The sequence below is a fragment of the Bubalus kerabau genome, chromosome 11, assembly GCF_029407905.1.
Source record: "Bubalus kerabau isolate K-KA32 ecotype Philippines breed swamp buffalo chromosome 11, PCC_UOA_SB_1v2, whole genome shotgun sequence".
In the NCBI taxonomy this organism is placed as follows: domain Eukaryota; kingdom Metazoa; phylum Chordata; class Mammalia; order Artiodactyla; family Bovidae; genus Bubalus; species Bubalus kerabau.
In genome coordinates this window covers 51,863,078-52,005,508 of record NC_073634.1, presented here as the reverse complement: position 1 = coordinate 52,005,508, position 142,431 = coordinate 51,863,078, and the positions used below count along the sequence as shown (strand labels likewise).

Genomic DNA, 142,431 nt, shown 5'->3' with positions numbered 1-142,431 from the left:
GAACTGAACTGAATAATTAGTGATGTTGAGCCTCTTTTCATGTTTCTGTTGGCCATCTGTCTAACTTTTTTTGAGAAATGTCTACTTAGGTCTTCTGCTCATTTTTGGTTGTTTTTAAAAATTTTTTTATTGAACTGTGTAAACAGTTTTTATGTCTTGGAAATTCAGTTCTTGTTGTTGGTTGATTTACAAATATTTTCTCCCATTCCATAGGTTATCTTTGCATTTTATGGTTTCTCTTGCTGTGCAAACAATTTAGAGTTTAATAGGTCCCATTTGTTTATTTTTGCTTTTGTTTCCATTACCCTACGAGATGGATCCAAAAAACTACTGCTGCAAGTTTTGTCAAAGAGTGTTTGGCCTACATTTTCCTCTAGGAGTTTTACAGTATTTGATTTTGCATTTAGGTTTTGAACCCATTTAAGCTTATATATGACAAAATGAAAATGTTCATTCTTTTACATGTAGCTGTCCAGTTTTCCTGGCACCACTTGTCGAAGAGATTGTCTTTTCTTCATTGTGTATTTTGCATACTTTGTTGTAGATTAATTGGCCATAAGTGTGTGGGTTCTCTATTCTTGATGCAATCAATTTCCACATAATCTTTATTTATTTGTTTTTCCTAAAGTCTACGGTTTATTCAGATTTCCTATTTATTTACTTTTGGCTGCACTGGGTCTTCATTGTGGTGTTTGGGGTTTCTCTAGTCACAGCACGCAGGCTTTGTTGCCTCTTGGCATGTGGGATCTAAGTTTCCTGACCAGGGATTGAACCTACAATGTGAAAGGGCCAAGTTCTAACCACTGGAGCACCAGGGAATTCCCTATTCTTTCCTATTTCTTTATGTCTTGTAATTTTTTGTTGGAAACTGGTTATCTTAGATAATATATTATAGCAAATATGGCTACTGGTCACACTCTGCTCCCCAGGTATATTATTGCCTTTTCGAGATGAATTGCTTGTTTTCATGTTTAGTAACTGACTGGGTACTTTTAGTGCGGTCCCTCCACCCTTCATAGTGTGATGCCTCAGATGTTGCACCTCAAGGGCTACAGCCTTGAGCATGACCACAACTATCCTGTGATGACAGAGGTTTGGGAAGGGTTCTCTTTGTCTCAAAACACCGAGTTGTGAATCTCCAAAATTTCTGGCTGACTGCTCTATTGTTTTCAACAATGTCCCAGGGGATACATTGCTTTATGAAGTCCAATCAAACCTAAGTCCTGTATGGGTCACTGTTAGAGACTTTTTTCTGACTCAGGGAGGCCTCTTCACAGGTTTTTCTTTCTTTGCTTTCTCTCCAGCAAATGAGCCAGCTTACAGTTTAGCCTTATGTCTCCAAGGCAGCTATCACTCTCCTTCCAAGTGTCTTTCACCACAACTTCCACTGTGGAATTCTGTTCCCAGGACAAATCTGAGGACTGCTGCAATAGTGAGGAGGTAATCGCTCGACTTTCCCTGTGAGTTGAGTAAACACCTGAAATTCCACTCCTCCCTTCATCCAGTGGCCTAACTTGGTCAAGTGAACTTGAAACGGAGCAAGACCTTATGGTCCTTGCCCCATCCCCACCACGTCTTCTCCCTGCCTTTTGTCTGTGGAAAACTTTAGTCAAAGAATAAGTTTAAGCAGAGGAGTGAGAAATGCTGAAACAAAGGAAAACAGTCAAAGGAGACTAAATAATAATGCAGTCATTAAGCATAGTCAAGGACTTTTAGTTTCTTCTTAAGGGCTATAGATAATTTGGGGGCTTCCCTAGTAGCTCAGATGGTAAGGAATCACCTGCAATGCAGGAGACCACGGTTCGATCCCCGGGATGTAAAGATCCCCTGCGGAAAGGATAGGCTACCAACTCCAGTATTCTTGGGCTTCCCTGGTGGTTCAGACAGTAAAGAATCCACCTGCAATGCAGGAGACCTGGGTTCCATTCCTGGGTCAGGAAGATCCTCTGAAGAAGGGCATGGCAACCCACTACAGTATTCTTGCCTGGAGAATCCCATGGTCAGAGGAGCCTGGTGGGCTACAGTCCATGGGGTGGCAAAGAGTAGGATACAACTGAGTGACTAACCCCAGCACAGCACTGCACATAGGTAATATTCTGAGCCATATCCTGTAAGCAGTCTTATAAATGCCAAAACACCGAGTGGAGAAGTTAACATGATGAGCAAACTGTACCCGTGAGCTGCCAGAATTCTGAGAATTGACCTCAAAGAAATGGAAACAAATGAACCCTGGAACTGATGATTAACTGTACCTAAAACAATCAAGATGATGCTGGTCAGACCACTGGTGACCAGGTTAAAGATGACTGTTAGAGATGACTGTGCTCTTTCTGCATGTAGACCCACCCCACCCACCCCTGTCTATGAAAGCTCTCACCCCCTGCTTATTGGGGAGGGGTGGAATTGGCCCTTGAGCAGATGTCCACCACCCTCGCCTCCTCCCCCCACTCCACCCCTCCAGTTGCCGGCATCTGAAATAAAGCAAACTTCCTTTCGACCAACCTGGCCTGTTTATTGGCTTTTGAGTAGCTAGCAGCCAGACCCACCATACCCTTTCAGTAACAAACTAAGGCTTTCTGTGTTCTGATTGGAAGTTGTCACGTGGCAGATGGTTAGGGCTAGCACATTTTATAGGCTTCTTTTCTTTTTTGGTTAAGAATCTTGGGCAGGACTTCCCTGGTGGTGCAGTGGATAAGAATCTGCCTGCCAACGCAGGGAATGTGGGTTCAGTTCCTGGTCAGGGAAGGTTCCACATTGCTGCTACTTACTGCTGCTAAGTCGCTTCAGTCGTGTCCGACTCTGTGTGACCCCATACACGGCAGCCCACCAGGCTCAGCCATTCCTGGGATTCTCCAGGCAAGAACACTGAAGTGGGTTGCCATTTCCTTCTCCAACGCATCAAAGTGAAAAGTGAAAGCGAAGTCGCTCAGTCGTGCCCGACTCTTCGCGATCCCATGGACTGCAGCCTACCGGTCTCCTCCGTCCATGGGATTTTCCAGGCAAGAGTACTGGAGTGGGGTGCCATTGCCTTCTCCCTTCCACATTTCATGAGGCCAACATTCCATGAGGCCAACTAAGCCTGAGAGCCACAAGTACTGAGCTTGTATGCTGGAACTACTGAAACCCGCAAGCCTAGAGCCTGTGCTCCACAACAAGAAAGGCACTACAATGAGAAACCTACACGCTTTAATGAAGAGTAGCCCCTGCTTGCCACAACTAGAGAAAACCTGCACGCAGCAACAAAGACCAAGTGCGGCCAAAAATAAAACAAAATAAAAAAGAATCTTGGCGAGTTCACGCTTGGTCTTTGAATCCCTCATGTGGAAGGGAAATGGGGAATTCTTTCTTCCTTAGCATGAGCTGGTGTATTTTAGCCAGATTCATTGATGGCAAGCAACAGAAACTGACTCAGGCTAAATTAAGAAAAGAAAAGTGATTGGGTGGCCAAGGATGTCTCAGGCTGGAAGGGAAGACCTAGAACAGAAGTTGGACAGGAGCTGGGCAGCTCAAAGGGTCCTTTGAAGCAGGGAGAGCACTTCAGTCTCACCCAGGTGCAGTCATTGGGGTGAATGAATTGCCACAATGAGCTCAGTCTGTCTTTGTGTCTCTTGCTCCAAAGCCAAATTCCTAGGAAAGAGAGCATTCAACCAGCCAAGCTTAGATCAGATACTTGGCTTTGATTGTTCTAAGGTGATGAAAAGGAAGTCAGGCTCTAGGAGATCTGGGTGACAGTTTTTGCTTATGAAGTGGAGGATAGATTGCTAGATGAGTTACTGTCCACCGAGACAGTACACAGTAGCTGTCAGATAATTCCCCAAAGGAAATTAGTGTGACTATTAGGAAGGAGGAGTAGATGCTGTGTGGCCAAAGCGGCAAAAGTCCAGTCCAACTTGTAATGCTGGTGAGTGTTGTCTCTGCGTGTGTTGCATTGTTTCAGTCGTGTCTGGCTCTTTGTGACCTCATGGACTGTAGCCTGCCAGGTCCTCTGTCCATGGGATTCTCCAGGCAAAGATACTGGAGTGAGTTGCCAAGACCTCCTCCAGGGGATCGTCCAAACCCAGGGATGAAACCTGCCTCACTTTATGTCTCCTGCATTGGCAGGCAGGTTCTTTACCACTAGTGCCACCTGGGAAGCCAGTATTGTCTCTGAGGCACTTCCCAATAGGAAGATATTTCTCTGGCGGGAATCAGGAACTGTGGATTCCTGGTATCAGGAGCTTGCCTGTCTCTAAGTAAGATGTGCCTTCCCATATACTCAGGTTGAGAATCTTGGAGTTTACTCAACAGGCTTCAAGAGTACTGCCTGTGGGCACAGGCCAGGGCCCTAGACAGGTCTTGGTTTCATTCAGATGTGTTGATCTTGGCCTCTTTGCCTCTTTGGTTTCCTTATCTGACATAGAACCTACAATACTTGCAAGACTCCTACGTTGCTCTGCTTAGATAACTCATGTGTGTGCCTAGCATGGTGTAAGCTGTGCTAAGAGGTTACCTGGAAGATGGGGCATTACCTAGAAGGTGCTGGGAGTAAAGAATTTTAGGCAGAGGACGAGGTGGTGAGAATCGCAGTTGTCCATGGTGAATGAGACAGTTTCCTGCAGGCTGTATCACAGAGAGAAGCTGGAGTCATCACCTTGCCTTGCTGCAGATTCAGCCCGTGTTCCAGCAGTTGCCAGAAACCCAGAGCCTGGAGATGGGGTCCTGTCCTGAGGCACAAGACTCATCTCACATGCCTGCCTTATGTTTCTCTCTTAGATGCTACCATCCCTCCCTAATGTCCTCCAGAGGACCAGAGAATCACTGTATCTTCAGAATAGATGCTGGATGCCCCTCCCCTACCACCCAGTTCATTCCCACCCAAGGAGATGTTTTTTGAGGAGTGGGGATGATGCTCAGGAGAGCACTTATAGGTACATCTAATAATCACAGCACCCAGACACTGCAGGCTGCATGCTCACAGGCAGAGACTAAGAGTCGGGAGGGGTATGGATCCCAGGCCAATAGAACCCTGGAGCCTCTGTGCCAGGGGAGGGTTCTGGGGAGGAGAGTGGACTGGTCCAGAGATTTAAGGCTCAGTCAGCTACTTTAAAGGTGGACCAGAAGCAGCCCAGTGTAGTGTTGAGGGCTTATATACCAAATATTTGAGGATGCATGAAGACTGTTTTTACAATCAAGACATTTCATAAAGACCAACATGGTAAAGATCATCACTTCATGGGAAATAGGTAGGGAAACAATGGAAACAGTGAGAGACTAAATTTTGGGAGGTCCAAATTCACTGCAGACGGTGACTGCAGCCATGGAATTAAGATACCTGCTCCTTGGAAGAAAAGCTGTGACCAACCTAGACAGCATATTCAAAAGCAGAGACATTACTTTGCTGACAAGGGCTTCCCTGGTGGATTAGAGGGTAAAGCGTCTGCCTGCAATGTGGGAGACCCGGCTTCAATGCCTGGGTGTGGAAGATTCCCTGGAGAAGGAAATGGCAACCCACTCCAGTACTCTTGCCTAGAAAATTCCATGGACAGAGGAGCCTGGTAGGCTACAGTCCATGGGGTCGCAAAGAGTGGGACACGACTGAGCGACACATTTGTTTGTACTTTGCTGACAAAGGTCCGTCTAGTCAAAGCTATGGTTTTTCCAGTAGTCATGCATGGATGTGAGAGTTGGACTGTAAAGAAAGCTGAACACTGAAGAATTGATGCTTTTGAACTGTGGCGCTGGAGAAGACTCTTGAGAGTCCCTTGAACTGCAAGGAGATCAAACCAGTCAATCCTAAAGGAAATCAGTCCTGAATATTCATTGGAAGGACTGATGCTGAAGCTAAAGCTCCCATACTTTGGACACCTGATGCGAAGAACTGACTCATTGGAAAAGACCCTGATGCTGGGGAAGATTGAAGGCGAGAGGAGAAGGGGACGACAGAGAATGAGATGCTTGTATGGCATCACTGATTCAGTAGACATGAGTTTGAGCAAGCTTTGGGAGTTGGTTATGGACAGGGAAGCCTGGCATGCTGCAGTCCATGGGGTCTGCAGCAAAGAGTTGGACACGACTGAGAGATTGAACTGAACTGAACATGGTAAAATTTGCACCTGAAGTTGCATTGAGGAAGTGAATGATAATCATTTATATTTACTGATATAAAATATTAATATAATAATATATGAATATATTATTGATAACAGGAATAATTAAGAAAAGTACTGTGGCTCAATGACACCTTTAAATACATTCATATTTTATCCACAAGCTTCCCTAGCAGCTCAGTTGGTAAAGAATCCACCTGCTTGCAGGAGACAGCGGTTCCATTCCTGGGCTGGGAAGATCCCTTGCAGAAGGGATAGGCTACCCACTCCAGTATTCTTGGGCTTCGCTTGTGGTTCAGCTGGTAAAGAATCCACCTGCAATGCGGGAGACCAGGTTCAATCCCTGGCTTGGGAAGATCCTCTGGAGAAGCAAAAAGCTACCCACTCCAATATTCTGGCCTGGAAAATTCCGTTGACTGTATAGCCCATGGGGTCACAAAGAGTCCGACACGACTGAACCACTTTCACTTTTTTCTTATTCACAACAGCACATACATATCTTTGAAAAATGTTTTATGTGTGTGTTGACTTTACTGCTCTATTCCTGGCTGTCCACCTTTTGGAAGAAAATTCTCCATGGTTGGGTGCCCTCAGTGACCTTGCAACCTGGGACGCCCATATGGGCGAAGCCTGGTCTGTGGCCCAGGCTTACAGCGATGTGCTGGGCCAATAAGAGCCCTTGATCTAGAATTAGAACTAACACGCCTGGAGGTGAGAGGCTGTTTAAAGTCCTGGGGCTGGGCAGCAATACCCACTGCAAGCTGAAACTGTTGGGGATCAGGAACCATAATGAAGCAGTGCATGAAAATGAAATAACAGTAGTATTTGTGGTAAGGAAAATGAAAGCTAAGCTTTGTTGAGCCTTTTCTTTGTGCCCCGCTCAGTTCTAAGAACTTGACAGTGTAATCTCACGCAGTCCTCATAAACACCCCAAATCGCTACGAAATTTGCAGATAAGGAGAATAAAGCACAGAGAGGGTAGGTAACTTGGTCAAGGCCCACAGCTAGGAGGTGGCACATCTGGGATTGGAGCCCAGGCTACCTCTTGTCCTCTCCTGCCACTCCAGGAAGCAGGACTGGCAGCCCTCGGGCGGTGAAGGGAGACAGCGACTCTGTGTAGCCACCTTGATTTCCTGAGTCTGAATGTCTTGATCTGTGGTTTCCCTTGCCACAGGATTCCCCGGCAGTGCCCCACCCTCCTCCAGGTCGACTGGGTCTCTGTTTCTTGCTTCAGATGGAAACTCTAAGCGGAGACAGTTAAGGTGCACACAAGGGTTCATGTCCCTTTGTGTCTCTTGGGACCCCAGAGTATGAAGCAGCAGGGCCCTGAGACCTTCAAGAAGTCCGGTCCATCTTGCCCCCCACCTCCAGCCCCACCTAGGGATGATGATCTGAGGCTGGGGGGCTGGAGCTGTCCCCACTTAGGGGAACAGCTGCCCTGTGGCCTGGGCAGGGTTTGGACAGACTTGCTTGAATTCCCTTCGCAAACTTCCTTAGATGTGGGCTTTTTTTAACCCTTTTTTAAAGCTGTGGTTCGAGTGAGGCTATTAACCCTGAAGTTGCGTTCTGTCTCCACCTGACTTGGGTGAACTGCCCTGATGACTTTATTACCTAAATGCAGCAGGAATCCACTCAAAAGTGATGGTACAAGTGCTGCCACCTACTGGAGGAAAATTAACAGTGTCAAAAAGAAGAGAGCCCTTTGCCAACAAGCTATGGTTTTTCTAGTAGTCATGTATGGCTGTGAGAGTTGGATCATAAAGAAGATTAATTGCTGAAGAACTGATGCTTTTGAACTGTGGTGCTGGAAAAGACTCTTGAGAGTCCCTTGGACAGCAAGGAGATCAAACCAGTCAGTCCTAAAGGAAATCAACCCTGAATATTCATTGGAAGGAATGATGCTGAAGCTGAAGCTCCAATACTTGGGCCACCTGATGCGAAAAGCTGACTCATTGGAAAAGACCCTGATACTGGAAAGACTGAGGGCAGGAGGAGAAGGGGGTGGCAGAGGATGAGATGGTTAAATAGCATCACCGGTTCAATAGACATGAGTTTGAGCAAACCCCAGGAGATGCTGAAGGACAGAGGAGCCTGTCGTGCTACAGTCCATGGGGGTGCAAAGAGTCAGACATGACTTAGCGACTGAACAACAACATTGTTTTATATACATGGGTGATTGGATATAGATATAAAAATAGATATAGGTGTATATGTATGTGTGTGTGCATACAGATGTATATTCCCTAGCTTCATCCTTTGTAAGGGACTGGAAATAATGACGGTAGCTATGAGTAGACTAGTCTCTGGATCTTGGTTTCTAAGTACCATTTCCCAGTGAAAAAAATTAGGGCTCCTTGGAGAACTGGCTGATTTTAGGGCTGGAGCAGTGAAAATATAAATTATACAGAAGATTTTGCAGTGCTAGAAAAAGTGCTCAGAAATGGTGTGTGTGTATGTTTGTGTGTGTTAGTCACTCAGTCGTGTCTTTTTGCGACCCCATGGACTGTAGCCCATCAGGCTCCTCTGTCCATGGAATTCTCCAGGCAAGAATTCTGGAGTCACTTGCCATTTCCTTCTCCATGGGCTCTTCCCAACCCAGGAATGATGAGGATATTATTAAAAAACACAGGATTCACATTGAAGGGGTTCCCAATGGCCAGATCTCAGACAATTTTAGTAACAAAATAAGTAATAATAGTAATAATAATAACTCATGGAATAAAGAATATATCCATGACTCCATATACATATAAATAAATAATTTCATAAATAAATAAATGAAGTGAAGCCTCATACAATAGAATTCCAATGAATAAATATAGAAGGAATGATGGAAATAGGAAATTGCTGTTTGGCTAACCCCACAATGGCTGCCCTGGTAGCTCAGATGGTAAAGAATCCACCTATAAAACAGGAGACCTGGATTCAATCCCTGGGTTGGAAAAATCCTCTGGAGAAGTGAATGGCTCCCCACTCCAGTGTTCTTGTCCGAAGAAGTCCATGGACAGAGAAGGCTGGGTGGGCTACAGGCCATGTTGTCACAGAGTCGGACACGACTGAGCGACTAACACTAACCTCACCGTAATTGTTGCAGGCAAGAACCACTGATGTGTGCTAGAATTAGTGGGTAAAAGTATAATGAAAAAAAAAAAAGGTTTCTGTTTATAGTCTCAAGATATCTCCACACAAAATACTTATAATTACAAAGGGGACAAAGGTAACTTTGCCATGGATAAATCTGATAGACACCACCGTATCCAAGGGGTAAAAGTTCCTATCAGCAGAAATGAGATGTATGGGCATCACGTTCCTCCTGGTGTGATGTGCCGAGAAGACAACATTCCTTCTGGGGGCTTCCCCGGCGGTCCAGTGGTTAAGACTCCACACTCCCAATGGAGGGGGCACGGGTTCAGTTCCTGGTCAGGGGAGTAACATCTTGCAAATAAATAAAGTTTTAAAAAAATCACTTCTGTAGGCATTTGTGCCAAAAATGAAAAACCTCAGTCTAATTCTGGAAAAGCACCAGACACACCCCAAATGAGGAACATTCTGCAGAGCAACTGGCCACTGCTCTTCAAAAGTGCTGTGATCAGGGAAGACAAAGCTTGAGGGAACTGTCCCAGACTGGAGGAGACTAAGGAGACATGATAACTCAGCGCCCTGTGTGAGACTGCATGGGATCCTGGGGAGAAGAAGAATTCAGGGGCAGTGGACAAAGTTGGAAAACCAGCTGAAGATAAGTTAGTAGTGCTGTATCAGTGTTCATATCCTGCATGCGTGCTAAGTCACTTCAGTCCCATCCGACTCTGCGACCCTACGGACTGTGACCCCTCAGGCTCCTCTGTCCATGGGATTGTCCAGGCAAAATACTGGAGTGGGTTGCCATGTCCTCCTCCTGGGGCTCTTCCCACCCAGGGACTGAACTCACATCTCACTGTGTCTCCTGCATTGCAGGCAGGTTTTTTACCACTACCTGGGAATCCCTGTTCATATTCTGGTCTTGATCATTATGCTCTGGTTATAGAAGATGTTAACATTTGGAAGAGCTGTGTGAAGCGTATTTAGGCATTTTTCCTACTATTTTCGCAAAGTTTCTCAAGTCTAAAATTATCTCAAAATGAAAAATAAAATTAAAAACAAGATTGTATGAAATATACACACATAATGCTTTTTAAAAGGCATTGCACAAAGTATTATATATAGAATGAATAAACAACAAGGTGCTGCTGTATAGCACAGGAAACTATATTCAGTGTCCTTTGATAAACCATAATGGAAAAGAATATAAAAAAAAATATGTGTTGCTCGCTCAGTCATGTCTGACTCTTGGTGATCCTATGCACTGTAACCCACTAGGCTCCTCTGTCCATGGGATTTTCCATGCAAGAGAACTGGAATGAATAGCCATTCCCTTCTCCAGGAGATTTTCCCAATCCAGGGATCAAACTCGGGTCTCCTGCATTGCAAACAAATTCTTTACCATCTAAGCCTGGTACTAGTGGTAAAAAAGAAAAAAAAATATGTATAACTGAATCACATTGCTGTACAGCAGAAATGAACACAAGACTGTAAATCAACTGTACTTATATTTTTTTTTAAAGGCATTACAATGTGTATCAGGTTTCTGATTATCCAAAGTTTGAAACCTCCCTTTAGCCAGAGCCCAATCTGTGAGATGAAAACCTCTACTTTTATCACAACACAGAAGTAGAAAGAAGGGAAGTATTGGGGCACATATTGAGCAAGACACATGTAGATATTCTTACGATGTTTTAGTGGAATTGTAGAACACACTGAGGGGCTTCCATGGTGGCTCAGAATATAAAGAATCCACCTGCAATGCAGGAGACCGGGTTTGATCTGTGTGTTGGGAAGATCCCCTGGAGAAGGGAATGGCTACCCACTCCAGTATTCTTGCCTGAAGGATTTTATGAACAGAGGAGCCTGGCGGGCTGCAGTTCATGGGGTTGCAAAGAGTTGGACAACACTGAGTGACTAACATTTTCACTTTCAGAACACACCACAGACTGACCAAACCCTCCACTCCTGTTCTGGAATGTTCTGACCATTGCTCTGGCCTAAATTCCCACATTTCACAGACATCCCCAGAACTGCACATAGTGTGGTCCTGAGGATCACAGGACTTAATATTTCCTGCTTTCATAATGCTGGCCCTTGGGTGGCACAGGTAATGGGATAAAGGAAGCAGATCATATCTGCTGCGGCATGAGATAATAGCAATGAAATGATGATGGTAGCTGAGTGATCACCTGCCAATGCTCTGATGCTTAATCCAACCCCTAGAGGAAGGGTCTCTTACTATACACAGTTTACGAAGAGGGTGACAGACTTGCCCAGGGTCTTCTCCTCTGACGTGCACAGCTAGTAACTTGTGGGGCTAGGATCTGAGCCCAGGCAGGCCACCTCCAGAGCCCACATGCTGATGAGTTAGAAGGTGCAGGGGGTGGGGCTGAATGCAAGGTAAGTGGGGGTTAGTCCTCCAACCCATCTTGGGTTTTTGTTGTTGGTGGTGGTTTTTTGGCTGCTCTGGGTCTTTGTAGTTGTGGCACGTGGGCTTAGTTGCCCCACAGCATGTGGGATCTTAGTTCCCTGTCCAGGAATCAAACCCAAGCTCTCTGCAGTGGAAGTGCTGAGTCTTAACCACTGGACAGCCAAGGAGTTCCCTCCTGTTACTTCTTGCAACACTGGGTATCTGGGATTCTCAGCATTTAAAAAAAATAAGTGTATTTGTTTATTTATTTGCTGTGCTGGGTCTTCACTGCTGCGAGAGCATTTCTCTAGTTGTGATGTGTGAGTTTCTCATTGCCATGGTTTTTCTGGCTGTGAAGCACTGGCCCTAGGGTGCATGGGCTTCAGTAGTTGTGACGTGGGCATAGTTGCTCCATGGCATGTGGGATCTTCCCAGACCAGGTATTGAGCCCGTGTCTCCTGCATTGACAGGTGAATTCTTTACCACAGAGCCACCAGGGAAGCCTGCTTCACGGCATCTTAAATACTGTTTCTTCTGTTCACACTTACATGTATGGTTGTTGTCTTCTTTCCCGGTAGAATGTAAACTCCATGAAGGCAGGTCCAGGTTCGACTTTACTCACTTTCCTATCCTCAGTGCCTGGTGGGACGTGTGGAAAGGAGTAGACATTCATTAGATATTCGTTACTATTTGCTGGAAAAATGGATGTGGAAATCAACCCTGAATACTCATTGGAAGGACTGATGCTGAAGCTGAAGGTCCAATACTTTGGCTACCTGATGGGAAGAGCTGACTGACTCATTGGAAAAGACCCTGATTCTGGGAAAGGTTGAAGATGGGAGGAGAAGGGGGTGACAGAAGATGAGATGGTTGGATGGCATCACTGATTCAAAGGACATGAACTTGGGCAAACTCCGGGAGACAGTGAGGGACAGGGAGGCCTGGCGTGTTGCAGTCCATGGGGCCACAAAGAGTCAGACAAGCTTAATGACTAAACAATAGCAACAACATGGATGGGGATTGAGGCAGGGCTTCTGGTTCAGGGTGTGTCCTACTGACTGGCTGGGGGGACTATCCAGAGGCTACCTGAGCAGCCGCTGGGAGAGTCCACCTTCTCAGGGAAGAAGGAAGCAGCTGGAAACTCTAGTCGGTAGCAGAGCTCCAGCGTGCCAGGCTGGGACAAATCTGAAAACAGCCAGGTCTGCCCCCAGCCCCGCCCCCAGGGACCCTTGTCCAAGTCCCAGGGACAGGATGTCTGTGAGTAAACACTGAAAGAGATGCTTCAGCTAAACCCCCTGGGACAGGGACTTCCCTAGTGGTCTAATGGTTAAGAATATGCCTCCCAGTGCAGGGGACACTGGATTGATCCCTGGTTAGGGAACTAAGATCCTGCATGCCTCAGAGCAACTAAGCCCATGTGCCATGACTACTGAACCCCCTGCACTCTGCATCCCATGTGCCATAACTAAAGAGCACGATCACTGTAACTAATGGTCCCACATGATGCAATGAAGATCCGCATGCCACAACTAAGACCTGATGCAGCCAAATAAATTAAACTAAAACATAAAAGACCTGGGACATGCTGGTTCATGTCTCCTAAAAGATGGAGAAGCCAGAGTGGTGCAAGAGCTTTTCTTCACTTTAGGATAGACCCCTTGGTGCTTTGGGATCTCAGGGGCCCAGCTTTGAACCCCTGGCAGAGATGGCAGCCAGCAGTGCAGAACAAACAGCTGTGCTGTGCTAAATTACCTTAGCCATGTCCCACTCTTTGAAACCCCATAGACTGTAGCCCACCAGGCTCCTCTGTCCATGGGATTCTCCAGGCAAGAATACTGGAGTGGGTTGCCATGACCTTCTCCAGGGGATCTTCAGAACCTAGGGATCGAACTAGCATCTCCTAAGTCTCCTGCTTTGGCAGGTGGGTTCTTTACAACAAGTGCCACCTGGAACGCCCAGAAGGAACAGTACCCATCACTAAGTACCCTCAGGAAAAGGTGATACCCAGCGTGGCCACACACACTGCAGTTGGCCTGACTTGTAAGTGATCGAGTCACAGAAAGAGCTGGAGGGCAGTTTGTAGGAGTCCTGTGATGCATAAAGGTCACCCTCTCAAATTTACTCACAGTGAGTAATAATTTTTAAAAAATCTAAAGACAAGTAGTGTATCGACCGGCTGATGGTACGGGCTGAAGCTATTTCTTGGTAGAATTATGTTTGATCATCACCCATTGTCTCTATACTTAAAAAACACTAAAACAAAAGAAAGGAAAGCTTCCCTCTCTCCTCAGGTAACTAGCAAATAAGAAGCTATTTGAGAATGATTCAAGTTACTGTAGATTTTATCCTATTTTGTTGTGTGGTGAGGCAGGACTGGTGTGAGTCAATGGTAAAAAGACTGAATGCCAAAACCTGGAAGGTTGGGCTGGGGAATAAAATTCCAGAAGAATGACGTAGTGTCCCCTGTCCTGCCACATGTGGTGGATGTGGCAAGGGTCAGGTACCAGGTCACTCAGTGGCAGAGGTCACTGTGTAAGTGAGCTGCAGGGGAAGCTGGAGTCACTGGGTGATTCTGGGCTGGATCTCGTAGATGTGAGGATGGGGAAGGGGTCCAGGTGAGGGCTCAGAGTGGACTGTGAGAACCCCATTTAGATGGTTTCTGGATCCAAGGTCTCATCAATCTTAGAAGCCAGAGATGGAAGTTGCCAGTGACTGTGAAGTGATGTGAAGATGAGTAAAAGGTGGATACAAGGGAGAAAGGGTGATGATAAGAAAATGAATTTCTGGGAGAGAGGCCTCAGCGAAGACTGGGCCCCTCTTGCGGCCTGGGAGCTTGAGAAACTGGTTATGGGCAATCCAGATGAGGTCTGCTGAGTCCGTGAGAGATTGCTAACCTCTCTTTTGCATCACACCCTGAAGTGTGACTCAGGTGGTGGTGGCTGTGTGGTTACGAGTGTGTCCTGAGCTCTGATCAGCAACAAGCAGGAGAGGTTCCAGAGTCTGTCCTCTCCATCTGGTCTGTCTTTCATTGGCCAGAGCGGTGTGTTCAGGAGCTCCTGTCTGAGACACAAAGCAAGGCAGGCTTGTAATTTATCAAGCACCAGTCAAGCTTCCAGTGTCAACAGGCTTCCCAGGTACCAGGGTGGGTCCACAGAGTCAGCTTATGATGAACTGTCACTATAACGCCCATTTTTAGAAGATAGTGAGGGCAGTACATCCAAAATGTGTGTGTGTTAGTTGCTCAGCTGTGTCCAATCCTGTGTGACCTCATGGGCTGTAGTCTGTGCTCCTCTGTTCATGGAATTCTCCAGGCAAGAATACTGGAGTGGAAAGCCATTCCCTTCTCCAGGGGATCTTCCTGACCCAGTGTTCGAACCCATATCACTGCATTGAGGGTGGATTCCTTACTGTCTGAGCCACGAGGGAAGCCAACATTCAAAATAGTAAAAGGAAACTATGCCACATGAGGCTCCTTCCAGTCTGTCTGCCATTCGTCCATCTATCCATTCATCCCTCTCTCCCCCATTCCTCCCCTCCATCCATCCATTATCTACCCAAAAGGACACAAGGTGATGATGAACACATTCACTTTCTCAACTGCCATGATATTTTCACACATATATACACGTGTCAAAAGTGGTAGAAGGTGTGCACTTCAGATGTATGCTGGTGAGTATACTTTAATTATAGCTCAGTAAAGTTGGGAAAATGAAGGAACTCAGTGTATATCTGTAGGTCAGAACTGATGCCAACTCACACAACCATCAATGGAGAATGGATGAAGTATGGCATATTCATGCAAGGGAATGGTACTCAGCAATGGAAAGGAACAAACTCTTCATACACAGAACAACGTGGGTAAATCTCACATACCTTAATGCTAATTAAAATGAGTCAGACATGGGCCTTCCCTGGTGTTCCTATAGCTCCCCATGCTTCCAATGCAGGGGGTGTGGTGTAGATCCCTGGTTGGGGAACTAGGATGCCATGTAGTGTGCTCCCCCAAAACAGTCACACCAGAGGATCCATTGTTTGTGATTTATTTATACACATTTCAAAATCAGAGAAGAGAGAACTATCGTGTTTAAGAGTATGTGCTCAGATGGTAAAACTATAGAGAAGCAAGGATAGGATTATTTTTAAGGTTAGGGTAGTATTAGTATTAGCATCGGAGAAGGAAATGGAAACCCACTCCAGCGTTCTTGCCTGGAGAATCCCAGGGACGGGGGAGCCTGGTGGGCTGCCGTCTATGGGGTCGCACAGAGTCAGACACGACCACAGTGACTTAGCAGCAGCAGCAGCAGCAGTAGTATTATCTTAGGGGAGGAGGGTCTGGAAGTTAAGATGCTTCTGGGCTCAGGTATCATTTTGTGATTATGCACCTATTTGCTTCCTAATAAACAATAGTCCATTTTGTTCTGTGCACATTTCTGAATATACTTTACATTTCATAACTGAGAATGGAGCAATGTGTATGTGCTATGCTTGTAGGAAAGAGAAAAAAGAGTTTTAGCAGTAGTTTACTCTGAGGAGAGAGTCTATGTGAAGGTAGGACAGTGGAAGCTTTTATTTGCTTTCCTTATATATTTCATTAAAAAAATGTAAATTCCCTCATGCAGTTCATAAATAAAATTAAAAAGCATAATCATAAACTCATGGATAATAAAGCAAAGGAGGGACTGCCCAACTGTAGCTGCTGAAATGGGGACCCAAGGAGAGAAAAAGAAAGAACAGGCAGGATGGCCTGTGTATCTATGTCAGTTTGTATGTCAAGTGAAAGACAGGAAGATGAGGCAGACAGAGCCTCAGAGGGATTCAAAGCATGAGTAAGGCTTGATCTGGACAGAGAGGGCCATGAGTCAGGAAATGCCAGTGGCCTCTAGAAGCTGAGAATGAACTTCAGATGACAGGCAGCAAGGAAAAGGAAACTTCAGTTCTACAACCACGGGGAACTGAATTCTGCCAACAACCTGAATGACTTTGGAAGTGGATTCTTCCCAGAAAAGAGTCCACCCAGCCAACACCTTGATTTTGGCCTCATGAGACCCACAGCTGCTGCTGCTGCTGCTAAGTTGCTTCAGTCATGTCCGACTCTGTGCAAGCCCGGAGACGGCAGCCCACCAGGCTCCCCCGTCCCTGGGATTCTCCAGGCAAGAACACTGGAGTGGGTTGCCATTTCCTTCTCCAATGCATGAAAGTGAAAAGTGAAAGTGAAGTTGCTCAGTTGTGCCCGACTCCTAGCGACCCCATGGACTGCAGCCTACCAGGCTCCTGCGTCCATGGGAGTTTCCCGGCAAGAGTCCTGGAGTGGGGTGCCATTGCCTTCTCCAAGACCCACCGCAGAGGAACCAATTGAACCGACTCAGGCTTATGACCTACAGAGTTGTCGGATCATTAAATGGGTGTTTTTTGCTTGCTTGTTTGTTTGTGAGTTTGGAGCAGAGAGGGGTTTATTAAAGGGCCATGCAAGGAGATGGGTGGCTCATACCCTAGAAGCCCTGAGCTCCCTGGAGGGTCTATATGGGTGTGGTCTTAAGGCACTATGTTTGTGATCACTGTCACAGCAACAAGAGAAAACTAATATAGCCACAGGCTGACTTGGAAAATAGAAGTGATTCTGTAGCCTATTGTATAGGCTGTCCTTGAAGACAATGCTCCATGGGTCAGGGGCTTCTGGGAGCAAAATGGAGACACATTAATAAAGGACACGGAAAGGTTCCATCTCTTAATAGATAGGGGAGATGGTGGGAAGGACGAGCATTTGTGCCCCTAAGATAGCGTGTCACCTCTAAGACTGATCTACTCTTCAAAGCTTCAGCCACATCCTTGTTAACCACTGACCTGGAAGTTTAAACCAAGGGGTTAAGAGGACAAAACTACTGTGAGTGTGTGTGTGTGTGTGTGTGTGTGTGTGTGTGTGTGTATGTGTGTGTACCACACTCTCAGGGTTCCCTGAAGATACAGAGGACACAGTGCAGGTACAGGTACAGAGAAGCCCCTCTTTGGCAGAATAAATTAGAGCCCACCCTCTCCTACTTTCTTTTCTGGGAGGATTTTACACAGGGAATTAGGTCCTTAAAAATCATATGTAGGACTAAAGAAGTAGGTTCTGAATTGGGCCTTGAAAAATTCAGAAGTGGTTCTCAATAGTTGATGCTAAAGGCAACTTGAAGCTGGTTCTGAAGCTCAGAGTTCAAGAACACACATCCAGGAATAAATGCTGTCCAGGGATCAGAAAGCCAGATTCAAGAAGACTTTTGATACTGGAAATGCTCCTGCCCCCATATGTCACACTTCCATGACCTTGCTTGCCAGCAGCCAAAATAGTCAAAAGAGAATAGAAAGATGGTACTGGGGTCAGCCTCCCGAATCCCATATCAGTGCATCTAACTGTAGACACGGTTTCACCTCCAGACGCAAGCTGCAATGAATTCTGGGAAGTGCTGCTGTAACTTTCCAACCTCTCCATATAGAAGGAAGGGGAAAAAAGAAGGTGAGAGAGTCTAGGCATAATAGCCACCCAAGGCGGCTTTGTCTTGTTTTCCTCTCTCACGTTTATATTTTGAGTGGTAAGCTGCTGCTGAGAGGTTTAAAAAAGATGTTTTAAACTGACATGTAGTTGATATACAATGTTGCATATATACAGCAAAGTGATTCAGTTATAAATATACATACAACCTATTCTTTTTCAGATTCTTTTCTATAATAACTTATTATAAGAGAGTGAATATACTTCCTTGTGCTATACAGTAGATCCAAGATAAAAATTTTGATTAAAATGTTTTAAAGGCTCATTTCCAAAGTTTGCAAAAATCTCATATTTACAGAAGAGTTTGCATCCAAGTTTTTGGGTAGTACAAACATCAGTATAGCCAGAAATCAACTCATTTAACTTCAGCAAAGTTAAAAGTTAACAGAAGTTAACTCATTTTACTTTTGTGTTAACATCAAATTAGCATTTGTAATGAACAATTCCTATATATTACATTATATCTGTACATTATATCTGTTCCTGAATTATTTTGTTGGAATTATTTTGTTTTTAAAGGAAAGCATTATTTAATAAATAGTATCATGGCCCCAAAAGATGCATTATGAAAAGGTATGAAAGTTGATGGGGGAAAAACTACAGTTCAGTTCATTTTTGTATGTGCTGAGTCATCATTCTAACTTATTTAATAATTATGATTCTTACTGTTGTTATACGTTTTGATTAGTTTTAATGTTAAAACTCAGTTCTTAAAATATAAAAAATTATTATTTTTTAAATTAATTAATTTATTTTAATTGGAGGCTAATTACTTTATAATATTGTAGTGGTTTTTGCCATACATTGACATGAATCAGCCATGAGTGTACATGTCTCCCCCATCCTGAACCCCCCTCCCACCTCCCTCCCCATCCCATCCCTCAGGGTCGTCCCAGTGCACCGGCCCTGACCACCCTGTCTCATGCACTGAACCTGGACTGGCGATCTCTTTCACATATGGTAATATACATGTTTCAATGCTATTCTCACAAATCATCCCACCCTCACCTTCTCCCACAGAGTCCAAAAGTCTGTTCTTTACATCTGTGTCTCTTTTGCTGTCTTGCAAGTAGAGTCATCGTTACCATCTTTCTAAATTCCATATATGTGTGTTAATATACTGTATTGGTGTTTTTCTTTCTGACTTACTTCACTCTGTATAATAGGCTCCAGTTTCATCCACCTCATTAGAACTGATTCAAATGCATTCTTTTTAATGGCTGAGTAATACTCCATTGTGTATATGTACCACAGCTTTCTTATCCATTCATCTGCCGATGGACATCTAGGTTTCTTCCATGTCCTGGCTATTATAAACAGTGCTGCGATGAACATTGGGGTACACGTGTCTCTTTCAATTCTGGTTTCCTCGTTATGTATGCCCAGTAGTGGGATTGCTGGGTCATATGGCAGTTCTATTTCCAGTTTTTTAAGGAATCTCCATACTGTTCTCCACAGTGGCTGTACTAGTTTGCAACCCACCAACAGTGTAAGAGTTCCCTTTTCTCTGCACCCTCTCTAGCATTTATTATTTGTAGACTTTTTGATAGCAGCCATTCTGATTGGTGTGAGTTGGTACCTCATTGTGGTTTTGATTTGCATTTCTCTGATATATTATTGATTATTTTCAATTTGCTCAAGATTATGAATTATAAGCGGACAAAGCTGCATTTCTAGTTGACAAAAGGAACCACAAGTCATGTGATGTTTCTTTTTTTTGGCTGTGCTGGGTTTTTTGGCTGTGCAGGGTCTTTGTTGTGGTGTGCAGTCTTTTTTTTTGTCTAAGTGTGTTGCTCAGGCTTCTCTTACTGCGGAGCACAGGTTTTAGAGTGCTCAGGCTCAGTAGCTGCGGCTCGGGGCTTAGCTGACCCTCATGTGGGATCTCAATTCTGTCACCAGGGATTGAACCCACACCCCCTGCATTGGAAGGCCAATTTTTAACCACTAGACCACCAGGGCGGAGAAGGCAATGGCACCCCACTCCAGTACTCTTGTCTGGAAAATCCCATGGATGGAGGAGCCTGGTAGGCTGCAGTCCATGGGGTCGCTAAGAGTCGGACACGACTGAAGTGACTTAGCATAGCATAGCATAGACCACCAGGGAAGCCCCAAATAATGTCTCTTAAGTTAAGCTTGTGACAATTAAACCAATCCACTGTAGCTGTAAGAAAACTATTGACAAAGTAGAACCAAAGAATGATCCTCTTCAAATATGCTAGGGACTGTACTTTCAGTGAAAGGATGACTACTTGAAGTAGCACTGATGCTTACCAGGTACCAAGAAAACAGATAATGAGCTTGGACAAGAGTATTTTTTAGAGCTCTCATTATAATTGGAATGGGATAAAAAGGGAAGAGAAGATAGTCTCATGCATACAGGAAGTTACCCTAAATAGCCTATAAAAGGATCATGACTTCTGACCCGAGGTTTATGTCATAAATAAAATCGTCACTATGGAAAATGACAGGCAGTAGCCCTAAATGCTGAAATCAAAAGAACATTGATAAGACTAAACACACTGTGTCTTCAGGTTCTAGTAGATAGTTGGAGCTCTCAAAACATAAGCAAGGACTGAAATTCAAATTAAATACTGTAGATTAAAATAAAACGAAGTGTTGACATAAACAGAAACTTGATGACTTTAGAGAAATTCGGGTAATAATCTATACATGCTATCAGGAAAATTGGAGAGACTTCCATGATGGTCCAGTGGCTAAGACCCCGTTCTCCCAATGCTGGGGGCTGGGGTTCAATCCCTAGTCAGGGAACTAGATCCCACTTGCTGCAGCTGAAGATTCTGCATGCCACAACTCAGAGTTCACATGCTGCCGCGAAGATCTGCCACAGCCAAGTAAATAAATCATGAGTAAATAAATTAATTAATTAAAAAAAAGAAAACTGGAGAACTCGTGGCTGCAAAAAGCTGCAAGTCAAGGAAATAATTTGGATAAATAGGCAGACATAGTACTCAGTAAATCTAATGCCTTAAAGTACTAAATTCCTGAAATATGATACAACAGAAATGTTTACGGAAGAGAAAGATCCATGAAGACCAGTGGAAAGCAAAATACCCCATACAATTTTGGTGGGTATTTTTTCCCTTCTTATTCCAAGTGTGAGGCTATTTAATATTTTTCCAAGTATAATCAAGAAAAGCAGACAGTTAACCTCAAGGGGCTGATTTATTTCATGGAATTGGAACTGAATAGAGCAGCTCTCTAAAGAAAGAGCAGGTTTTTTGTTTCTTTGTTTTTGTTTTGTAGAGCAGTCACTTGTTGGTTAAATTTCAGGTGGCCTGGTGAAATACAAAACCTTGCTTCACTCTGTTTTTCACCACCCACTTTCTCCAGTGGGCTGATGATCTTTCCATTTATTTCAGCTTTACTGCCTCTAATGATCTCTCTCTTTTCTACCATTTCATTTCGTTATACGAAAATGCCCCGTGAGTAAGCTCAGAGTCATGTGCCAAGTGTGGGACTGTGCGAGCGCAGTGCCTCTAAGCTGCACCTTCCTCGGAGGGCGGTGGGTCCCTCCTGGGGCTGCGGGGGGTGGGGGTCGTGCTTTGCAGTCACCATCTCCGGCCACTCGATGGAGCTCAGTGTCCCTGAGTCTGAGTTATTCCTAAAACTTTTTTGAGAGGTGTAAAGGAAGACAGAAAAACGGAAAGTCATAGTAGGCTCATGGCTGGAAAAGTGACTGCAAAGAGATGAATTTTTTCCATATTAATTTTTAGTTTTAACAAAATTTGGTATGAGAATGTCATTGTGATAGTTTATTAGTAAAAAAATTTCTAAATTGTTATCTTTAGTGTTTAGTCGGAGAAGGCAATGGCACCCCACTCCAGTACTCTTGCCTGGAAAATCCCATGGATGGAGGGGCCTGGTGGGCTGCATGCAGTCCATGGGGTCGCTAGGAGTCGGACGTGAATGAGCGACTTCACTTTCACTTTTCACTTTCCTGCATTGGAGAAGGAAATGGCAACCCACTCCAGTCTTCTTGCCTGGAGAGTCCCAGGGACAGGGGGACCTGGTGGGCTGCCGTCTATGGGGTTGCGCAGAGTCGGACACGACTGAAGCGACTTAACAGCAGCAGCAGTATTTAGTATTAACACGGTGGCAAAGAATCCGCCTGCCAGTGCAGGAGATGCAAGAGACTCGGCTTTGACCCCTGGGTCAGGAAGATCCCTTGGGGTAGGAAATGGCAACCCACTCCAGTATTCTTGGCTGGGAAATTCCATGGAGAGAGGAGCCTGGCGGGCTACAGGCCATGGGGTCGCTAAGAGTCGAACGCCACTATGCACACACACACACACATGCAAAATACACTTTATACATACTTTTGGAAAATAAAGTATTAAAGCATATAAAATATTTTAAAGATACTTTTTCTTGTTTTTTGAAGTATACTTTTAAAGTAAAGTACTATCAAAAAAAATATGAAAAGAAAGTTGCAGTAGTTAAACCATGTGGTGTTAAATAGAACACTAGATATTCAGACCAGTGGGACAGAAGAAATAGCTCAGAATTTGATTTTATTAAAGGTAACTTGATATATGATAAAAGAATAAATTCAAATCGGCAGAAAATCAGGGAAACCAGGGAAAATATACCATCAACAATTTAAATTAACTGAACATATCATTTTGTAAAGAATAAAATTTGATTTGTGCATATCTTACTAAAATAAAGTTCCAGAGAATTAAAATACCACATTAAAAAACTAGGTAACAGCAAAAATTTGAAAAAAAATTTTTTTAGATAAAAGGCAGTAATGACATGACAACTTTCTAAACTGAAAAAACATGTCATAAAGAAAAGATGTGTTTGACTATAGAAAATGAAACCTTTCTAAACAAAAGAAAAACATCACCAGCATTTAAAGGTAAGCTATGAAGTGACAAAGCATTCGGAGTATTTTGTTTTATTTTTTATTTTTTTTTAATGTTTACTCTTGCTTTTTTTAATCCCCTCTCCTCCCCCAAGTGGAGTAGTTTAATCATACCATTCATATACTTATGACATAAAGAATCCTTAGAAATTAAAAAAAAATAGTCGTGTCTAATAGATAATGGGCAAGGGACAAAAATCAAAATAAGAAAGATAATTCCCCCAAATAAGAAGTTTAAAAAATATATGTAGATATGTATTTATTTGGCTGCCTCTGGTCTCAGTTGCAGGAATTTCATTGCATCATGTGAGATCTTTTGTTGTTATGCAGGGGCTCTCTAGTTGTGTTTGGGAGGGCTTAGCTGCTCAGTGGCTTGTGCAATCCCAGTTCCCTGACCAGGGATCGAACACAGATTCCTTGCATTGTGAGGTAGATTCTTAACCACCGGACCACTAGGAAAGTCCTCCTCCCCAAATGCATTTGACAGTAAATAAATATTTGGGAAAATATTAAACAATTTGTGGTCATAAGTGGAGATTAAAAGTACTTACTATTTCTACTCATTACATTTGCAGATGAAAGACTGATAATATCTAACGCTGGTGAAAGTACAGCAAACTTGTAGGTAATGGCAGTGTAAACTGATATAATACTTTTGGAAAGTATTTGATAATGTTCATTGTTGCTGTTGTTTAGTTGCTAAGTCGTGTCCAAACTTTTGAGACCCCATGGACTGTAGCCCACCAGTTTCCTCTGTCCGTGGGATTTCCCAGGCAAGAATATAGGAGTGGGTTGCCATTTTCCTCTCCAGGGGATCTTCCCGAACCAGGAGTTGAACCTGTATCTCCTGCACTGGCAAGCCAATTCTTTACCACTGAGTCACCAGGGAATCCCTCATGTTCATTAGGAACCATGAGATTGTAACTTAAGCATTTTTGGATACTCGTTTTGTTGGGACGTGATTACATATAGTGAAATGCATAAATCTTAAGTGTAGAGAGTGATGAGATTTGATAGATGCATGTACCCATGAGATTCACACCCCAGACAGGATGGAGAACATTTTCATCACCTGAAAGAGGCCCTTTGTGTACTTTCCCCAAAACTCACACATCCTCTTCTCCCCTCCTATCATTTTTCTGCTGTTTTTCACCAGATGTGAATTTTGCCTGTTCTAGAATTTCATATCAATGGGATCATGCAGAGTGTGGTTTTTTTGTGTTTGGTATCTTTTTGCTCAGTGTTTGGCATTCATCTATTTTGTTGCATGTATTAGTATTTTATTTCTTTTTTATCACCAAGTAGTATTGCATTGTATGGCTAAACTGTATTTATCCATTTACCTGTTGGTGGGCATTTGGGTTATTTCTAATGTTTGGCTTTTGTGGGAAAGTTTCTAAGAGCATTATCTCTCTCTCTCTCTTTTTTTTTTGTTATTGTTGTGGTAAAATACATACAACACAAACTTGCCATTGTAGCCATTTCAAAATGTACAATTCAGTGGCACTGATTAAATATTCTGCACTATTTCCAAAATTTATTTTTATGACCTTAAATAGAAACTCAGTAACCAATAGCAATAATTCCCTCTTTTCCCCTCCCCTCAGTCTCTGGTAATCCTTGATCTATTTTCTATCCCTATGAATTTGCCTTTTACAGATATTTCATGGAAGTCGTATCATATGTATTATTTTGTATCTGGCTTACTTCACTTAGCTTAATTCTTTCAAGGTTCATCCATGTTGTTACCTGTATCAGAACTTTATTCCTTCTCATGGTTGAATAATATTCCATTGTATGTATATACCATATTTTGTTGATCCATTCATCTATCAATGGACACTTGGGTCATTCCCACTTTTGGTTATTTTGAATAATGTTATGAACATTGATGAACAAGCGTCCCTTTGAATCTCGGTTTTCAGTTTTTTGGAGTATATATCTAGGAGTGTAGGTGCTGGGTCATGTTTCTGTGAACATTTTTGTAATAGTCTTTGTATGTGCGTATGTTTTCATTAGTGTGGGTAGACATGTAGAGGTTATATGGCATGTGTATACTTAACTCTGTGAAACAATGTCAATCTACGTTTAAAATGTTCATTTTATATTCTCACCAACAACTTTTGAAGTACCCATTGCTCCACATCCTTATTAACACTTAGTATTGTTTGTCTTTTCTCCCCGACATATGACAAATATTTAATATGATTTTTAATATCTCAGTACATCCTTGCACAATAGATATTATTATTCATTTAAAAAATTTGAGATGTAATTGACATATGACATATGATATGTTTCAGGTTTACAACATAATGCTTTGATACAATATAGATTGCAAAAAGACTATGACCAGAAGTCTAGTTGTCATTCATCACCACGTTATGATTTTTTTTCTTGTGATGGGAACTTTTAAGATTTCTCTCAGCAGCTTTCAAATATACATATAGTATTATTAACTATAGTCACTGTGCTATATGTTACACATCCAGGACTTGCTCTATAACTGGAAGCTTGTGCTTTTTTACCACCTTCACCTATTTTGCCCTCTTCCCACATTGGGCCCCACGCCCAGAAAAGGGCTCTGTTTCTACGAGTTCTGTTTTTTTGTTTTTTTTTGTTTGTTTCATTTTCAGATAACACACGTAAACGAGATCTTGTTTTAATTGTAGTCATTTTGATGCCATCATTTCATGGTAGTTTTAACATAGAATTCCCTCATGAGTTACTGTATTTAACACTTTTTCAAACATTCATTGGCTATTCTTCCTTTATGAAGTGACTGTTCAAATATTGTGCCCGTTTAAAAGAATCAGAGTGTTTTGCTATTATTATTAATGCAGTACTTGCTGTGATGAAGAACCTACGAACAGACCCACATTTATACAGTATTTGATTTCTGACCCAGATGTTAAAGCAATTCAATGGGAAAATGAAAATCTTTTCAACAAATTGATCTAAAGCAACAGAATTTCAACCCAGCTTATTTGAGGTGAATCGCAGACCTACATGTAGAAAACTATAAAACGGCTAGAAGAAACAAGAGGATATCTTCATGACACTGGGGAAAGCAAAGATTTCTCGAAGACTGACTTGCAATGGGCCGGCCCATGGAACCCCACGACCGCAAACGGATAGGACTTGTGGACTTGTGCTAGGTTCTTGTCACGTGGGACCCCAGGGCCCCTTGTCCATACCCCTTAGCACCCCAGAAAAGGGCTTGCTGGAATATCTGATCTTACTGATTTCCCCAAAGATATTTGTATATGTGTGTATTTACTGATATGTGTATTTACTGAATATGGTAAAGAAAGACATGAGTCATCTTCTTGGGCTTTTTCCGCTTCACTAATGTGGTCTCCACATGTACCCCATGGTATCTTCATGTGGTTAGGAAAGAGGAGGCTTGTGGAGGGGAGCGGGGACAGCGCCTGACCTGGTGGCCAGATGGCAAGCAACTTTGGCCTAGAAACCTAGAGATAGGGCCAATGTGGAGTGGGGACGAACTTGGATTTTGGAGTCTGAGTTCAAATCCCCAGACATATGTGGTTTGAGCTGTGTGTCCTTGGAGCATTCACTGGACCTCTCTGAGTCCGGGTTTCCTTATAGGAGGCGAACCCTTAGCTGACTATCTGGTCTCAGGACAGTTCTAGTAATCAAGGGCGGATGTGACAGCAGAGGCAGCCCTGCCCTCAAGCAGACCACACAAATGCAACACCTCAAGTTCAGCTTTCACACACAAGCTCCATTTCCTAATTTTCCCGCTTCACCACTGGCCCCTCAGCCTTCAAATACTATCAAACTTTTGCCTCCTGTCTCCTCTGTCTCTTGTATCTGATTAGTTACAAAATCCCATCAATTTTCCTTCAAAACACTGTTTAGCAAGAAGTTCTTCTGTAGCTGATACTGCTGTTGCCTACCTGATCCCCCTGACTTCTCATCTGTCCTTCCTGGCAGAATCTCAGTTTTGTTCAAAGTCCAGCCAAAGGTTTCCTTCTGTATAGCCCTTCACAGCTGCGAGTACCCCCTGGGATGTACCGATGAGACAAGCTGAAGGTCTCTGGGAAATATGTGCTTTTTAAAAATATATATAAGTACCTCCCTTTCCTGCTTCACTCTTCCAAGTTTTCCACCTGGGGCGGGGCCCTAGGGCCTGGAGGGCCTACAGTAGTCATCTTGGGATTATGAGGCAACCAGTCTGAAGAAGGCATTCGTGTCACTCCCCCAGACTACTGCACACGCTGTTGGTGGGCTCTCCCAACCTCTGCTCTGCAAGTAGAAGCCTCATGAGTCCCAGAATTGAGGACTCCAGTTAGAGTTCACCCCTAAAATAGAATATGAGGAAACCAATCGAAATGATGACGGAAATCTAAATTTATTGACTGGGATGATGTTCATGATATCTTGTTAAATTTAAAAAGCTGTTCCAAAACATGTTTTATGATATATAACTTTATATAAACATATATTTATTTATAAATATATTCATTGAAAGGTATAAATGGATATTTATGTAAATTTTTTATAATTAATTAATTTCCAAAGTATTGCAATATCAGACATGCAGCATTATATAATTTTAAGGTGTACAACATAATGATTTGACTTACATTCATCATGAAATGATGATCACAGTGGATTTAGTGAATATCCATCATCTCATAGAAATCAACATTAAATAGACAAAAAGTTTTCCTTGTAGTGAGAGCTCTTAGGATTTACTTTCTTTACAATTTTCATTTATAATGTACAGCAGTGTTCATTATCTTTATCATATTATACATTATATCCCTAGTATTTACTTATCTTATAACTGGAAGTTTGTACCTTCTGACCACCACCTTCATCCAATCCTACCCCTTACCCTTCCACCCCAGCCTCTGGTAACCATTAACCCAATCTCTTTTTTCCAAGAGTTTGTTTTTAAAGTATAATTGACCAACAACACTATGTAATTTCCTGGTACACACCATAGAGAATCAATATTTCTATAAATTTAAAAATGATGACCACTATGAGTCTACTTGTCATCCGTCAATATTCCTGTATATCTATTTGGTGAACTTATAGGTGGTTTCATTTATTGTTTCTTACTTATCTAATTAAAATTTATTTCAATAAAAATAAGAGAGCCAAAGTGCTTAAAAATGCTTCAATTCCTTGCTCCTTAAGTGGCATTCACTGACTTCCACAATGGGCAAGAATAAAGGTGGTGTGTTTATGTGTGAATTTATGAGTATATGAAAGTTATGTGGTTGTGAATTAATGTGTGAGTATGTGTGTGTGGGTATCTGGGAGTGTGAGCAGCTATGAGTGTGTGTGAATTTGTCAGTGCTTTGGAGAGTGTATGTTCCTGAGTTCATGTAACCGTGTGTAAGTGTGTGACATGAGTTAGTGTGAGTGTGTCTGCTACCCTGGGATTTGGGTAATAAACCAGAAAGGATTTAAGGGGCCAGACAAACTATGGAATGCTCAGTTTAATTTGAATTTCAGGTAAACAACAAATACTTTCCAGTGTAAGTATATCCCATGCAATATTTGGGACATATGGATACTGAGAAATTATTTTTATCTACTATTCAATTTTTCTGACAGATGAAGGCCAATGACCTTTATGACACAGATGACTATTCAGACACCCAGAAGTTGGGACCAGACCCTGGCTGGGGCTCCTGTCCTTCCCACTGGCTCTCTCTGCCCATCGGCCAGGTCACTGCCAGGCTGGGCTGAACCCAGCTCTGAGGGAAAGGCCCAGCCTCCTTGATGATGGTGAGAAGGCTGGTGTGGGTCTAGGGGACCCAGGGTGCCCATAGAGCTCATGATCAGGGTCCATGAAGCTGGAGCATCCAGGGCTGGGAGGAGGACCTTCAGGATCTACCCTGAGGGCACCTTTTTCTACATCTGAATCAGGTAGTGCTACACTGGCTTAAATGGCTGGAAGGAGACCCAAGAGATGAGGAGAAGGATGACATGGCGACACCAGCCCAGACCTCTGGGGTGGAGGAAGAGATGAAGCAGGGGGCACGGATGCTCACCTGGCCAAGGGCCCTACCCGACCCCTCGGTAGTGGGGACTTCTCTTCCCGTTACCACGTCAGGGCAGGGTGGGCATCATGGCGGCCAATGCTCTCCATCAACACCCGGCTCAGCTCAGAAAGTTCTAGTGCTGGGCAGGGTGGGTGGAGAGGGGTGTGTGGAAGCTCTGAGGTACACTCCTCCTCCCACTTCTCCACAGACCAGTACTGGTGTTTGTGGTAAACTCAGAGACACGGGAGGTGGCCAAAAAGAGGAAGAGGACCCTGCCAGGTTCCCAGCCTCTATAAAACAGGCTGTGGAGAGAGCCTGGGCAGCTGCCTCAAAATGACCTCCTGGGTTGTCCTGCTCATCGCCTCGGTGCTCCTGGTCGCCCCAGGTGAGGACATTCCCCTTGGGGTAGATCCCGATGGCTCCTCCTCCCAGCCCTGCTTTCTCAGATTTGATGGACCCGAGCATGAGCTCCAAGGGCACCTGGCGTGGGTCAGAGCAGCCCCAGGGCAGAGCAGGGCAGGAGGCACTCGGGACACCTCACAAGGCCACCTCCCAGTCCTGGGCGCCAGCTGCCTCCTGGGCTCTCCCCAGCCAGAAGCACTGACTTCTCTCCCTCTGTCTGTGGAGGGCTGCTCATGCTGTTTCTTCCCCAGGGCTGGCCTTTTCTGGTCTGACTCCTGAGAGCCACGACCAGGTGACGGCCCATCTGTGTGATGGAGATGAGTTGTGCCAGGGCCTGGACCCGGAGCATCCCCAGGTACTCGGATGGCTTCCTGCTGCTCCTCCCCCCCAGCCCCTGCCCCCCCACCATCGCTCTCCTTCCTCTCCTCCCTGGGCAGCGCCAGGGGCGAGGGCCTGGAGACTGAACTGCTCAGGGGGTGGGGAGGCAGGGCTGGGAGCTGAAGATGCTGGTTTTGTTCACGCTGGTACCTGACTGGGGTGGGGGCTACACTGGTGGCTGGGCCCTCCCCAAGAGCCTCCTCCTTGTCTGACGGTAGAACAGCAGAGGGGCAGATGCTGGGCTGGGGCCGCTGCTGTGGGTGTGGGGGCAGGTCGTGGGGTCTCTCAGCCCCTCTAAGACAGGCAGAGAGATGGGCAGGCGCTCTGGCTGAGGTCCTCATATGGACAGACAGATCATGGGTCATCCTACTGGCTTGAAAGCCCCCAGGGGACCCTTCATGGCGCCCTTATGAAGCTGGGGTGTCTGAGAGACCGCCCTAATGGGCTTCCTTTCCTGATAGGGTGACCTGCTGCTCCAAGGAGAAGAGCTGAGCCTACTCTGTGATCGTTGTCAGAAGATAATACAACATCTGATGGACAAGTTGGGAGATCAGCCTGATGAGGTGAGACGGGAGGCTTGTGGGACTTGGCGGGTGGAGAGGTGCCCCCAAGTGGAGTGGGGAGGGCTGGGAATTCTTACCTAGGCTTTTTAAATGAGCTGGAAAGTGGGATGTACTTAGCTCTGAGTGAATACTTAACAAGTGGAGGCATCATCACCAGAACCATAGTTTCACTTTCCCTCCCTCCGTCTCCTTGGCTCCCCCAACCTGCTCAGCATCACTACCTTCACCCTGGGGTACTCAGATTTATCCCCTTCCATGGGAGATGTCAGAAGAAGATATTTCAAAAGCAATGGACCAAAGCTCCAAGCTTGGATCCCCCCTTTAACCCGCCACCCCCCACCCCCCAGCAGATGGAGCCCCCCAGTCTGGCCCTGGACCCAGAAGCTATATAGACAGAGCCTTTAAAGTGGGTCTGGGCACCACTCTCCACCCAGAAGACAGGGCCTGGGTATACAGAGGCTAAGACTCGGCAGGGTCAATTGTCCTTTCCAGAGCTCCTGCTGGCCAGGCTTGGGGAATGGGGAGGGGGGCTGAGCCCTGTCTCTCCAGTCCCTGCTCCCACTACCACCTGGCACCAACTCCCGGGACCCAGCACTCCCACTGCCAGACCCGCTGAGAGCCCAAGGCTGCCGGGGCCTGCAGAGAGACAGTGCCCGGGAAGGCTCAGCTGAGGCCCATTTCCCACCACGGCGCGGCCGCTGCAGAATACCGTCATCGAGGCGGCCTCCAAGGTGTGCAGCAAGATGGGGCTGCTGAAAGGTCTGTGCAAGTCAATCATGAAGAGATTTCTCCGTCGCATCGCTGCGGACATCACAGCTGGAAAAACCTCTCGGGTTGTCTGTGTGGACATCAAGATGTGCAAAAGCAAGCCAGGTATGTGCATAGGCAACAGCAGGGACTCATTCCCTGACAGCCTCCCTGAGAAAGGGAAACTCCTAACAGCCTGAGGCAACCTCCCCCTGCCCCTCCCCACACTCCTGCAAACAATCCTGGAGTAAAATCAGGTCTCCATTTCTCCTCAAATGTGTGACGTTGGACAAGTAACCTAACCTCTTTGAGCTTCAGTTTCCTTACCTGCGAAAGGGCTATAATTATTTCTATTTCTGAGATTGAAATGAGGATTGAATGAGACCATCACGTAAGATGAGGTGGACACCAAGGAAATGGCCCGAGACTGAGAAATCAGAGCCCTAATCAACCTGTCTCTTCTCTCCACAGTAGGTTTCATTTGATTCCCTGGGTCCTCTTACCCCATCCTGGGGTAAAAGCACAGGAACTCCAGCATCCTCGGCCGGCTCCTTCCTTCCTGAATCCAGGAGTCTTCTCTCCAGTTTCTCTCACCAAACTCCCTCCACTGCCTTTCCCTCTCAGAATAAAATATCATGCAAGACTTTTGCTTCAGCTTCTTTTCCTTTGTTGGGTTTCAGAAGAGGGGCACGCTCATCTGACACATATGGTCATGAAATAATTATTGTACTGCTTGTCACTCCAAGAACCTGGGGTACATCACAAACATACCCCCAGGAGCTCTCAGAGCAGCTGAGGAGACCATTCGGTTTAGGGTTTTGTTGTTGTTGCTCAGTTGCTCAGACTTGTACGACTTTTTGCAAGCCTATGGACTGTAGCCCACCAGGCTCCTCTATCCATGGGATTCTCCAGGCAAGAGTACTGGAGTGGCTTGTCATTCCCTCCTTCAGGGGATCTTCCCGACCCAGGGATGGAACCCGAATTATCTGCGTTTCCTGCATTGCAGGTGGATTCTTTACCAATTAAACTACCGAGGAACCTATATATGTGTGTGTGTGTGTGTGTATATATATATATATATATATATGAATAGATAAAGACGAGGGCTATTATAAATAGTGCTATTGAACTTTGGGGTACATGTTATAGCTTCAAATTAAAGTTTTTGTCTTTTCTGGGTATATACTCGGAAGCAGGGCTGCTGGATTATATGGTTACTCTATTTTTAGTTTTTTAAGTAACCTACTGTTCAGCACAGTGGGTGTACCAATTTACATTCCCACCGACAGTGCAGGAGGGTTCCTTTTTCTCTATACCCTCTCTAGGATTTATTACTTGTAGACTTTTTGATGATGGCCATTCTGACCAGAGTGAGGTCAGATGGCCATCATCAAAGCTACCTGAATGTAGTTATAATTTGCATTTCTCTAATAATTACTGAAGAAAGCTGAGCGCTGAATAATTGATGCTTTTGAACTGTGGTGTTGGAGAAGACTCTTGAGAGTCCCTTGGACTGCAAGGAGATCCAACCAGTCCATTCTGAAGGAGATCAGTCCTGGGTGTTCATTGGAAGGACTGATGCCAAAGCTGAAACTCCAATACTTTGGCCACTTCATGTGAAGAGTTGACTCATTGGAAAAGACTCTGATGCTGGGAGGGATTGGGGGCAGGAGGAGAAGGGGATGACAGAGGATGAGATGGCTGGATGGCATCACCGACTTGATGGACATGAGTTTGAGTGAACTCTGGGAGGTGGTGATGGACAGGGAGGCCTGGCGTGCTGCGATTCACGGGGCCGCAAAGAGTCGGCAGACACGACTGAGTGACTGAACTGAACTGAATAATTAGTGATGTTGAGCCTCTTTTCATGTTTCTGTTGGCCATCTGTCTATCTTTTTTTGAGAAATGCCTACTTAGGTCTTCTGCTCATTTTTGGTTGTTTTTAAAAATTTTTTTTATTGAACTGTGTAAACTGTTTTTATGTCTTGGAAATTCAGTTCTTGTTGTTGGTTGATTTACAAATATTTTCTCCCATTCCATAGGTTATCTTTGCATTTTATGGTTTCTCTTGCTGTGCAAACAATTTAGAGTTTAATAGGTCCCATTTGTTTATTTTTGCTTTTGTTTCCATTACCCTACGAGATGGATCCAAAAAACTACTGCTGCAAGTTTTGTCAAAGAGTGTTTGGCCTACATTTTCCTCTAGGAGTTTTACAGTATTTGATTTTGCATTTAGGTTTTGAACTCATTTAAGCTTATATATGACAAAATGAAAATGTTCATTCTTTTACATGTAGCTGTCCAGTTTTCCTGGCACCACTTGTCGAAGAGATTGTCTTTTCTTCATTGTGTATTTTGCATACTTTGTTGTAGATTAATTGGCCATAAGTGTGTGGGTTCTCTATTCTTGATGCAATCAATTTCCACATAATCTTTATTTATTTGTTTTTCCTAAAGTCTACGGTTTATTCAGATTTCCTATTTATTTACTTTTGGCTGCACTGGGTCTTCATTGTGGTGTTTGGGGTTTCTCTAGTCACAGCACGCAGGCTTTGTTGCCTCTTGGCATGTGGGATCTAAGTTTCCTGACCAGGGATTGAACCTACAATGTGAAAGGGCCAAGTTCTAACCACTGGAGCACCAGGGAATTCCCTATTCTTTCCTATTTCTTTATGTCTTGTAATTTTTTGTTGGAAACTGGTTATCTTAGATAATATATTATAGCAAATATGGCTACTGGTCACACTCTGCTCCCCAGGTATATTATTACCTTTTTGAGATGAATTGCTTGTTTTCATGTTTAGTAACTGGGTAATTTTAGTGCGGTCCCTCCACCCTTCATAGTGTGATGCCTCAGATGTTGCACCTCAAGGGCTACAGCCTTGAGCATGACCACAAATATCCTGTGATGACAGAGGTTTGGGAAGGGTTCTCTTTGTCTCAAAACACCACGTTGTGAATCTCCAAAATTTCTGGCTGACTGCTCTATTGTTTTCAACAATGTCCCAGGGGATACATTGCTTTATGAAGTCCAATCAAACCTAAGTCCTGTATGGGTCACTGTTAGAGACTTTTTTCTGACTCAGGGAGGCCTCTTCACAGGTTTTTCTTTCTTTGCTTTCTCTCCAGCAAATGAGCCAGCTTACAGTTTAGCCTTATGTCTCCAAGGCAGCTATCACTCTCCTTCCAAGTGTCTTTCACCACAACTTCCACTGTGGAATTCTGTTCCCAGGACAAATCTGAGGACTGCTGCAATAGTGAGGAGGTAATCGCTCGACTTTCCCTGTGAGTTGAGTAAACACCTGAAATTCCACTCCTGCCTTCATCCAGTGGCCTAACTTGGTCAAGTGAACTTGAAACGGAGCAAGACCTTATGGTCCTTGCCCCATCCCCACCACGTCTTCTCCCTGCCTTTTGTCTATGGAAAACTTTAGTCAAAGAATAAGCTTAAGCAGAGGAGTGAGAAATGCTGAAACAAAGGAAAACAGTCAAGGGAGACTAAATAATAATGCAGTCATTAAGCATAGTCAAGGACTTTTAGTTTCTTCTTAAGGGCTATAGATAATTTGGGGGCTTCCCTAGTAGCTCAGATGGTAAGGAATCACCTGCAATGCAGGAGACCACGGTTCGATCCCCGGGATGGGAAGATCCCCTGCAGAAAGGATAGGCTACCAACTCCAGTATTCTTGGGCTTCCCTGGTGGTTCAGACAGTAAAGAATCCACCTGCAATGCAGGAGACCTGGGTTCCATTCCTGGGTCAGGAAGATCCCCTGAAGAAGGGCATGGCAACCCACTACAGTATTCTTGCCTGGAGAATCCCATGGTCAGAGGAGCCTGGTGGGCTACAGTCCATAGGGTGGCAAAGAGTAGGATACAACTGAGTGACTAACCTCAGCACAGCACTGCACATAGGTAATATTCTGAGCCATATCCTGTGAGTGGTCTTATAAATGCCAAAACACCCAGTGGAGAAGTTAACATGATGAGCAAACTGTACCCGTGAGCTGCCAGAATTCTGAGAATTGACCTCAATGAAATGGAAACAAATGAACCCTGGAACTGATGATTAACTGTACCTAAAACAATCAAGATGATGCTGGTCAGACCACTGGTGACCAGGTTAAAGATGACTGTTAGAGATGACTGTGCTCTTTCTGCATGTAGACCCACCCCACCCACCCCTGTCTATGAAAGCTCTCACCCCCTGCTTATTGGGGAGGGGTGGAATTGGCCCTTGAGCAGATGTCCACCACCCTCGCCTCCTCCCCCCACTCCACCCCTCCAGTTGCCGGCATCTGAAATAAAGCAAACTTCCTTTCGACCATCCTGGCCTGTTTATTGGCTTTTGAGTAGCTAGCAGCCAGACCCACCATACCCTTTCAGTAACAAACTAAGGCTTTCTGTGTTCTGATTGGAAGTTGTCACGTGGCAGATGGTTAGGGCTAGCACATTTTATAGGCTTCTTTTCTTTTTTGGTTAAGAATCTTGGGCAGGACTTCCCTGGTGGTGCAGTGGATAAGAATCTGCCTGGCAACGCAGGGAATGTAGGTTCAGTTCCTGGTCAGGGAAGGTTCCACATTGCTGCTACTTACTGCTGCTAAGTCGCTTCAGTCATGTCCGACTCTGTGTGACCCCATACACGGCAGCCCACCAGGCTCAGCCATTCCTGGGATTCTCCAGGCAAGAACACTGAAGTGGGTTGCCATTTCCTTCTCCAATGCATCAAAGTGAAAAGTGAAAGTGAAGTCGCTCAGTCGTGCCCGACTCTTCGCGATCCCATGGACTGCAGCCTACCAGTCTCCTCCGTCCATGGGATTTTCCAGGCAAGAGTACTGGAGTGGGGTGCCATTGCCTTCTCCCTTCCACATTTCATGAGGCCAACATTCCATGAGGCCAACTAAGCCTGAGAGCCACAAGTACTGAGCTTGTATGCTGGAACTACTGAAACCCGCAAGCCTAGAGCCTGTGCTCCACAACAAGAAAGGCACTACAATGAGAAACCTACACGCTTTAATGAAGAGTAGCCCCTGCTTGCCACAACTAGAGAAAACCTGCACGCAGCAACAAAGACCAAGTGCGGCCAAAAATAAAACAAAATAAAAAAGAATCTTGGCGAGTTCACGCTTGGTCTTTGAATCCCTCATGTGGAAGGGAAATGGGGAATTCTTTCTTCCTTAGCATGAGCTGGTGTATTTTAGCCAGATTCATTGATGGCAAGCAACAGAAACTGACTCAGGCTAAATTAAGAAAAGGAAAGTGATTGGGTGGCCAAGGATGCCTCAGGCTGGAAGGGAAGACCTAGAACAGAAGTTGGACAGGAGCTGGGCAGCTCAAAGGGTCCTTTGAAGCAGGGAGAGCACTTCAGTCTCACCCAGGTGCAGTCATTGGGGTGAATGAATTGCCACAATGAGCTCAGTCTGTCTTTGTGTCTCTTGCTCCAAAGCCAAATTCCTAGGAAAGAGAGCATTCAACCAGCCAAGCTTAGATCAGATACTTGGCTTTGATTGTTCTAAGGTGATGAAAAGGAAGTCAGGCTCTAGGAGATCTGGGTGACAGTTTTTGCTTATGAAGTGGAGGATAGATTGCTACATGAGTTACTGTCCACCGAGACAGTACACAGTAGCTGTCAGATAATTCCCCAAAGGAAATTAGAGTGACTATTAGGAAGGAGGAGTAGATGCTGTGTGGCCAAAGTGGCAAATGTCCAGTCCAGCTTGTAATGCTGGTGAGTGTTGTCTCTGCGTGTGTTGCATTGTTTCAGTCGTGTCTGGCTCTTTGTGACCTCATGGACTGTAGCCTGCCAGGTCCTCTGTCCATGGGATTCTCCAGGCAAAGATACTGGAGTGAGTTGCCAAGACCTCCTGCAGGGGATCGTCCCAACCCAGGGATGAAACCTGCCTCACTTTATGTCTCCTGCATTGGCAGGCAGGTTCTTTACCACTAGTGCCACCTGGGAAGCCCGTATTGTCTCTGAGGCACTTCCCAATAGGAAGATATTTCTCTGGCGGGAATCAGGAACTGTGGATTCCTGGTATCAGGAGCTTGCCTGTCTCTAAGTAAGATGTGCCTTCCCATATACTCAGGTTGAGAATCTTGGAGTTTACTCAACAGGCTTCAAGAGTACTGCCTGTGGGCACAGGCCAGGGCCCTAGACAGGTCTTGGTTTCATTCAGATGTGTTGATCTTGGCCTCTTTGCCTCTTTGGTTTCCTTATCTGACATAGAACCTACAATACTTGCAAGACTCCTACGTTGCTCTGCTTAGATAACTCATGTGTGTGCCTAGCATGGTGTAAGCTGTGCTAAGAGGTTACCTGGAAGATGGGGCATTACCTAGAAGGTGCTGGGAGTAAAGAATTTTAGGCAGAGGACGAGGTCGTGAGAATCGCAGTTGTCCATGGTGAATGAGACAGTTTCCTGCAGGCTGTATCACAGAGAGAAGCTGGAGTCATCACCTTGCCTTGCTGCAGATTCAGCCCGTGTTCCAGCAGTTGCCAGAAACCCAGAGCCTGGAGATGGGGTCCTGTCCTGAGGCACAAGACTCATCTCACATGCCTGCCTTATGTTTCTCTCTTAGATGCTACCATCCCTCCCTAATGTCCTCCAGAGGACCAGAGAATCACTGTATCTTCAGAATAGATGCTGGATGCCCCTCCCCTACCACCCAGTTCATTCCCACCCAAGGAGATGTTTTTTGAGGAGTGGGGATGATGCTCAGGAGAGCACTTATAGGTACGTCTAATAATCACAGCACCCAGACACTGCAGGCTGCATGCTCACAGGCAGAGACTAAGAGTCGGGAGGGGTATGGATCCCAGGCCAATAGACCCCTGGAGCCTCTGTGCCAGGGGAGGGTTCTGGGCAGGAGAGTGGACTGGTCCAGAGATTTAAGGCTCAGTCAGCTACTTTAAAGGTGGACCAGAAGCAGCCCAGTGTAGTGTTGAGGGCTTATATACCAAATATTTGAGGATGCATGAAGACTGTTTTTACAATCAAGACATTTAGTAAAGACCAACATGGTAAAGACCATCACTTCATGGGAAATAGGTAGGGAAACAATGGAAACAGTGAGAGACTAAATTTTGGGAGGTCCAAATTCACTGCAGACGGTGACTGCAGCCATGGAATTAAGATACCTGCTCCTTGGAAGAAAAGCTGTGACCAACCTAGACAGCATATTCAAAAGCAGAGACATTACTTTGCTGACAAGGGCTTCCCTGGTGGATTAGAGGGTAAAGCGTCTGCCTGCAATGTGGGAGACCCGGCTTCAATGCCTGGGTGTGGAAGATTCCCTGGAGAAGGAAATGGCAACCCACTCCAGTACTCTTGCCTAGAAAATTCCATGGACAGAGGAGCCTGGTAGGCTACAGTCCATGGGGTCGCAAAGAGTGGGACACGACTGAGTGACACATTTGTTTGTACTTTGCTGACAAAGGTCCGTCTAGTCAAAGCTATGGTTTTTCCAGTAGTCATGTATGGATGTGAGAGTTGGATTGTAAAGAAAGCTGAACACTGAAGAATTGATGCTTTTGAACTGTGGCGCTGGAGAAGACTCTTGAGAGTCCCTTGAACTGCAAGGAGATCAAACCAGTCAATCCTAAAGGAAATCAGTCCTGAATATTCATTGGAAGGACTGATGCTGAAGCTGAAGCTCCCATACTTTGGACACCTGATGCGAAGAACTGACTCATTGGGAAAGACCCTGATGCTGGGGAAGATTGAAGGCGAGAGGAGAAGGGGACGACAGAGAATGAGATGCTTGTATGGCATCACTGATTCAGTAGACATGAGTTTGAGCAAGCTTTGGGAGTTGGTTATGGACAGGGAAGCCTGGCATGCTGCAGTCCATGGGGTCTGCAGCAAAGAGTTGGACACGACTGAGAGATTGAACTGAACTGAACATGGTAAAATTTGCACCTGAAGTTGCATTGAGGAAGTGAATGATGATCATTTATATTTACTGATATAAAATATTAATATAATAATATATGAATATATTATTGATAACAGGAATAATTAAGAAAAGTACTGTGGCTCAATGACACCTTTAAATACATTCATATTTTATCCACAAGCTTCCCTAGCAGCTCAGTTGGTAAAGAATCCACCTGCTTGCAGGAGACAGCGGTTCCATTCCTGGGCTGGGAAGATCCCTTGCAGAAGGGATAGGCTACCTACTCAGTATTCTTGGGCTTCGCTTGTGGTTCAGCTGGTAAAGAATCCACCTGCAATGCGGGAGACCAGGTGCAATCCCTGGCTTGGGAAGATCCTCTGGAGAAGCAAAAAGCTACCCACTCCAATATTCTGGCCTGGAGAATTCCGTTGACTGTATAGCCCATGGGGTCACAAAGAGTCCGACACGACTGAACCACTTTCACTTTTTTCTTATTCACAACAGCACATACATATCTTTGAAAAATGTTTTATGTGTGTGTTGACTTTACTGCTCTATTCCTGGCTGTCCACCTTTTGGAAGAAAACTCTCCATGGTTGGGTGCCCTCAGTGACCTTGCAACCTGGGACGCCCATATGGGCGAAGCCTGGTCTGTGGCCCAGGCTTACAGCGATGTGCTGGGCCAATCAGAGCCCTTGATCTAGAATTAGAACTAACACGCCTGGAGGTGAGAGGCTGTTTAAAGTCCTGGGGCTGGGCAGCAATACCCACTGCAAGCTGAAACTGTTAGGGATCAGGAACCATAATGAAGCAGTGCATGAAAATGAAATAACAGTAGTATTTGTGGTAAGGAAAATGAAAGCTAAGCTTTGTTGAGCCTTTTCTTTGTGCCCCGCTCAGTTCTAAGAACTTGACAGTGTAATCTCACGCAGTCCTCATAAACACCCCAAATCGCTATGAAATTTGCAGATAAGGAGAATAAAGCACAGAGAGGGTAGGTAACTTGGTCAAGGCCCACAGCTAGGAGGTGGCACATCTGGGATTGGAGCCCAGGCTACCTCTTGTCCTCTCCTGCCACTCCAGGAAGCAGGACTGGCAGCCCTCGGGCCGTGAAGGGAGACAGCGACTCTGTGTAGCCACCTTGACTTCCTGAGTCTGAATGTCTTGATCTGTGGTTTCTCTTGCCACAGGATTCCCCGGCAGTGCCCCACCCTCCTCCAGGTCGACTGGGTCTCTGTTTCTTGCTTCAGATGGAAACTCTAAGCGGAGACAGTTAAGGTGCACACAAGGGTTCATGTCCTTTTGTGTCTCTTGGAACCCCAGAGTATGAAGCAGCAGGGCCCTGAGACCTTCAAGAAGTCCGGTCCATCTTGCCCCCCACCTCCAGCCCCACCTAGGGATGATGATCTGAGGCTGGGGGACTGGAGCTGTCCCCACTTAGGGGAACAGCTGCCCTGTGGCCTGGGCAAGGTTTGGACAGACTTACTTGAATTCCCTTCGCAAACTTCCTTAGATGTGGGCTTTTTTCCCCCTTTTTTAAAGTTGTGGTTCGGGTGAGGCTATTAACCCTGAAGTTGCGTTCTGTCTCCACCTGACTTGGGTGAACTGCCCTGATGACTTTATTACCTAAATGCAGCAGGAATCCACTCCAAGGTGACGGTACAAGTGCTGCCACCTACTGGAGGAAAATTAACAGTGTCAAAAAGAAGAGAGCCCTTTGCCAACAAGCTATGGTTTTTCTAGTAGTCATGTATGGCTGTGAGAGTTGGATCATAAAGAAGGTTAATTGCTGAAGAACTGATGCTTTTGAACTGTGGTGCTGGAAAAGACTCTTGAGAGTCCCTTGGACAGCAAGGAGATCAAACCAGTCAGTCCTAAAGGAAATCAACCCTGAATATTCATTGGAAGGAATGATGCTGAAGCTGAAGCTCCAATACTTGGGCCACCTGATGCGAAAAGCTGACTCATTGGAAAAGACCCTGATACTGGAAAGACTGAGGGCAGGAGGAGAAGGGGGTGGCAGAGGATGAGATGGTTAAATAGCATCACCGGTTCAATAGACATGAGTTTGAGCAAACCCCAGGAGATGGTGGAGGACAGAGGAGCCTCTCATGCTGCAGTCCATGGGGGTGCAAAGAGTCAGACATGACTTAGCGACTGAACAACAACATTGTTTTATATACATGGATGCTTGGATATAGAAATAAAAATAGATATAGGTGTATATGTACGTGTGTGTGCATACAGATATATATTCCCTAGCTTCATCCTTTGTAAGGGACTGGAAATAATGACGGTAGCTATGAGTATACTAGTCTCTGGATCTTGGTTTCTAAGTACCATTTCCCAGTGAAAAAAATTAGGGCTCCTTGGAGAACTGGCTGATTTTAGGGCTGGAGCAGTGAAAATATAAATTATACAGAAGATTTTGCAGTGCTAGAAAAAGTGCTCAGAAATGGTGTGTGTGTATGTTTGTGTGTGTTAGTCACTCAGTCGTGTCTTTTTGCGACCCCATGGACTGTAGCCCATCAGGCTCCTCTGTCCATGGAATTCTCCAGGCAAGAATTCTGGAGTCACTTGCCATTTCCTTCTCCATGGGCTCTTCCCAACCCAGGAATGATGAGGATATTATTAAAAAACACAGGATTCACATTGAAGGGGTTCCCAATGGCCAGATCTCAGACAATTTTAGTAACAAAATAAATAATAATAGTAATAATAATAACTCATGGAATAAAGAATATATCCATGACTCCATATACATATAAATAAATAATTTCATAAATAAATAAATGAAGTGAAGCCTCATACAATAGAATTCCAATGAATAAATATAGAAGGAATGATGGAAATAGGAAATTGCTGTTTGGCTAACCCCACAATGGCTGCCCTGGTAGCTCAGATGGTAAAGAATCCACCTATAAAACAGGAGACCTGGATTCAATCCCTGGGTTGGAAAAATCCTCTGGAGAAGTGAATGGCTCCCCACTCCAGTGTTCTTGTCCGAAGAAGTCCATGGACAGAGAAGCCTGGGTGGGCTACAGGCCATGTTGTCACAGAGTCGGACACGACTGAGCGACTAACACTAACCTCACCGTAATTGTTGCAGGCAAGAACCACTGATGTGTGCTAGAATTAGTGGGTAAAAGTATAATGAAAAAAAAAAAAAGGTTTCTGTTATAGTCTCAAGATATCTCCACTAAAATACTTATAATTACAAAGGGGACAAAGGTAACTTTGCCATGGATAAATCTGATAGACACCACCGTATCCAAGGGGTAAAACTTCCTATCAGCAGAAATGAGATGTATGGGCATCACATTCCTCCTGGTGTGATGTGCCGAGAAGACAACATTCCTTCTGGGGGCTTCCCTGGCGGTCCAGTGGTTAAGACTCCACACTCCCAATGGAGGGGGCACGGGTTCAGTTCCTGGTCAGGGAAGTAACATCTTGCAAATAAATAAAGTTTTAAAAAAATCACTTCTGTAGGCATTTGTGCCAAAAATGAAAAACCTCAGTCTAATTCTGGAAAAGCACCAGACACACCCCGAATGAGGAACATTCTGCAGAGCAACTGGCCACTGCTCTTCAAAAGTGCTGTGATCAGGAAAGACAAAGCTTGAGGGAATGTCCCAGACTGGAGGAGACTAAGGAGACATGATAACTCAGCGCCCTGTGTGAGACTGCATGGGATCCTGGGGAGAAGAAGAATCCAGGGGCAGTGGACAAAGTTGGAATACCAGCTGAAGATAAGTTAGTAGTGCTGTATCAGTGTTCATATCCTGCATGCGTGCTAAGTCACTTCAGTCCCATCCGACTCTGCGACCCTACGGACTGTGACCCCTCAGGCTCCTCTGTCCATGGGATTGTCCAGGCAAAATACTGGAGTGGGTTGCCATGTCCTCCTCCTGGGGCTCTTCCCACCCAGGGACTGAACTCACATCTCACTGTGTCTCCTGCATTGCAGGCAGGTTTTTTACCACTACCTGGGAATCCCTGTTCATATTCTGGTCTTGATCATTATGCTCTGGTTATAGAAGATGTTAACATTTGGAAGAGCTGTGTGAAGCGTATTTAGGCATTTTTCCTACTATTTTCGCAAAGTTTCTCAAGTCTAAAATTATCTCAAAATGAAAAATAAAATTAAAAACAAGATTGTATGAAATATACACACATAATGCTTTTTAAAAGGCATTGCACAAAGTATTATATATAGAATGAATAAACAACAAGGTGCTGCTGTATAGCACAGGAAACTATATTCAGTGTCCTTTGATAAACCATAATGGAAAAGAATATAAAAAAAATATGTGTTGCTCGCTCAGTCATGTCTGACTCTTGGTGATCCTATGCACTGTAACCCACTAGGCTCCTCTGTCCATGGGATTTTCCATGCAAGAGAACTGGAATGAATAGCCATTCCCTTCTCCAGGAGATTTTCCCAATCCAGGGATCAAACTCGGGTCTCCTGCATTGCAAACAAATTCTTTACCATCTAAGCCTGGTACTAGTGGTAAAAAAGAAAAAAAAATATGTATAACTGAATCACATTGCTGTACAGCAGAAATGAACACAAGACTGTAAATCAACTGTACTTATATATATTTTTTTAAAGGCATTACAAGGTGTATCAGGTTTCTGATTATCCAAAGTTTGAAACCTCCCTTAAGCCAGAGCCCAATCTGTGAGATGAAAACCTCTACTTTTATCACAACACAGAAGTAGAAAGAAGGGAAGTATTGGGGCACATATTGAGCAAGACACATGTAGATATTCATACGACGTTTTAGTGGAATTGTAGAACACACTGTGGGGCTTCCATGGTGGCTCAGATGATAAAGAATCCACCTGCAATGCAGGAGACCGGGTTTGATCTGTGTGTTGGGAAGATCCCCTGGAGAAGGGAATGGCTACCCACTCCAGTATTCTTGCCTGAACGATTTTACGAACAGAGGAGCCTGGCGGGCTGCAGTTCATGGGGTTGCAAAGAGTCGGACAACACTGAGTGACTAACATTTTCACTTTCAGAACACACCACAGACTGACCAAACCCTCCAGTCCTGTTCTGGAATGTTCTGACCATTGCTCTGGCTTATGTTCCCACATTTCACAGACATCCCCAGAACTGCACGTAGTGTGGTCCTGAGGATCACAGGACTTAATATTTCCTGCTTTCATAATGCTGGCCCTTGGGTGGCACAGGTAATGGGATAAAGGAAGCAGATCATATCTGCTGCGGCATGAGATAATAGCAATGAAATGATGATGGTAGCTGAGTGATCACCTGCCAATGCTCTGATGCTTAATCCAACCCCTGGAGGAAGGGTCTCTTACTATACACAGTTTACGAAGAGGGTGACAGACTTGCCCAGGGTCTTCTCCTCTGACGTGCACAGCTAGTAACTTGTGGGGCTAGGATCTGAGCCCAGGCAGGCCACCTCCAGAGCCCACATGCTGATGAGTTAGAAGGTGCAGGGGGTGGGGCTGAATGCAAGGTAAGTGGGGGTTAGTCCTCCAGCCCATCTTGGGTTTTGTTGTTGGTGGTGGTTTTTTGGCTGCTCTGGGTCTTTGTAGTTGTGGCACGTGGGCTTAGTTGCCCCACAGCATGTGGGATCTTAGTTCCCTGGCAACCGCTGCGTTGGAAGTAGTAGTAGCAGTCGCTCAGTCGTGTCCAACTCTTTGCAACTCCCTGGACTGTTACCTGCCGAGCTCCTCTGTCCATGGGATTCTCCAGGCAAGAATGCTGAAGTAGGTTGTCATTCCCTTCTCCAGGGGATCTTTTCAACCTGGGGACTGAACCTGGGTCTCCTGCATTGCTCGCAGATTCTTTACTATCTGAGCCATTGGAAGGTGGATTCTTAACCACTGGACCACCAGGGAAATCCCTTCTCCTGGGTTTGGTAGAACTCCTCTCTGAGTTTCAGAATGGAACAGGATCAGAGCTACTCAAGCACTGGCAGGAGCTCTGGCAGCCACCCTGCAGGAGTGTGGGCTTAGCTGCAAGGGCTGGTGCCTGGACTTCCCCATGACAGCAACTCTTTTTATTATTAACCATTTACCTAGTCAGACCAGTCAACCCTAAGGGAAATCAACCCTGAATATTCATTGGAAGGACTGATGCTGAAGCTGAAGCTCCAATAGTTTGGCCACCTGATGCAAAGAGCCGATTCATTAGAAAAGACCCTGATGCTGGGAAAGATTGAGGGCAGGAGGAGAAGGGGACAACAGAGGACAGGAATAGTTGGATGGCATCACTGAAAGCAAGCTCTGGGACATGGTGAAGGAGAGGGAAGCCTGGTGTGCTGCAGTCCATGGGGTTGCAAAGAGTCAGACACAACTGAGCGACTGAACGACAACCTAGCCACTTAGCAGTTTCATCTGTTAAGTACCACAGTCAGGACACTGGGAGGCTCTGATTCATGGGGGTTTCTGATACTCTCCCTTCTGGGCAAAGCCCCTCCTCATACTAGGATTGCCTAAGCCTGTTCCTACTGCTGAAAGAAGCCCCAGTGCTGACCCTGGAAGTGGAACAAGCACCCCTTCTGGGCCAGTGTAGGGTGGAGAACTGTATGTGTGCTCAGTCGCTGTCATGTCTGACTCATGTCACTAAGATTTGGCTTCTCTCCCTGCCTGTCCTCTGCTTTCTGGGTGTCACAGTCTCAGCACACACTGTCCAGGCAGGGAGTGGGGCTCTGCTGGAAGCTCTGGTGGTGGTCAGAGGAGGCTTTCTTCCCTGAAACCTCAGCAAATATCTCACGCTGTGCATGCATGCTTAGTCACTAAATCGCATCCAACTCTTTGCTACCTCGAGGACTTAGCCCACCAGGCTCCTCTGTCTGTGGAATTTTCCAGGCAAGAACACTGGAGCGGATTGCTATTTCCTACTTCAGGGCTTTACAAGGGATCTTCCTGACCCAGAAATCGAAACTGCATCTCTCACATCTCCTGCATTTGCAGGCAGATGCTTTACCATTGAGCCTCACCTGGAAAGTGCAGGATGGAGGCTTAAATAGGAAGAAATTTGAACAGCCACAAACTGCCCCCTCCCCAGTTTTTCTCCCTTCTCCTCATGTTCTCTGAGAAGTAACATACATAGAAAGCAAGGGTCTGGACCAGGACTCCTGACCTTGCTGTGTGACCTTGAGCAACAACCTGCCCTCTCTGGGCTTTAGTGAACTCAGCTATGAAGGACAGGGTGAGACCGGGTGATTTCTAGGGTCCCTTCCGGCTCCTGCACTTTGTGGCGCCAGGAGCTGGTGACAAGGCAGAAGGAAGCCAGGCCCATTCCGGATGGACTTGAAGGTGTTTGCTCTGTGCTCTTGCGGAAGAGCTTGACCGAGGTGTGAGTTAGGGAGGGACTGTGGCCGCTCTGGCTGCACACAATCGGGGCTGAGGTGACTCAGAAGAGAACACGCCATGTGTTAAAATAAGAGTTGGCATTTCTGAGAAGGGAAGTCCAGGAGCCGGCCAGGATGGGATTAGCTGTTGATAAGGGCCCAGCATTGTTCTTAAGTCTCCCCTGAGGTCCACACCACATCCTAGAAGAGGAGAAGCCAGGTCCTTGGACCCTGATGGGGTTGGGACAAAGTCAAGGCGTTGCTGAGAATGAGGCCCAAGGGGCGCCTGGGGCTGCGACAGGAGGAGGCAGGGGAGTGCTGTGGTGAGGAGTCAAGGCCATCTGATCCTGAGTGCCGAGTGCCCTGCCCTGTCACTTGTCCTGGGCCAGAGGAGGGTTTGAGAGGGGACGATGAACATGGACTCTGAAGGCCTAAAAATGGACAACCTGAAACAGCTGTCCAAGCCCAGCGACCCTGAGCACCCCACCCTTTCCCCGCAAAAGTTCAGGCAAGAGCCATGAACACAGTGTGGGGAGTGGGGAGGGGAGTGCCCTCAGGTTCAAGACTCTTCAGTCTGTGAAAAACAAATGCTGACAGGAATGCAAGGAAACCACTGTTTACTTTGTTCAAGTGTTCTAGCAAATGTGTTCTAAAGTGTCTCTGGGGCAGGATGATGAGGGAGGTGAGGCCTGGGCTACGGGAAGTGGAGACAGGGGCGAGGACCCTGCAGAGGCCACAGCGAGGAGGTCATCTCCCCCTGACTTCTGGGGAACAGACCCACAGGGAGCGGGTGCAGGCCCTCTCTAGAGTTGAAAGGGAGCGCAAAAGACGGGGCTCAGGGCGTCTTGTCGGTGCAGGAAAGGCTGACATTTAGGCTCCCAAGAAGGGGCCTGTGTGTGTTGGGGTGGGTGGGCAGTGGACACTGGTGACTCTCGGGGGGGTTGATGAGTGGCAAGTGACAGAAACGTATGAAGCTGGCTAAGCTAAAGAGGAAGCTAGAACAAGGGTCCCGCAGGACCTGAAGTTACCAAGAGGATGAGAATGGGGGCCAGGAAGCTTCTGGAACAGAGTGGGCTCAGAGTCCCTGTCTCTGTCTCCTTCACCCAGGCTGCCTGGTCACCTGTCTCCATTGTCCATCCACTGACCTGGCCTCCTAGTTTGATCACTGTTGCTCAAGGACCTCAAAAGTTCTTTCCCCACATGGCAACCACAGGCCCTGAGACTCACAAACTTTTAGATACAGAACACGAAGCAGGCTCACCAGAGGCCCTAAGGCTGAGCCCCGGATTTTAGAGACAGAAAATGTGTTCTATCCAGGCTGGCCAGGATTCCCATCCCTCCCCCACCCCCCGCCCACATCCCCCAACCCTCCATCTAATGGGCTGGCCAGGTGAGACAGGTCCATAGCGACCATGTGGGATCCTCCACTTTGGCTGAGCTGTGGGTGCGGGAATTTCTTTTTTTTTTTTTAATTTAATAAAAAAAAAGTTTTTTAACATCAAAACATTTTGTACTGGGGTATAGCCGATTAACAATGTTGTGATAGTTTCAGGGGAACAGTGAAGGGACTCAGTCATACATATATATGTATTCATTCTCTCCCAACGCCCATCTGAGAGTGGGGGAAGTTCTTGATTCCAGAAATGACAGAAACAAGAGAAGATGGGGCCAAGAGGAAGAGCCAAGGAAATCTCCTGAAGCTGGGGATCCAGGTGAGGAGAAGCCCAGGAGAGAGCCGGGAGGGAAGAGAATCCAGGACATACATCCACACCCATGAATGAACTCTGTGTTCTCACAGATGGTGAAGAGTGGTTTGAACTTTTTTTTTAGTTGGAGTATAGTTGATTTATAATATTGTGCCAATCTCAATTGTACAGCAAAGTGATTCAGTTATACACATATAGACATTTAAAAAATATTCTTTTCCATTACGGTTTATCACAGGATATTAAAAAAATTTTTTTTAATTGGAGGCTAATTACTTTACAATATTGTGGTGGTTTTTGCCATACATTCACATGAATCAGCCATGGGTGTACATGTGTTCCCCATCCTGACCTTCCCTCCCACCTCCCTCCTCATCCCATCCTTTTGCTCCCGTAAAAAGAATCTATAACCTGACTGCCACTGATACAGCAAAAAGGTCTGATTCATCAAAGTCATCTTTCTTTATTTCTCTTTCTTTTTCTTTTTTATCTTTTTCTGGCTGCACCAGGTGCCATGCGGGATCTTAGTTCCCCATCCATGGATTGAACCCCTACTGCCTGCACTGGAAGTATGGAGTCCTAACTACTGGACCACCAGGAAATTCCCCATCAAGGTCATTTTTTGCTAAAGGTAACCTCAGGGAAAGAAGTAGAGAAGTTTACGTGTGACAAATTTTTTTTACAGTCAGGGAAAAATTTCCTGCCTAGAAATGGGAAAGATCAAGAAATGTATACCTGCATGCATGCTCAATCTTGTCCAACTCTTTGTTACCTCATGGACTGGAGGCCTCCAGGCTCTTCTGTCCATGAAATTTCCCAGGTGAGAATAGGGAATGGGTTGCCATTTCCTATTCCAAAGAAATGTACATGTGTGTGCAAATCCCCAGACCCAAGCAATCAGAAACCTCCCATGTGTGTGCAGGGCTGTCACTCACAAGTCTCAGGACAGACAACATTCCACGCCCCCTTTCTCCATGATAGGCACCCTGATGTTTGGAGCCGGCTGATAGAAGGCAGCTTGCTCCATTTCTTAGGCCCTGGGCTCTGCCACTGGCATCTAAAAGCCTCATGGTGCAGAGGGGTGCTTTCAATATCCCTGTTTCTGTGAGTGAAGCACCCTGCCTGGTTCCACCTGCCTCTTAAACTGGTAGGAGGTAAGATTCCTTCCCTGATACGTGTTCAGGCAGTCAGCAGGCATTTACCATGCTCAGGAGTCTGTAAAGCATCTTGCTCGAAAGAAACTTGCAGAACTATTAAAAGACAGAGAAAGTGCTAGAAGTTCCCAACACTTGTAGGAGGTTGACTGTCTTAATTTTCTGGAACTTTCCCAATTTTAACACTGAAAAGTCTTGCACCCCAGGAAACCCCTCAGGCCTGAGCAAACTGAGCCAATGACTTACTGATGTGGAGGGCACGTGGGGAAAGATGCTAAGTCACGATCAAAAAGCCCAGCTGACTGTTTCTAGCATCACACCCAAGCCTCACTCTCACAGCCTTTCAGAGGCATTTCTTTCCAGAGTGTTCCTAGCCTGCATCGTTTTCAGCACTGGCCTCTACCCTCTTGGAGATGGTTGATTTTTCTCACACCCACACATGCACAGACACAAGCAAAAAAAAAAAAAAGAAAAAAAAACCCCAAAAGGCAGGCATTGTTTAAACATATAGCAGGTTATATTCTAGGAAAAGGTGGTGTAAGTCAAAAAGATAAAAATTGGGTCAATTTTCCCACAGAAACAATACCATGATGAGAAAGCCTGAGCAAGGAAAACTTCCATAAAAAGTTCTATCCTGGCCTTGAACAATTTCTGCAAACTTCTCTAACTTGCTAAACTTTTCTAAGTATTTCTCTGAGGTAACAAGGAGCAAAGTGCTCTCTTAGAAAAATCAGACGCCAGGAATGATTAACTGGACATTGAATACCTGTACTTTGATGTACATATACTTCAAAGGAAAAAGACAAATCAGTAATTTATCCTTGGACAGCAAGGAGATCAAACCAGTCAATTCTAAAGGAAATCAACCTTGTATATTCATTAGAAGGATTGATGCTGAAGCTGAAGCTCTAATACTTCGGCCCCCTGAGGTGAAGAGAAGACTCATTGGAAAAGACTCTGATGCTGGGAAAGATTTGAAGGCAAATGGAGAAGAGGTGGGCAGAGGATGAGATGGTTAGATAGCATCACTGACTCAATGGACATGAATCTTAGCAAACCCCAGGAGATAGTGAAGGACAGGGAAGCCCGGTGTACTGCAGTCCATGAGGTTCAGAGTCAGACATGACTTATCGACTCAACAATAACAACAACAACTGTTATTTTATTTGTTGAAAGGATCCCTCTGCTCAGGGTTCCCACTGAGCAGTTAGATGAGTGGTCTTCAACCATGTCCTCAACCACCAGGGTGCCATAAAACCTGCTGATGCCTGGGTACCACCCAGAGATGCTGATGAACTAGGTTTGGGTTCCAGTGGGTGGTGGATACACCTGGGGCCAAGAGCTTTCAGCAAGAGAAGGGGAGGAATAGGAGGGGTGCCTGAGGTCTGGGGTCAAGTCCTAGGATCTTGAGTGCTGGAGCTGGAACACTGAGACACCTACTAACTGGAAACAAAACCCTAGTGGTCATTGAAGTCAATCTTCTTATCTTGGGGAAATAGATCTAGAGGGATGAGGGGATGTCCCTCAGCATTTAGATGTAAAATTAGAACACAGTTTTGAAAAAAATTTTTTTAATTTAATTTTAAATTAAAAAAATCTTTTTAAACTTAATTTAACATTTTTTTAATTTTAAAAATTTTAATTAGAGGATGGTTGCTTTACAGTGTTGTGTTGGTTTCTCCAGACAACAACGTGAATCAGCCAATACATATACTCCCTCCCTCTTAAGCCTCCTTCTTACCCCCAGACCCTCCCCATCTCACACCTCTCAACTGTCACAAAGCACCGGGCTGAGCTCCGTGTGTTATTACATAAAGCAGCTTCCACTAGCTATCTGTTTTACACATGGTAGTGTGTATATGTCAGTGCAACCCCCTCAGCTAGTCCCACTCCCTCCTTCTCTCTCTGTGTCCACACATCTGCTCTTACGTCTGCTGCTCTATTCCTGCCCTGTAACTAAGTTCATCAGTACCATTTTTCTAGATTCCATATATATGTGTTAATATACTTTGTTTTCTCTTTCTGAGTTACTTCACTCTATATAACAGGCTCTAGAGAACATAGGTACTTTGATGCTTTATCTTTTTTTTTTGTTTTGTTTCTTTTCTTCTATTTATTTATCTTTATTTGGAGGATAATCACTTTACAATAGTGTGTTGGTTTCTGCCATACATCAACATGAATCAGCCATAAGTATATATGTATGTCCCCTCTCTCTTGAACCTTCCTCCCACCCCATCGAGCCCCTCTAGATTGTCACAGAGCACCAGTTTTCTGAAAACAGAAAATTCCCACTGGCTATCTATTTTACATATGGTAATGTATATGTTTTCCTGCTGCCCTCTCAATTCATCGATCGCATCCTCTCCTTCTCTTGCTGTGTCCACAAGTCTTTTCTCTATGTCTGCTTCTCTATCCCTGCCCTGAAAATAGGTTCAGCAGTACCATTTTTCTAGATTCTATACTACGTGTTGATAAACGATATTTGTTTTTCTCTTTCTGACTTACTTCACTCTGTAACAGGCTCTAGAGAACATAGGTATTTTGACATCTTATCTTTATACTGCTTTCACACTTTGGTGGCTTTAAAATATGCCTACATAGTCCTTGAAATGCCTCCCTTTAAAAAGTGAAGTTTAATTCCTTTCCCCTTGAGTGTGGGTGGACTTCATGGCTCATTTCAAATGCGTACAGTCTGGAGGAACTGATGGCTTGTGACTTTTGAGGCCAGATCGTGGGTGCTCTGTTTCTTGTATCACTCACTCTGGGGAAGTTAGCTGGCATGCCCATGAGGACACCCCAGCAGCCTGAAGGAAAGGCCGTGTGCTGACAGCAGCTTGTGGGGGTGGCATCTTGGAAGCTTCCCTGGTGGCTCAGATGGTAAAGAATCTGCTCTTCACTTTCATCTTGGAAGCAGACCCTCTGGCTCCAAGCAAGCGATCAGATGACTGGAGTCTTGGCTCACATCTTGTCCACCCCCTGCTGGGAATCCCTGAGCCAGTACCATTCAACTAAGTCAGTCCTTAACTCCTGACCCACAGAAATGGTGAGACAGTAACGGTGAGTTTTAAGCAGCTAAGTTTTGAGGTAATTTGTTACACAGCAATTGATGATGAATACACGCACCAGCCTAAAATAAAATCATTCAGAGTTAGTAATATCCAATTTGAGGACAAACTCTAGTGCAGGAGGAGAAAATGAATGAAAGGAATAGAAAGTATAGCAGCATTTTCCTTCTAAGGGAGGAAGGGGTTAGGGTGGTGGAGAAATCTCTGTGTATGCTATTCCCCTCTGTTGGTGGAAGCTGGAGAAAGGAAAGGTGCAAACTTCAAGGTGTCTAGCAGCTCTTCAGTCTGTTGAAGCTTACAACCTAGAGTGGGTGGCTTTTGTTTTATCAGGGCTCACGAAGCAGGCCTGAAACTGAGTTGTTGTTGTTCAGTGGCTAAGTCGTGTCCAACTCTTTGCAACCCCATGAACTGCAGCACGCCAGGCTTCCCTGTCCTTCACTGTTTCCCAGAGTTTGCTCAGATTCATGTCCATTGATCTGGTGATGCTATCTAACCATCTCATCCTTTACCACCCTTTTCTCCTTTTGCCTTCAATCTTTTCCAGCATCAGACTCTTTTCCAATGAACTTACTCTTTTCATCAGGTGGCCAAACTGAGTAGAGGTGGAGAAAATGGATGGAGCAACTTTTAAGAATCATGGTGTATGACATTTCTTCATGTCATTGGTGCTAACCTCTAGGCATCCTGTGAGGTCTGCTGCATACACAGAGCCTCGAGGAAGGGGGCTGAGCTCTCCATGTGGGTCAGTGCTGAGCATGGGTGGGAATGGAGTCATGAGAGGCCCTGTGTAAGGCTGAGGGTTAAATCAGAGAGCAGAGAGAACTTGAGGGCCTCAGCATCGATCAGGTGGTCAGAAAAACAGAAGCTGTTCTGTGACTTGGGGACCCAGTCTGCAACCAGAAGTGTGAGGGGAGAAAGTGGGAGCCCTTAGAGTTCTGTGATACTCTTGCACCTGACCAAGCTTCTGGGAAAAATGGCTTCTGCTTCCTTCCTGCCATCTAAGTCCAGGGCATGAGTCTCTCACTGACAAAGTCTAACCTGGGAGCACATGAGGGAGGGGACTGTGGGAGGCAGCTTCCAGCCCAGGTGGCAGGGTGATACATCAGGGTTAGCACTGGACTTCCCAATATACAAGCCTGGGGAAGCTGCCACTGAGGGCTGGATTACGCGGGGATGTTCCCTTTCACTTGCAAACAGTCCTAGTTGCTATTTACTTGCCAAATGTATATTCAAGAAATTTCCAGAGAGAGGTCTTCATGTTGACCAGAAACTGTTGCCCAGGAAGTGAGTGGTCATGTGGTTGGTAACACAAGGCTCCCAGGTGACAGCCTGTGGACACCTAGCCTCTACCCACAATTCTAAACTTTTCTCAGCCACTCCTTCATTGAATGCTTTAATGTCTGGCCTATGTGGAAAACATTTCTTCAGCTCATTGGAGACCCTTATCTTTATTAGGGAAACTTTGCCTGCTAGGTCTGCTTTTGGTGATTCTCAGAGAGTGAGTGTATTCATGATTCTGAGAATATTCATTTCAGAGTCTGTCTGTTAAGGATCTGTGATGTTAGAAGTGAATGGTTTCTGGGATTTCCCTGGTGGTCCAGTGGCTAAACCTCTGCACTCTGAAAGCAGGGGGCCTGGGTTTGATCCCTGGTCAGGGAACTAGATCCCACATGCCACAGTTAAGAGTTCACAAGCTGCAACTAGAAGATTCTGCATGCCTCAACTAAGACCTGGTGCAGCCAAATAAATTAAAAAAGAAAAAAGAAGTGAATGGGTTCTGAGCAGTCAGTGCTTCATTTAACCAAAGATATAGGGTTGCTGGTTTGGAATGTGTGGACACTGGGAACAAAGATTCACATGGGTAGCCAGTGAAGAAAATAATTCCAGAAAAGTTTGTCAGTACTCTCTATGTAAAGGCATAGAGAGAATCATGTAATACCCAAATTCAAATATTGCTTAAAATAAGGCCTGGGAATTATTGGTGCTTTCGACAGCATTGAGTTCTTGAATACCCTCCCCTCCACCCTACCTCCCACAATCCCAAAGCGTGTAAGAAAAAAATCTGTCTTGAATTTGGGGCTCTGTAATTAAGAATGGATGCTAATTAATCTCCACCTTTGCATACTTCAGGAAGAAAGGGCTGTCATGCAAATGAGTAGGAGTAGCACATTTATGCTAGAGAGATTTTAATTTTTGAAGTTTAATTTCAAGCTTGCCAGAAGTACCTACTTGAAGCCCTACCACTAGCCCAAAAGAAAGATGCCCTTCTTTCCTTCCTTAAGACACCTGGCTGTCACCCGCCAGAGATCTGTGATAAGTATTCAAGTTCACAATCTGTACAATGTGAAGGGGGCCCTAGAGTTGTGCAGTGCACGTGCTGGGCTTCTGCACATAGAATCCTGGTGTGCACACAGATACGGGTCATTCAAATTCCAAAGGTTGTCTACTACAGGACATTCTACCAGCTTTTATTTGGACCTATTGAAAGTCCTTTAAAAACAAATGCTCTATTTCTAAAAAAAAAAAAATCCCACCTTTCATTCTCTCCTACTTCCTGAATCAGCTCTGCCTACTGTAATCTGATTAGCAGAAATCTACCAGGTGCCCACCCTGTCCTGTTCTATTCAAAGGGCCAGTCACCCGCTATGTGGACTCCTCCCATCCTCCCCCGTCTCCGGCCCTGCTGGCCATCCCCAGGCAGCGCCCCTTCCTGCGTCTGTTCCAGACCATCCAGCTGGTCTCCCTTAGGTACCTTCCCGCTCCCTCCTCCCAGGCCTGTGGGAACCTTCAAGAAAAGTGAGTCTGGAGCCCTGCTTGCCACAAGGGGCTGATGAAGCTTGTGGCTGGATGCCCCAGTTTTGTGGGTGTGAGGATAGTGGGTTTGTGTGGTCGGGCCAGCTGTGAGGTCTGGTGAATGAGCTGGACCAGCAGGCAGTGTATTCAGCACCCAAGGTGGAAGTGGCCGGAAACAGCGGGGTCCCAGTAGCTGACGGCAGCAGCTGACGAGGCTACACTGCTCTCAGTGCCAATGAACAGGGTCAGAGTCCACAGGACAAAGGGTCCCTGAGAGCAGGTGACAGGTAGATGTGATCAATCCCAGGGCAGAGGCTGTGGACTCTGCTGGGCATGTCCCCTCTGTGAGGAAGGTTCCACCAGGATAAGGCACTGAGTCTAGAATGGGGCTCTGCACTGGCATCCAGTTTGTCGGTCAACTCACATGCTAAGTTGGAAGACACCCTTGACCTCCTGAGCTTTGACATGGGATAAGGCCCACCTGGTCCATCTCAGGGGTATGTTGGGAGGGAGAGGGGGTAGGAAGTGAAGCCCGAGGGTTCTTTGAAAGCAGAGATGAGTGCAGGGGTCTATGGGAAGGTGGCTGGAAATCAGGGAGCTCCAGACCAAGGTCAGGGATCCCGGTAGTGGGGTAGAAGGAAATCCGGGACTGGCCTCCTTTCAGATTTCTCCATCTGTGGTGGACAGAAGCACCCCACCTTGACCTTGGGCTATTTCTAGAGAGCTGGCCAGGCCACGCTCTCCATGACGGCAGCAGCTGGCCACCTCCCCCTGGGGACTGGCTGCTCGCTCTTCGGCTCCAGTTGGACCTGCTCCAGGCTGGGCTGTCACTGGGTGAGCTGTGGTAGTTGAGGGGGAGGACAGAGCCCAAGCTGGGCCCTCTGGAGAGGCCTTGTGTCTCAGGGGCACTTTAGCTCCCAAGGAGAATAAACGATCTTGTGAGGTTGGGCCCATAGTCACCTTAAAGAATCCCCTCTCAAGGGCAGGCTGAATAGGCCTGTGATATTCACTAGCCCATGAGCACTACAGCCTTACATTTACTTAGGGCATTGTTGTTGTTTAGTCACTAAGTCATGTCTGACTCTTTGCAACCCCATGGACTGTAGCCTGCCAGGTTCCTCTGTCCATGGACTTTTCCAGGTAAGAATAAAGAACAGATTTTTGGACTCAGTGAGAGAAGGAGAGGGTGGGATGATTTGAGAGAATAGTATTGAAGCATATACATTACCATATGTAAAACAGATGGCCAGTGGAAGTTTGATGTATAATGCAGGGAACATAAACTCAGTGCTCTGTGATGACCTGGAAGGATGGGGTGGGGAGGGAGGTGGGGGGTTCAGGGTGGAGGGGACACATGTATGCCTATGGCCAATTCATACTGATGTGTGGCAAAAACCATCACAATATTGTAAAGTAGTTATCCTCCAATTAAATAAATCTAAAAAGAATAATGGAGTGGGTTGTCATTTCCTTATCCAGGGGATCTTCCTGACCCAGGGATTGAACCCTCATCTCCTGCATTGCAGGTGGATTCTTTACCACTGAGCCTTTGCAATTCCTTCTCACTCAGTCATTCCTCCATCCAACAAATATGTATTGAGGGCCGACAGGGCCCCCCATAGAGCTTACTTGTGAATAAACAAGTAAATAATTGTGAAGAGCAAATGCAATTCCAACTTCTAGTAAAAGCTAAGAAGGAAATGAACAAACAGGGTATAGTGGTAGGGGCCTTCCGGCAGAGGTGTCATTTAAGTTGAGGCTTGAAAGATGGGAAAGGTCTAGCTATGTGAATAATGTGGGAAAGGGTTCCAGGTAGAGGGAACAGCATCTGTGAAAGCCCTGAAGCAGAAAAAAGCTCCATGCCTCAGAGAGAGCAAGGATTCCTGGGGGACTGGATGTGTAATGAGTGAGAAAAAAAGGGTGGGAAACCCGGTCAGAGAGACAGGCAGGGATCAGATCCTGTGACCCTAAGACAGAGTGTGGATTTTCTTTACAGATAAGAGAAACTGCCAAAAGATTTTAAGGAAGGTGTGATAAGATCTGACTTAAGTTGCAAAGAAGGTGAAGGGAAACTAAAGAGCTTCTTGATGAGAGTGAAAGAGGAGAGTGAAAAAGCTGGCTTAAAAGTCAACGTTCAAAAAACTAAGATCATGGCATCTGATCCTATCACTTCATGGCAAATAGATGGGGGAAAAGTAGAAATAGTGACAGATTTTATTTTCTTGGGCTCCAAAATCACTGTGGATGGTGACTGCAGCCATGAAATTAAAAGACACTTGCTCCTTGGAAGAAAATCTATGACTAATCTAGACAGCGTGTTAAAAGGCAGAGACATTATTTTGCCAATAAAGGTCTGTATAGTCAAGCTATGGTTTTTCCAGTAGTCATATACGGATGTGAGAGTTGGACCATAAGGAAGGCTGAGCGCTGAAAAATTGATGCTTTCGAACTATGGTGCTGGAGAAGACTATTGAGAGTCCCTTGGACTGCAAGGAGGTCAAACCAACAAATTCTAAAGGAAATGAGCCCTAAATATTCATTGGAAGGACTGATACTGAAGCTCCAATACTTTGGCCACCTGATGCAAAGATCTGACTCATTGGAAAAGACCCTGATCCTGGGAAAGATTGAAGGCAGGAGGAGAAGAGGGCAACAGAGGATGAGAGAGTTGAACGGCATCACCGACTTAATGGACACGAGTTTGCAAACTCCGGGAGATAGTGAAGGTCAGGAAAGCCTGTTTTGCTGCAGTTCATGGGGTCGAAAAGAGTCGGACATGACTTAGTGATTAAACAACAATTAAGCTGTAAAGAGGTTACTCTGCTGTGTGGTAGGAGAGAGGAGTAGAAGTAGGGGGCTGCTGCAGGAGCTTGGGTGACTTGGACCAGATAGTTTATCAGACAGGATAGGCTATGTTGTGCTACCGTAACAAACAGACCTTAACCTCAGTGGCTTAACAACAAATATTTATTTTCAGGGTTTGTTTTTTGTTTTGTTTTGTTTTTTTGGCCAGTGAGCAGGACGGCTATGCTTGTATTAATTACTCAGGGATTCAGGTTGTCAGGGTCCTCACCTCAATATGATTTCCATAATCCCCATGTCAGGAGGAAGTGTTGTGTACTGGCTCTTAAAATTCCCCACCAGACGCGACAGATGCCTCATCTTCTCACATGTAAGAAGTAAGTCACACAGGCATGCCTAATTTCAAATAGGCTGGAAAAGTGCTATCATCCCATGTCTCCATGAGGAGAAAATCCGGACCACACTGATGACCCATCCAAACTGTGAGAGTGAAGATGGAGAAAGTGCATAAAGTCAAAATATGTTTGGAAGGAAAAGTAACAGGTCTTACTGATAAGTGATGTATAGAGAGATGGGGAGCAGAGGGCAGAGTCTAGATGATATTCCAGGTTCCTGGTTGAAATGTTCCTGGTTTAACATCTGTGTATGTTTGCATTTGCTAAGGCATGTAATGGGTATGAAACAAGTTTTGAGTGGGGACCAGAATACAAATGTTGGACACGTCAAGGATGGTAACTGAATTATGCAAGCTTTCTGGAGCTCAGAAAAGAGGTTTAGGCTGGATACAAATTTGGGTGTCATCAAAAAAGTAGTGAAGAACACCTTGGGAGTGGATGGGCTCACTTCAGGGAAAGGTGCAGGCAAGTGAGAGGGTGCACGGTTGAGGCCTGGGACCCCATCACCAGGAGGTTGAGGGGAGGATGAGCAGCCAGCCAAGCAGAAGAGGAGAAGCCCGAGGAGTATGCACCATAGTCAGAAGACAGCTCAGGGATTTTAGAAGCGGGAGAGGCTGCTAAAAAGTGTCTTCTGAAGGAGTAGGAAAGTGACCTTGGATGTGACACAAGCAGTTTTTGCTCCACTGGTGGAAGCGAAAGCCCCTTTAGTGTGGGTTAAGACATGAAGTGGGTAGACCAGGAAGTGGGTACGCCAATCCAGGGGAGGAGTGTAGCCTGACTCAGCCCAGATGATGTTTCTTCCCTGTCCCATGTCTCTCTTCAGACAAGCCTTTCCCAAGATGGCAGCCTCAGCTTGAGCCCCACTTCCTTTGTGCAGGAAAGAGTATGTGTTTCTTGCCCAGGAATCTCAGCAGGATTGTCACTGCTTGTGCTGGATCCTTTTTTTGCCCTTTGCCTGAACTAATCCCAGAGCCAGGGAATTCAGGGCCCTGAATGTTCCACCCTGGACTGTGCTGCTCATGCCCTCTCACTCTCCCCCACCTCAGCTAAGGGTGGGGTCCATGACCCCAGAAATTCCATTAAAACACAAATTCCAGAAGATAAGTTGATACTGGGCAGCAAAAATAAAGTTGTATCTGAATGTTGCATGTCTAAGTTAATGTTTTACTGTACTATTTTTAAAAAGTTTTTCTTTTTTTCTTTTTTTTTTTTTTTGAAGATTTTTTACGTTTTATTTCAAAGCCAAAGTCCCAGTGTCTTCAAAACCAGCCACGTTTAGATCCAACATACAAAAGTGCAGTTTGTGGTAATGGAAAAGTTGAAGAGGGAGAACAATGTGACTGTGGCAATAAGCAGGTTGGTACAAATTTGGAAAACTATATACCAGAATTACACCAAAAAGTATTAATTTTATAGTATAATACTGCTATTTCACCTAATTTATCAAACTTGCTTTTTTTTTTAAATTTTATTTTATTTTTAAACTTTACGTAACTGTATTAGTTTTGCCAAATATCATAATGAATCCACCACAGGTATACACGTGTTCCCCATCCTGAACCCTCCTCCCTCCTCCCTCCCCACTCCATCCCTCTGGGTCGTCCCAGTGCACCAGCCCCAAGCATCCAGTATCGTGCATCGAACCTGGACTGGCAACTCATTTCATACATGATATTTTACATGTTTCAATGCCATTCTCCCAAATCTTCCCACCCTCTCCCTCTCCCACAGAGTCCATAAGACTGTTCTATACATCAGTGTCTCTTTTGCTGTCTCGTATTGTTATTGTTATTGTTATTGTTACCATCTTTCTTTCTTTCTTTACGGCTGTGCTGGGTTTTCATTGCTATGTGCAGACTTTCTCTAGTTGTGGCGAGTCGGGGCTACTCTCTAGTTGCGGTGCGTGGGTTTCTCATTGTAGTGTCTTCTCCTGTTGCAGAGCACAGGGTCTAGGGTACTGGGGGTTAAGTAGCTGTGGCCAGTCTGATTCTGATCCTTTCTCACATGTCTGTTTCTCCTCTCTGAAGCCTGTCTGATGTCCCGTTGGTTCCCCAGTGCTCTCCAATGTCACAACTGGAGATAGTTGTACAATACAAAGTGTACAATAGTGTACACTTTGGTGTAGCTCCATTTTAATTTGTTTGTCTGGTTATATACCAGCCCCTTTAATCCAGAAATGTATATCCTTTATTTAGTTCTGAGTTATTTTCTTAATTTGTTTATTTATTGGTTCCTTCCTTTTGTTTTTTTCCCCTGATCTCTCTTTCTAGAAGTCAGAGTGATTTGGATGTTGGACTTCCTATTCTGATTTCTCCAATTTTCTCTTTTTGTCTTTTTGTTCTACTTCTGGGAAATTTCCTCGGTGTTTTTTTCTTTTTGTTGAATTTTTCAATGCTACTATCATTTTCCCACCTTTGTAATCTTAAAAAGATTCTCTTAATGAAAATGGAGAGATCACATCAGACAACACAGAAATACAAAGGATCATAAGAGACTACTATCAGCAATTATATGCCAATAAAATGGACAACGTGGAAGAAATGGACAAATTCTTAGAAAAGTACAACTTTCCAAAACTCGACCAGGAAGAAATAGAAAATCTTAACAGACCCATCACAAGCACGGAAATTGAAACTGTAATCAGAAATCTTCCAGCAAACAAAAGCCCAGGTCCAGATGGCTTCACAGCTGAATTCTACCAAAAATTTAGAGAAGAGCTAACACCTATCCTACTCAAACTCTTCCAGAAAATTTCAGAGGAAGGTAAACTTCCAAACTCATTCTATGAGGCCACCATCACCCTAATACCAAAACCTGACAAAGACGCCACAAAAAAAAAAGAAAACTACTGGCCAATATCACTGATGAACATAGATGCAAAAATTCTTAACAAAATTCTAGCAATCAGAATCCAACAACACATTAAAAAGATCATACACCATGACCAAGTGGGCTTTATCCCAGGGATGCAAGGATTCTTCAATATCTGCAAATCAATCAATGTAATACACCACATTAACAAATTGAAAAATAAAAACCATATGATTATCTCAATAGATGCAGAGAAAGCCTTTGACAAAATTCAACATCCATTTATGATAAAAACTCTCCAGAAAGCAGGAATAGAAGGAACATACCTCAACATAATAAAAGCTATATATGACAAACCCACAGCAAACATTATCCTCAATGGTGAAAAATTGAAAGCACCCCCCCTAAAGTCAGGAACAAGACAAGGGTGCCCACTTTCACCATTACTATTCAACATAGTTTTGGAAGTTTTGGCCACAGCAATCAGAGCAGAAAAAGAAATAAAGGGAATCCAAATTGGAAAAGAAGAAGTAAAACTCTCACTATTTGCAGATGACATGATCCTCTACATAGAAAACCCTAAAGACTCCACCAGAAAATTACTAGAACTAATCAATGACTATAGTAAAGTTGCAGGATATGAAATCAACACCCAGAAATCCCTTGCATTCCTATACACTAATAATGAGAAAACAGAAAGAGAAATTAAGGAAACAATTCCATTCACCATTGCAACGGAAAGAATAAAATACTTAGGAATATATCTACCTAAAGAAACTAAAGGCCTATATATAGAAAACTATAAAACACTGGTGAAAGAAATCAAAGAGGACACTAATAGATGGAGAAATATACCATGTTCATGGATTGGAAGAATCAATATAGTGAAAATGAGTATACTACCCAAAGCAATCTATAGATTCAATGCAATCCCTATCAAGCTACCAACGGTACTCTTCACAAAGCTAGAACAAATAATTTCACAATTTGTATGGAAATACAAAAAACCTCGAATAGCCAAAGCGATCTTGAGAAAGAAGAATGGAACTGGATGAATCAACCTACCTGACTTCAGGCTCTACTACAAAGCCACAGTCATCAAGACAGTATGGTACTGGCACAAAGACAGAAATATAGGTCAATGGAACAAAATAGAAAGCCTAGAGATAAATCCACACACATATGGACACCTTATCTTTTACAAAGGAGGCAAGAATATACAATAGGTTAAAGACAATCTCTTTAACAAGTGGTGCTGGGAAATCTGGTCAACCACTTGTAAAAGAATGAAACTAGAACACTTTCTAACACCATACACAAAAATAAACTCAAAATGGATTAAAGCTCTAAACGTAAGACCAGAAACTATAAAACTCCTAGAGGAGAACATAGGCAAAACACTCTCCGACGTACATCACAGCAGGATCCTATATGACCCACCTCCCAGAATATTGGAAATAAAAGCAAAAATAAACAAATGGGACCTAATTAAACTTAAAAGCTTCTGCACAACAAAGGAAACTATAAGCAAGGTGAAAAGACAGCCTTAAGAATGGGAGAAAATAATAGCAAATGAAGAAACAGACAAACAACTAATCTCAAAAATATACAAGCAACTCCTGCAGCTCAATTCCAGAAAAATAAATGGCCCAATCAAAAAATGGGCCAAAGAACTAAATAGACATTTCTCCAAAGAAGACATAAAGATGGCTAACAAACACATGAAGAGATGTTCAACATCACTCATTATCAGAGAAATGCAAATCAAAACCACTATGAGGTACCATTTCACGCCACTCAGAATGGCTGCGATCGAAAAGTCTACAAGCAATAAATGCTGGAGAGGGTGTGGAGAAAAGGGAACCCTCTTACACTGTTGGTGGGAATGCAAACTAGTACAGCCACTATGGAGAACAGTGTGGAGATTCCTTAAAAAACTGGAAATAGAACTGTCTTATGACCCAGCAATCCCACTGCTGGGCATACACACCAAGGAAACCAGAATTGAAAGAGACATGTGTACCCCAATGTTCATCACAGCACTGTTTATAATAGCCAGGACATGGAAGCAACCTAGATGCCCATCAGCAGATGAATGGATAAGAAAGCTGTGGTACATATACACAATGGAGTATTACTCAGCCATTAAAAAGAATACATTTGAATCAGTTCTAATGAGGTGGATGAACAAAACTAATACAATTATGTAAAGTTTAAAAATAAAATAAAATAAAAAAAATTAAAAAAAGAAAGAAAAAGCAAAAGAATTACAGAAAAAGAAAAAAAAAAAGAAACTGGAACCTATTATACAGAGTGAAGTAAGCCAGAAAGAAAAACACCAATACAGCATACTAACGCATATATATGGAATTTAGAAAGATGGTAACGATAACCCTGTATACGAGACAGCAAAAGAGACACTGATGTATAGAACAGTCTTTTGGACTCTGTGGGAGAGGGAGAAGGTGGGATAATTTGGGAGAATGGCATTGAAATATGTATAATATCATATATGAAACGAGTCGCCAGTCCAGGTTCAATGCACGATACTGGATGCTTGGGGCTGGTGCACTGGGACGACCCAGAGGGATGGTATGGGGAGGGAGAAGGGAGGAGGGTTCAGGATGGGGAACACATGTATACCTGTGGCAGATTCATTTTGATATATGGCAAAACCAATACAATATTGTAAAGTTAAATAAAATAAAATAAAAAAAGATTCTCTTAATACGCTTTGGAAAAAATCAGTAAATCAGTAATTTATCCTTGGACAGAAAGGAGATCAAACCAGTTAATCCTAAAGGAAATCAACCCTGAATATCCACTGGAAGGACTGATGCTGAATCTGACGCTCCAGTACTTTGGCCACCTGATGCAAAGAACTGACTCATTAGAAAAAATCCTGATGCTGGGAAAGATTGAGGGCAGGAGGAGAAAGGGATGACAGAGGATGAGAATAGTTGGATGGCATCACCGACTCGATGGACATGAGTTTGAGCAAGCTTCAGGAGATGGTAAAGGACAAGGGGAGCCTGGTGGGCTGCAGTCCATGGGGTTGCAAAGAGTCAGATGTGATTTAGCGACTGAACAACAAACCTCTCGCATCAGCTCCTCCTGCACTGTGTTGTATCAACCCCTCCTCACTGTATGCTTTCCAGCATCTAAAGTTTGGCTGCTGTGGTTCCCCCTCTTGCTTTCTCTACCTTTTGGTTTCTCTCTCTTCCCCTGCTCCCCACACTTAATCTCTTTACTATAATATTGGTGAGGGTACAGGAGGGAGAAACATTGTGTGTGTGTCCTCAGCCTGGACTCTTAACCTGGAAACTTCCAATCAGTTTTTAAATATCACCCTCTTATATATGAACAACCAAAGATCAGCTAGTAATTGAGAAAAGGCTCTGTGTGAATAATAGAGAAAAACCAAGGCAGAAGAACAAGCTTACAAAGGGAAATAAAGTCACTGTAGGAAAAAAGAGGAAAACTTCAAGAAATATAGTATCCACAATATATTTATGGGATAGTTGGTATATATATATATATTTTTTTAATTTCTTGAAACAGATAACTAGAGAACTTTAGGGATAAGTGTGCGTGGCAGTTGCTCAGTGGTGTCCGACTCTTTGTGACACCATGGACTATAGCCTGCCGGGCTCCTCCTTCTATTACCTCCAGGTAATCACTGCTAATAATCTTGAGACCTATATTTCCAGATTTGTATCTGCACATAAAGGTTCAGTATTGTTTTTGTTTGTTTCTAATGTTTATTCCATTTCCATGCTGTTTGAAGGAGGTCAATTATTTTTCAAAATGCATGCATTACTTTATAACCAAAATTCAGTATTGTTTTTGTTTGTTTCTAATGTTTATTCCATTTCCATGAAATTCTCGAGGCAAAAATACTGGAGAGGGTTGCCATTTCCTTCTCCAGGGGATCTTTCCGACCATCCGCATTGCAGGCAGATTCTTTTCCATTTGAGCCACCAGGGAAGCCCAAGGGCAAGTGGTCTTAAAATCTTAAAAATTGAGAATTCCCTGATGGTCCAGTGGTTAGGATTCCATGCTTCCACTGTGGGGGGCAGCGGTCTGAACCCTGGTTGGGGAACTAAGATCTTGTATGCTGCACAGCAAGGCCAAAAATAAAATAAAATCTTAAAAATGCATAAAGATGCCCATATAAGAATATTTATCACAATATGATTTCTAACAGCAGAAAATTTATATAACCTAGATGTCTAAAAATAGAAGAGTAATTTAATAAAACATAGTATACAACTATAGTGAAATATCATGCAACTTAAAAATGATGTGGTAGAAATGTATTTATGTAAATGAAAAGTAACTCACAGTGTATCATCAACAGATTAGAATAAAAATATTTACAGTAAAATCCTATTTTGGAAAAAATATTGTATATATGTGCAAAGAAAAATGTACTACTCAAGTTACCAGATGAATTCTGTCAGTGGGTTTAAAACCTTTATGTGCAGTTACAAATCTGGAAATATAGGTCTCAAGATTATTAGCAGTGATTACCTGGAGGTAATAGAATTATAGGTGAACATTATTTTCTTCTTTGTACTTTTCTATATTTGGTCAATTATTTTTCAAAATGCATGCATTACTTTATAACCAAAATTCAGTATTGTTTTTGTTTGTTTCTAATGTTTATTCCATTTGATCCATTGATTCCTTTCCTATGAAAATATCCTAGATAAATAGTCAGAGCAGATCATAAAAATTATCTAAAAGAATTTTTTGCATAATGTTATTTAGAACTGCCAAGAAAATTGGAAACAATAATAACTGACAAACTAGGATTGGTTAGATTATATTGCACTTATATGCTGGAGTACTCAGCTATTAATCCACGCCAGAATTTTTGGATGGATAGCAGTTTTACTTCCCAGGGGCACTAGTGGTAAAGAACCTGCCTGCCAATGCAGGAGATGTAAGAGACAGGGTTCGATCCCTGGGTTGGGAAGATCCCCTGGAGGAGGGCATGGCAATCCACTGCAGTATTCTTGCCTGGAGAATCCCATGGACGAAGGAGCCTGATGGGTTATAGTCCATAGGGTTGCACAGAGTCAGACACTACTGAAGTGACTTAGCACACACACGGCATGGATATAGACAATGTGACCTCAGTGCTGTTTGAAATCACTATATATAGATTTAGATCTATTTAGGAAAAAGACCTGAAGGAAGCACGTCAGACTATTATAAGTGGCTGGTTGTCCCAGGAGGATATAATCCCCTTACCTGAGTGTGACTCTGGGAGGGTTAAGATGGGGTCTCTCATTTACCTTTCCATTCCCAGGATCTTGTTGTTTGCAAGTATCTGTTGAATATGTAAGTATTATAAGTTGTTCTTATTTTCTTCTCTATACTTTCCTGTATATTCCGAAGTTTCTACAATAACCTGTTTAATTGCATCATCACGATAAGTTAACATTTTTTATGAGGAAAAGAAAAGGGAAAACAATGGAGGAGGTGGTGCAGAAAAATTTCTTTTCCTAAATGACTCCACTTACCTTCCCAGGGTGTTGGTAGCAATAACTCCTTCCTCTGCACACCTCACCCCCACCTCCCCAAATTGGCAAAGTTCTGGGCCTCCAGACCACCCAAGGGGCGCAAAACACTGGCACAAGGCCTGCTTTCCCTAAGCAGGCAGTCCTGGGTGGGCCAGGAGGAGTGTAGCAATTCTGTTCAGTTTCTCCAGCCAAGCTTCTCCAGGAGTCCCTGGGCCAGGCCTGGTGCATTTCACTTGTCATCAGATTTTGATCTTGTAGATGTCTAGGCCACCATGGGCACCATAATTATTTTCTCGGGTGCAGATTCTTTGCCAGCACTGGGAGGTGGTAGCAGGCAAGTGGTGGGCTGGGGAAGACAGATCACTGGAGAGAGGGTCTCATGGAGAAAGGTGACAGAGAGATGAGGCAGAATGAAACAGAGGGTCGTCAAGACTCCCACTGTTACAATAATAGCAATACTTACCGCTTGCATCTTTACTGTGCACCAGGCACTGTGCTAATCGATTTTCATGCATTATTTTCTCTATTTTTAAATTTATTTAATTATTAAAAAAAATTTTTTTAATGGGGACTATTTTTTAAGTTTTTATTGAATTTGTTACAATATTGTTTCTGTTTTTTGTTTGGGTTTTTTTTGTTTTGTTTTGTTTTTTGGCTGAAAGGCCTATGGGATCCTAGCTCCTCCGCCAGGGATCAAACCAGCATGCCCTGGAAAGTGAAGTCTCAACCACTGGACCACCAGGGAAGTCTTGCATTATTTTCTTTAACCTTCACACAACCCACATGAGTAAGGATCCATATTATCATTCCCATTTTATGGATGAGAAAACAGCCTTTGATAAGTGAAGGAGGCCACTGAAGATCACACCATGAGTTAAACTGCAAAGTACTGAGTTGAAAAGATACCTAAGGCTCTGTTCTTAGCTATTCCTGGTGCCATATTGCAAGGAGGCCCTGGACGGCTGTGAAGTGGGGGCTCCAGTGGAAAATCTCAAGATTTCTGTCTGAAAGACAGAAGTCTCCTGTCTTCAGGATTGGGGTTGACTAGTTTCCCAGAGATCAGACACTGGGGGCCTTGGAGACGCTGCCTAGCAGAGGCCCTGGGGGCCACCAGGGGGCAGCAGAGGCCTGCATTGGCTGGGGTGGCCCTGTCCCCAGTTGACTGCAGGCTTGGGGCAGCTGTCCTGACTCAAAGCCTGAACTGCTGGTGGCCAAGAATAGCCAGGGGCTGTAGTTCACGTGGGTACTCCTTCCCAGGGTTTCGAAAGACCCTCACGTCATCCCTATCATTTCACAATCCTCCTCCCAGAGCACTTTTTCCATCTTCCACAAAACAGGTCCTATCTTGGCTGGTGAGGAGACAGCTCAGGGACACACACTTCCTGCAGACAGCATGTGAGATGCTGGCCTGGGCACTGGGGTTAAGGAAAAACAAACCACCAAACAGGTCTTACCCCCAAGCGACTTTGTCACAGAAATACATAACCAAGGTACACAGTGTAAACTACAATAATATATACAGGTATGAGATTTAGTGGCAGGACAAAGTGGAGAAAGAGGGGCAGAATTATGTCTTAGGGGCTTAGACAGAATTAGTATTTTAGGGACTTAGCTTTGAAGTGACCCAAAGGAGTGTGTCTGTCTGCAGGAGTCATCTGTCCTGTGAGCTGAAGCAAAGAGGCTGAAAATTCTGGCCTAGAAGGGTAAAGGGCCCCTGTTTGAAAAGTATGAGAATGGGCTTCCCAGTGGATCAGTGGTAAAGAATCTTCCCGCAATGCAAGAGATGTGGGTTTGAATCCTGCATTGGGAAGGTCACTTGGAGAAGGAAATGGCAGCCCATTCCAGTATTCTCGCCTGGGAAATCCCATGGAGAGAGGAGCATGGCAGGCCACACTCCCTGGGTTTGCAAAAGAGTCGAACTCGACTTAGTGACTAAACAACAATGAAAATGTCAAGTGTTCTAGAAATCGTAAAGTTTGCATCTCTTAAATCTTGCATCAGGGTGTGGGTTGGGATAGTTGAAGCAGACCTAACCTGGGCTCAGTAAGCTGGTAAGGGAGGGTGGAGGAGGGTAGTTGGGAGGTGATTATAGGGTCCAGTGTCAAGGTCAATGGGCTCCAGTAAATCTAACGGAGAGAAGACCCAGCCTCACCTCCCACTCCTTACAATGGCAGTCACAGTCCTTCATCCCCAGGGCTGGCAGGACAGCTTGGACCAGTTCAGTTCAGTCACTCAGTCGTGTCCAACTTTTTGTGACCCCATGGGCTGCAGCACGCCAGGCTTCCCTGTCCCTCACCAACTCCCGGAGTTTGCTCAAATTCATGTCCATCGAGTTGGTGACGCAGATGCTCACTTGCCTAAGCCAGGGACTCAGGTTCTCAGGATTATCCCAGTGAGGATTATCTCAGTCGGATTCCAGGTCTCCACAGAGCCAAACCCCTTCCCTTACAAAAGTCTGAAATGGGCTTGTCTGGGTAATTCTGACAACCTGGACTCATTCTTGGCTGATAGCCTGCATGGTCCCTGAAGCTGTCCTCTCCCAAGAAGGTCGCGGAATGGAGTGGGGTTGATGGGGGCCCTAGAGATGCTGTCACAGGTCTATCTGCCCCCTGCAGTCCAGCAGGCTTCTGTGGCACCCACTCCACGACACTGTGGACACAGGTGTGCTATATATTGGCCCTGAGAATGCCTGGGTCACATGGGGCTCCTTACCGGTCGTTCACTTTATTCCCAGATAACTTTTTTTCTGGGCCGACAAAGCCCTGATGATGCTTTTAGGCAATGGTCCTCAGCACGGCCAAGGGCAGGGAGCAGGGGGAGGGGTAGGGCACCAGGATCTGGGGGCTCAGCGTGTGTGGCTCCACCCAGGATGCCCATAGGCTAGTGTTCAGGTAACCAAGCTTTTCAGGTTAAATAAGGGCCACCCTCAATACATTTAAAATTTTAGGCTTTTGGAGTTAGAAATCATTCTAAAATATAATCTCATCAATAAACCTTTAATGAATTCTTAGTATGGATCAGTCTTTCTACCTTTTTGTTGTCTTTTTTTTGGCTGCACAGTTTATGGATCTTAGTTCCTTGATTAGGGATTGAACCCGGGCACTCGACAGTGGAAGCACAGAGTCCCAGCTACTAGACAGGCAGGAAATCCCCTGTATTGTCTTCTCTAGGACATCTGTTGCTGTTCAATCTCTCAGCACTGTCTGACTCTTTGCAGCCCACAAACTGCAGCACACCAGGCTGCCCTGTTCTTCACTGTCTTCCGGAGTTTGCTTAAACTCAAGTCCTTTGAGTTGGTGATGCCATCCAACCATCTCATCCCCTGTCCTCCCCTTCTCCTCCTGCCCTCAGTCTTTTCCGGCATCTAGGACATGAATGGATTCCTATTCCACCAGTTTTCTAGAACTAGAAATTAAAGAATTGGGACAAGGGAAGTTCCCTGGAGGTCTGGTGGAAAGACTCTGCACTTCCACTGCAGGGGGTGTGGGTTTAATCCCTGGTCAGGGAACTAAGATCCCACATGTATGCAGCCAAAAGATAAATGAATAAATATAAAAGTGGGAGGTGGGGCTGAATGACACTTTATGGCATTAGCGTGTCACATTTTTTGATCACATGTTATCTCACTTGTTTCTTGTAACAACACTGGGAATGTTATTACCATAGACATTTTCACTGGACCAAGGAAGAAACTGACGCTCTGACTGAGGCTTACCCATGTGGGCTAATGGGGCTTCCATCAGGTTCTCTGGTGTTTATCCTCCAGGCCTCTCTCTGCTTTCTGGGGCTTCTGTGGTGTCAGAAACACCTGGGCAGCTTTGACTTTGTTTTTTCCAACAAAACTGAACTGCTTTCATGGCACCTTTTCCGCACACTGAGGGCCAACCTCCAAATAACTCCAAGACATTGAAGAGAAAGAGAGACCTTCGAGTCGTGTGTGGGTCTCGGACGAAGGCCTATTTAAATGCATTCATAAGTCTGTTCTCTATGTAAGACTGTTCTTAGCGAGGAAAGGAGGGGGTGGGAGAGGGAGTAGCATTGAAATACATACATTACCATGTGTAAAGCTGTAGACTGCGGCCCTCCAGGCTCCTCTGTCCATGGATTTCCCAGGCAAGAATACTGGAGTGGCTGGCCATTCCCTTCTCCAAGGGATCTTCCTGACTCAGGGCTTGAACCTGGGTCTCCTGCATTGCGGGCAGACTCTTTACCGTCTGAGCTACCAGGGAGACCCATAATATAGCTAATGGGAAGTTGTTTCCGGTGTTCTGTGACAACCTGGAAGAGTGGAATTGGGGGAGATGGGAGGGAGGTTCAAGAGGGAGAGAAATTATGTATACCTATGGCTGATTCTTGTTGATCTATGGCAGAAAACAACATAACATTGTAAAGCAATTATCTCCAATTAAAAATGTGTGTGTGTGTGCTCAGTTGCCTCAGTCACATCTGACTCTTTTCGACCCACTGGACTGTAGCCTGCCAGGCTCCTCTGTCCATGGGATTCTCCAGGCTAGAATACTGGAGTGGGTTGCCATGCCCTTCTCCAGGGTATTTTCCAGACCCAGAGATCGAACCCACATCTCCTGGATCTCTTGAACTGCAGGCGGATTCTTAACCATTGAGCCACCAGGGAAGCCCCCAATTAAAAATAAATAAATTTTGAAAATGCATTCAATCAGTAACTGTTTGATCCCCATGTACCCAGCATGGGGCAATGGAGTGACCCACCAGCATGTCCTCATGCCTGTGTGTAAACCCCCTCCAAGGGCAGGCCCTGGGACTGTCTATGGAGGACCAAGTCACACCTGAGCTCTTTCAGGCTGCCTTGGCGTCCCCCTGGGGTGCCCTCGTCAGCGGCGGAGGTGGGCAGGTGGGCAGTAAACTGTCTGTCAACACCGCCAGGTGGTTGAGGAGCTCAGAGACGGACTCTTGAGAACCTATTCGTGGAGGAGGGGCAGAGTGGGGTCAGTGTAGGGGGCTGTGTCACTGAGGAGGTGACATTCGAGCTGCCCTCTGAAGGATGACAGAAATTCACCAGGAGAAGCGAGAGCTCTCTTGGCAGGAGAACTATGTGAACAAAGCTCAAAGACTTGGGAGTATGAAGCACAGAAGGGTGGTAGGGAGATGAAGGTACATGTGTGTGAGAGAGAGACAAGGGGGAAGGAGACAGAGACTGAGAAGGAGGCTTTATGTAAGTTTCCCTAACATTCTTTGGCCTCTGGCTTCCCCCTTGAGCCCCTGCCTGGGGGCTCTCAGCCCAGCCCTGACCTCTATGGGCCTCTGCCTGCTCCCCACAGGCTCAGAGCTTCTGCACTTGAGCCCCACAAGGGCTTCCCTGTTCCCCCAGCAGCCCCCGCCTTGACTTTGTTCTTCCTAAGCCTGTCCTAAGCTTGGCTTCCACCAGGACACTCGATCCCATCCCATGGCTGGCAGTGGGGCGCGGCCCTCACAGCAGCTGCAGGGATGGTTGACTCCAGATGGAAAGTGTTTCGAGAATTCTGACGTGACATCATGCTGTCAGGACATCGTGCTGACGGTCAGTAACCGATCTGGGAGTGGCCAGGTGGACTCGTCGCCAGCTTTGCCCCTTGCCCAGGGCTGGCTTAGGTCAAGGAGTTTGGCTGGGTTGGGGGGGTGGTGACTGGGGGCACAGGGTGGGGCCTTCTGGGGGTCTAGGACCTCACCAGCAGCAGCCCAGAGGCCAATGGATGTCCATCTTCTTCCTATGAGCTGAGCCCAGCAGAGGCCCTGCACCCACATCCAGCACCGTGGGCAGGGCCCAGTTTGGCTGCTCTCTCTCGGCTCTCCTACCTGCCCTGGGGCCTCGGCCACCTCTCCTCCCACACAGGCCAGACCGCCACCCCTAAAAGGCCACTAACACTCTGCCTGTGGCTTCTTTGGGCTCAGCTCTGCTAGCCCCGCCAAGCCTGCTGAGCCAGGTGATGACTGGGGGCTGCCCTGGCTGCCGGGCCGTAGAGTGAAAGGGGAGTCCCGCCACAGCTGACATCCGCACCCGGGCCAGGACCCAGGGCTTGTCTTCAAGGCACCATCTGTTGCCTGTGAGGGCTGAGCAGGGACAGGCGGCTGGCACCAGGGCTCAGAAGGCAGGGCTGGGAGCAGGGAGGTCATGGTGGTTTGCGGGTGGTTTGCTGTCCTTGGGGAGACAGTACCCTTGCTGCCCTCTCTTCTTCTGCCACCCTCACTCACTTGTGCAGAGTTCAGACCCGGAGCTGAAGAGTAAGAGTTAGAAGTGGTCAGCCCCACCTCCAGCTCAGGCTGGCTTCAGCTTCCCTGACATCAAGAGCATTTCCTTCTGGGGAAGCCAGAGGGCATAGCCAGATGGGCTGTAGCCCAGGCAAGCCTCCAGTGCTGGGCATCACAGCGGTCACCGCGGAATCATGAGACAGGAGTTGGACACTGGGCATGGGGCCACAGGATGGCCTGCCTGGGGTTGGTGCCCTGGCGGGCTCTCTGCACCTCCCCAGAGCAGACTGGTCTGACCACAGAGCTGGACATGATGGGAGATGCCTCAGAGTGGGAACAAGCCCCTGGTTGGTCATGACCCTCAGGACAGGATGGTGTTCACAGGAACTGGGCCGCAAGAGAGCCATCTGGGCTCTTGGCTCCCTGCTGTCACCATCTGCCACTTTGCAAGGGGCCAGTGGGTTTGTGGGGCTTCCCAGGTGGCTCAGAAGTAAAGAATCTGCCTGCTGATGCAAGAGACACAGGTTCAATCCCCGGGTTGGGAATATCCCCTGGAGAAGGGCATGGCAACCCACTCCAGTATTCTTGCCTAGAGAATCCCGTGGACAGAGGAGCCTGGCAGGCTACAGTCACAAAGAGTTGGACACGATTGATTGTGCATACACACACACACACACACACTGGATTGGAGAGAAGAGAGGAAAGGAAGGTGAGGGGGTCTGAAGATCAGGAGGGAAACAGAGAAGGAAGAGAAGGACAGTAGAGAGAAGAGGAGAGAGAGAGGGCAGAGAGGTGAGAGAAGGGGCTACAGGTAATAGACCTCAACATAACAGAGGATTAAACGAGATGGCGATTTCTCCCACATACAGCTATAGGTAGGGGGTCCAGGGCTAAAGTTGGAACCCAGGTTCGCATTCTTTTTCCACCATTCCTAGCAGTTCCAAGCTGCAGCATGGAGGAAGGGGTGGGTGAAAGACATGCCCAAGACAGACCCAAGAGGGCATTGAGCACATGACTTCTCCTGCCAGCTCCCTGCATCTACATCTTGCAGTTATATCTAGCTGCAAGGGAGGCTGGGGAATGTAGTTGTTTGGAGCATCCCTGTGTCCATATTAGAAAGAATGAGAAAGAAGGAGACTGGTTATTGGGACAGGAAAAAAAAGAGGAAGGGAAACTCGTGGAAGGAGGAGCAGACAGGACAGGAAGGGAAGGAGGGTTAAAACCCTTTGGAGCAGCTTGTACTCATGGCCAGACCCGACCTCCCAGCACACCTGGCTCCCCTCCCAGGATGACTGGGTCTAAGGGTCTGCCTTAGGCAAGTTCCTTGGGGGTCAGGAGTCCTCTCTCTTCTCAAAGACTGATTAGCCTGCTTCTGGGGCCCAGACCGGAAGTGGGCCATAGATACTTCGGTGAGGTCTCTGGAGAAGGCCTGCATTTAAAAAAAGGAAAGAAAATCAAGTGCAGGGTTTTATCAACACTCTCCCACTTAGTCAAGAAGAGGCTCCGGAGTGTACCTGGAGGTTGTGAAGATGGATGTGATGTCATACTGAGCCAGGATGTAAGGAAGGAACTTGTCTAGTTTCCCTCAAGGTACATGAAGGTACATAAGATACGGGACCATCTCACACATCAGCTAGGTTGCTTTGGGCCATCAGTGACAATAAACCCAATCAGAATGCTCAATAAGAGCATCTGTTGTCTTCCAAAATGAGAAGTCCAGAGGAGGGCAGTTCCAGGATTGGTTAACTCAATAGCAGTGTGATATCTGGGCTCTGATTCCATTTTTCAGACATTCTCATAGCTTTTCTGTTTGGTTGTAAGATGGCAGTTGGACCTCTAAGCATTATATCCTCCTAAAATTGCTTTCAAAGGAAGTATTTTCCTCATCAGTGTCATTTTGACTGAGAGGATAACCTTTCCCAGAAATTCTCCATCAGAATTCCCCTTCTCTTGGCTAGACTGTTGCTATTGTTCAGTTGCTCAGTTGTGTCTGACCCTTTGCGACCCTCTGGACTACAGCATGCCAGGCTTCCCTGTCCTTCACTCTCTCCTGGAGTTTGCTCAGATTCACGTCCATTTAGTCAGGGGTGCCATCCAGCCATCTCATCCTCTGCCTCCCTCTCCTCCCTTTGCCTTTGATCTTTCCCAGCATCAGGGTCTTTTCCAGTGAGTCGGCTCTTTGCATCAGGTGGCTGAAGTATTGGAGTTTCAGGTTCAGCATCGAGCCTTCCAATGAATATTCAGAGTTGATTTCCTTTAGGATGGACTGATTTGTTCTTCTTGCACTCAAGGGACTCTCAAGAGTCTTCTCCAGCACCACAATTCAAATTTGGCTAGGCTGAGTTACATCTGTGTCCCCCAATGAAATTCTGGCAAGGGAGAATGGCATTACCCATTCTCATGGGATGGTTGGTTTAGGCCAATCCTGATTCATTATCTGGGGCCCACCTTCTCTGAGCAACTGGATTCTGAATAGATGAATTTCTTTTATCAAAGAAATAGGCCCCCATGTTATAGGAAGCCATAGCTGTTGGTTAGGCTTAGGGCAAACATTACTAATCAGTTATAGATCTCCTTTTCTGACTGCTATTACCAAAGTTGGCATAGGAGATAAAGCATGTGTCCTCTTGGCCTTAGATAATGTGACATAAAGAAACAATTATACAGAATGTCTTTAGTGACCCAGTCATCTTATTGCCTCACATGGTATCTTTTTAAAAATTTTAAATTTTTTTATTGGGGTATAATTGCTTTACAATGTTGTATTAGTTTCTGTTGTACAATAGAGTGAGTCAGCTACATGCATACATATATCCCTTCCTCTTGAGCCTCCCTCCCACCCGCCCTCACGTGACATCTTTAAATATGTCTACAATTCTTTGGCAATCTTTCCTTCAAAGGTGGAAGCATATTCTCCTCCCCTTGAGTGGGGGATTGGACTTAGTGATTCATTTCTAATGAACAGAAAATGACAGGAGTGATGGTGTGTGAATTGTGAGACTAGGTATAGAAGACAGTGGAGGTTCCTCCTTGCTCTCTCTTGGATCACTTTCTCTGGGGAGGCCAGCCACCAGGCCATGAAGGCACTCCAGCAGCTCTACAAAGAAATCCTCAAGGGGGAAGAACTCAACCTTCTACAATCAGCTGAGTGAAGAAGCCATTCTGGAAGTGGATTTTCTAGCCCCAGGCAAGTCTTCAGATAAATGCAGTCCCAGCCAACATCTTGACTGCGACCTTATGAGAAAGCCCCAAGCCAGAAACCTCCAGTTAAGCCACTCTCAAATTGCTGACTTTCTCACAGAAACCATGAGATAATAAATGTTTCTTGTTTGCAACCACCAAGTGAAAATGATAGTCGCTCAGTCCTGTCTGACTCTTTGCCATCCCATGGACTGTAGCCCGCCAGGCTCCTCTGTCCATGGAATATTCCAGGCAAGAATACTGGAGTGAGTAGTCATGCCCTTCTCCAGGGGATCTTTCCAACCCAAGGACCAGACCTGGTCTCCTGCATTGTGGGCAGACTCTTTGCCATCTGAGCCACAAGGGAAGCCACCAACTTTGGAGTCATTTGTTGTGCAGCCAGAGCTGGGACTAGGGTAAAGCAGGTGAGGACCCCAACCCTGAAAATGAATGCCTCCTTAACTCTGAGCCCTGGCTGCCTCACTTGCCTCACTTTAGTCCCAGTTCTCTGTGTGTGTTTAGTTGCTAAGTCGTACCTGACTCTTGGCAACCCCGTAGACTGTAGCCTGCCAGGCTTCTCGGTCCATGGGATTTCCCAGGCAAGAATACTGGAGTGGGTTGCCAGAGAATCTTCCCAACCCAGGGTTTGAACCCTCATCTCCTGCATTGGCAGGCAGATTTTTTACAGCTGAGGCACTACATCTAGCAGGATGTGAAGTTTCATGCTCCTTTTACCTACCTAGCATTTTCCAGCTTGTACTTGGAGGTCCTTGGGGTTCTGAAGAAGCTTGCTCCTTCTCCAGCTCCAAAGGTGGAGCATGTGACTAAGTACATCAGCCCATTCCAGTACCCTTAGGTCATAGTGAAGGGATCGGTTGTACTACATGACCCCATTCTGTCCAATCAGAGTAGATGTCAAGCCTTTTGCTAGGGATGCTGAGACAGATACAATTCCATGCTTGTGATTGAACGAGGTAAATGCAACCAGGGGGACTTCTGATAGCCTTTGGGAATCCTCTGAGGGGAGTCAGTCTGGGGATAAAGCTGTTAGCAGTATACAAAGAAACTGGGTCCTTGGTAATATTGTTCATTGCTAGATTAACACCTACCTAAAGCCAGCCTCTTCTCTAGACTTTTCAGCCCAGGGAGCTAAGAATTTCCCTTTAAAACTTTTAAACCCAGTTTGAGTCTGGTTTTCTGTTACAGGCAGAGGAAAGCCCAAATGTGATGTTAAACACACAGAGGAGACCCCACATGGGTTACTCACACAGATGCTGCCAAAGGTCCTGCTGTTTCACACTGTGCAGAGTAAGTATCCAGATGTTCCATCGAAGTGTTGTTTCAGCCAGATGTTGACTATATTGTAGATCCAAGGTTAAGCTGGTTTAATGCTTAAAAGCAAACACCCCTGTTCCCCTGCCCCCATCTGATGCCTTCCCACTTCTAGTCCCTTCCAGGTAGTCATGTCCTACCCAAATCCTCAGGCAGGTGTTGTGATTTGTATCATGTGATACCACCTACCCCACTTGTCTCCCTACCCTACAGTTATGTGGACCAGGAATTGGTATCTAGCCCACAGAGCCAGTCTATAAGCTGGGCAACAACTCACATGTGGCTGGCATGAAGAGATGAGCTGGGGAAATCAGTCTTCCTTTGTCTCTCTGAACTGAGACATCCTAAAGAAGGAAGCGGTTACAGGCAGAGACAGGGCCACAGGAGAATGTTGAGCAAGCAAAAGTTATGCAGAAGAGAGAGGGGGAGTGAGCCCCTGAAAAAGAGGTGGAGAACAATTAGTCAGGATAGGTTAGGTTCTGCTGTGGAAACAAACATATCCCTGATCTCAGTGGCTTAACCCAATAAGAATTTATTCCTGACCCCACATGACTTACCTGTTACCTGTGAGCAGGAAAGACTCTGTGTACTGTGGCCACATGAGAACTCAGAGCAACAGAGACTCCCTTTTGACCCAGGCTTCCACAATTGCAGAGGTAGGGGAAGGAAGTTCAGCCAGTTGCATGTCAGCTGTTAAAACTTCTGTCCAGAGGTGACACATGCCCCTTCTGCTTACAATTCATTGGCTAAAGCAAACCTCATGGCTGTGCCTAATTTGAATATTTGTGACCAGCCTTATTGATTCCACAGAGAGGGAAGCTGGTCCCCAGAGCAGCCTCAGACCCCACAGGTCCAGATTTCATGAGGCCCTGCCATGCTGTGGTTTGTACTCACACAAGATCCCCATCACCCTTATTATCCCACACCTGTCTTGCAATGCCCATCATCTCCACACACACATTTGCTTATTTCTTGTAACTTAGGATCTCCCTTGGTGACTTCCCTGGTGGCCCAGTGGCTAAGATTCCACGCTTGCAATGCAAGTGGCCCGGGGTCCAACCCTGATTAGAGAACTAGATCCCACATGTGTATGTGTGTTTAGTCACTCAGTTGTGTCTGACCCTTTGGACTGTAGCCCACCAGACTCCTCTGTCTGTGGGATTTTTCAGGCAAGAATACTAGAGTGGGCTGCCATTTCCTTCTTCAGGGTATGTTCCTGACCCAGTGATCAAATCTGTGTCTCCTGCCTTGCAGGCAGATTCTTTACCTGCTGAGCCATCAGGGAAGCCCATATACTGCAGCTAAAGTTTCCTCTGGCCACAGTTAAAGATCCCACATGCTGCAGTGAATATCAAAGATCCTGAGGGCTATAACTAAGACCCAGGGCAGCCAAATAAATAAATATTAAAAAAAAAAATCTCCCTCTAGGGACACTAGGGACTTGTTTCCTTTGAATGCTCCTTTCCTCTGGGGACTCCCTTTCTCAAAAGTCTAAAGCCAGGAACTCACTAATAGTCTAGTGGTTAGGACTCCACGTGCTCTCACTGCTGAGGCCCAGGTTCAATCTCCAGTCAGGGAACTAAAATCCCACAAGACATGTGGTGCAGCCAGAAACAAACAAACAAAACAAACTTAAAACCAGCACAAATCATCTTTGTGTCTCTGATTTGTAGCATAGTGAGGATCTACAGGCCCTCCCGCTTTGGGAATGTCAGGGAAGGATTCAGAGAAACTCCATTTGCACACGAAGACTGTAGGATCCGCTGGTAGGAATGCTCCACATCTATGAAGTTTTCTAGTGCTTACTATTTGCCAAGCACTGTGCTAAGAACTTTGCCTGAATTGTCTCATTTAAAATACTTTTTGACCTCACTTTGCAGGTGAATAGACTATGGCATAAAACTATGGCAACTCCCTTGAGGTATGATTTTCTTAGCTATGTTCCTCATACTATGGTATGCATCCAAGAAAGATGGTGAAGAGGGCTTTGAGGCTAATGGGCAGCCTGGGGGACTGAGGTTCATTTTTGAGGCGAGGATAGAGGGTATGTGTGGGTGGGTATGTGTATGTGGGGCAGGATAGAGTGTATGTGGGGTGAAGCTGCCTCAGGTGGGTAGAAAGCTTACCTCCAAGAAGAAGAGACATACTTAATGGGGTAGGGCTTGGTATCTTTCAGATGCCCTTGGGTCCAAACTCAAGCTCTACTTGGAGAAGATTGAGAAACTGAAATAACCTGTCTTTGACTGAGTACCTATAGTGACCAAATTGTGGTCTCTAATCACCTTTTTGCTGCTTTCCTGGTGGCTCAGCAGTAAAGAATCTGCGCGCAATGCAGGAGATCCAGGTTTGATCCCTGGGTCAGGAAGATCCCCTGGAGGAAGGCATGGCAACCCATTCCAGTATTCTTGCCTAGAGAATTCCCATGGACAGAGGAGCCTGGTGGCTACAGCCCACAGGATCGCCAAGAGTCTGACAAGACTGAAGAGACTGAGAACATATGCAAGCATCTTTTCTCACTGAAAGGAATCAAGTCTTCTTGGAGAATTGGCTGTTTCCAGGTACAGAGCAACAATTATACAAGGTAAAAGCAGAGCATCTTTTATCAGAAGTTAAGAAAGCTGCCAAACCTCACTGGGCTCATGTCAAAAGGGCTCAGATGCCAACCTGAAGGAGCATCAAAAATACAAAACCAACCAAATAAAAACCTTGCAATGAATTGAAACACATCAAATATTTTTAAAATCCATAAATTCAAAATGATAATAATAAAAGACATTTGGAAGATGCTTAGAGAAAAATAACTCACTATTCTAAGAACTGATAAGTAAAGGGAAAAGAAGTTTTTTAAAAGCTACCTGTGGGGCCTCTCAATGATACAGCAAAGTTGAGGGTTAGTTGGAAGGTTTCTCACATACTCCCCAAACTCTCCCTCTCGCTCTTTCCAGGTCTGAATTTCCACTATTAGAGACTCATTTCTTTCAGGTTAGAGGTGTCCTTAATTTGAGTCAAGGTAAGTCTAGTCAAGGCTATGGTTTTTCCAGTGGTCAGATATGGATGGGAGAGTTGGACTGTGAAGAAAGCTGAGCGTCAAAGAATTGATGCCTTTGAACTGTGGTGTTGGAGAAGATTCTTGAGAGTCCCTTGGACTGCAAGGAGATCCAACCAGTCCATTCTAAAGGAGATCAGTCCTGGGTGTTCATTGGAAGGAATGATGCTGAAGCTGAAACTCCAGTACTTCGGCCACCTCATGCAGAGTTGACTCATTGGAAAAGACTCTGCTGCTGGGAGGGATTGGGGGCAGGAGGAGAAGGGGACGACAGAGGATGAGATGGCTGGATGACATCACCGACTCGATGGACATGAGTTTGAGTGAACTCCGGGAGTTGGTGATGGACAGGGAGGCCTGGCGTGCTGTGATTCATGGGGTCGCAAAGAGTCAGACACAACTGAGCGACTGAACTGAACTGAACTGAACACTTGGGGAGAGATTTGTTAACTACGTCCCACACAGATTGTGATAGAGGAAAAGTGGAGAGTCCTGTGGTTCCTGGGGTCTGGACAGGTAGGGGTACAGCCAGAGAAGAAGGGCTGGAGGGGAAAGATCATGGCACCATTATGGAAGTCAGGAGAACCCCCTGGGCTGGCCTTCCATAGTACAGCTCCAACCCAATCAGATGAGTCGGATCCAGGAGGTTGAAAGCATGCCAGGGATGTACATTTATTACACATTCTGGGTGATTCAAACGCAGGTTGTCCTGCTACCATCTTCGGCGGACACTGGACCGGGGCCCCTGAATCTCTCCTCCTGGTCTCTGTGACTTCCTGCTCCAGCAGTGTGGACTGTCTCAGCTGAGCACATACATCTTCTGCAAACCTCACCAGTCCCCATCACTCTGGGACCTCATCACTACTCCCAGCTCCCTTTAAGATGCCAGGCCCTTTCCTATGTGGGAAGTGGGTACCACAGAGGAGGGACACAGTCACATGGGTCCCAGTGTGAGTCTGGGCTGCCTGCCCTTATCCTCTCTCTCACAGCCTCCCCAGCTGTCCCGCCCAGCTCCTCATGTGACAGCCCATTCCCTTGGGGCCCCTGATGCTTGACAACTCCTCTCTGGCTCTGCTGGGCTGGGATTCTACATCCCAGCCCAGGCCTTGACATGCCCTTGGGCCTGTGTCTGACTCTTTGCCACTCCATGGACTATCGCCTGCCAGGCTCCTCTGTTCATGGAATACTCCAGGCAAGGATACTGGAGTGGCTTGCCATTCCCTTCTTCAGGGGATCTTCCCGATCCAGGGATCGAATCTGGGTCTCCTGCATTGCAGGCAGATTCTTTACCATCTGAGCAGCCAGGATCCCTCTATCCCTGCCAGTGCCCTCATGGGGCCCTTGTCCCTGGGCAGGAGGTTCTTTGTAGACCTGCTGACCAGTTCTGTGGTTGAGCCAGGTTTGTGGCCAGTCTACCTTCACTTTAGAGTCTGCAAAGCATCCTTTTTATCCCCTTTCCCACCCCCACCACCCCACCTAGCCCCTTCCCATCCTGTGGGCTTCTCCCATCTCTCCCTCCCTGTTGAGATGAGCACCCATCTTTCAGGTCAGAGTCCATCCTACCCTAGTAACACTCCTCAGCCCATCTTTTCCCCAGGGACCAACCGCCCCATCTGGGGCTGACCTTCTGAGTCTGGTCCCCACAGGCTCGACCCTGACAAATGGGTCCTGGCTGAGCACCCTTGCCCTGACACCCGGCCTTTGCCTTACCCCATGGGGAGGCTTGGGCGCCAGCCTGGGCCCTTCCTGACTGGCCTGTCCCCCAGCGCCTGAGCCTGGGTTGTGACATCTTTCCACTGAGCGGCTCTTATTTTGAGAAGGCAAAACACGCCCCCCTCCTCGTGCTGACGCTGCATGCGCTGGCGTGAAAACCCGGCTGGCCATGTTTATTTTTCTTCATTTAATTTCCCCTTTAGAACAAACACCAGTCCTGTAACACCGACCACCCTCTCCTTTCAGATCCACAGCCTCCCCACCATCTCCCCCGCCATCCCTGGTCCTCCCGGCGGCGCAGCTGTGAATGAGAACAGAGTAAGTCCTTTAGCAGGAGGCAGTGGCCTGAATGAATTGATCCCAGCCTCCCAGCCAGCAGGGAAGGAGGACTTGTGAGCATGTGTGTTTGCTTTTTAGAAACTCTTTGCACATCCCGAGGCTCCTATTTTCCCCTGGGCCTTGGAGCCAACGCCTCTCCACCTCACCCCCCTTCCCTTGACTCCTTTCACATTTGATTTGAATTCCTTTTTGGTCCCATGCATTTTGTTTTCTGTTTTCTACAAGGGAGCCTGAGTCGGGGCCTCAGAAAAACAAGACCGGGCTGCCAACTGGAAATGTTTGCTCTGGGGGCGAGTTCGGAGGCTGGCGTCAGGCGGGGCAAGATCCGTGCCAGTGGAATGCGATTTAGGGGGGAAGCTGCAGGTCACTCAATCGCTGGCAGCCCGCCCGGGAGCAACTGAATGCTTTCTGAGCTGTGTGTGTGTGTATGTGTATGTGTGTGTGTGTGTATGTGTGTGTGTGTGTGTGTAGACTTTTTCCCTCATGCAAACAGAACCCTGGAGACGTGGAGACAGAAGCATTAGGAAGAAACTAGACAGGGGTTTGGAAAAATCAGGGGAACCAGAGAGATTAGGTGGATGGGGGTGGGAAGATGGTGGTAGGGTCTTTGTGGCCACTTTATCCAGCACCCCTTGTGTCCTCTGCCTAAAGCTCAGGGTGGGGGTGCTCTGGAGCAAGGAGAGATGCAGTCCCCTGCCCCAGCCCCCAGTGACTCATAGGCTCTTAGAGAAACAAGGGTCTCAGCACAGAACAGTCAGGCTAGCTTGGAAGTTCCCTGGCTGGAACCAGGAGACCAGTGGTGCCAGTGAGGTCAAGTAAGTCCCTGATGCTCCCTGAGCTGTCATGCAGACTGCATGAATGGCTGAGGTTTTTCAGGGAAGGCTTCCCAGAGGAGGTGTGGTAGGGTCCCATCCCTGAGTATGAAGTACAAGTCTTTCTCTGCTTATGATGGGATTATATCCTAATACACCCATCAGTAGTTGAAAGTACTTTTAAGTCAAAAAATGTATGTAATACAGCCAATCTACTAAAGATCACAACTTAACCTACCCTACCTTAAACGTGCTTGGGACACTCCATTAACCTACACAAACCCATTTTAACAAATACAAAATCTATTTTGTAACAGACTTTCTTGGGCTTCCCGGGTGGCAGAGTGGTAAAGAATCTACATGCCAATGCAGGAGACGCAAAAGACGCAGGTTTGATCCTTGGGTCAGGAAGATACCCTGGAGAAGGGAATGGCAACTCACTCTAGTATTCTTGCCTGGAAAATCCCATGGACAGAGGAGCCTGGCGGGCAACAGTCCATGGGGTCGTAAAGAGTCGGACACATGGCACAGAGCGCACACATGGCATGGACTTTCTTATGTAATTTATGGCACACTGGACGGAAAGTGAAAAACAGAAGTTGTCTGGGGACAGAATGTTTGTGGGTTGGTGTGATCACGTGGTTGTCTGCGAGTGGCGGCTGCCCCTGCAGAGCATCTCAAGAGAGTATCACTTCGTGTGGGGGTGGTTTATTTGCTCAGTCATGTCTGACCCTTGGGACCCCATGGACTGTAGCTCAGAGCTTGGTCCATGGGATTTCCCAGGCAAGAATACTGGAGTCGGTTGCCATTTCTTCCTCCAGGGGATCTTCCCAACCCAGGGATTGAACCCAGGTCTCCTGCATTGCAGGTGGAATCCTTACCCACTGAACCATCAGGGATGCACCACGTGTGCAGAAAAAGAACAAAATTTTAGGTACAGTTTCTACTGAATGTGTATCACTTTCATACCACCATAAAAATAAAAAAATCCTCAGTCAAACCATTGAAAGTCAGGGATCATATGTGTTGCATTGAAAAGAAAAGAGGTGTTCAGGAGATTGTTAGCTACCCCAGGCTGAGACTGTGCTGAGCCCTTTCATTGATGACCCCTTATCGTCCCAGCAACCCTTGAGGGTCAGTGGTCTTTGTATCCTAAATTGCAAATGAGGAAACTGAGGACCAGAGCTTTTAGGGAACTTGGCCAAGCTCCCAGCTGGTACGTGGCTCAGAGTTGTCCCATAATAAATCCTGACTTCTCCTGACCACTGAGGGTCTTTTCCCACTTAGCTAAGTTCTCTGAGTAAGGGCCTGTCTTTTTTTCCCCCCAGAAAAAGAGCAGTTAAGTTTAAGTTGGGGATATAAGATGCCAAGGTAGACCTCCCAGAGGACAGTGTGACAAGTGCTGAGAGATCCGAACAAAATTTGCCTCATCTCATCATCCCCAGGAAGTGGTGGCTGGGCCTCTGGGCAGTCCTGCCAGGGTTCCTACCAAGCCAGGCCTCTCTGACAGCCAGGCTCACCTTATCAATGACCCGGGTCCCTTTCTGTACTCCTCAGCACACCACATTACGTGCCAAGTTCTTTCCTACCCCAAATGTTCACTGTGGGACTGCCCCCTTCAGGGGTCCTCAGTAGTAATCTGCCACTGTGAGAGGTTCATGAATACCCAGCTGGACCAGACAGAATGGATGTATCCAGGGCACCCAGCACGACCTGAGAGGTAGTCGGGGGACCCAGCGGGGCCAGTATTTCCCAGTGATGTCAAGTGAGTCTGTACCCTGAGGAATGGTCTGGATGGTCCCTGAGCCGTCATACAGATGGAAAGGAGGGAATCTAAAATGGAAGAGCTGATATGCAGGTATTGGTTGTGGGGGGAGTGTCTGACCCACCACAGAAGGATTCTTGGTTAGAGAAAGCAAGGTCTATTTCAGGGTCTCTCTCAGGCTCGGTAGAGGAGAAGGAAACAAGCCAGGCTTGGCAGGGAGGAAAAGATGGGGGCGAGGGAAGGGAGTATGGACAGGATGGTTAGATCCAAGCTTGTCAGGTAGAGACCAGAAGGATAGCTTTCCATTTGATTAGAATGATTCCATTGGTCATTTGAGGATTTTATTGTCCTGAGGCCAAATGGTTAGCCTCACTCATGGATTTTTAAAAATTTTATTTTCATTATTTATTTATTTTGGGTTGCATTAGGTCTTTGTTGCTGCACAGGCTTTTCTCTAGTTGTGGTGAGCTGGCTTCTCATTGCGGGGGCTTCTCTTGTTGTGGAGCATGGGCTCTAGGGCATGCAGCCTTCCGTAGTTGCAGCACATGGGCTCAGTAGTTGAGGCTCCCAGGCTCTAGAGCACAGGTGAAATAGTTGTGGCACACAGGCTTAGTTGCTCCAATGCACGTGAAATCTTCCTGCATCAGGGATCAAACCCGTGTCTCCTGCATTGGCAGGCGTACTCCTTACCACTGAGCCACCAGGGAAGCCTCGTGGACTCTTTGACTGTCTAACCATTAATGTTAGGTAAATACTGTGTAGGGGTCACCTTGGTCTGCCAGGTCATCTACATAGGTTGAACTCACTTTTCAATCCTACAAGACAATTGATCTTACCAATTATTTCCGGGAATAAGCCATTGACTGAATTGACCCAACCCAGTCATTCTTTTGCTTTTTCAGAGACAGTCTTTGGACACATCTTTGGACCTCACAAATATTTAAGTCCCCCCCGCCCCCACACATACCCCATTGACAGGGCTTCCCAGGTGGCTCAGTGAGTAAAGAATCCATCTACAATGCAGGAGATGAGGGTTTGATCCCTTGGTTGGGAAGATCCCCTCGAGGAGGGCATGGCAACCCACTCCAGTATTCTTGCCTGGATAATTCCATGGACAAAGGAGCCTGGCGGGCTACAGTCCATGGGGTTGCACAGTCGAATATGACTGAAGGGACTGAGCATGCATGCACTCACATAGGCACACCACTGACAACAGCCAGCCCCCCAAAAAGGCTGGGAAAGACCCTACAGACAATGGGCTTTGGGACTCAGTCTCTCCCATCAATAAAATGGGAAGGCTGGACCAGACCAGGAGTGGCCAACACATGGCATGAATCTGCCCTCTGCATGGCAGACATTGCTAATCAAGTACAGTGTTCATTCCCATGGGACCCAGATGCAGCCTCAGAATCCTTTTCAACACAGGGCTTCAGGCAGCCCCTACCAATCAATTAGACTTGGCATGCATGATGAAAAGCGTTTGTCCTCGGTGCCCTAGATGATCTCCAAGCCTCCCTCCGGCTGTGCCGATCTAGGATTGCAACTGATTAAGTGTGTCTGAGGACTCAGCCCGGAGACCACCAGATCGACAGCTGTCCCCGGGGCTTCCCAGGTCTGTGGGGCGGCTGTGGTAGAGCGGTACCTTTTAAATTTTCCTCACTGCTAATAAACGTGCATTGCGTCAGCTCCGCTGTGCCCCCCTTGGGCTCCGGTTGCCGCCATCAGAGAGGACTTTTTCAGAGAGTTGTAAAAATAGTTTTTCAAGAAGCCTGTACAGAAGAAGCAGCCAAGCCTTTTTTTTTTTTTTTTAATTTCCTTTCTTTTCTGAGGGAATGGGGGAGATGGGTAGGGAATACTTCACAATGAAGGAATGTGCTCCTTGGGGAATTGAAAGTTGTTCTCCTAAAAAAAAAAGTTATCACACACTGGTTTCTCATCTAGCCACAGAGCATGCCTATGAGTCTTGGTAACAGCTCCCGGGAGATCACTGGCTTAAGCCAGTTCTTGTTAGGCTGTTGACAACTAGGTCCTGATGAGGGAAGCACTAATGGGCCCCTGGCTCGCTCTCTGCCCGCCCCCTGACTGATCAGGTTTGGGTTCCAGTGGGCTTGATGGCTCCATGACAGAGCTTTTCTTGCCTGTGATAGGGGTTAGGCCTGCAAGAGAGTTTTCTTTCTAGCCAGTGAACTTTTCACTTCTCCCCATTGTGCTCTGGATTTGGAAGAGGCTTAAGACAGATGCTGAGATGTTAGAGGTGGGAGTATCTCCAGGTAGGTAGGAGCCATCACCTTCTTACTCTTTCCATTTTACAGATGAAGAAACTGAGGTTTGCAAGGGCAGGGGGACAGAGGAGATACCCAAGGGAAGGGTACATAGCTGGTCCTGGGATGAGAATGCATTTTTCGACACCCAGATCAGCAAGTCAGAACTTTAGGACAACTCTGATAACATCCAGCCTGGAATTTCTCAAACCCTGAGTAATTGTGTGCTCCTGTCTTGAAAGGTGACACCTTGTCACAGAGCCCTAGGACATCGCTATGCTCTTAGGCTTTATACTTTTACTTTTTATATAACTATAAAAAGAAATAAATTAGTAAACAAAACTACAAAGGTGATGTGCTTCCCCAGTGGCTCAGTGGTAAAGAATCCACCTGCAATGCAGGAGTCACAGTTCACCAAGTTCAGTCCCTGGGTCGGAAAGATCCCCTGGAGGAGGGTATGGAAACCCACTCTAGTATTTTTGCCTGGAGAATCCCATGCTCCTCTGTCCATGGGGTTGCACAGAGTTGGACACAACTGAAGCAACTCAGCACACATGCACAAGGGTGATACAATTCAAATGAACAACATGGGGTAAAGATGGATAACACTGTTTTACTGAAACAGAGCACATAGAGGGCAGAGGAGGAGCATAGGAGAAGCCACTGAAGACCCTGGACTTTCCCCATCAGAGCTCACTGGAATGAAGGAATCTGGGGACAGTGTGATGTTGGGGGAGGGAAGAGGACCAGAGAGGACAGGGCCAAGTCAGATGCTGGTCAGGGAAAGCGCAGAGCCTGAGCACCCTCATGTCCTCTTGGCGGTGTGCTCTCCCAAGTCTCCTTAAGGCTTGGCTGTCCCCTCACTTCTTAGCAAATCCCCGATGTCAAGGTGGGGCCCCGTTACCATCCCCTCTCTGCTCTGCCATCTTACCCACCACAGGGAGGAACCTTCACTAGGCTCCATGAGGGAGTGGGTGCCACTGCTCCCTGCTGCTTCCTGTCTACTTCAGGTGGGAACGCAGGCCAAATGGATCCCATAGATGTGTAAGTGGATCATAGAGTGTGTGTGAAGGAGAAAAGGGGTACAGTTCCAGTTGTAAGTGGATAGTGAAGGGAGGCCGTAGTGAAGGGAGGCCTTAGCGAAAGGTGACATAACAGGAGGCTGAGAGAAGGCTAGGCAGTAAGCTATGGATATTTGTCAGGGAGGAGGTCTGCCCGGCCAAAAATCCCATTGTCCTTCCAGCCTGGTTCAAATGCCTCTTCTTCAGGCGTCCCTGGTGGTCCAGCGGTTTAAGTATCCACCTTGCAATGTAAGGGACACCAGTTCAATTCCTGATCTGGGAGGATCCCACAGGCCATGGAGCATCTAATCCCCTGCGCTGCAACTACTGAAGCCTGAGCTCCTAGAGCCTGTGCTCCACAATGAGAAGCCACCGCAACGAGAAACTACACATGACAAGGGAGGAGCCACCACTCGCTGCAACTAGAGGAAGCCCACATGCAGCAACAAAGTCCCAACCCAACCAAAAAATAAAACAAATAAACATAGTGAAAGTGTTAGTCGCTCAGTCGTGTCTGACTCTTTGCGACCCCATTCACTGTAGCCTGCCAGGCTCTCCTTTGTCTGTGGAATTCTCCAGGAAAGAAGACTGGAGTAGGTTGCCATTCCCTTCTCCAGGGGATCTTCCTAACCCAGGGATCAAACCCAGATCTCCTGCATTAAAGGCAGATTCTTTACCGTCTAAGCTGCCAGGGATCTTCCCAAATGAATATTCAAACAAACAAAACCCCAAATGCCTCTTCTTCCAGGAAGTCTCCCAGAATGGTTCTGCCACACTTGGAATTCCCAGAGTTTTCCCTGCAGTGTGTGTCACTTCAAACTGTGTCTAACAGCTCTTAGATTTGTATCATCTTTCTACTGGACCCGGAGCTCCTTGGGGTGGTCACCTCATGTTCTCTCGCCAAACGTCAGCTCCCCGAAGTAGGGGTTTTTGCTTTGTTCGCTGCTGTTTCCCTAGACTCAGTAGGTGTCTACAAATGCACACTGAATTACCACAGGTGGACCAAGTCAAAGGTGGTACTTACTCGAGCTCCTGACGACAGACACCTCATGTCTCTGTCCCAGTCCCATGACGGGGCCTGGCCAGGTGCCAGGTTTGTCAAGTGACTGGATGATGGTTGATTTGCACCCATTGTCCCCCATGTTGTTTATCAGGCCAGGAGACACGAAGCCAGAGAAAAAGAAAGTGAATTCGACAAACCACCAGTTCTCGGTGGTCACAGCAATTGTTTCTAAGACACGATCAACTCTGGATCCACTGGCTTCTTCTATCAAAGCAGCTGGTTGAATAGTTGAGTAAGACCTGGTCCAAACTGAGCAGTGAACCTCCCTGGTGGCTCAGATGGTAAAGAATATGCCCTTAAGGCAGGAGACCCAGATTTGATCCCTGGGTCAGGAAGATCCCCTGGAAGAGGAAAAGGCAACCCACTCCAGTATTCTTGCCTGGAGAAACCCATGGACAGAGGAGCCTGGTAGGCTACAGTCCACAGGGTCGCAAAGAGTCAGGCACACCTGAAGTGACTAAGTACATATGCATGCATGCACACACATGTGTACCAGGATTGTTCTAGATGCTGGGATATAGCAGTGAACAAGGCAGGTAAAAATCCCTGCCCTCATGGAGCTGACATTCTAGTCCAGGATACAAAGAAACAAAAACCCCAGTAATATGCATACATATATAATATGTCAGATGATGGCAAGTGCTTGAAAAATTAAAGCAGGGAAGAGGCAGAAGATTCTGAAGGGGTGGGGGTACAAATTTTATGGGGTGCCCAGGGACAGTCTCACTGAGAAGGTGACATAGAGGCACCAGAGGATTGAGGGAGTGAGTCACAGGCTACCTTGGAGAGAATATTCCAGAATGAGGGAATAGCCAGTGCAAAGGCCCTGAGGCAGGAGGGAGCCTTCTGGCTAAGTTCAAAGTATAGAGGAAACCCAGTGTGGTGAGAGCAGAAGGATGGGGTGGGTTATGGGGAGAACTGAGGGGTGAGATCAGAGAGGAAATGGGAGAAACGGGGGACTAGATGCCAATCTTGGTTCCTACTGGAATGTTTCAGTTCTCTATTGCTTGCATAACAAATCACCCCAGAATGAAGTGGCTTAACACGACAATTCAGGATATGTTTCCATGGTTCTGGAGGTTTACTGGGCTCAACTGGGCAGTTCTCACTCAGGTTCTCCATGTGGTTACAGAGAGATAGAGGCTGAGGCCAGAAGCATCTGAAGGCAGGTGTTTGGGTCCCTTCCTCCATCACAGATCTGGCAGGCACGATGGGGCTTCCCATGAGGCCTCTCCCTGCAACACAGTAACCTGGACCCCTCACATGGTGACTCAGGGCTCCCATTGGCAGGAAGCTGAAACAGCCAGTGCCCTTAAAAGTACAGCATCACTTCTACTCCAGCAGGCCTCCATTAGCCAAAGCAGTCCAGGTTCCTGGGATGGAGGAACATACCCCTGCCTGCATGCTTGCAGGTGGAGAGGATTGCTGGAGCCCCTAACACATGTGAGAAAAAAAGGAAGTCACCCAAAGGAACAACAGGCTGTGTCCCAGGTTTCAGAGGACTTCTGGTCAACTGTGTGAGAACCTGGCACCCACCTGCCTGTTGTACCAAGCTCCCCCTCATGCTTGTTGAACCCCTTCTCTCCGGACCCGACCCTCCCATTTCCTTCCTGACCACAGGAGTCAGGACCAAGTGTGCCCTATGGACTTTGCCTTGTGCAGGGGAGTCTGCTGCATTAGCCACAGAGCATGTGCTTGGGCCTGAGAAGGGATACCCAAGCTTATGCCAGAGACAGGACCCCAGAGAGGGAGTCCTAGAGAGGATGTACTGAAGGCCTCCCCGCTTCCCTCCTGTCATGTCCTTATCCAGCCACTGTCCCAGCCCCAAAGTCTCTCAATTTTCCACAATTTAGATGGTCACTTGGATAGAGGGAGCTAGAAGGAAAGCTGGAGAGGGAGTTTGAGAGCTTTCTGCCTGGATATTTCCTTTCTGTCCTCTGGATCCAGTGTCTTGCTGGTTAATGGTGGCAGTTCAGGCATTGTGACTGAAAGGTAGGGAGGGGACTTGGGGGCCACAAGGCTGGCTGTATCCTACTCTCTGCTCATTCCCTTGGGTGGTCCTATTCAGGGTGGATATGAGCACAACTCCAGAAGGCAGTGATCATATGCGTTCTGTAGCCTTCTGGCAGTCTAATTCCATTCTTCCTTGCTCGAATTAAAGACACACCCGCTTTGGAACAATCTGGACAGTCGGAAATGGGAACTCCAGATTCAGGAATGCAGCATTCCATGTAGCAAGGATCCAAGGATCCATCTCATTTGCCAAGGAGACGGCAATCATGGGGTGCCACCTGGCAGAGTTCTCCTGTCCTCAGCCATGGGTGGTGTGTATGCACTAAGGAACTGATGGGTAGGTTCCACCCAGCAATGCCAGGAGGTACCAGTGCCTGGATAAGATCTGGGATCCATATGCCTGAGATCATCAAATGTCCAGAGGAAGTACCCCTGACATCTGACCCTGACCAGGAGGATCACTGAGCTGGTCCAAGGGAGGCCAGAGGCTTCCCTTGAGAAGAGGACAGCAAGGAGCTCACCCAGCCTGGTGGCACATGCAGGGAGGCCACCATGGCCAGCCAGAGAGGCCAGCCGTGTACGTGTCCCAGTGACTTGCCTGGTCAGATGCTGGTCACGGAGGTCTCAGGAGGCCACAAAACACAGTGGTTCAAAGCTTGAGTTTTGGGGTCAGTTGGCCAGGGTTCAAATCCCACTTCTGTTAACTTTTTCCTTATCTGTACAATGGGTTTACTTCCCTGGGTTGTTATAAGGCAATTGAGCCTATGTAGAAATAGAGCCTATATTCACTCCCACTGTGGTGGTATTACTGCCTGGCTTTTGAGCCTTTGTTCTCAGTGACCCAAGCCCTAAGCTCTTGCCTTCACTTCTCTTTCTAGCTTCATTCCTATCCCTGGATCAGCCACACAGAGGATGTAGAACCGCCCGGTGGCTGTTTTTAAGGTAGGACTTCCCGGGTGGCTCAGAGGGAAACACTCCGAGTGCTAAGGCAGGAGATACAAGAGACGTGGGTTTTATCCCTCGGTCAGGAAGACCCCCTGGAGGAGGAAATGACAACCCGCTCCGGTATTCTTGCCTGGAAAATTCCATGGACAGAGGAGCTTGGCAGGATACAGCCTAATGGGTTCGCAAAGAGTCAGACACGACTGAGAGATTGAGCATGCGCGCACATAGGTTTTCTAGGGGTGTGTGTCTTGTCCCATTCCAAGCAGGGTGTGAGACCACTTGGAGCCCTGAAAGCCTTTTTCCTCTGGCATTTCTATGAATTCACAAAATCCATGTTACTCTCATTTCAGGGCTACCAGTCCTGGTAGCTCCGGAGAAGGCGATGGCACCCCACTCCAGTACTCTTGCCTGGAAAATCCCATGGATGGAGAAGCCTGGTGGGCTGCAGTCCATGGGGTCGCGAAGAGTCGGACACGACTGAGCGACTTCACTTTCACTTTTCACTTTCATGCATTGGAGAAGGAAATGGCAACCCACTCCAGTGTTCTTGCCTGGAGAATCCCAGGGACGGCGGAGCCTGGTGGGCTGCTGTCTATGGGGTCGCACAGAGTCAGACACGACTGAAGTGACTTAGCAGCAGCAGCAGCAGCAGCAGGCCTGGTGGCTCAGACCGTAAAGCGTCTGCCTGCAATGCAGGAGATCCGGGTTCAATCCCTGGGTCGGGAAGATCTCCTGGAGAAGGAAATGGCAACCCACTCCAGTAATCTTGCCTGGAAAATCCCATGGACAGAGGAACCATGGGGTCTCAAAGAGTTGGATATACTGAGCGACTTCACTCTAGTCCTGCGCTCTAAATTCTTGTGGGGAGCCAGCTATGCCGTGTGTAGTTCATACTGTATTATACCACCAGAGGGCGCCGGCAGGCTGGTCTGCCTCCACTTTTCCAGGAGACTAAGGGAAGTAAGCCCTGGGTGGCAGGTTTGCCCTTAAGCTGGGGGACCTTGGGCAGTTAGCCTGGACTTTGAAGGTCTGCCACTTGGAGGGCTGAGAATCACAATAACAGGGACCCTTCACATCACTTGGCCTCTCCAGTTCTGGTACATAGCATTCCATCTTATGACTAAGGAAGTAATGCCCAGATAACAAACTACAGCTCAGAGAGGTAAAGGAGCTGCTCAAGGCCACACAGCTGGTAAGTGGCAAAGCCGATTCCTCCTAGGCTAGCCTGATGCCAACCCCTGGGCCCACAGGAGAGGCAGCATGGCGGGGGGAAGGAGCATGTCCTGGAAGACCTGCTGGGTCTGAGTCCCGTTCCACCTCCGCCCAGCGCAGCTGACCACTCCTATCCACTCCCTTCTCCTCCCCTGTTCCCATGGGATCTCAGTGATCTTCTCCCCTGTTTTGAGAGAGTTGGTGACAGGCTCAGAATCAGTATGAGTGGAGCCCTCGATACTCAATAAAGACAGGTGATTTTCCTGGAGCCCATGCTGGCCTCTTTAGGGACAGTTTTCAGTCCTGCTACAAGACTTCCACACGCTCCAACTAGCTGTGGACACCTCCAGTCTACAAGCGCACTCCGAGACCGGAGGCAGATGCTGCGATGCAAGGAGTCTGGGCAGCTGTGCCAACCCAGAGGCCTGAGGCCACTGTCACTCCAGCTCAGTGTTGTACATGCAGTCTCACTCGAACCGCATGCCAGTTCTGGGAGACGATATTATGATCCCCATTTTACAGAGGAGGAAACTGAGGTTCAGAGAGGAACTCAGCAGTTCTGGGGAGGAGGACTTGGCTTTCCCCCCATCTCTGCCACTGACTGGCTAGATGTGTGAGGAGTGGGCTAGCTGGGGTCTCAGACTCTGTTTGGGAGCTGGCAAATATAAAGGGCATGAAAGTGAAAGATAGTGTTAGTCGCTCAATCAGGTCCAACTCTTTGCGACCCCATGGACTGTAACCCTCCAGGCTCCTCTGTCCATGAGATTCTCCAGACAAGAATACTGAAGTGAGGGCTTTAGCAAAGGTTTCCTGGGAGACAGGGAGGAAGGAAAGAGCAGCTTGTGGATCTTAGTTCCCTGATCAGGGATGGAACTCAGGCCCCCTGCAGTGAAAGCACAGGGTGCTAACCACTGGACCATCAGAGAAGTCCCAGAAACAGCAGTGTTTCAGGACCTCACAAACCTAGGGGTTCAGACAGGACCTCAGTGAAGGACAAGCTGCAGCAATTCTTGGGAGTGAGCAGAGGCCAGCAAGAGTGACAGGGCGCTGTGATGACCAGCCAAGGCTTACAGAGAGAGGAGACTGAAGCCAGTCATCCAAGAGCGAGAAGAATGTTTTCAAAGGGCCTGGGGCTGGTGGGGAAAAAGCAGGAGAATAGGGGCTCCTGTCTGGGGCTTACCCTTGGTCTTCAGGACAGAGGTAAGGTATGGGAAGATGCTGGGCGTCCAGGGAAGTGGGTGCCTCAGGAAGCAATCACTGTATCATGCTGGGACCGATTCCCCATGGGAAAAAAATGAGGTTTTGCATTTACTATTCCCAGGTGGCGCTAGTGGTAAAGAACCCACCTGCCAATGCAGGAGACATAAGAGACAAGGGGTTCGATCTCTGGGGTACATAGGGAGACATCCTTGAGGAGGAAATGCCAACCCACTCGGGTATTCCTGCCTGGAGAATCCCATGGACAGAGGAGCCTGGCAGTCTACAGTCCATGGGGTGGCAAAGAGTCAGACACGACTAAGCACATATTTCAGCCAGCCATAGTCAGAAAATTGCATGCTTCCGTGTGTGTGTTCCTATGTGTATGCAGACATATGAGGGTATGTTTGATGTCAAAGTCCTCTTAAATCTGTGATCTCTTTTTATTTCCCTAACCACCTTGAGAGGTTGGCTGCACAGAAATGTCACCCTCAAGGACAGATTCAGAACTCCAGTGGGATGAACTGTCTTGTCCAGGGTCACAGGCCTTGAGAGTTGAAAAGCCAAGCACAATCTATGCTCCTGCCCCTGAACTTTCTGCCTGGGCCCCTCTCCTACCTTCCAGGACACTGCAAGGCGCAGGCTACTGAGTCATTTACCTCCTCACACCCTTAGGACATTCTCTCCTAGACAAGAGGAGAGAGAGAGAGAGAAAAAGAAGGCACTCCAGATGAACCCTGAAGAAAACCCCCACTGGGTTTGGTGGGTGTAGGGGGTGGGAGTGAAGGACTGAAACCAGAAAGATAAGGATTCCAGTGGTTGCAGAGGTCAGAGCCCCAGGCCAAGGTCGATCTTTTCCCAAACTACTTAAAGCACCCATCACCACCTTAAGGAGAAACTGCTACAGAGAAAGGACCTTTGAGGAGTATGTGCAGGTCCTTGGGGCAGCCTCTGGGGTGGGGGAGTGTGGGGGCTGGGGAGGGCTTAGTGAGGGCCAACTAGCTTGACCTTCCCACTCCCCTCCCCAGAATCTCCAGTAGGATGGCACTGAGGACCAAGGGTCTGGGAAGTCACTCTCTGCCCCCTGCCAATAACGGCAGGCACCTGCAAAGCTCTCACTTTGCACCAGGCTGCTCTGAACGCTTTGTACATACAGGGTCAGTTAACCTTCACAACAGTCCTGGTGATACAACTGTTACTTCCATTTTACAGACGAGGAAAGGGAAGCACAGGGAGGTTCAGTGACTTGCCCAGTGTTACTCAGTTTGTAAGTGGCACAGCCGGCCAGGAAATCTGCCTCTAGGAGCTATTCTGCCTCTGTTATTAATAGTAATAATAACCAAAGCTTCCATTGGACTGGTCCCTCCCATGTGCCTGGGGCTTAATTTCTCACAGCCACGCTGTGATTTAGGCGTTGATGTTCTCCGAATTTCTCATTTCATAGATGAGTAAATCCGGGCTTAACGGGCAGCCTGGGGTGAGGTGACTTCAGACTCTCACAGATGCTGCGTCGAAATCCGAAGCTTCCACTCTGATGGGCCTCTTTAAACTCGCTGCGTGACCGTGGGAAAAGCCCATTCCTTTTTGGAGCCTCAGTTTCCCTATAGCTTAGGCTTTCTGCTCCTGGTTCCCCTTTGCTCCAGCGAGTGACCCAGCGAATGGGACTGCGGTGCAGGGGGGCCTGAGGGTCCTGGGCAACCCCAGAGCCTTCCTCCTCCTCTCAGCCCCCAATGACCTCACCCTCTTCCAGGAGAAGTCGCCGTACAGTTTCTTTCTCGCCTGGCAAGCTGGGGTAGGGTTGGGGGGAGGGCTGGACGTGGAGGTGCTGGGTGCGGAAGGTCACCGAGAGAAGGCCTAGCTCCGATTTGGGGAAGGGCCCAAGGGCCCAGAAGCCATGTGCTCGGGAGCAGACTGTCCTGCGGGAAAAGAGAAGCGCCCGGGACTCGAGGAGGGGGCGGGGAGGGAGAATCGGAGGAGGCAGGTTCTGGGCAGAAGGGCTGGGGGTGGGGGGAGGCAGAGAGGACGCGGACAAAGGAGGCGGCCGGCAGCCCAGCTGTTTTGAAAAATGCTTCCTGTTTCTTTAAAGGCGCTCGCGGCTCGGGCGGCCGGGGCTGGGGAGGCGGCGGCGCTGACTGATCTGGGGAACCGGGCTTCTGTGTAAACTGAGGCTAAACAAACACAGATGGAGCGCAGCGGGCGTTCTCCAGAAACGCTGGCACGGCGGCAGCGACTTCAGATGACACTCTGAGCGCTCCGGGAACGGACAGCCCGGCGGCGCAGCTGCCCCGGGGCGAGGGGGAGAAAGGGAGGGAGGGAGGGAGCGAGCGAGCGAGCAGGGGGAGAGCTGGCGACTCCGAGGCGCTGAGCGCGGCGGCCGCCCGGGCAGAGCGAGCGCGGCGGGCGCGCTTCCCGGGCAGCCCCACGCCCCTGCCTCGCGCGCTACCCGCGCCATGAAGCACATCCCGGTTCTCCAGGACGGGCCCTGGAAGACCGTGTGCGTGAAGGAGCTGAACGGCCTCAAGAAGCTCAAGAGGAAAGGCAAGGAGCCGGCGCGGCGCGCGAACGGCTATAAAACTTTCCGATTGGACTTGGAAGCGCCCGAGCACGGCGCCACCGCCACCAACGGGCTGCGGGACAGAACCCAGCGGCTGCAGCCAGTCCCGACCCCGGTGCCAGCCCGGGTGGCGCCGGCCGTTCCCTCAGGTGGGGGCGCGGACACGGCCGGGGAGCGCGGGGGCGCCCGGGCGCCGGAGGTCTTGGACCCGCGGAAACGCGGCTTCGCCCTGGGCGCAGTGGGGCCGGGACTCCCCACGCCGCCTCCGCCGCCGCCGCCTCCTGCGCCCCAGGGCCAGGTACCTGGGGGTCCCGAGACACAGCCTTTCCGGGAGCCGGGCCTGCGTCCCCGCATCTTGCTGTGCGCACCGCCAGCACGCCCCACGCCGTCTGCGCCCCCGGCGCCCCCAGAGCCCCCGGTGCGCCCCGCGCCCCCCACGCGCCCTGGGGAAAGTTCTTACTCGTCAATTTCACACGTAATTTACAATAACCACCCGGATTCCTCCGCGTCGCCTAGGAAACGGCCGGGCGAAGCCACCGCCGCCTCCTCGGAGATCAAAGCCCTGCAGCAGACCCGGAGGCTCCTGGCGAACGCCAGGGAGCGGACGCGAGTGCACACCATCAGCGCAGCCTTCGAGGCGCTCAGGAAGCAGGTACCGGCTCCCAGCCACACACCCTCACTGCGCTTGGGGATGGCTGCGGGAGTGGGTGGGCAAGAGGCTGGGTGGGCAAGTGGTGGGGTGGGCGGGGTGGGGTGACTTTAAGGAGGATGAGGGTGTGGATAAAAGGGCAAGTAATCCCTGCCAGGTCGGTCCCAGCGCCGAGACAGGTATGGGACCGCCTGGGGCAGCGACCTTTGCCACACTTTGGTATGGGTCTTAGTTTGCAAAGTGGGGATGAAGGTTAGAGATCTCTGGCCCTCTTTACTGCCACTTCTATCCCCTTTGGGGTGACCCTGTCTGCGAGTCTGACTTCAGCCCTCATAGTTCACTTTTATGGCAGCGAATATTTGTCTCCCGGAGTCCCTTGGGCGCAGTGAGGAGTGGAGAGGGGAAATGTGGGAATCTGTCTCCGGTGGATAAGGGCGAAGACCCTTACCCTTCTGGCAGACCCGGAATGCTGCTGAGGGGTGGTCCTGGTTTTGCCAGAATATAAGTGTTCCGCCTTCCGGGGGAGCCTGTCGACCCCTTCTCAGCCCCCGCCTCCCAGCAGGGTTGTCCCTGCCCTCAGGTTGCTTACACACTCTGCACCCCCCCTCCCCCACTCGGTGTCCTTAAGGACCCTGGCTATAACACTTCCCCAGGAATTGGCTGGAGAGAGTCTTTCCTGGAGATTCCCCTTACTGCTGACCGTCAGCGCACATGGAAGAGGCAGGTCTGCTGAGCAGGAACTGGTTGATAGGGGATCTTCAGAAACTAGTTTTGGAGTGGGTTAGGGGCTTCTTAGTTTAGGGCAGGTGGCAGCTGTCCTCACCAGACACTGTCTTCTTGGGGGGATGGGGAGGAATAGTTGTCCAAGAATTCACTGTAGTGGGGAGTGGCAGTTTTACAATTCCACTTAGACAAGATTGAGACTGCTTAGGAGTTCTAGGCTGTTCATTTTCATAGAGCAAAGAGAGATCTAAGAAGTGAATGGTAAGTGCCCTCTGCCTTCACTCCACACAGGGCATGGGGAAGGTTGAGGGGGTGGGTGGATGTGACTGTTTTGAATGGTCAGGATTTCTGCTTGCTCTGCAGCTGACTTCCTGTGTGACTTCAGGAAAGTTACTCACCCTCTCTGGGCTTTAGCCAGTAACAAAGGATTTCAGAAAATATGATATTTTTTGATCACACTCTTTCTGCTTCCTCCTGTGAGTGGGTCGGGCAGTGCCTGTGTTCATCCCTGGGAGAGAAATTGAACTCCTGGGGAAAAGAGGCTCTATGACTTTTGAGCCAAAGTGTCTCACTTGGGAATGGGTGAGCTGATTGGTCAGTGAAGTGAAGTGGCATGGAGGGGTCAGATAGCAGTCACAGACAGTTGGGACCCTGGGCAGTGGGCCAAGTGGAAAATTCAGTCTCACCTTCAGGTAGCAGCCTGCTACCTGCCCTTCAGGATGGAAGGCTGAGATGACAAAGAGATGCCTGTCCACCTGCTCACCTTGAAGCTAGGAAAACCCCCTCAGATTGGGGAGGTCACGTGCCCAGAGCATCACAGCTGGTGAGCAGCAGGCCAGGGCTGGCACCCAGATCCTCTGACTGCCAGTTCCGGGTTCTTTTTACTCCTCCAGCTGCCTCGTTCGATGCTGAGGAAATATTCATAGTCTCTGTGTGCTCAACTGCATCTTATTTGTCCAGTGGCTTTAACTTCTTTTAGTAATAAATTCCATCTTACCTGATCTTAACATCCCTGTCAGTTGAATTAGCTTTCCACTTCAGTTCAGTTCAGTCGCTCAGTCGTGTCCGACTCTTGGCGACCCCATGAATCGCAGCATGCCAGGCCTCCCTGTCCATCACCAACTCCCAGAGTTCACTCAGACTCACGTCCATCCAGTCAGTGATGCCATCCAGCCATCTCATCCTCTGTCGTCCCCTTCTCCTCCTGCCCCCAGTCCCTCCCAGCATCAGAGTCTTTTCCAATGAGTCAACTCTTCGCATAAGGTAGCCAAAGTACTGGAATTTCAGCTTTAGCATCATTCCTTCCAAAGAAATCCCAGGGCTGATCTCTTTTAGAATGGACTGGCTGGATCTCCTTGCAGTCCAAGGGACTCTCAAGAGTCTTCTCCAACACCACAGTTCAAAAGCATCAATTCTTCGGCGCTCAGCCTTCTTCACAGTCCAACTCTCACGTCCATACATGACCACAGGAAAAACCATAGCCTTGACTAGATGGACCTTTGTTGGCAAAGTAAAGTCTCTGCTTTTGAATATGTTATCTAGGTTGGACATAACTTTCCTTCCAAGGAGTAAGCGACTTAATGGAATGTAAAACTGGGGCCCAGAGAAAGAAGGAAGGGTACTCTTCCCAAATCACCTAGTGGGTTAAGAAAGATGATAGAAGTTTCTAGAATGCCCGCCTGGCCAAATGCTTCTCACAGTGTTAGCTGTATCTGTGTCATGGGCCCCCCACCCGGACTTGCAGTGTCATTTATATTTGGAAGGTGGGCAGACACAAGCCTGACTCTCTGAGACAGGATTGTTAATCCTGGTTTCCTTTCACTTCTGTCCTTCTTGCGGGAAAGTTCTGTATAAAAGGGACAAATTCAGGGAGAGAGTGCGTGCACACACACAGGTACACACAGCTGTGTGTATACACACAATCAGTACCTGTGCTCTTAAGTGCACGCCAAGTGCTTGGACAGAAACATCTGCTCCTGTTTGTTGCCCTCCTGGCCCAAAGCATCTGTCATTTCCCCAGAAAGGCTGCTGGTGGGCACCTGTCTGTTATCTGGGAGCAAAAGAAATTGCTAGGGCACTTCTGGTCCCCAGAGCCCAGGGCCCAGGCCACACTCACCACACCCACAGCCCCTGTCCGATGGGGAAAGTCCTGTGTCCTGGAGGCACTCCCTCCTCTGGACCTCAGTTTCCCTCCTCTAGGTGTGCATGTGTATACACACACACACACCCCCACCCATGTGCGTGCCCCTGTCCAGGCAGTCTGTGCCTCTGGATTTAGACTTGATGGTGGTGGTTTAGTCACTAAGTCGTGCCCGACTGTTGCGACCCCATTGGCAGTACCCCCCCAGGCTCCTCTGTCCATGGGATTCTCCAGGCAAGAATACTGGAGTGGGTTGCCATTTCCTTCTCCAGGGAATCTTCCCAACCCAGGGATCAAACCCAGGTCTCCTGCAGTGCAGGCAGATTCTTTACCAACTGAGCTACCAGGGAAGCCCTTGGATCTAGGCTCAGGCTTGACTATCTGAAATGGGCCCCTGTGAAAGACGTGAAAGGTAAGAGTCTGGTTCTGCCTGAAATGAGACCTTGGCCATTGCGGCACTGAGGTTCGTGGTGGGATTGTGACTCTGGTTTGGAGTTCCGTTTTCCTGGGCAACTTCCTGGTACAGTGAAAAGAGTACGAGCAGGGAGCCTGGAGGCCAGCATTTGAGGCCTGTCTGGGCTGTATGCCTCTTGTGTGATCTTGGATAAGTTATTTTCTCTTTGAGCCTCAGTTAATGAAACTGGAAAATGGTGATAAAGCTTACCTCATACACAGCTTCTTTGCAAACATCGAGTGAAGAAAGGAAGGGAGGACGTAGGAGGAATGAACCTTTCTTGAACATCCACAATATCCTCAATGCTGGGCAAAGGCCTTGACAGATGTAGAAATACGAATTCTATAATCATTTTTCTTAACAATCATAGAAACTCCCGTTAATCTGTGGCAGCAATCAAAGCAACTGGGTTCAGTCACTCAGTCATGTCCGACTCTTTGTGACCCCATGAACTGTAGCATGCCAGGCTTCCCTGTCCTTTACTATCTCTGGGAGTAAAATATTAGAGCTTCAGCTTCAGCATCAGTCTTTCCAATGAATACTTAGGGTTGATTTCCTTTAGGATTGACTGGTTTGATCTCCTTGCTATCCTTTGTACTGGGTCCTGGGCTAAGCGTGTTATGTGTATTAGTTCATTTAATGAAATAGGTGTTGTCCCATCCCACTCCTGTTCCACCCCCATTTAACAGATGATGAGACTGAGGTTCAGAGAGCTTCTGTAAATTGGTGGCGGTCTCCCAGCCTTTGGCTGCTGCACCAGGCCTCATGGGTTTTGCACTGCTCATTTCCCTGACTTGCCATTCACTAGGCTCCAGGGTGCACGTGCCACTCTCATTGCAGAATCTGGATTCAAATCAGTCAGTGAGTCGCTCCAAGGCTCAGACTCCTAACAGCCTGGTGATTGCCCGGGAGCTGTCCACCCCCAGCACAGGGAAGCTCGACAGTCTCCTGTTTTGTCCAACCCACCATATTCTCAACCAGGCAAGGAATGGGGTAGGAGGCTGCCTGGCCATAGAAGTGCAGGTGAGGGAGAGAGAGGCCCCCTGGCAGGAGGGTGGGGGGTGGGTATGCAGGGCAGATGGTCAGGCCACATGCCACCAGCCCAGCTGCGTGGGGCCCTCCCCGCTGCCTCATGTGAACGCCATGTGTGTACAGCTGGGGCCGGCCCATGTGCGGGGCTGCTCCGGGCCAGGTGGGAGGGGGTTCAAGGGAAAGCCTGATGTTGCTGGGTGGGGGAAGGGAGGGCCCTGAACCCGTGGGCCATGGCCTTCCCTGACAGAACCTTCTGGCTCACAGGCTGTGCTTGCCCACAGGGCATCTGGTGTGCTTGCAAGATTTCCTCTCTCCCAGAGAAGTGTTAAGCCCCTCAGCACTGGAGGAATGGCAGTCTGGCTAGGCAGAGGCCTGGATCAGCAGGGCAGAGCCCTCAGGACCTGCTGAAGTACCTCTTCATAAGTGAAAGTGTTAGTCCCTCAGTCGTGTCCGACTCTCTTCGACCCCATGGACTGTAACCTGCCAGGCTCCTCTGTCCATGGGATTCTCCAGGCAAGAGTCCTGGAGTGGGCTGCCATTCCCTTTTCCAGGGGAACCTTCCTGACCCAGGGATCGAACCCAGGTCTCCTACATTGCAGGTAGAGTCTTTACTGTCTGAGCCACCAGGGAACGTGCCATGGTCTCCTGGGGAATCCTCCACAAGTAAACTCAGGGTGGCCCAGAAAGGGGCATGAGAATGGCGCCCCCAGGCCCGCACCTCCCTCAACCTCAGACCCCATAGGATGCCAGGGGGCCGTGGCAGCCTGTGCCCCACTCCTCAGGGAATGAGGGACAGGCCTGCTTGGGTCCAGAGGGGAGAGGAGTGACAGAAGCCTCTCTCCGGCCCCTCTCATCCAGTCACCAGTGCAGCTGCCTTTTGAACTTCTTTGCAGGGGGTGAAGTACCTTACCTGGCCCTGTGGTCACGCATATGTAGTCCCACCTTCCCACTTCACAGGTGAGGACACTTACAGAGGTGGAAGTAGTGACCAGGCTTTGTCCCGTCTGGCTCTGGGCCAGGGGTCATAAAGACTTAAGCCCAGGTTTTCAGGGTTCAGCCTCATTGCTGGGAGCCAGGTTGGGATTTTGTTTAGACGGAACTTGACAAGGACCTTGAACGACTCTGTATGGAGAGACTTCACCCCAGGAAGTCAGCACTCCCTGATGTGAGGCGATCAGGGAATAATCTCAAATGAATCAGGTGCTCGACTGTCGTGGACACAGTGATGCTGGAGCTCTGTGGATCTAGAAGCCCTGGTGGGCATCTGAGGATGGCTCTGAGGAGTGGGTAGGAGCTGGCACAGAGGCAAGAGGGCTTCCAGGCCTCCCCTGCATTGGCTAGTTGGTTCCTGGCTTTGCTTCTCTGTTGCCCCTCCGAAGGAAATGGCAACCCACTCCAGTATGCTTGCCTGGGAAATCGCATGGTCAGAGGAGCCTGGTGGGCTGCAGTGCATGGGGTCTCAAAGAGTCGGGCGTGATTAAGAGACTAACACTCACTTACAGCCGCAGCCCCTCCCTACATGTGCCCATGGTGATTCCATTCTGAGGCAGCAGGTGATCTCATGTCCATTTATTGGTGAGGAAACTGAGTCCCCTAAGCTTGTGGCCCTGCCTAAGGTCATGTGGATGGCCCGGAGTAGAGTTAGGTCCTCAGCATCTCAGGCCAGGATCCTTCCTGCTTTCTCCCACTTGTTGGAGCCAGAAGAGGGTCTGGTAAGTAAGTAGGATGGAATCTCTTAGAGGCATATGAGACCTTGACAAAATCCCCACACGTGCTGCTCTGAAGCTTAACAAACCTTTTATTTTTAATTTTTCGCTGTGCTGGGTCTTCGTTGCTGTGCATGGACTTTCTCTAGTTGCGGTGAGTGGGGACTACTCTCTAGTTGTGGTGCTCTGGCTTCTCATTGCAGTGGCTTCTCTTGTTGCGGAGCACAGGCTCTAAAACACAGGCTCAGTAATTGCAGCCCATGGGCTTAGTTGCCCTGAAGCACGTGGGATCTTCCTGGACCAGGGATCGAACCCTTGTTCCCTGCATCGGCGGGTGGATTCTTAATCACTGGACCACCAGGGAAGTCCTGAAGCTTAACAGTTCTTGTGGGTTGAGCATCAGGCAGGTCCTTTTACTTTCTTGGAAGTTTTGCTGCCTCAGGAGTTGGAGCCAACTGACCCTGCTGCCTCCTTTGGCCTCTGTCCTCTGAGCAAGCTGAACGGATGACCACTGTGGGCTTTCCTGCAGGTGGTGTGGTGGCTGGGCTCTGGGCCTTATGTGGATGCTCAGAGAGGTATTCACTAAGGCGGGGGTCCCACGAAGTCCAGAACTCTCCAGCCCTTACTCAGAAGGGTGGGCTGCCCACCTCCACACCATATAGATACATCCACTTTAAAAAGCACAGACACCACTTTGCTGACAAAGGTCCATCTTGTCAAAGCTATGGTTTTTCCAGTAGTCATGTATGGATGTGAGAGTTGGACCAAAAAGAAGGCTGAGCACCAAAGAATTGATGCTTTCCAACTGTGGTGCTGGAGAAGCCTTTCGAGAGTCCCTTGGACAGCAAGGAGATCAAACCAGTCAATCCTAAAGGAAATCAACCCCGAATATTCATTGGAAAGACTGATGCTGAAGCTCCAATATTTTGGCCACGTAATGGTGCAGAGCTGACTCATTGGAATAGACCTTGATGCTGGGAAAGATTGAAGGCAAGAGGAGAAGGGGGCGAAAGAGGATGAGATGGTTGGATGACATCACTGACTCGGTGGACATAAGTTTGAGCAAACTCTGGAAAATAGTGAAGGACAGGGAAGCCTGGTGTGCTGCCATCCATGGGGTTCCAAAGAGTCAGACATGACTTAGTGACTGAACAACAACAAGATACATCCACTGGAGAAGGGCATGGGAACCCACTGCAGTATTCTTGCCTTGAGAATCCTATGGACAGAGGAGCCTGGCAGGCTACAGTCCATACCGTCACAGAGAGTCGCACGTGACTAAAGCGACTTAGCACGCACACATGCAGATACATCCACATCCCCAAGCAGTTGCTTCTGGCTAATTGGAAAGAGCTCAGTTAAGGTGTGAGTTCAAAACCCAGCTCATCTTTCATCAACTGAGAGATACTGGAAGTGCTTAAACTCCTGGGGCATTAAATACCTCTCACAACAGCCATCCTTTGCCTGGCCTTAGTAGATTGCAAGAAACAGCAGGGGGTGACCTGGTTCCAACAGCCATGGAGGGTACACAGATGTTATTCCCACCTTCCAGATAAGAAAACTGAGGCTCAGAGAGGTGAAGGTACCTGTTCAAAGTCACATCCTACTGTTTGGGATTCAGATCAGCTCTTTCTGCCTTACCTTGACCTCCTAGAATCAGATCTGCATTAGGCCAGGGTGCTCTGAGCTGGGTTTTTGCGGGGGCCTGGTTGCTGCATCCTGGGGCATGGGCACGAGAAGGACCTGGAATTAACCAGGTGAGCTGAGGAACACCCACCCTGGAGAGCAGGAGGAGTCAGAGTGAGCTGCCAAAAGGGATCCTTGGTGTGCCATATACGGCCACCTCGGGCAGCAGGAGCTCAGAGAGCCTGGTGGCCATGTGCCCTCCTTGAGTGACAGACACACAAGCTTGTAGCTGCAATCAGGTCTTAGATGAGTGACCTGGGGCCCAATATGTCTCCTCTCTGTTTCCTTGTGTGCAGATGGGGTAATGGTCTTTATTTGGGGGAATGTTTCAATGGGCTAAAACTACCTATGAATAGTGACCACAGGGCCAGGTAAACAACCAGAGCTCAATAAATGGTTTTCTTGTTAGACCTGGACTTTGAGAGAAGCAGTGGGGCAGAGTGACAAATCTGGGACGAAACTGGCTCAGAACTTGGCACAGGAGCTTCTAGGTTGGCCTTGACCTCATCTGTTGCTCTGTGGTCCCACAATGACCCCAGATCCCCACGAGCAGATCCCTTCTGAGAGCCCTGCTCCCTACTGGCAGATGTGCGTACATGCTAAGTTGCTTCAGTCATGTCCAACTCCTTGCAACCCTATGGACTGGAGCCTGCCAGGCAACTCCTGGAGTGGCCCCTGGATGACAGCGCACTAGGGCCTTGTGTCACATAGCTGTGCCTGCTGTCCAGAGCCTCCACAGGCAGGCCCTCCCTTCCCGGGTGCAGAGGGGGGTGGCGCTGGGCTGCTCCTGAGACCCCTGCCGCTGTCCTAGGACCCCCAGGACACTTTTTGTCCCACGGACTTTGTTTATTTGTCCAGGCTGATAAGCAGGATTCTCTGGGCTCTGGTTGAGAACAGGCAAAGTGCATTGTTCTGCAGGCTCTTTTTCAGATGGATTTGGTGGCGTGGTCAGAGCTTGGGGGTGGGGAGCAATGTACGGGAGTTGGGGGAGTTGGCAGTCCCTCTGTCTCCTCCCTGCCCCTCCCTGGGTTTCCTAGCCTGGTAAGGGGCGAGTCCTTGGCTGCTAGAGGATGTTGAAAGGTGACCGCAAACCTTGCCTGGACCCTGGGCTGTGGTCTCAGGACCCCGGGGCGGGGTGGGGGGGGGGCAGGTAAGGGATGAGCAGATGCTACTTCCTGGCTCCAGATCTCCTGCTTCTCACCCTCTCTGGAGCGCTTCTTAGGACACGCTGTGCCACACCCATGGATATAATGCCCCTGACGGGCAGTGTAGCGCATGCGCCATCTCCTTTAGTCCTTCCCACCCTGTGCGGCCAGGCCTGTTAGTGATATAACGAGGACACCCAGGCTCAGAATGATCATGTCTCTTGCCTGGGGTTTGGGGCTAGACCAGGAGTTAGCCCAGGTGACCAAAGCATGTACAAGCTTCACCTCCACACCAAACACCTAAATCTTCGTCCTCAGAGAGAGAACAGTTTTGGAGAATTCCCTGGTGGTCCAGTGGTTAGGACTCTGAGCTTGTACTGCCAAGAGCATGGGTTTGATCTCTGGTTGGGGAACTAAGTTCCCTTAAGCCCTCCTCACAAAAAAAAACAGAGAGAAGAGAGCATTCATTTGTTCATTGAGTCCCTCATTCGACAAATCCTTTGGAGGCCAGTGATGGGCAGGATCTGTGTTATGCTCTGCATACAGACTTTCCCCTGACAGCTCACAAGGGGACTGACCATTAAATGAGTCACAGTCATTAGGGGTTAAGAACAGATGGGGGTGATTAGAGCACCATCAAGGGCAGGCACCCATAGCCTCTGGTGTAGGACTGGGGGCCAGGTCAGGGAAAGCAACTCTCTCTTTTAAAAAATTAATTAATTAGGTTGTGTCAGGTCTTAGTTTCGTCCTGCAGGATCTTTTGTTGTGGTGCGTGGACTCTCTAGCTGCGGCATGAGGGCTCACTAGCTCCAAGGCAAGAGGGATCTTCATTCCCCAACCAGGGATCGAACCCATGTCCCCTGCATCACAAGGTGAATTCTTAACCACTGGATCACCAGGGAAGTCCCTGAAGCAGCTCTCTTGTTTATGCTGTCTTGATCACAGCACTGTTGACATTGGGGCCAGGTCATTCTTTGTTGTGGCCGCATTGTAGGATCCTGAGTACTGTAGAACATTTAACAGCATGCCTGGTCTCTACCCACTAGTGGTGATCAAGAGTGTCTGCAGGGCTTCCCTGGTGGCTCAGTAGTAAAGAATCCACCTGCTGATGCTGGATACACAGGTTTGATCCCTGGTCCAAGATGATTCCACATGCCGTTGGAGCCACTAAGCCCGAGTGCCACAACTACGGAGCCTGTGCTCTAGAGCCCGGGAGCTGTAATTACTGAGCCCACATGCTGCAACTAATGAACCCCGTGTGCCCTAGAGCCCATGCTCCTCAGCAAGAGAAGCCACCGCAATGAGAAGCCCGTGCACAGCAACTAGAGTAGCCCCTGCTCACCGCATCTAGAGAAAAAGCCCAGGCAGCAATGAAGACCCAGCACAGCCAAAAATAGATAAACAAAACTAAAAAACATCTGTAGACATTGCCAACTGCTTCTGAGGGATGATATTATCGAGAACCACTGGTCCAGAACAGTGCCTCATGTGTGTGTTGAGTGATCCTGCCATGGGGGCCCCACTCACTGTGCGATGAGGGTTAGTCAGTACCAGGTATCAGTGTTGGGGATGGATGTTGCATATAGCTCCCGGAGAGCCATAGGGAGGAGGACGCCACAGCCTTGGTTGCTGGGTATGCACAATTAGCCATTTAGGTGAACGACGCATCAGAGCAGCTCTATCGGTTAGCGCATGTCTAACTGACAGGTGGACTTTGTAGTGATGTCTCCACTTTACGGGGTCTTCCCGCGTGCCACTAGTGGTAAAGAACCTGCCTGCCAATGCAGGAGATGAAAGAGACTCAGTATCGAGCCCTGGGTTGGGAAGATCCCTTGGAGGAGGGCATGGCAACTCACTCCAGCATTGCCTGGAGAATCGTATGGATGGAGGAGCCTGGTGGGCTACAGTCCATGAGGTCAAAAAGAGTTTGACATGACTGAAACAACTTAGCATGCACGCTCCATGTTTCAACACAGATCTGTGCTGCAGTCCATGTAGCTTTTTGCTCAAGCAGTGGAAACACGGGTGGATGATGTTAGAGACTCCATCTCTTCACCTGATACAAATCGCTGTGCCATTTGTGACTGTCCACTGGCCACCTGATGTGAAGAGCTGACTCACTGGAAAGGACCTTCATGCTGGGAAAGACTGAGAGCAGGAGGAGAAGGGGAGACAGAGGATGAGATGGTTGAATGGCATCACCAACTCAAAGGACATGAGTTCGAGCAAACTCCCAGAGATAGTGAAGGACAGGGAAGCCTAGCACGCTGCAGTCCATGAGGTCGAAAGAGTCAGACACAACTGAACTGAGTGACTGAACAAGTCAGTGATGAATGTCAAGGATGTCAAGTCTGGTTGGAGCTGTACTTATTAGGCACCTGTTGTATGCCCAGCAGCTTCCCAGGTCCTGAGGTCAGAAAGAAAAAGAGAAAAGCATAATCCAATCATGTGTGGGCCTCCCAGCTGAGCATTGTCACTTTCCTCTGATCTGTTCTGAGAGTCTGAGTGCTTAGCTCTGCTTTGATGTTAAAGCATCACTCTTTTTAAAAATTAATTAGTTAATTTTTGGCTGTCCTAGGTCTTTGTTGCTGTGCGCTGGCTTTCTCTAGTTGCAGCGAGCAGGGGCTACTCTCTAGTTGCAGTACATGGGCTTCTCATTGCGGTGGCTTCTCTTGTTGCAGAGCACAGACTCTCGGCACTCAGGCTTCAGTGGTTGCGGCTCACCGGCCCTAGAGCTGAGGCTCAGTAGTTGCGGTTCACGGGCTTATTTGCTCCATGGCATGTGGGATCTTCCCTGACCAAAGATCAAACCCACGTTCCCTGCTTTGGTGGGTGGATTCTTAGCCACTGCACCACCACCGAGGTCCATAACCTCAGTCTTGAGTGTAAGTCCTATGACGGTAGAATCCAGTTATTGTTTGTTGTCAGACCCCAAGTGTCCAGCAAGACAGGTGTCACGAATGAGAGAACAGACTCAGAGCAAAAAACATCTGTCCAAGATTCCTTCTCAGGGAACACAGGGGATGGAGCTCTGTCCCAGGGGGAAGTGCACTGTGCTCCGTGATTACTGACATTCGGGCAAGAGCCAAGCCTGGCTTTCCTCCTGTACAGCCTGGGAACGTGGATGCCCCCCAGGGGTTGTGTGTGGGTGTAAACAGCAGGTGATTAGAACAGGGAATAATATCCGGGTGAAGAGATCAGACAAACCACCTCTGCCGCCCGACCGTTCCCTCCCCAGCAGCGGCATGAATGGCCCCACACCTTCCTGGCCAAGGTGCCCCCTGGGCTGGTTCTCAGCAGAGACCGGGCCGCCCCTGCTGACGCCTTCTCCCCCACCAGGTGCCGTGTTACTCGTACGGGCAGAAGCTGTCCAAGCTGGCCATCCTGAGGATCGCCTGCAACTACATCCTGTCCCTGGCGCGGCTGGCCGACCTCGACTACAGCGCCGACCACAGCAACCTCAGCTTCTCCGAGTGCGTGCAGCGTTGCACCCGCACCCTGCAGGCCGAGGGCCGCGCCAAGAAGCGCAAGGTACGCGCCAGCTATGCGGGCAGCAGCCTCTGGGGAGGATGGGGAGGTAGCGACCGGAATCCAGGGCGCCTCTTACTTGCATCCAGAGGCTTCCAAAGGGACCAGTGAGACCAGCCTCTTGGAGGCTTGCTGGGGTTCACGTCAGTTTCAGGGCTCCTCAGGCCCCTGGGATTGTGTGTGACTCTATTCCTGGGGCTTCCCAGGTGGTGCTGGTGGTAAAGAACCCACCTACCAATGCAGGAGATGTGAGAGACATGGGTTTGATCCCTGGGTTGAGAAGATCCCCTGGAGGAGGGCATGGCAACCCACTCCAGTATTCTTGCCTGGAGAATCCCAAGAACAGAAGAGGCTGGTGGGCTACAGTCCATGGGGTGGCAGAGTCAGGCACAACTGAGCAACTTAGCACACAGCACACTGGTAATGGGGCTCCTGGGTACCAGGGACAGTCCCCTTGGGCCTGTGTTTGCTCATCACTTAAATGAGGACAGCTTATCTCTGGAGCTCTTTCTGGTCTTACGCGTTCTGGGGCTGAGTTCACCACTCAGCCCCTGATTAACATCATATTAGGGGGAGAGCTCATGGGCTGGTAACTGCCCAAGAGAGCCCTTTGGTATGTTTTGGGACTATGACTTGGCCTGTGGCTTTTCTGAGGCTGTGCATTAAGGCAAATCATGTTCAATCATTGATTCATTCTGAAGAGATTCATAGAGCCGCAGCTGTTTGCTGAACCTGCTGGGCAGGAGTATAAAAATGATAAACATGTGGTCCTAGCACCTCCACAGCTCACAGGATGCTCAGAGACCCTCTTGCATCTGGATAAGGCAGGAGAGTATAGACAGGAGGCCCCAGAGGCCTTTGCTGGGGTATGGGAAGGCCAGGCAGAGGAGGGACAGGGTGCCTTTCCTGCCCAAAGGAGTTAGAAAGATCACCTTTGTGTAAGTGGTGTTTGAGCTGGGACCAGCAGGACAACCAGGAGGTCACTGAGCAGATGAAGCAGGAACAGCCTTGGAAACAGAGGGAACAGTGTGTACAAAGCCTAATGTGTTTGGAGAAATATGGGCAGGAGGAAAGGTGTTGGTCACAGCTTTGCTTCCCAGGTGGCTTGGTTTCCAGCATTTCCAGTTGAGGGTCATTGCCAGGAATGCAGAGCAGGGCTTATGATGCAGCCCTCTGGATCTCTGTACACACGAAGCTATAGGGAAAGAGACAGGCTGGGACCCAGTCCGTACCCATAAGGGTGGAGGTGGTTAGAGATGCCTGACTCCCCTGGGCATGCAGGGATGCAGAGAGCGGCAGGGTTGGGGGCAGGTGACTCTGTCATCCTCCATCTGTTCCTTCCTTCCACCTCCTCCTTCCTGGCCTTCCTGGCCTGCCCTCTCCTCATCCCTGAGCCCCAACCCCCCTTTCAAGGAGGCCCTTCTCTGGGTTCTCCAGGCCTTCCAAAGGCCCCTTCAAGAGGCTTCCAGGCAGAGAGACCCTTGTGGACTCTCCTGCCCACAGCAGGGAGGAGCCCAGCACATCCCCACCACCAGCCACTGCTGTGTTAATGGCACACTGCAATCCTGGGAGTGATTTAATGTGGACCAATTAGGTGAAATCTTCATCTAGTGGGTGAGAAAGGAAGTACCACTGGCTGCTCGCAGGGCGGCTTTCCTCTGGAAAGTGACACGGATAAATTAAGGGCGTGATTGATGGCTCCATGCAGCACTCTGTGACAAAGGAGGGTTGTAAACTCTGGGTGAACTTCCCCTGGCATTTGGGCGGTCGGAGGTGTGGATGGGCATGGTGGGCAGGCCCCATTTCCCCCGTTTATGCCCCTCGTCCCCACCCCCACCCCAAGTCCTCCCCTCACCCACCAAAGGCCAGAGTGCTGCCCCCCCTTCCCTGTTCTGTGGAGCAGAGTGTCCTGGGCTGGGGAAGAGGAGAGACGCTTGGAAGGTGAGAGGAGAAGAAAGGGGAGTGGGGTGATGATGGCCAGCAGAGATGAGTTTTTGGCTTCCCCTGAAATCAGCCCAAATCTAAGACACCTTAGAGCCCGTCTGGTCCAGCCTTCGCATTGTCCAGATGGGGAAACAGGTGTTAGATGGTGGGTTAGAGCATCAAACAGGCTTCTCTAGTGGCTTAGACAGTAAAAGAATCTGCTTGCAATGCAGGAGACCCGTATTCAATCCCTGGTTGGGAAGATCTCCCAGAGAAGGAAATGGCAACCCACTCCAGTATTCTTGCCTAGAGAATCCTATGGACAGAGAAGCCTGGCAGGTTACTGTCCATGGGGTTGCAAAGAGTCAGACATCACTGAGTGACTAACACTTCACTTTTAAGAGCATAAAACAGCCCTGAGTTCAAGGCCTGGTTCACCACCTACTAGCTGTGTCATTTTGGACCCATTTTTTAACTGCTTCTTGCCTCAGTTTTCTCCTCAGTCAATGGGGATGTGGAAACATCGGTGATTTCCAAGGCTGTTTGCAGTCTGATTTCCAAGTAGAGATCCTGCCTCACCTCTGAAGGGTAAGGGGCCCCTGGCATCCTGTAGCCCCTCCTGCCAGTGGGGTGTCCTGAGGCTGCCATCTCCGGAGGACCATGCCTGGACAACCACCATTACCAAGAGGACTTAGAGGGAGGCATGGGACAGGGTCCTGGAGCTGTTGGGACATCTTCAGGCCCCGCTGCTGTGCTGGTAGATTGGCTGATCACAGCATCACCCCATTCCTGCTGTGTGTGCCTTCCTGCATTTCTGTCACCAGGCAGGTAGGTAAGTTTCAGGGTGTCCTCAGGATGGTCTTCAGTGACTGCCAAGTGACCCTGAGTGGCTTGAATTGGCTACTGTTTTGTTAATCAGAACCCCTGGAAATACATCCCTTTATTTGTTCATCCATTTATTGACTCATTCAATGTTTATCAAGCACTGGCAGTGAGTTGTTTGTTGGGAAATCCCAACCTGAGCACATGGGTGCCATGATGGGTGTTAGCAAAGAGATTTGAGCCTCCCAAGTCTCTGTATATGGGCTTCCCCCATGGCCCAGCAGTAAAGAATCTGCTTGGAATGCAGAAAATGCAGGAGACGCTGGTTCTATCCCTGGGTTGGGAAGATCCCCTGGAGGAGGGCATGGTGACTCACTCCAGTATTCTTGCCTGGAGAATCCCCATGGACAGAGGAGTTACAGTCCATAGGGTCAGACACGACTGAAGTGACTTAGCAGGCACGCGCGCGCACACACACACACACACACACACACACACACAATCTCTGTGGACAGAGCATGTGGATGCAGCGGAGCATCAGAGGGTGGGGGTTTCAGATGAAACCCCTGTTACCCATCTCCTGCAGCCACTCAGGGCAACCTGAGGGTTTGGGGATGCAAGTGAGTCAGGCTTACATTCTAATGAAGGATAAAGAAAGGAAGAAACTAAAAAACATTCTGATGTAAGTGACCAACTGAAAGGAAGTCCTCCATAAATGATCACCAACAATCCTATCAATGGCACCCTGAGCTGTCCCACTCAAGGGTGGCTCCCTCACAGTTCATGTGCCCCAGGGGCTGGGTGACCCTTTTCTAGGACGCCTCCTTGAGAGATTGTGCTCTGTGTCCACTGATAAGCTGCCTCCAGGCCTGTGTTAAGAATGGGATTTAAAGTGAACTTGACTTACCCCCTGGGCCCCAAGCTCATCCTTTTGCCCATCCCAGCCTTGCCTTGCTGGGGGTGGGCACCTATATCCCTTGACTGGTGAGTCCTCCATCTCTGGGACTCACAGGATGTGACTCTGAGGATCCAGGGTCCATCTGGAAGCCCCAGTCGTGCAGAGAGGCCCATGGGAGGCTGCCCAGCTGAGAGACAGGTGGGAGGAGTGGAAGGGCTCCGCAGAGCTCAGCTCTGACTCTGGCCGCAGCCAGAGATAACGCGCCTTAAGCACCTGGCTCTGGGCCATGTTTCCGCAGCTCCTGTTTTAAAAGCAGCAACTCCTGGGAGCGTCTGAGGAGGAGGGGAAGAAAGAGCAGCAGAGCTGTTCCACACCTGGGCTGGATCGGCATTGCTGGACCTCAGAATAGGAGAGGACCAGTTTCCCACGATCTAGGGCACTGCCTTCCAGTGATTTGAAGCTATTGAATAAAATAATAGCAACAATAACAACAATAATAATAGCAACAACAAAAGCAATAGCAGCAGCAGCAGCTACTAACGTTGATGGTAGAGTTTAAGCCCTGGTGATAAATGGCCAGTAAGTTCTTATCCCCCACCAAGTTGCTCACAGGCCTCGGGGCTGTTCCCCGGTGACTCAGTGGTAAAGAATCCGCCTACTAATGCAGGAGACTCAGGTTTGATCCCTGAATTGGGAGAATCACCCAGAGAAGGAAATGGCAACCCATTCCAGTATTCTTGCCTGGAGAATCCCCATGGACACACACAGAGAGAAAAGTCAGTCATGGTGTGCTGAGCTTGGGGCTGTAACCCGTCGCCTGGGCAATGATTGGTGACCCCAGGCTGAGACTGCAGCCATCAGTGCCAGCCGGACTGGAAAGGTGGGCTCTGCAAGTCTAGAGGCTGCTTCTCACCTGTGGGTGGTCTTCAGCCAGAGGAGGCGCCAAGGCTGGTGTGACTCCATCAGATCCGTGTCGTCCCCCTTCTCCTGCTGCTTTCTGGGCAGGGTGTTCTTTTGGTGGTGATGGCAGGTTGGAGGGTAGTCGCACTCCTCTTTGGAAGGACATCTCAGGCACAGACTTCTGTGTTTTGGTGCTGGGGGTAAGCTGAGATGGCACATTGGTTTGGGGGTTAGAGGGTCAGTGGGAGCCGAGAGTGTTCTCTGTCTGGTGTCTGTGCCCAGGCCTCAGACCTGGAGGGACCTGCTGTTTCTGTGGACTGTTCCTGAGCCCTGAAGTGTGGGAGACAGCAACTCCACAATTCCTGTGCCTCCTGTGTCCCCAGAGTGCCCACTGAGCGGTGTTGTCCGAGCTCTGTCCCCCCATCGCATATACGGTCACCCTCACTGGGGCTTTGGCTTCTACTTCTCCAAGGTGAGTTGACCCCGGAAGTGATTGCTATGGCCCTTTCTGGTCAGACTTGCCGAGCTGAGGTCACTTCAGCCCTTGACTATCTAAATGACTAAATGTGTTTTGCTCCCTTCCCCTCTGCCCATCACAGGCATTTCACACAGATTTGAAAATCACTCACAGAGACTGTTGGGAGCCCAGTGCACCACAAAAATACTGCCAATACCTGACATTCTTAGAGCCTGGTTCACACGTTAGACGTAGTGCTGGGTGTTTAGTACTTCCGACGGATCACCCCGTTGACTCCTCCCCCCCCATCCCTTCAAGGTAGAGACTGGTGTTGTCCCCTGTGTGTGAATGCTGTTGCTTCAGTCATGTCCGACTCTTTGCAACCCTGTGGACTGTAGCCCACCAGGCTCCTCTGTCTATGGGATTCTCCAGGCAAGAATATTGGAATGGGTTGCCATGCCCTCCTCCAGGGCATCTTCCCAGCCCAGGGATCGAACCCATATCTCTTATGTCTCCTGCATTGGCAGTCGGGTTCTTTACCATTAGTGCCATCTGGGAAGCCTGGTGTTGTCCCAGGAACAATGAATCCGAGTCTCAGAGGCCTAAGGAACTGGCCAGTAAGAGGTGCCTGGGGGGCCCCCTGCCCCTTCCCTGTCCTGCCCCCTGCATGGAAATGGGGTGGTGAGAGGAGGTTCTATTTCTACATCCTCTGGGCCATGTTACTGAGTTAAATACCATGTGCTTTGAAAGTCCATGGAGCCCCTCTCTGCTGGGAAAGAAGGGGGGTGGGTGGGAAACCACCATCAAATTCCCTTCTCGTCATAAAAATGGATGCAATTTATTTTTTCTGGCATTCCAATTACATAGACATTTGTCGCCAGCTGCTTGTTCTAACGTGGAGCATTCTCTCAGCTGCTGTTTCCCCTCTCACATTTGACACCGTGAGTCTACAGGGCTGGCAAGCACTGGGCTAGAGGGCTCATTGGGCCAGGGAGCCTCCCAGGTTAGGCTGGGAGCTGGCTGCCCTGGAACGCAGGACGTGGCTGTCTGATGTTCCCCGGGTGGTCCCGAGGTGGGGGAGAGGCTGGGGCGCTGCTTTTCCCTCTCCTTTCATACTCCCTTCACTTCCTCCCCCTCCTCTCCCCTCACTCACAGACCCCCACCCTCCTCCCCACTACACTGTGTGTGAATGAAAACTCAGGGTCTCTGACGGTGAGAAAGAAGCAAAGTCTCCCACTCAGAAAATCACAGAGACCGTGGAAAGTCCCCTCTGATGCTTAAGCCACTACCTCTCAGAGAAGCCCCTGGAGCACCGCTTTGATCCAGGGTACACCCTGGAAACCCCTTGAAAGACTTGGTGGTCCCCCGTCCAGGATGCTATAGGTGGGGGTTCAGTTGAGAGAACCCTACAGTTCTTTTAAGTTTCTGTGTTGCTGTCATTAACTTTAAGGTACCATACAACAGGGAGATCCTTGGCAAGACCACGAAGTAGGCAAAGAGTAGGCTTTGGCTCTGCAGACCTGGGTTCGAGTCCTGGCGCTGGTACTTTCTGCCTGTGTGACCTTGGATGTGTTACCTAACTTCTCTGAGCCCCCGTTCTCGCATGTGTAAAGAGAGAGCTTCCATACCTTCCTTGCCGCTTTGCTGGAAGGCTTCAACAACATCCCATAGGAGAAAGGGCTGGCCTTTTCTCAGTGCCAGGAAGGAAATCTCATGAATTTACAGCTCCAAGGTAACAGCTTCATATGGAACCCCAGGAAGGATCATCTCAGGAACAGGCAGTACCGAGATGGATGAATGACCAGCCAAGGTAGATGAGGGCAAATCGTTTTAAATGGGGGATTCCTGTTTGTCCAGCGCTCAGGGCAGAGCTCTGGCCCTGCGTCCTTAAAGGGGGTGAGCATCTCACCAGCCCAGAAACTCATGGGCTTTCAAAGTTCATGGGTTCATACCAAAGAACAAGCAATAACGGAGAAGGCAATGGCATCCCACTCCAGTACTCTTGCCTGGAAAATCCCATGGACGGAGGAGCCTGGTAGGCTGCAGTCCATGGGGTCGCTAAGAGTTGGACACGACTGAGCGACTTCACTTTGACCTTTCACTTTCATGCATTGGAGGAGGAAATGGCAACCCACTCCAGTGTTCTTGCCTGGAGAATCCCATGGACAGAGGAGCCTGGTGGGCTGCCGTCTATGGGGTCGCACAGAGTCAGACACGACTGAAGCGACTTAGCAGCAGCAATGTTATTAAACAGACTCACCTTGGTGGCTCAGCGGTAAAAGTATCTGCCTGCCAAGCAGGAGATATAGGTTCGATCCCTGAGCCGGGAATATCCCTTGGAGAAGGAAATGGCAACCCACTCCAGTATTCGTGTCTGGGAATTCCCATGGACAGAGGAGCCTGGTGGGCTACAGAATATGGGGGTCACAAAAGAGTCGGACATGACTGAGTGACTGAACACCACCACCACCAATACCAAAGACCACACTGACTGCGTGGGGAGTTCCCATTGGGTGCCAAGCACCTCCCATACTTTATCTCTACCCCTTTTGCTAACCTTGTACTTTGGCACCACTTCCCCCGTTGCACGGAGGGGAAACTGAGGGCCCGAGAAGTACAGTAACTTGCCCAAGGTCTTGCGCTAGAAGCAGTGGAGCCGCTTTGTTTCTTTGGTTCCAATTTCCTAGGGCTTCATTCAGGCCCTGCGGACAGCAGGGCCCTAAAGTCCACGTACTGCCCAGCAGGGTGGCCCATGCCCCGGGAGACCCCCAGCAAATGGGGATACAGGACCTTGTGGTGTGGGTGAGGGGAGCAACAGCTCTTATGTAAGCAGCCCGGCTTCGACTGCAGCACGTGTAAACTCCATTTAGCCGCAGGGAGCCAATAGCCCTCCGCCGCTGGGGGTGAAGTGGGGGTGGGCTGGTCTTGGGGGGGGGGGTGTCAGCAGCCCCGATCCACCCCCACCCTCCCCGCGCCCCCCAGCGCCGCCGCAGCCAGCGAGGCCTGACACCGGGTTAAGTCGCCCGGCGGCCTCTGGCTGCAGCTGGGAGCGCGCCTGGTTCCCATTCGGGCGCTGTGGTTTTGATTAGCTGTTCCGCGAGGCAGGCCTGGTGGCAAAGCCCTGGGAGCTCCGCTGGAACACAGGGTCCCCCGCCCGGCCGCCGCGGCCCCCCCTCCTGGCAGCCCCAGACTCCAGATGTTCCGAGCGCTCGCTGGGAAGGCCTGCTGGCGCCACGGAGGGCAGAGGGCAGGGAAAGCACGCGAGCTGGAAGCCCAAGCACTCAGTCACCGCAGGGCTTGGCAGCCCGCCCAGCCCTCTGCTGGCACATTCCCCAGCTCTCCCCTGGCCATCTGTTCCCAAAAAACCCTTTCAGAGCCTCATCATCACTCACGATACAACAGCGCGAGCAGCTGGTTTGGAGGCAGCAGGGAAAACCGTGCAAAAGGTCCTTTGTGAGAGAGGAAACTCGCTTATGAATAACAGGGCTGGACGCCGTAAAAGTTGGCGGCTGGAATCCCTGTTTCTCAGGCGCCGCTGTTTTCTCCCGACTCTTTATCTTTGCTTTTTATTTCGTTTCCCCTTGTTTGCTTTTAATGTTGTTTCTTCCTCTTCTTGCACCAGTTGTGACTTTTCTTGCTCCTCCGAGGTGCCTGAAGGCCACCTCATTAAGTCTCCTGGACGATGCCCGACTGTTGTTGTTTTTTTTTCCCTGTTCTCTAAGCTGTTAAAATTGGGGATGGTTAGAATTGACTGTTTTTGTAAAACCTTGGCTGGAGGAGACAGGGCAGGAAGAAGGTGCCCAGGAGGGCATGGTGCAGGAGAAAATCGTAAACTGGAGGAAGGGTGGAGGGCAGAGAGGGTGCAGAGATCCCCACCAGCTCATCAGAAGGAGACGCTTAGGGAGAAGCGTGGCATTAACGAAACACCCAGTGCCGGGCTCCTTGGCTGATTGCAATATGACATGAAGCCTTTTTTAAGAACTGCTGCCGCTGCCAGAAACTTCTGGGAGATGTCTGCCTGGAATTTGGGCGCCTCCTGGGAGGGTCATCGGGGGCCCTTGGGGTGCTGGGGGAATACTGGCCGCTGGGAGGCCCGCACTGGGGAGGAGAGGAGAGGGCAAGGCCTGTCTGCTTCCCTCAGACCCCTCTGGACCCTTGAGGAGGAGCTGAGAGTCAGGCCCAGGGTTCCAGGTGGAGGTGGGGACAGGGACCCATCCCCAGGTGTCAGATGCTGGTGATGGCATGGGGGTGTCACAGGTCAGGGGCAGGCAACTGGGGGCTTCCTCTTTCCTCTCTCAAGTCCTACCAACCTTTATTCCTTGCCTGCCCCCCACACTATTCCGTGAGACCCAGAAACTCAGCCACCCCTCACCCCAGCAGTGGAAAAAACCTGTCTTCCATACTGCTATGGGTTGTCGGCTCTTCCTACAACAGCTGAGGCTCTGGCTCTGGAGGGCATTTCATCTGCACTTTGGCTAAGACAGTAAAAGAACCCGCCTGCCAATGCAGGAGACACAGGTTCAATCCCTGGGTTGGGAAGATCTGGAGAAGGGAATGGTTCCTCACTCCAGTATTCTTGGTGGAGAATCCCATGGACAGCAGAGCCTGGCAGGCTACAGTCTATGGGGTCGCAAAGAGTCGGACCCGACCGAGTAACCACACTTTCACTTTTCTCTCATCTGCACTTTACTCAGGTCGGTACTTCACACCTTTCTCCTCTCTGCCCATTTTCACTTGGAGAGATGGCAGCTCCACAGGACAAAATATTGAGATTTTTCACAATGTCAGGGCAGTTGATCTCCTCATCCGAAGGGCTGGGTGTGGGCTGATTTCCCCCATCTCTGCTGAGGCCTGAGGTGTGTGGTCTGGACACTGAGGCTGGTCTCAGCTTTGCCCTGGGGGCTATGCGACTGGTGGCTTAGCTCCATTGTCTTATCCGGGAGATGCCAGCCTGCCTCCCTATCTTTCCAGGGATCAGTGGCACAAAGGATGTGAAATTCTTTTGTGAACTCTGCCTTTCCTCCTGCGTCTCCTCGTCTTTGTGGGGCTGAAGTTGAGGAGGGCCTAGGGAAGGACGGGTGGCCATTGGCCCCAGGCCTCTGGTGATGATGTGGGGTCTGTCCAGTGACCAGAGCCTGCTTTCTAGCCCAGGGGCTTCAAGAGGACCAGGGAGAGGCAGGGGGCAGGGGGGCAAGACTGCCCTCCCACTGGAGTTGCCAGGCCTGTCCTGCCCACTGCCCAGCCTTGAGCCCCTGCCCCTGGTACAATGGACAGCCGGGCACAGGGAGCACCAGCAGGCCCTAATTCCCCACCTGTCCTCAAGCTGGCCATCCTTTTTCTTCCTGCCCCCACAGACCGGAGGCAGACCTGTTCTAGGGGAAAGTATAGATCGCTGCCTTCCTTGACCTCCTGGTGTAAATGTTTCTAGAGGGTGAAATAGGGAGCCTCTCATGCCTTCAAGGTGTTTGTTCTCTGCCCAGACGTCACGGCCACCTGGGGCCCCACTGCCTGGCTCCTCCCTGGCTCGATTCATCCCCACCTGAGCCCCTCCCTGCAGCTCTGCTGAGAGCCAGGTATGACAGCCTCTCTGTCCTGCTTGGGACCTTTCAGGGGCTTCCCACAGGCACCTGCCCCTCCCCCCAAGTGACCTGGCTCCAGCCGGTCACTCTGGGTATCCCAATTTACACTCTAGCCACATGGAACTCCTCACCCAGAGGGGCTATTTTTGGTCTCTGTGCTCATACTGTCCCTTCTGCCTGGAATGCCCTTCTCTGCTGTCTGTCTGGACACCTCCTGCTCATGCTGGAAGGCTCAGCTCCTCCTGGAAGCCCTCTCTGATCCCCACCACAGCCTCCTCAGGGTCCCAAAGCAACACAGCCACTTCCATGCCCTTACACAGGGGTGAGTAGAGTCTAATTCAGGCAAGCATCCTGTGATACACTATTAAGCTGTGATAGAACATATTATATTATGTGATCCTCTATTATGTAATATTTTAGAGCTCGTTTTTTGTCATTATATTGTATTTTTACATAATTTGTTACTTGATAAATTATGTGATATTAAAGCCCTATACTGTGGATTGACATATATACACTACCATGTGTAAAGTAGATAGCTAGTGGGAAGCTGCTATATAACAGGGAGCTCAGCTCGGTACTCCACGATGACCTAGAGGGGTGGGATAGGGGTGGTGTGGAAGGGAAGTTCAAGAGGGAGAGGATATATGTATACATATAGCTGGCTCACTTCATTGTACAGCAGAAACTGACACAATATTGTAAAGCGATTTGACCCCAATTAAAAAAAAACAAATCTGTACTACATTACATTACACAGTGTATGTTTAATGTACCTCTCTAGCTAGACTGTGAGCCCTTTCATCTTTGTGTCCCAGCTCCTGGCACATATGTGTGTGCGTGTTCGTCACTCAGTCATGTCTGATTTTTTGCAACCCCATGGACTGTAGCCTGCTAAGCTCCTCTATCCATGGAATTCTCCATGCAAGAATATGGGGTGGGTTGCCATTCCCTTCTCCAGGGGATCTTCCCAATCTGGGAATCAAACCCAGATCTACCATATTGAAGGCAGGTTCTTTAACATCTGAGCCACCAGGGAAGCCCCATAGGAAGCCACTAAACAATGCACAGCATTCTTTCCATGAAAATCCACACATCTGGGGCTGAATGTTCCTGGGCTGAAGGCTAAGACTCTAGGAAGGATGAACTAGGTGTTTTAAGACACAGACACGGAAGTGCCCCTGGGCTCCTCCCAGGCTCCTGTTTGGAGAATTCTGGCTCTTGTTGGCTTGAATCAGTAAGAAAAGCTTTGCATTTTAGATCACAGAAACTTCTCAAGCAGAAGTTTAAACTAACAGGGCTCCTGTTTCTCACAGTTAGGAAAGGTGAAGGGATGTAACTATTCCCTGGCTCCAAGGCTCCGGTGATGCTAAGACTTCAGGCTTCGTTTTTGGTCTGTACCTCATGGCTACACAATGGCTGCCACAGCACTGAGTACTTCATCCACACACTACATCCAAGGCAGGGCAGGGCCTTGCCAGTAAGAGCTTTTGCCTCCTCATCAGTTCAGGCAATCCTTCCCAGACATCCCTTACCCAGGCTGAAAGAGGGAGTGCTGTCCCTGAAACAGAGGAGGACATCAGGTCCTCTCAGCTGGGAGGGCAGCCAGGTCAACAGCCACGTGGCTAATCTCTCAAAAGTTGGTCCCGGAGTTCTGACAGAGTGATTTTCTTCCCAGTGAGGCTAAACAGTGTCATAACCTTAACCACAGTACCAGAACCTCATCTCTGTGAATTTGCCATTCCTCACTGCAGCTCCCCAAATTGAGGGCCGGTAGCCCAGGTGGTGCTAGTGGTAAAGAACCTGCCTGCCCATGCAGGAGATGCAGGTTCAATCCCTGGGCCGGGAAGATCCCCTGGAGAAGGAAATGGCAACCATTCCAGTATTCTTGTCTGGAGAATACTGTGGACAGAGGAGCCTGGCTGGCTACACTGCATGGGGTCACAAAGAGCTGGGCATGACTGAAGCGACTGAGCATGGAAGCAGTCCCATTTCCACTGCACAGCACTGAGGCCCAGAGAGCCGAGGTGGCTGGCCCAGGCCACTGGTGGCCTCATCAGTCTGCAAGTGCTTTTCAGTGTGCAGAGCCTCTCATACTCCTTTTCCTCTTTAGTCCTGCTGTGACCTCCTGAAACCCACATTTCTAACGCAGCTAGATGAGGAGGCTGGGACTTAGGCGGGTGAAGTCACCAAGGGCTATCCAGCTGGGTGGATGGTCAAGACTTAGGAAGGCTCATCCACTTCTGTGAAACAGGCACTCCTGAGTCTAGACCATCAGTGGCCCCTGTTCTCCCAAGGTGAGAGGTCTGGCAGTGCAGGGCCCCATGCTGGGGGGCTGGGGTCTGAGTCTCAGCCCAGCCACTTGGGAGCTCTGTCACCTCGGGCTCTCCAAGCTTCGCTTTCTTTGTAAGACATGGCTAGAGATGTCCACGGGTAGGAGGGTTCAAGGTAATGATGGCCATGAGAGGGCCTCTCAGCTGGATGAGCTTGTTAGTCACTGGTGTTCCTAGAGGTCACTGCTGTCCATTACAGAGGTGGGCAGAGGGAGCCCACATGTCCCCTCCCCATCCGGTGACTTACCCTGGGTTGCTAGGCAGTGGGCACCAGGTCTGTCCCTCTGCTGTGTGTGCATACATGCACAGGTTTGCTGGGCATAAGTAGTGACTATCTGCCAGAATCAGATGGAGGGCCTCACACGTGGTGGGCTGAGTTCCCGGCACTAGGGAGATGCCCGGAACTTATAGGTTTCAAATCTGCCCCTTTTCTCGAGGGATCAGGAGACCTTAGAGGGGTTTCCATTGTAACAGGCAGGGTAGAGCCAGGCAGCTGGGCGCACAGGGGCAGCCCAGTGACCCCACCCACAGCCCGGAGAGCCCTGACAAGGTGTTACTGAGAACTACTCTGCCTGCGCCCTCAGGACAGCGAGGCGTTCCTGACATCCTTCCCCACCAGCATCACACCACACACACAGAGGGTGTGGGTGGCAGCCAGTGCACTTATTTGCAAAGGTTTAGCCCTGTGCACCCAGGGGCAGAACCCTCCTCCTCTGCACACATTGGGTTGACCAAAAAGTTCAGCAGTTTTCCTGTAAGATCGTGGAGAAAAACCTGAGCAAACTTTTTGGCCAACCCACTACATTCAGTAGTTCTTTTATTTTTCTTCAAACTTTAACCTTTTTATTTTGTATTGGGGTATAGCCCATTAACAGCATTGTGATAGGTTCTGGTGAACAGAGAAGGGACTCAGCTATACACATACATGTATCCATTTGTGGTTCGTCATTTACTGTATCACTATATGGGGACAAAAAGATGAAGCAAGCTTGAAGGACCCTTTACATTCATTTAAAAAGAAATAGTTTTTAAAAATGTATTTATTTATTTTAATTGGAAGATAATTACTTTACAATATTGTGATGGTTTTTGCCATACATCAACTTGAATTGACTACAGATATGCATGTGTCCCCCCCATCCTGAACACCCCTCCCACCTCCCTCCCCACCCCATCCCTCTAGGCTATCCCAGAGCACTGGCTTTGGGTGCCCTGCTTCATACATCGAACTCACACTGGTCATCTGTTTTGCATATAGTACTTATATGTTTCAATGCTATTCTTTCAAATCATCCCGCCTTCTCCTTCAAGAACAAATGAATTCCTACTATGTGCTAGGAATTGTCCTAGGTACTGGGTCACTTTGGGGAACAAAACTGACAAAGGCCCCACCCTTTGGAACTCGGGGTAAGTGACACAGAGGCCAGACAGGAAAGTTCACAGGGGAGCCCTGCTTCTGAGCCCACTGTGCCGAGTCTGCGCACAGCTCTTATGAGCATGACTCCCTGGCGTCCCAGGTCAGAGCAGCTGGGCAGAAATGGCTGGGAGGGCAGCTCCTGGAGCAGGTGCAGGGAGAGACCCCAGAACCACAGCCAGTGGCCTGATGGCGTGGGAAGAAACAGAAGAACAAAAAGAGCAACACCAGAGGCTCAGAAGAGCCAGGAGGCATGGAGCCATTCGGTGTCAGGGTAGAGAGCCCAGAAGCCTCCGGGACCTGGAGGGTCTTCTGTAGGCTGATGTTCCCCGGGCTTGACCTTGAGTTGTCAAGAGGAAGCCAAAGTACATCCAGTAGCATCTGACGGAGAATGCAGGGAAGTGCATCAATTATCAAGAACTGGGACCTGTCCAAGCCGTTCGGGCACAGAAAACACGCGCTTCCTTTCTGTAGGGAAACTCACTTCAGCTCGCAGGCTGCTTCTCTTGGGCGGGTGAAGGGGGTGGTCCTTGTCTGTTTTGCTCACTGCGGGACACTCACGTGCTCTGATTGGAGCCTGGCATGGTCTGAACACTCAATAAGTTTTCCCCAAATGAATAGAAGCGTGGAAGTCCAAACAAGTGAGCTGTTTCCAGCAGTCCTCCACAATATCCCATGGGCATCTCCTTGGTGCCCCCAGTGGAGCCCTGGTCACCTGATGGGGAGACACAGTTCCTGTCGTGGTCAACTGACATGCAAATGGGGGAGACACATGCATACACACATGTGTGCACCGACACGTGGCTGCCTAGCGCTAAGGGCTTGGCTTCCCAGCCATTGTGTTCTTTTTTAAAAGTAATTAATTTTTGGCTGTGCTGGGTGAGTCTTCATTGCTGCACACCGGCTTTCTCTAGCTGCAGCAAGTGGGGCTACTCTTTGCCGTGGTCCACGGGCTTCTCACTGCAGTGGCTTCTCTTGTTTTGGAGCACAGGCTCTAGGCACATGGGCTTCAGTAATTGTGCCGCATGGGCTTAGTTGCCCTAAGGCACGTGGGATCTTCCTGGACCAGGGATTGAACCTGTGTCCCAGGCACTGGGAGGCAGATTCTTAACTGCTGAATCACCAAGGAAGTCCAGCCATTGTGTTCTTTAATCCTCTCTTCAACCTCAGACTGTAGACTACTATTATTACCCTTTTACAGGTGGAGAAACAGAGGCACAGAGAGGTTAAGTAACTGCTCAGATTCACACAGCTGGTAGAATGGGGAAGTAAGGCTTCACACAGGGTCCGTCTGATGCCATAGTCGGAACATTTAACCACCGTGCTGCCTTGCCTCTCAATGGGGTGGTGTGCGTTCGGGAGTGTCTCTGTGTGCATTTAAGTGTGTGTGTGTACATGTGTGGGTGAAACATTCATTTTTCTTCCTGAAACCTCTGTGGTGTCACTGATAGTCAAGGTGGTGGTGAGTAAAGGGCCCTGATCAGAGATACCCCAACCCTCCCTGGATCCCATGGTAGCTTCAGAGTCTAGATATAAGGGGCTTAGGGACAATGGGAAGGGCCAGAGGAGGGGTTTGGACACTGTTTTTACAGAAATCATTTGGTTATTTGGGTTGTCCAGGGCCTCACGGCTTCTCCCAGCCACCCCATTATTGCCTCCACGCATCCTGAAACAGCTAGACTCTTACCGAGGGTCTCCTGAAGACATGCTGTGGGCTTTGCAAAGGCTTGCAGGCTGGCACTTTGGCATGGATTGGCTTGTCTGGCTGGTGCCCTATCACTCCTGCTGTCAATTTGCTATAAGGATTGGGGAGGGGAGACCGGAGATGTGCAGAAGGGTGGTGGGGAGCGATCTTAAGCCCTGGGGATCCCTGACACTGTGGTTGGGGATGTGTGTGTGTGTGAGTGTAGTGTTGGTGGCGGATCGTGTGGGAGTCATGAGTCAGGGCCCATGGGAAGCTTCCAGGGAGCAGGACCTTCCTCACCTGGCGGGCCACCTGTTTGCCCAGCTGTCTGCTCCCCTCCAGCCTGTCTGTGGGGCAAGGTCAGGGGCTCCTTGTGCTTCTGGGGTCTGGAAGAGCAGTGTACAGCCAAGTGGAGTTGGCTGGACACTCTCCCAGGATGGGAAGCAGATGGGAGGCTGCAGCAGCTGGGGCTCAGGCCTCACCCAGGCCAGCTTGACCCTCGCCCTGTACTGTGGGGTGGGGTGGGATGGGGGCCAAGAAAGACAGACAGGCTGAGGGACTTGGAGAGAGAGACAGAGGGGCGGTCAAGAGAGAGTTGGCACAGAGACACACAGGCTGAGTATGGAGACAGAGGCAGAGCCTGGCCACCAGAGAGAGTAGTCTGCAGCCCAAGAAGGGATTGGCATGGTGGGGCCTGGTCTCCCTGCCGGTTCCCTGCAGGACCATGGGCTCCCTCCTAGCACTGCCCTGACTCTGGGAGTGCCAGGCTCTGCTTTGCTCTGCTGCATCCTAGTGTGTGACCTAGGGCCTCCATTTTCCTATCTGCAAAATGGGAACAACAACAGCCACCTCCCAAGGGCCGTACAACAGCAAAGGAGTGTGGTGGGCTCCAGACGAGGCCTCTGTCAATGGATTCGCTGACTTCTGTCCCCAGCTCTGAGGGGACAGGGAGCCGAGGATGACCTGGCCCCCTGTTTCAGGAGCTCATGGTGGCACTGTGTGGGGTGAGTGGGCAGGCGATGGCAGTTGCGCCAACCATAGCTTGACACAGAGGAGAGAGAAGAAGTCGGCATGAAGCTCTTGGAGGCTTCAAAGGGAAACACATGTCCCCAGCCTGCAGTGAGGTGGATCTGGAGCCCTCATTGTCTGAACTGGGGACACAGCGACCAGCAGAACCCCACCCTCCTGGAGTCTCTGTTTCTGTGGGCAGGAATAACTGGAAGCTAGGCTGTAACCAGAACAGGGGACACAGGGGACTGCATGGGGATGTCTCAGAGCTGGTCCTGGTACCTGCGTCCCAGTTACACCTCTAGCATCTTAGCCCAGGAGGGATCCCTGTACTTAGCACAGTAACCCTTGTTGTTTCTTACCACTAGGAAAGTTCTTCCGTATGTGCTTGACTGACCCTGAGGTCTGAACACATCCATTAGCCTCAATCCGAAGAGGCTTATTTATTTATTTAAATATGTATCTATTTATTTGGCTGTGCTGGGTCTTAGTGGAGGCACCAGGATCTTTTGTCTTCATCGCAGCATGCAGGACCTTTAGTTGTGACATGTGAACTTTCAGTTGCGACGTATGGAATCCAATTCCCTGACCAGGGATTGAACTCAGGGCCTCTGCATAGGAGCACTGTGTCTTAGCCACTGGACCACCAGGAAAAGTCCCAGCAGCAAGGAGTTTGGACTGCTGGACCGAGCCATGCTCCTGACCTGGCCTCCTTGTATCACAGGCAGTCACAGCATCCTACAGCCCAGGGCCCCAGACAATTGAATTCACTCCTCTGGTGAGCAGCTTGGTGGGACAGGGGAAAGGTGCCTAGACAGCATTTACCAGCAACAGTGCTTTCAGTGGGCTTCCTTGATAGCTCAGTTGGTAAAGAATCCACCTGTAATGCCAGAGACCTAGGTTTGATCCCTGGGTGGGGAAGATTCCCCTGGAGAAGGACATGGCAACCCACTCCAGTATTCTTGCCTGGAAAATCCCACAGACAGAGAAGCCTGGCAGGCTACAGTTCACGGGGTCTCCAAGAGTCGAACATGACCTAGCGGCTAAACCACAGGTGGTTTCAGCTTTGCCCTGGGCTTAGATTATAAGCTGCCCCAGGGCAGGGCCTCTAACTCCAGTGCCTGTCACAGAGCTGACACTCAGAAGGAACTCAATAAATCTTTGTTGAGTAAGTGGATTTCCTCCCCCAGTTCACAGTCCCTAGGTGGAGTCCTCCGGCTCACAAGGGGCTCTGGCCATCACTTTGCAGCTCTAAGACCTTGAGAGTCCTCCTAGCCAGGACACAGTGTGATCCTTGATTCACACCATGTTCCCGCCCTCAGCAAACAGCAGCCAGCTCCAACTGCTCATAAATTTCCTGCCTGTCACCCATGGCGCCCAGGCCAGGCGAGGCAGGAGGCGCTAGGGGTGGGCTGAGCCATACCTGCTTCCAGTTCCCTGGGAAATTTGGAGGCCAGAAGCCCAGGCCTTTGCATGTGCCCAGAATAACCTCAGCAGAGCCAGGCCCCTTGGAGATGTGTAAGCAGGTCTGCCAAATGCAAAGATGAATGGGCTGGAATGTTCGAGAAAACACAAACACCCGCTTGCGGTACAGCTTGTGCAAGCTGGTTTCACTCCCAAGAAATCTGATACAGGCCTGCCTAAGCACAGGAAAAGTGTGTGGATGTATGGATCTAGAGAGTATCATACTGAGTGAAGTAAGTTAGGGAAAGACAAATATCATATAATATCACTTATAGGTGGAATCCAAAAGTGATACAAGCAAAGTTATTTACAAAACAGAAACAGACTCACAGTCATAGAAAGCAAGCTTATGGCTACTAACAGGGAAAACAATGGAAAGGGATAAATTGGGAGTTTGGAATTAACATATACACACTGCTGTATGCAATAAATAGTAAGGACATATAGCACAGACAACTATATTCAATATCTTGTAATAATCTACAATGGAAAAGAATCTGAAAAAGAATATATATATATATATGCATGAATCACTTTGCTGTATACCTGAAATTAATACAACATTGTAAATCAACTGTGGTGGTGGTGGTTTAGTCACTAAGTCGTGACCAACTCTTTGCGACCCCACGGACTGTAGCCTGCCAGGCGCCTCTGTCCATAGGATTTCCCAGGCGGGAATACTGGAGTGGGTTGCCATTTCCTCCTCCAGGGGATTTCCCGATCCATGAATCAAACTTGTGTCTCCTGCTTGGCAGGCGGATTCTTTACCACTGAGCCACCTTAAGACTTCCCTGGTTGTCCCGTGGTTCAGAATCCACCTTGCGATGCAGGGGATGTAGGTTCTATCCCTGGTCTGGGAAGATTCCACCTGCCTCAGGGTGGCTAAGCCTGGGTGTCACAACCCTAAAGCTCGTGCCCCACAACAAGAGAAGCGACCGTAAAGGGAAGCCCATGCAGCACAACCAGAGAGAAGCCCATGCAGCACAACCAGAGAGTAGCCCATGCAGCAATGAAGATCCAGGGTAGACAAAAATAAAAGAAAGAAATAAAATTTAAATGGAAATAGTAAGAAACAAAAAAAAAAACTAGAAAAAGAAAAGAAAAGGAAAAGCGTGTGAAAGAGCAATCACCTATAGCCAGCATGGTTTCTCTGGGTGGGGAGGGGGAGGTGACTTCAATGGTTTCTTCTGTTTAGTTGTCTGTGTTTTTTACGTTTTCTACAATTAACCTGTACTATCTACGCATGTATGGAAGTTTTAATGGTTTTATTGAGAGTATACTTTACCCATTTAAAGCTTACAATCCAATAGATTCTAGGATTTTCACTAAAATGTGGCCATCAACACAACCGATTTAGAGCATTTTCTTTCTTTCCCCCTTTTTTCTTTTAATATTTGGTTGCACTGGCTCTTCGTTGCAGCCCGCTGGATATTTATTGCCATGTGCTTTGCAGCATGTGGGATCTTTTTTCTTTTTAGTGCGGCCTCAGCATCTTTTCCCATGGACGGAGGAGCCTGGTGGGTTACAGTTCACAAGGTTGCAAAGAGTCGGACACAACTGAGCGACTTCACTTTCACTTTCAGCATCTTTAGTTGTGGCATGTGGGATCTAGTTCCCTGACCAGGAGTAGAACTCCCAGGGCCCCCTGCGTTGGCAGTGTGGAGTCTTAACCACTGGACCACCATGGAAACCCCCAATTTAGACCATTCTTATCAGCTCCAGAAGAGACCCCATATGCTTTGGCAGTCCCTGTCTCCTTCCCAGTTCTGAGCAACCACAGATCTATAGATTTCCCTGTTATGGACATTTCGTGTGCATGGAATCATATAATACTTGAACATCTGTGTCTGGATCCTTTCACCTAGCGTACTGTTTTCAAGGTTTACCCATGTTCTGTCACGTGTCAGTACTTCCTGCCTTTTTATGGCTGAGTAATATTCTTTTGTATGAATATACCACATTTCACTTGTTTATTCATTATGAATGTGATCTCGGTAATTTAAAAATTGTGCTTATTGAAGCAACTTAGTGCACACACCATCTTGGGATTCCCGGGTGGTGCTAGTAAGTAAAGAACCTGCCTACCAATGCAGGAGACATAAGAGACATGGGTTTGATCCCTGAGTCAGGAAGATACCGTGGAGAACAGAATGGCAACCCACTCCAGAATTCTTGCCTGGAGAATCCCATGGACAGAGGAGCCTGGCAGGCTATAGTCCATAGGGTTGCAGAGTTGGACTTGACTGAAGCGTCTGAGCATGCACGCACAGATTTATTGCTTCCTGTTCTGGACGTTTCTGGCCAAGATGGCAGTTGGTTCCTTGTGACTATTTCTGGTTACTTGTTTTGAGACTTTTCAGCCTATGATACCATTTTATGTTTTCAAACACCAGTGAGTCACCCCAAGGACCCAGCTCTTTGCAGGAATGGGAACTGGTACTTCAACTGTGGGCCAGACCCTGTTGGGCACATGTGGCTCCCTTGTCCCATTGATTCTTTGCAACTGACCTAAAGGTGGGTACTATTACTGTGCTCATTTTAAAGATGGGTAAACTGAGACTTTGAGAGATCAACCAGCCTGCCCAGGGCCCCAGGGCCCCAGAGCCCCACTGACTTTAAGGCCAAGATGAAACCTAGCATTCAGCATTTAGAACCAAACACAAAATCCCCTTTTAGCCTACATATTGGTTTACATAAAAGTGAAAGATAGGGAATTTCCTGGCAGTCCAGTGGTTAGGACTTGGCACTTTCACTGCCAAGGGCTGGGTTCAATCCCTGGTCAGAGAACTAAGATCCCACAAGCTGTGTAGCTCAGCTTTCCCTGGCACCCCCCACTCCCCCCAAAAAAAGATGAAAGTAAAATAATGCCTGATAGTGTGGGTCTTGCAAAATACATCTCTGATGCCCCCCGTTTGTCTTTATTTTTTTCAGTATTTTTAAAAAATTAATTAATAAATTTGAAAAGTTTTTGCTTGCCCTGGGTCTTTGTGGCTGTGTTTGGGCTTTTTCTAGTTGTGGCGAGTGGGGGCTACTCTCTAGTTGCCGTGCCCAGGCTTCTCACTGCAGTGCCTTCTGCTCTTGCAGAGCACGGCTCTAGAGCACAGGCTTGATAGTTGTGCTTTATGGGCTTAGTTTGCTCCACAGCATGTGCGATCTTCCCAGAACAGGGATAGAACACATGTCTCCTACATTGGGACATTGGGAGATGGATTCTTTACCACTGAGTCACCAGGGAAGCCTCATTCTTCTTTTTTTTTTTTTTTCATGTTTTGTCTGCACCATGCAGCCTGTGGGATCTTAGTCCCCCAACCAGGGATTGAACCCACTCCCTCTGCGTTAGACGCATGGACTGTCAGGGAAGTCCCTGTCTTTCATATTTTAGTGTTAAAATAACACTTGCAATCTGACTGCTCCTTTAAGGACAAACCATAAAAAAAAAAATTCAGGATTTCATTACCATTTGATGCCTTTTTCTGCTTATAAAAGGCTGTATCCAAATTGCTTATCTATAGAAAAAATGTATAATTTGAAAACAGTGAAACATGGTTAAGTAAGTAAAGTGACTGAAAATGAACTTGAAAGGTAAAACAACTTACAGGCAGAAATAATAATTTTTTAAAATGCCCTACAGTGATAAAATTACTCTGAGGAAACCAATCCACTTAAAGCCAAAGACAAACTTAGTAAGCAGAGGAGTATAATTAGAAATTTAAAAATTGGAAGTGAACAAAAGCAGAAAGATGCAATACAGTTCCTGAATTCACAACAGTTGCAGGCACAGTTAGCCAAAATGTCCAGTGACACATTTGAAATAGGAAACCTATCTGTGGCACATAATCGCTACATTAAATAAAAAGGCAGTGAGTGGAAATATTTATTTACGTGGTCAACAAATAGCAAATGTTTATTGAGATACTACTGTGTGTCCAGACTGTTTTAGGCCCTGAGGCTACAACAGCCAACAAAACAGACCACATCCCTGGCCCTATGGAGCTGATGTTCCGACCACAAATGAGTGAACAATCAAAAGATGATTTCTGCAACTTCCCTGGCAGTCCAGTGGTTAGGACTCTGCACTTTCACCTCTGAGGTTGCGGGTTCTATCCTTGCTTGGGGAACTAAGATCCTACAAGCTGTGAGGTGTGGCCAAAAAAAAAAAGATGATTCCTGAATGTGATAAACACAGCCACTTTGTCACACTGACCAAATCACCTCAATCGGACTGCACACATCAGACCTGCTGCAAGGGACCTGGGAGGGATCTTGTCTAGTCATTTTTAAAGTTTACGATAGCAAGACTTTTTGATGCTTTTGAACTGTAGTGTTGGAGAAGACTCTTGAGAGTCCCTTGGACAGCCAGGAGGTCAAACCAGTCACTCCTAAAGGACATAAACCCTGAATATTCATTGAAAGGACTGATGCTGAAGCTCCAATACTTTGGCCACCTGATGTGAAGAGCCAACTCATTGGAAAAGACCTCGATGCTGGGCCAGATTGAGGGCAAGAGAAGGAGCGACAGAGGATGAGATAGTTGGATGGCATCATCGACTCAATGGACATGAGTTTGAACAAACTCCAGGAGACAGTGAAGGACAGGGAGGCCTGGCGTGCTGCAGACCGGAGTTGCAAAGAGTCACACATGACTGAGCAACTGAACAACGTTAGTGAGAGGCAGAACCTGTATTTAAAGGGCATCCTCCTCGTTGAGGGACCATGTAGGGGGCTCCTCAGGACCACGAAACCCTTACCCAGCCACACCCAGAGCCTTGGCTGCAGTGGAAACAACCACTCACAAAAAGTCCAGAGCTGGTTGGGATGCAAGCTGTATTTCTCACCTGGAGCAGGATGTGGCCAGGGGTTACGTAAGAAGGAGTCTGTGGTGTGGTTGTCACAGTGGAGAGTAAGCCCAACCCTCTCCTCTGTATTTGCAGTTATGCTTGCATGTGTACATGTGTACACACACCTATACACACACCTTGCCTCTTCTGAAGGGATGCATAGGTAGATTTGTCTTCTATCTTTCAGTCACAGCTGATGGGTCCATGGTAAGAAATCTGACTGAGGCTGGACCAATTGCCTCCCTTCACTGGGCATTTGAGGTGGGGATGTTGAGAGACTGGGTCGATGGTGAGACAGGCAGTAAAGAAGCAGGGCCTGGATGTGGCCGAGTGATATGGTTGGCAGGGCACCTGGAGGGAAGGGGCATAGATAGCCCCTTGAGGTTTGCAAGCTTTCCTGAGACTTTCCTCCAGCCTCCCCGTAATGCCCTTTCATTGTTGTTTAGCTGCTAAGTCATGTCAGACTCTTTGGGACCCAATGGACTTTAGCCCATCAGACTTCTCCATGGGATTCTTCCATGGGATTTCCCAGGCAAGAATACTGGAGTGGGTTGCCATTTCCTCCTCCAGGGGATCTTCCCAACCCAAGGATCAAACTCATGTCTCCTGCATTGGTGGGCAGATTCTTTACCACTGAACCACAGGGAAGCCCCTTGGGTAGCCTTGAATAATGGAAAGAAAGATTGGAATGAGTTTCTTCTCCTCGCAATGCAGTCACAATCACACAATCAAAAGAAAATTCTGGGTAAATAAAACCATACACATTTCTTGACTGCAGGATTTTTCAGAGCTTTTAATATGTCCATATATACTGTGACTTTCTCCAGGGGATCTTCCTGACCCAGGGATCGAACCTGGGTCTCCTGCATTGCAGGCAGACTCTTCATCAGCTGAGACACCAGGGAAGCCCATACAGTGACTTCCAAGATGGGGCCAAGGTCTGTGATGTTTCCAAGACTCATGGGATATGCCTCACCTGGCTCATTCTCTGCAGAACAACCCTTTGGGGAGTGCTTATCCACGTGCATGGACTTGTACTTGCCATACAGGTGAAGGAATTAAATCATAGACAGGGAGCGTCAGCTTCCCAAGGTCACACAGCTGGTTAATTGCAGAAAAGGTCCTGGCACCTAAGACTTCCCGTTGTTCCTCCTGCCACACCCCAGTTGACATAAGGCTTCCTTGGATGGATGATGTTATGTGTGGGATTCCTGGTCCAAGGTGGGTGGTGGAAGGCAGGTCCAGTATAGATGTGAGGGAAAGGGTGGGGTTGAGAACTGAAGGTCAGGCCTTGGGCTGGTGGTAGCCATGGCTTCCGTGGAGCCTGAGAGCCCTACCAATGGCTTGGGGCAGAGCCTGGCTGGGCGGCCGCGCCTTAACAGAGCAGCCAGTGGGCCGGCTCCAGCTGCCCCAGCCTCGCGCGCCTTCTCTGACCGCAGGCGGACTGAGCGAGAGAGGAACTCAGGGCCAGTCCTCGGCCGGCCCGCCCAGGCAGCCAGCGCCGGGATGACGCGGCTGTAAATCACCACGTGGACCACAGACCCAGTGCCATCCCCACGGGTTTCCTTTCCGCTTCTTAATCCTCCTCTTCAGACTCAGTAACAAAAAGCAGATTCCTGCTGGGGCCAGCACGCACCATGGGCTCGGAGAATGTGAGCCCGAACTCACCACATCAAGATGCTCCCTCCTCTCACTTTTCCTTTTACCCCTGTCTTAGCCTCTATTAGCCGGAGGACACTCCCTCCTCCTGGCAGGGCTCCCTCGCCCTCCTTGGACCCCGCTTCCAGCCTTGCCCCAGCCTCTACCTTGGCCGCCTGCCCATTGGCCGCCCAGGCCTGAGGCTCACCGGGGCCTGTGGTTAGCAGCCCCTCCAGCCTCGTGGTTTGGCTCCAGCCCGGCTCCCCAAGCCTCCCTTTCATCAGGAGTTGCCTTCGTGTGTTAGGATAAACAGCACTGATCAGGGTTCAAATGCTGGTGCTGCCAACTCATAGGTAGCACTTACCTCTGAGATGGGGGATGTGAGAAGGTTCCCTGGCACGTCGGAGGTGCCTGACAGCTGTTCTGTTCCAAAAATAAGTGCTTAGCTGTTTGTTCAGGGTTGTTGCAAGAAGCAAGAGAGAGGTATTTGGCACTGCTTTGCTAGGGGTTTGCGTGCCCAGTTAAGGGATGGTTGTTCTCCTGAGTGTTCTTAGGTGGACTTGGAGCCCCCGAAGAGCCTCCCCACCAGCTCTGATCTCCCTCCAAAGCTAAAGCCCTGGCAGCCCCTATGACCTCTCCCCATCTCCTATCCCTTCCTATAGCAAATCCTACCCTTTGGTCAGTTTTCTCATGAGCAACAGCAAGTTCAGTGGCCAGACAGAAGTTTCTGAAGGTCAGGACTGCAAGGGACTGAAAGATGGTCTAAGCTAAGGGTTTTCCAATTTGCCCCAAAGCACCCGAGTTCTCAGAGTCTTCACCAGGCTCCACGTTGGAAGCAATACTGTAGACTCTGGGTCCCTTTCTCTCTGTGTCCCGCTTCCTCTCCTGATTCAAATAGACCAGAACCATGCTTATCTGTTTTCTACATTAGAATTTCAAGGTCAGAATTCACTTATTTCCACTAGATGAAGACACTATTATTTTATAGATAAGAACACTGAGGCCTAGCTAGCGGGGGGATGGGCTGCACCTAGAGTCGGCCTCTTGGCTGCTGGTGTAGTATCTTGTCTGAAGGATGTGGGGAGAAGGAAGTGAGGATGCCGTTCCTGTGGGCAGGGGCAGGGCTGACTCTAACATTCCTTGGAGGTGTGACCTAGGGATTGGAGGTGTGACCTAGGGATTGTAGGTCACACCTGGGTATCAGGACCAGGGGTCCCTGAGCTGCTTCTACCTGCTACACCCCCTCCCATCTCCCAAACCAACTAAATCAGCATGTGTGCTGAGTCGATTCAATCTTGCCTTACACTCTGTGACCCCATGGACTGTAGCCCACCAAGCTCCTCTGTCCATGGCATTCTCTAGGCAAGAATACTGGAGTGGGTTGCCATGCCCTCCTCCAGGGGATCTTCCCGACCCAGGGATCAAACCTATGTCTCCTGTGTCTCCTGCATTGGCAGGCGGGTTCTTTACCACTAGCGCCACCTGGGAAGCCCAACTCAATCAGCAGTGGTTCTAAAATGCAGTGGGGGTGGGGTGGGAAGTAAGGGGATACCGTGGGCTCTGGTGGCAGCCAGTCCTGGGTCCAAATGGTGGCTCCATCCCTTACTGAACGCTTCAAGATGCAGTCCCTGCCTGAGCCATATGGATCCTTCCTAGGGCAGCCGTGAGGGTAAGAGCAGGTGCCACGGGTGCCGGCACCTGGTGCGGGCTGGCCTTCTGGAGTTAGGACCAGTGTGTGTGTGGGGGGTGCTTCTGACCATTGGTTGTTTCTTTTCTTTTTTTAAAAATTTGTTTATTTGGCTGTGCCAGGTCTCGGTTGCAGCACGTGGGACCTTTAGTTGTGGCATGTGGTATCCAGTTCCCTGATCAGGGATGGAACCTGGGCCCCTTGCATTGGGAGCAAGGAGTCTCAGCCACTGGACCACCAGGACATCCCCGTTGGTTGTTTCTTTTTGTTTGTTGAAGTATAGTTATTTAAAATACTATATTATTTTCAGTTGTATAATATAGTGAATCAAAAATTTTATAGATTATATTCCATTTAAAGTTATTATAAAATATTGGCTATATTTCCTGCACCATACAATATATCCTTTTAGCTTAGCTATTTTATTTTTTGTTTGTTTCTTAGCTTTTTTTTTTGTATTGGAGTGTGTTTGATTTGGGGGCTTCCCTGGTGGCTCAGCTGGTGAAGAATCTGTCTGCAGTGCAAGAGACTGCCTCCTGTGTTAGTTTCAGGTGTGCAGCAAAGTGATTAATTATACATATACATATACCTATTCTTTTTCAGATTCGTTTTCCATATAGGTTATTACAGAGTACTGAGTAGAGTTCCCTGTGCTATACAGTAGGTCCTTGTTGATTATCTGTTTTATATATGGTGCGTATATGTTAATCCTATCCTCCTAATTTATCCCTTTCCTCCCATTGGCTGATTCTTTCAGGAGTGACCAGCCATGGGCTCGCCTGAGGATGCTGCTGTGGGCCCTCTTTCCAAGTCAGCTTGAGGAGAAGGTGAGCTTGCCAAGTCCAGCCTCGTCTTCCTCTCTAAGATGCCACCGGATGCTCAGACCACCTCCTCTCAGGACAAGAGTTAGCCTGCCTCCTACTCACCCTCACCCAGACCCCCACCCCCAGCCACTCTACGGTGACTTTGCACTTTGCTCTCTGCCCGGTGGGGTGGGGAGAGCAAAGTCTTCGCCTTGCCCGGGCCTGAGGCCCACCGTCCTGGCTGCAGAAATTCATTGCCAAAGATTCAACAGGGACACTGAACAAACTGGGGGTGAGAGGACCCCATGGTGAAAAGCCACACTGTGGCTCTGTGACCTTTGCTCCTCGTGTTGCCCGGGTCCCATCTCAGGCCAAAGACAAGTCAACATTTCCACTAGGAACTCATGGAAGAGATGGATGTTTGGTAACTTCAGACATGATCCGGAACTGTCTTTCTCCACTTGGCCCTGAGCTGGCTGGACCCAAGATACATCTTCTAGGGGCTGTGAGAGGGAGGCTGGGGGTGCCTGTGGGGAGTGGGATCTAAGATCCCAGCCCCTCTCTCCCTCCCACTGGCTGCCCAGGCCTCTGACCTTGATTTTCCATGTTCCCTGGGCCCAGGCTCCTTCTTGGGCCCTCAGCATCATGAGAATTGAGTATGTAGGGGGAGCAGCACCCATACCCCACCCCCGGGACTTGCCTCGAGGTGACCTGCCCCCAGCTGGCCTGGCCAGCCACTCCTTGCCAGGGGCCCGCCCTCCTGACAGGACACACAAGAGGGTGCCCTGCCTGGAGGCCAATGGTCTGTGACGGTTGTGCAGGGGGGCAGAGGAGAGGAAGGGACCAGGGGAATGGGCCAGTAATGTGGGGAGGAAGGCATGTTCAAAGCCAAGGCCTGTTCTTTCCTTGTGCTCACATGGCCAAAGCTGTTCACATCTGTGCTCAACCATCTGCTTCAAATTGAAGTAAAAGCCCCAATGTGTAAAGAAAACACTTGCTTGTGTTGATGGACTCTGTGGGTGACCAGGACTTTGGCCAGTCAGTCAGGGGGAGGAAAGAGGTTGAGAGTCCTTCAGAAATGAACAGTGTGTGAATGAATGTGTGTGTGGGTGTGTATGTGTGACGGGGTGGGGTGGGGCCTTCGCCATGGCCTTGGCCTAGACTAGTGACCAGGAGGCCAGGTCAGGAACACGTGAGGAGCTTTCTCTGCTTGTACTGCATTTACTCCATACTGTGAGTTTATAAGGTGGGGACTGAATTTTTTATCCTGTTGTACAGACGAGGAACCTGAATACAGAAGGAGAAGGGCAGGTCAGTGACAAAGCCAGGTCTCACACGGTGGCCTCACTCCAAAGCCTGTGCTGTTAACACCTTTCCAGCCCTATAAGCCAGTTCCGGCCCAAGGTCTTGGCGTGGCTTTGTCCCATCTGTGCGCTGCAGTGGGCCTTGAATGGGACAGAATAGCCCAGCAGGGGTGGTTGGGTTGTGGTTTAGTTGCTCAGACGTTTCCAATTCTTGTGTCCCCGTGGGCTCTAGCTCACCAGGCTCCTCTCTCCATGGAATTGCTCCTCTCTCTCTTGCTCCTCTCTCCAGGCAAGAATACTAGAATGGGTTGCCATTTCCTTCTCCCGGGGAACTTCCCAACCTAGGGATCAAACCCTGGTCTCCTGTGCTGCAGGTGGTCTCCTGCATTGCAGGTGGATTGGATTCTTTACAAACTGAGTCACCAGGGAAGCCCTCATGGGGATGGGGGAGGGGTAATAAGAAAAGAACTCTGAAAGGAATGTCAGGGTGGAGGGCTGTAGGAGGGGCAGAGGTCTTGAAGGATGAATCGTTTTCTGAGCAGAGGAATGGAAGAAGAACTTTCTATACAGAGAAGTCTTCAGCCCTCAAAAGAGGTTAGAATTACCTAAGGAGGTTATTAAATATTGACATAAAGTGTTAATGCCAAAGTTCCATCTTCAGAAATTCTGCTATATTGGTCTGGGCACTTGGGACTTTTAAAAGCTCCCCAAGTGATTCCAATGTGCAGGTATGGTTGAGAGTTACTGGATTAAGGGGGGTTAGATCACTGACAAAAAAAGTGATTTAAAATCACGGATGTGGAATACAGGCTGTGCTAAAAATGTGGACATGTGTGTGTGTGTGTGCAAATATACAAGCAAATAATTGTGATACCATCAGATGACTGTATGAATGTATACACACATATGAGTGACAAGAAGTTCCATGTTTTTCTTTTCTAGCTTCTTTCCCAATACAGCAGCTTTGATTCTTTTGCATGCGCGCGCGCACACACACACACACTCCTTCTTGAACGCACATGCATGCCCAGATATCCACCGTGTACATCCCCAGGGAAGAAAAATCCATTTCCCATGGATTCACATTTCATTGGCAGCCTTCTCAACAGTTTGTGTAAATAACCGTGCAAAAAGACCCTCACCAAAATAAAAGTGATAAAGAGCCGCCTTCCTGGAGCCTTGAGAGCACTTGTCCTGTTTCAGCTGAGAGTGTGGTCACAGGGCCCCTGCAGATTCGTTTACACACATACCCTCCATGCTCCGTTGTTTGCTCTGGGTCCTGGCTCCACACACCGGGGGTGGCTCAGTCACGGAGGGCGTGTACCCATGTAGGAGGCCATGTGTGTACACACCATGTCCATGTGTGTACCTCTGGTTCATGCTTGGTTCCTGCAGCACGCGTGCTTCTTGCTCTCCAAAGGGCAAAACCACAAAGAAGAGCTCTGGAAGTTGAAGATCCCCCCAAGCTCAAGGCTGAGCATCAGCAGGCTCTTCAAAAACAACATGCACGCAGGCTGCGTGTTCCTTCTTGGTTCCGACCTCAGACTGTCCTAGAAGAGAGGTGTAAATTCTGGGGAAGGATTCCACAAGTCCCTGGGCCACTTTCTGGGTCATAGCATGGCCAGGGCCCCTGTGGATTCCATCTCCCCACACCATCCTTTCTCCCATCCCCATGGCCCACCATGTGGTCCTGGACATCCCCAAATCCCCTCCACTTCATCATGTCCCATTTCTTTTCCTGATTAACCCACCGACTCATCTCCCCTTCCTCACAAGTCAGTGAGATGCAAGAGCTAGTAGGTCCCAGGGGCAGGGAACTGGGTAGCAGAGCTATGAACAGGGACTGCCTAGGGAGCAAAGGTGCAGACAGGGCTCCTTTGTGCCCAAGATACAGGGCAGAGAGTTGGGTACCGCTAATTGGGCTGAGCTGGGGTATACTGGGGCTTCCCTGGTGCCTCAGACAGTCAAGAATCTGCCTCCAATGCGAGAGACCTGGATTTGATTCCTGGGTCAGGAAGATCCCCTGGAGAATGGAATGGCAACCCACTCTGGTATTTTTGCCCAGAGAATCCCATGGACAGAGGAGCCTGGCAGGATACACTCCATGGAGTCACAAAGAATGACTTTGTGTCCACTCAGTCAGACACAACTGAGTGGCTAACACACAACAACACAAGGGCTGTACTGGGTGGGGGGGGTCAGTCGGGGGGCCCACTAGGGAGCTAGAGTAGGGGTTACACTTGTCTCCCACCTTCCACTTGGCTTCCTGAGCTACAAAGTGGCTATTGCCAAGGAGCCCAAGTGACAAATAACCTAGCCCTCTCAAAGCAAGACTCTGACATCTCCAAGTGTGTCTTTCAGCAGATTCATGTAGCCTTCTGACTCTCTGCCACCTGCACGGATGCTTGCTGTTTTCAGGCTCCAGGAGGACAGGGAGGCTGGAGAGGGCCCCGCCTGAGCGAGGTGGGGAGGGGAGGGAGCGGCTGGCTTCGCCCTTTGCCCCAAGGATCCTACCTTCTCACAGTCTCCTCTGGTCTCCTGGACCCCAGACAAGCTGTGTCTGCCTCCCTGAAGCCAGGGACCCCAAGGAACCTGGCTTAATAAATAACGACTTTGTTTTGCAACTATTTGGGCATGTGTCTAATCTCCAGATGGCACTGTGAATTCCTAGAGGGCAGAGATTAGGTCAATCACGTCTCCAAATCCTTGAAAAGGCTTTGTACAATGTATATATCGGTTTCTTTGTTGAATGAATGGATAAAATATGAAAAATATGGTAATTCACGCATTTATTTTCTTCCTTCCACAAATAACTACCAAGCAGCTAATTTGTTAAGACCCAAGAGAACAGGGCACAGGCCTTTACCAAGGACTCAAAGAAGCTCAGGAAGCTTCCCTGGTGGCTCAGATGGTAAAGAATCTGCTGCAGTACAGGAGACCCCAGTTCAATCCCTAGGTTGGCCCTGGAGAAGGATATGGCAACACACTCCACTATTCTTGCCTGGGAAATTCCATGGACAGAGGAGCCTGGTGGGCTACAGTCCATGCAGTAGCAAAGAGCAGGACTCGACTGAGCGACTAACACTTTCACTTTTAAACAGGCTCAAAGGGAGAAGCTCCAGAGCAGAGGGGAGCCCAGGCTTGAGGCTTTTTACTCTTTCTGTGGCTGAGCCTTTGCACACTCCTGCAAAGAGGAGAGCTTCATTGCACGTGTGCCTGGCCTGCAGGAGGTGCTGAATAAACGTTTATCAAGGTGTGTGGATGAATGAATGAATGCAGCCCTACCCCCACACCCCTCCTCCGATATCACTAATCAAC

General features: G+C 48.3%; 2 protein-coding genes across 6 annotated transcripts; both read left to right on the top strand.

The window, feature by feature from the left end:
* The first annotated feature begins 29,315 nt into the window (after positions 1 to 29,315).
* On the top strand, positions 29,316 to 31,697 carry LOC129623182 (antimicrobial peptide NK-lysin-like). The gene is made up of 5 exons (XM_055540346.1): positions 29,316 to 29,405; positions 29,674 to 29,777; positions 30,262 to 30,363; positions 31,068 to 31,236; positions 31,582 to 31,697. The coding sequence occupies exons 1-5, from the start codon at positions 29,354 to 29,356 to the stop codon at positions 31,593 to 31,595; spliced, it is 441 nt and encodes a 146-aa protein (XP_055396321.1). The 5' UTR covers positions 29,316 to 29,353; the 3' UTR covers positions 31,596 to 31,697.
* Positions 31,698 to 96,783: 65,086 nt separating this feature from the next.
* Positions 96,784 to 141,252, top strand: ATOH8 (atonal bHLH transcription factor 8). 5 transcript variants are annotated; one of them, XM_055540336.1, is made up of 3 exons: positions 96,784 to 97,950; positions 110,173 to 110,364; positions 137,764 to 141,252. In XM_055540336.1, exons 1-3 carry the CDS (start codon positions 97,195 to 97,197, stop codon positions 137,767 to 137,769), a joined length of 954 nt encoding a protein of 317 aa, XP_055396311.1. In that variant the 5' UTR covers positions 96,784 to 97,194; the 3' UTR covers positions 137,770 to 141,252. The 5 variants fall into 5 exon arrangements, with proteins under 5 accessions (XP_055396311.1, XP_055396308.1, XP_055396309.1 ...); XM_055540333.1 differs by lacking the exon at positions 137,764 to 141,252 and adding an exon at positions 134,509 to 135,261; XM_055540334.1 differs by lacking the exon at positions 137,764 to 141,252 and adding an exon at positions 115,187 to 118,233.
* The last annotated feature ends 1,179 nt before the right edge of the window (positions 141,253 to 142,431 follow it).

Bases quoted from the DNA above. Each gene is read 5' to 3' on its own strand.
- LOC129623182 (XM_055540346.1), top strand. From the start codon at position 29,354: ATGACCTCCTGGGTTGTCCTGCTCATCGCCTCGGTGCTCCTGGTCGCC. The intron at 29,406-29,673 runs GTGAGGACATTC...TTTCTTCCCCAG, and splicing joins GGTGCTCCTGGTCGCCCCAG to GGCTGGCCTTTTCTGGTCTG. The intron at 30,364-31,067 runs GTGAGACGGGAG...CGGCCGCTGCAG, and splicing joins TGGGAGATCAGCCTGATGAG to AATACCGTCATCGAGGCGGC.
- ATOH8 (XM_055540333.1), top strand. From the start codon at position 97,195: ATGAAGCACATCCCGGTTCTCCAGGACGGGCCCTGGAAGACCGTGTGC. The intron at 97,951-110,172 runs GTACCGGCTCCC...CTCCCCCACCAG, and splicing joins TCGAGGCGCTCAGGAAGCAG to GTGCCGTGTTACTCGTACGG. The intron at 110,365-134,508 runs GTACGCGCCAGC...GACTTTCTCCAG, and splicing joins GCCGCGCCAAGAAGCGCAAG to GGGATCTTCCTGACCCAGGG.